The sequence below is a fragment of the Neovison vison genome, chromosome 11 (assembly GCF_020171115.1).
Source record: "Neovison vison isolate M4711 chromosome 11, ASM_NN_V1, whole genome shotgun sequence".
NCBI classification, from domain to species: Eukaryota; Metazoa; Chordata; class Mammalia; order Carnivora; family Mustelidae; genus Neogale; species Neogale vison.
The window spans coordinates 12,478,771-12,622,949 of record NC_058101.1 but is presented as its reverse complement, the minus strand read 5'-3'; the positions used below and the strand labels follow the sequence as shown (position 1 = coordinate 12,622,949).

At 36.6% G+C, this 144,179-nt stretch overlaps 2 protein-coding genes and 2 pseudogenes across 9 annotated transcripts; 1 reads left to right on the top strand and 3 right to left on the bottom strand.

Moving 5' to 3' along the window:
* Positions 1 to 7,755: 7,755 nt before the first annotated feature.
* YTHDC1 (YTH domain containing 1) lies at positions 7,756 to 44,110 on the top strand. 4 transcript variants are annotated; one of them, XM_044225785.1, is made up of 17 exons: positions 7,756 to 8,155; positions 18,040 to 18,141; positions 18,582 to 18,910; positions 19,030 to 19,462; positions 24,289 to 24,378; positions 24,853 to 24,906; positions 25,466 to 25,560; positions 27,036 to 27,144; positions 27,228 to 27,345; positions 33,662 to 33,746; positions 34,810 to 34,976; positions 37,455 to 37,537; positions 38,808 to 38,844; positions 38,941 to 38,980; positions 39,087 to 39,149; positions 40,852 to 40,986; positions 43,094 to 44,110. In XM_044225785.1, the coding sequence occupies exons 1-17, from the start codon at positions 8,128 to 8,130 to the stop codon at positions 43,316 to 43,318; spliced, it is 2,193 nt and encodes a 730-aa protein (XP_044081720.1). In that variant the 5' UTR covers positions 7,756 to 8,127; the 3' UTR covers positions 43,319 to 44,110. The 4 variants fall into 4 exon arrangements, with proteins under 4 accessions (XP_044081720.1, XP_044081719.1, XP_044081722.1 ...); XM_044225784.1 differs by having other exon boundaries at positions 38,917 to 38,980; XM_044225787.1 differs by lacking the exon at positions 24,853 to 24,906.
* A 21,069-nt stretch (positions 44,111 to 65,179) lies between these two features.
* Positions 65,180 to 110,993, bottom strand: LOC122890170 (annotated as a pseudogene).
* On the bottom strand, positions 92,835 to 97,828 carry LOC122889409 (annotated as a pseudogene).
* Positions 110,994 to 125,547: 14,554 nt separating the features above from the next.
* LOC122890541 (UDP-glucuronosyltransferase 2B31-like) lies at positions 125,548 to 143,388 on the bottom strand. Of its 5 annotated transcripts, XM_044226217.1 has the most exons (7): positions 143,052 to 143,388; positions 142,606 to 142,697; positions 138,863 to 139,011; positions 137,081 to 137,212; positions 135,114 to 135,201; positions 127,197 to 127,416; positions 125,548 to 125,840 (listed from the first exon to the last, which is right to left on the bottom strand). In XM_044226217.1, exons 1-7 carry the CDS (start codon positions 143,360 to 143,362, stop codon positions 125,561 to 125,563), a joined length of 1,272 nt encoding a protein of 423 aa, XP_044082152.1. In that variant the 5' UTR covers positions 143,363 to 143,388; the 3' UTR covers positions 125,548 to 125,560. The 5 variants fall into 5 exon arrangements, with proteins under 5 accessions (XP_044082152.1, XP_044082148.1, XP_044082147.1 ...); XM_044226213.1 differs by having other exon boundaries at positions 138,863 to 139,007; positions 142,602 to 143,388; XM_044226212.1 differs by having other exon boundaries at positions 142,606 to 143,388.
* Positions 143,389 to 144,179: the final 791 nt, after the last annotated feature.

Below are 144,179 nucleotides of genomic sequence, written 5' to 3'. Positions count from 1 at the left end.
AGTGGGTTCCCTGCTGAGCAGAGAGCCCGATTCGGGGCTCGATCCCAGGACCCATCATGACCTGAGCCGAAGGCTTCACCCACTGAGCCACCTAGGTAACCCCGAAAGGAGCTTTAAAAAAAAAGAAATAGAGTAGCATCAGGCACATTCCTTAGCTTTCCCAGAGCTGGGCAACCTCCGAGCCGGAGGACTGAGCTGGGAGCTAACTCTGGGTCTTTACTGCCTCACAGAATTAATTCTGTTTCCAAGTTTTTCTTCTTTGCTGGGCTAGCCCAAGCAGGCCATGAGAGGCTCTTAGTACCTCAAGTCCCTTTTACTTTGAGGCTTGTGCCTTTTGTAGCACTTGCTGCTGCTTTTGCAGAGCTCCCTGAATCCTGCTCCCTAGCTTCCTCCAGCTCTGCCAGCCTGGATTCCCATTAGAGCCCCAACAAAGAAGCAGGAGACTGAGAAGGACACTGGAGTAAGGACACTGGTGTTCTGGGGCTGTCTTTGGTTTCTACACACATCTCCAAACACACTCTTTGGAGCATTTGGGCTTCAACATAGGAGTTTGGGGGAACACAGTTCTATCCGTAGCACTACACTAGGCTAGAATGAGCAAATTAAGGGTGGGATTATCAGAATCCAGACAGGATAGCTGTATAGTGTCGACTGCTAGGAACTGGGCCATAGATAGAGGGACAGAGCCAACCTCTGGTAACACTACAGGGAAGGAATTGTGAAAATCAACAGTTAACCCTCACTTTCCTCCTATTTTCAGATCTGCTTGTGCTTCCCATTGTTTGAACTCAACCAAAGCCATGGAAGGGAACCAATTGGGTCATGTATATGCATCAGCTTTCTAAGGTTCGGAGCAGGGTGGAGTGTGTGAAAAGTGAATGGGTCAAGGCAACCAGGCATTTATAGCACATTTGTATACCAAGATGCTATCAAGAGAAGGAACAGAGGGGGGAAAAAAGCAAAAAACCCTAAAAGACTAAGCATTTACGTAAAAGAAATTCACCTACTCAGTAAAATAAAGATAACAGTCATTTCTCATGGGGTTGGTAGATGGATTAAGTGAGGTAAAATATAGCCAGCATTCGGGGATTGTTAGATGGATTAAATTAGATAAAATATAGCCAGCATTCAAAACATTCAGATTGACTAAGTGAGTTAAAATATAGCCGGCATTCAGAGTACTTACACAGAATCAGCACTCAGTAAATGGCAGTTACTGATATTATTGAGAAGCCAGAATTCTTTAATATCCTAGGAGTAGATAATTATTTCTTAAAAGCTGTGCAAAACTCTGTTTTTTTTAAATACTTATATTTTGAAAATCTGTTTCCTACTTTGAGAATTAAACCAATATAATTTTTGTTAAAGGATGCAAGGCTGCCTTCTGCGGTACACAAAAAAACTAAAGGAAACTTGAGATCTTGATGCAGAAGAAAAGGTTAAGTACCTGGTTTCAAATCAGAAGATGAATACATTTCCAAATGTAAGAATACTTGGTAATATTTAAACAGAATTCACACTTTTATTGACTTTTTCAATTTAAAAAGTTACTTGTTGTTATATTAAATATTTAACTACCAAGCTGGGAGTGCAGTTTAAGTGAGATAATATATATGAAAGTGAAGTTCTAAGTAAATGTGCCAAATGATATTGTTAAGACTACATAATATGCTTAATTGTGCAAGCAGGAACTCAGCTTAACACCAAGTACTCTGCTACATTATACTCAACAGTTCAGCAATATTTACTGCAGTATAGTTAATGTGCTCCTTCCTCATTCTTTGGCAGTTCTAGAAAAGTTTCAAGCAATTTGTTACCAGAAAGGACCTGTCTTCCTAGGAACCAGACATGAATTCAGTCTGATTCCAGAAGGCGGTGCAGAATACATATTTAAATATGTTAATGATTACCATCAAGGCATTTTTTAAAAGATTTTATTTATTTATTTGACAGACAGAGATCACAGGTAGGCAGAGAGGCAGGCAGAGAGAGAGAGGAGGAAGCAGGCTCCCCCCCCTGCTGAGCAGAGAGCCCGATATGGGGCTCGATCTCAGGACCCTGAGATCATGACCTGAGCTGAAGGCAGAGGCTTAACCCACTGAGCCACACAGACGCCCCACCATTAAGGCATTTTTAAATCCTTATAAAACTAAATCCTTATAAAAACTTCAGATGGGTTGAGGACATTTCCTCTCTAACCTCTTGTGTTATTATTATTATTTTTTAATTATTATTTTTCTTCAAATTTATTTAACAGACAGAGATCACAAGTAGGCAGAGAGGTAGGCACAGAGAGAGGGGGAAGCAGGTTTCCTACTCAGCAGAGAGCCCAATGCGGGGCTCGATCCCAGGACCCTGGGACCATGATCTGAGCCGAAGGCAGAGGCTTAACCCACTGAGCCACCCAGGCGCCCCCCCTCTTGTGTTATTTTATAAAAAGATCTCACCCTTAGGAGGCATGAACTGCCTCATTCAGTTACTGCTTAGCTCTTATAGGATAATCATGGGTTGGGGCAAACGGCATTTTGAGATCACCGCTTTTTTTTTGGCTGTTTATCTTGCTTTTTCTTTAAAATTATTAAAGAAAATCTCAAATATATTTTTAAGAAAGTAAAGAGGAGAGTATGTCTGTCCATGTAGGCATCACCCATTTTCAACTCATAAGCAGATGTGTTTCATAGCTAACCCTCACCTACCTGCCTTACCTATTTTATTTTGAAGAAAATCCTATAGACTGTTTCATTTCATCTGCAAATATTTTAGTATGTGTCGTGAAACTATAAGAATTATTTTTTAAATATAACTTACAACTAAAAATAATCAATAGCAAGTTTTAAAAATCATCAGATATTCAGTTTTTGAAGTCTGTTGATAGGTATATGTGAGAATGAGTATGTGTTTGTGTCTGTACTCATGTATTCAAATCAGTATCTAAATAAGATCCAAGGTACTAGTTTCATAGAGCTGCTATAACAAAGAACAGCAGTTGACTTAAAGCAATAGAAATTTATTCTCATAGTTCTGGAGGCTAGAAGTCTGAAATCAAGGAGTGGACAGGGTCATGCTTCTTCTGAAACCTAGAGCGGAGAATTTTTCTTTGGCTCTCTTAGCTTCTGGCCTTTGCCTGTTATCCTTGGAGTTCCTTGGCTCTATCACCCAATCCCCATCTCCGTTGTCACAAGTTTGCTTGTGTGTCTCTATCACTATGTCTCTTTTCCTCTTGTAAGAACAGCAATCATATTGGGCTAAGGGCACACCCTACTTCACTATTACCTCATCTTAATGAATTACATATGAAACGACCCTTTATTCAAATAAGAGTACATTCTGAGGTACTTCAGGTTGGTCTTCAACATATTTTTAAGGGGACACAATTCAACCTATAACATCCACGTACTAGAATTGACTTATATTTTTTACATTTCTCATATGTTTACTTTAAAATTTTTCTTTAAAGATTTTATTTATTTGACAGAGAGACACAGCGAACAGCGAGAGAGGGAACACTAGCAGGGGAAGTTCCGGGAGAGGGAGAAGCAGGCTTCCTGCTGAGCAAGGAGCCTGATGTGGGGTTTGATCCCAAGACCCTGGGATCATGACCTGAGCTGAAGGCAGCGGCTTAATGGCTGAGCCACCCAGGGCCCCTCTCATACATTTACTTTAATGTTTAGATTACTTCTGCAAAGTTTCCTATTGCCTGGATTTTGCTAATGGTATTTGTATGGATTGCTTAAAATATTCACCTGTGCTTTGCCTATTCCCTAGAGCATGATTTTTCTGCATAAGCACTATTGGCATTTGGGTAGGACAGTTCTATTTTAGTGGGTAGGGGTGTGTGTATGGGCAGGGTTTAGTTTTACAGACTTGAGTGCCTTATAGGATGTTTAGCAGCATCCCTGGCCTCTACCTACTATGAGCTACTAGTACTTCCTCTGTTGGGCCAACTATAAATTTCTCCAAAAATTGCCTGATGTCCCTTGGGGCAGAATTATTCCTGGTTGAAAACCACTGACAAATGTTTTCCTGGGTTTAGTGTTTTGGCAAGATTATTTCACAGACAATGTTATGTATTTCCATTAAGATGCACATAAAATCTGATTGTCTTTCTGATATATAAATTAGCAACCTTTAATAATCATTGCCTTGATCTGTACTTCATCAATAGCTGTAAAATGGCAATGTCCTAGTTTTATCACTGCTCCACCCTGGCCAAGTATTAGCTGAAATACTTCCATAAAGAAACTTTCCTTCATTGTCTATTTGCTTGGTAACCCTGAGATACAGTTCTAACTGGAAACCCAAGATCTATGATGATTTTTGTTTACCAGTTTTCAAAATGACTTCTTCCCTAGCATCATCTAAAGAAGATTGATTTTTTTAACTCTTATGGAATTTATGGATTGAAACATAATCCAATGCAGATTTATCTTTACAGATGCTCAGAATGTCTCATATTTGGTTAGTGGGAGCCACTTTAGTTAGCAACTCTTCTGAGTCATTTTGACAGGATCCTAGCATTCTTTCATCACTGCTTTCTGGTATGACAAGATGTCCTAGGTTCATACTATATCTTTGCTTTCCCTGTATCAATATTCTTTAAGATTTGGGGCAGAGTCTTCTTTACTCCTCACTCTATATAACCCTTCCAGGGAAAAAGATTCCAACTACCTCCCCCCCCACACCCTCCAGAATCCATGCACTTGATACATAGACACTTCAATCAGTAATATTGACCAGGGTTAAGGCAACTGAGAGGGGTAATGGAGGCCATGTCTCATTGGAAAATGTTTGGTTAAAAGCATTACAGTTCAACAAAAGCACACAGACCCTGTGTTGGTTCAAGATCAGTAGGCACCAATTTGCAACCTGTGTTATATATAACCTAGTCCTGACCTGATTTAATGTTGAATAGTGTGAAAAATATGTTTCAGAGACTCCAGATTTTATTATCTTTCTCTGAGGAGTGCTGATCACTTTGAATTTGTGTATGCTTAGTTTTAAATTTTACAGGCATGAATCTTTAGGGAGCCCTCCATTCCTGTCCTCCAGTGGGTTCAACATCAAAATTCTGCCTCTTTTTAAATCTTGTACTGCTTTTGTTTTAGGCTAGGTCCTGATTAGTCCCTTACTCCTAAGATAGGGCCTGTCCGTCAAATACTACCTCAGTCATTTGCCTTGTCATTATCTGGGCTCCAGCTCACTGGCATTCACCTTAAGTTCTTTTTTTTTCCCCCAATATTTCGACACTTTTTTTTTCCTAAAGATTTTATATACTTATTAGAGAGATAGAGACCACAAGTAGGCAGAGCAGCAGGTCGAGGAAGAGCAAGAAGCAGGCTCCACTCTGAGCAGGGAGCCCGACGTGGGGCTCAATCCCAGGACCCTGGGATCATGACTTGAGCCAAAGGCAGCTGCTTAACCCACTGAGCCACCCAGCTGCCCCTTACATTCTTGACCATACCATGGCCTCTTTCTCCCTCAGAGCCTTTGTACGTGCTGTTCTCTGTCTGGAAGACTCTTACCTCTACCTTTTATTAGGTATCGTCTCAACTTCACCTCCTCAACCAGGCCTTTACTCATTTTGCACTTAAAAAGCTCCCCTCCCCAACCCTGCCTCACCATAATAACTTCTTACTTGCTTCTTTCATAGAATTCATCATGATCTTTAATTTCTTTACTTATGCCTTATTTCCCCAACTTAATGTAGAAACTAGATCCTATACTAAATGAATTTTTTAAACCCAGAGCCTGTAATAATATTTGGACTGAATAGGAATTTAATAAATAGTAGCTGACTGAATTAATAAATGAGTAGAACGTTATATAATGCTTTTCTCGATTCAGTCTTTTCTTACCTAACCATTGACTATCAACCTGAATTGAACCATGAGCAGCTTTGCCACCTAGGACCTTTTGTTTTTTCCTGAAAAAGTCCTTCTACCCACCATCTTTGCCCTTTCTCCCTTTCATCTAGACTGATAAGAGTCTTTTAGTTCTCAAGTAGACTTAATTTTCCCTTCTCCAGAAAGCTTTTCTTGACTCTATTCTGAACCCCCAACCCCATGTCTGAGTGATGTGCCCCTGAAAGTTCCAATTACATTCTAAGTTTACTGGAGGCACTGTTATCAGTTGAGTGGGGGCTGGAGGTAAACTGCCTGGCGTTGAGCCATGTTACTAGTACTCCTGACCTTGGGCACTTTAATTTCATATTACTTCACTTTCCCTTTATGTAAAATAAAGCTAGTAATAAAATCTAACTGGGTTTTCGGAAGATGAAATCAGACTGTATAGCTCAAATACTCAGAACAGCACCTGGCACACAGTAAAAACACACAATTTCCAGCTATTACTATTACACACGAATTTTCTGTTAGCTTGTTTCATATATATATATATTAGATTTTATTTATTTATTTGACAGACAGAGATCACAAGGTGGCAGAGAGGCAGGCAGAGAAAGAGGAAGGGAAGCAGTCTCTCCACTGCGCAGAAAGCCGGATGCAGGGCTGTATCCCAGGACCCTGGGATCATGACCTGAGCTGAAGGCAGAGGCTTTAACCCACGGAGCCACCCAGGCGCCCCAACTTGTTTCATATATTACACTGGAGAATTCCTTAAAGGAAGAAATACTGTTTTGTTTACTCTTCATTCTAAAGCGTCTGATACACAGCTGGGTTTTATATTACCTGTTTTTCTTTCCCCTTTTTCCTGCAGGCCCTCCTTAAACTCTTTCCACTGATTTTAGCTTGGTCTCAACTTGTTACAATGGCCAGCACACTCTAGACTGTCTCCCTTTTATAACAGTGCTCCTTTCCTCCCCTTCAAAATCTCCTTCCCTTTTAAACTCAGTTAGGAGGGGTACCTGGGTGGCTCTGTTGGTTAAATCTGCCCTCAGCTCCTGGGATGGAGCTTCGCCTCAGGCCTCGCATCAGTCTCTCCGCTCAGCAGAAGTCGCTTCTCTTTTTCCCTCTGTGATGTCTCATTCTGTCAAATAAATAAAATCTTAAAAAAAAAGTAAAAATATTAAACTCAGTTATGGACCAGTGAAGCAAAATGACCTTTTCATTCCCTTGGATAATGAACTTCCTGAAAGTTTCCTTGCAGATTTTACCATATTATGTAGTTAAATAATTTTTGGTCATTTCTGTAGTTTCAATTTCTCAATCGTCTGTTCCAAATCAACTGTGTACCCCAGCCCCTCGATGAATTTTTAAATCAAATTTGCCCTTATATGAATTACAAAGCTCTACTACAATTCAACATAACTAATTCCCCCAGTTGATAAAACTAGTGGGAGAGCGGGCTGCTTCCCGCGCGGCCTTTGGCTAAACCTAGGGCAGGAATTAAGAAAGTGTGTCTGGCGACCGGAGTACAAAGCGGCGGCTGCCAAGGGACGGACCCAGGCTAAATCTCCGGTTTGCAGAACGGGATTAAGAGCTCCGCGGAACAATCGGAAGCATTTTTGCGCTAAGGACCGTCACTCGGCTTTTCAGGTGAGAAAACCGAGCCACCCGAGCGTACGCGCCTCGGCGGGCAGCCCACCAGCCTACAACTGCCGCCACCCAAGCCCCTGAACACGAGACTCGAGGCCGGCGCCCTCCCGGCTGTGGGAGACAGAGCGACGTGCTGACGTGATCACGTTTCCCTCGACCGCCCCGCTTCCCCCGCCCGCTGCCCCGCCCCTCGCCGCACTGTGACGCTCCCACGGAGGAACGAAGCGTAAACAGCGCAGGGCATTTCGGGAGCGGGATTGTTTCGCGCAGGAAGCAGGCTCCATTTTAGCGCCGCCCGCCGTCGCCATCTGTTTCCCTTCCCTCCCCCTTACCCCCTCCCGTCCCCAAACCCCAACGAGAAGGCTGGGCCTAGGGCACCAGAAAGGTTGCAGTGAAAGGAGGAAAGGAGAAAAGGGAGAAAGGGAAGAAGCGGGAGGAAAAACGGTGAGTCGAGAAGGGTGAGCGGTAGAGGCCAAGGTGTGAAGCGCGCAGCCCAGCGGCCGGACTGACGGACGTGCCCGTGCTACGGCTGCCGCGGCTGCGGCGCCCGCGCGAGTCGCTTCGAAGCGGCGGCGGCGGCGGCGGCGGCGGCGGCGGCGGCAGCGGCGGCGGCGGCGGAAACAGGAGGGGAGCAATGGCGGCCGACAGCCGGGAGGAGAAAGGTTAGTGCGGAGAAAGGTGACGGGTGGAGGCGACGCTCCGGAGTGGGTCGGTGGAGCCGTAGTCGTTGTTGCGGGTTGGGGGTTGGGGAGGTTAGCTTGTCCCGCGCGGAGCCGATCCTTCCCACCCGAGACACTTGGACTCCCTGGAAGAAGCCAGGCCCTGTCCTTGCGTCCTCGATCTCCATTTGACCTAGCTCTTCATCTCGCCTAGGATTGGTTTCCGTGTGTGGGTTACTGGTTTTTTTTTTTTTTTTTAATCCTATTCCCCTCTTCACTTTACGTTTAGCAGTCCTGGGCGCGGCTGAGAGGGCCTGTTCCGAGTGGCCGACCCTTAGGTTCATTTCCTGGTAGGATTCTGCGGATGTAATGCGTATTTTCAGAACGACCCTTTTATTTTAGGCAAAATTTCGAAAACCCTTAAAGCCGCCTTCAGAACGATGGCAGTCTAGTAAGTGACCCTATTTAAGAAGTTGTACAAGTGGATTAGTCATCTCGAGAAATATCTACAAGTAATTTATGGCTCTTCCTGTTAAATAGGCAAAATGGCAAGAATTGCCCATTTAGTTCCTCGAATACTTATTTTGGAAAACATGATGTTTGAAAAAGATACTTAACACGTTTTAGGGTTGGCAAAAATCATCCTGGCCGCTGTTGTGATAGAAACACATTGTGCTAGCACCCAGAGGGTACCACCGGGAACCCACGGATGGAATTTAGAGAGAGCTGGAGGAATAACATTACAGTGAAATACAGGAAGAACTGATGTTGGCAGAATGGAATGTCCTGTCTTTTGAAATACCGACCTCCCAGGCCCTACAGATACTAATGAATATCCTGGATCATTATCGGTCTGGAGAGTAGGCTAGATTTCATGTTGCCTTAGGGTCTTTTCTGACTGTGAGGATTTACCCTGGTAGTTTGGGGAAGGTTATAGTTGATAAAAAATACGGCACAGCTGCTGCCCTGTATCTTAGAAGTCTACTCTTCTGTGTGGTTAATTAACTTGGGGGTGGGGGCATTTGTTAAATAGATTCTAGGGTCAAGTTGCATTAGGCCTGTCTCTCTTTTTCTCCTTAAGAGAAAGAAGCGTTTTCATGCTTTAGGATAGGGACAGGCTTGGAAAGCGGTGTGTATGGGAATATAAGCAATTGCTTCAATGATTAGATTGTAGTATTTAATTTACCTTCCTTAAATCTTACCCCCCCCCCCCCAAATTTTGGGAAGCACAAAAGGGTTGTAAACTTCAGGTTGCATGATGTTAGTGACAAAAATAAACTTTTTAATTAGTAGTAAAATCAGTTATTAAAATAGATGATTTTAATTAATAAAAATTAATTCTGTCAACACTTACTTGTATCAGAGTGTAATCTATGAGCTGTGTGTATGGGTGGTGGTTGTGGTGGGTGAGGTCAACCAAATACAAAACGAGTAAAAGTTAAGTACTTCCCAGGAGTTCATTGTTAAAATGGACATAGTTGTTAAGTCAGTAATAGGCACGTTAACATACATTGTGGAAGAAAAATAGGTTATGTTTTAAAAATTGTTTTAGAAATGGAAGTAGTGATGAAAATGCAGTCCAAATACATAAACTTTGTAACTATTCTTAGGGGCTTACAATGCCGCCTATTATTAATACTTAGGATAAGTCGTCAGCTTCTGAAATATCTCACATTTGTGTAGTTTTAAAAAATTAGTTTCATTTCCGTAGTTGAACTTATATCTATTTTAAAATCTCTGATATAAGTGCTTATTTTTATAGTTGAGATCAAAGATTGTCTCTGGTTTACTGGGAAGGCTAGCAAATAAAAACCTACTGGAATTGCTAATGGTTTAATGAATGAGAAGATTGCTAGAATAATTCATTTTGTAAATAAGGAAACTGAGGTCCAGGGTGTCTCACTTTGTTGATCATGGTCACTCAGCTAGAATAATAACCAGGATTAGAATACCTCATTCCCTCTTCCTTCTCCTTTTTCAACAAGGAAAAGTGGGAAGAGAAGTACTTATTAGTTATCTTCTACGAAACATTATGAAATTATAACGTTAAGCCCTGTAACAATATTAGACTTGTCACAGGCCTTAAATGATTTCATCAGTGATGTAGGATCTTGTTAAGAAATGAATTTAAATTGCAGAAGTCTGCTGTTGGTCACAGAACAGTCAAAAGACTTAGTAATAGAGTCCTTGGATTATTGGGCTTTGCACATTAATTGTATAATAAACATTAATTTCTATAATGCCTCTCTATTACCCGTACCTAGACGCTGAAGCCTATGTAAATTGCCAGCTCTCTCTGATTCTAGTGGTGATTATATGTCCAAAAAGTGAATTTAAAAGAGTCTGCAATGTTGGTGGTGTTAACTGTTAGTTTTTCTCTATGAGGTATACATATCTTTTCTACTCTAAATGCCTTGTATTCATTTTTATTTCTTATGCACTTAACGAAGTTCTTTCTGAAAGAGGGTGAAATTTAATATATCCAATATGAGGGTAATGAGTTACCACTTGCATAAGTAGTATTTTTTCTACATTATCAGACTGAAAGCTCCATCAGGGCCAGGGTTGTGTGTGTCTCTTGTTCACCAGGTTCTTTGTGACAGTTAATCATGACTCAGTGCCTTGAAAAAATGACTTCAACAAAAATGACTTCAAGGTTGGACTTCAGTGGTAACTAAGTGACATTTGCTGTTGCTATCCAAAGCTAAGAGTTTTCTCAGTTTCAATTGTATATGTACACACACAGTCCTATAGGCAAGTACATATAAGTATGTACACGCAGTTACATATACATACACATATTGTATGTACGTAGTATAGTGCTCACTGTAATAGGGCCTTAGAAGAATATGACTTCCTAGGTCCACTTTAGTTCGGGCTTTAGAAAGCATAGAGTATATATTTGATATTCCTTTATATTTGTTTTACCCATAATAGAAGTAGGATCAAAAATTTAAAATGCTGCCCTTAGACTTCAAATTGTATGCTTATTGGAGAACAGCAAATTGTGTGGGACAGGAAATGCAAGTCTCTACACTTCAGTTTAGAGGGATGATAGTTAGGAATGACAAAACAGTAGCTGAGACTGTTTAACCTAAAATATAACAGAAGGGGAGGTTCCAGGAATTCTTGCTTCTTGTCAAAGTCCATTAAAACTACATTAAATGAATTAAAATAAAATATATATTGTACTTTGGTGTTCTGTAAAACAGAATGGTAGTGTATTTACCTGTCAGGTTTTCTTTGTTTGGCTATTCTAGGTCTCAGTTTGTTAAGCTGGACCCTCAAATAAATAATACTTGTATCTCCTGACCCAGAAGCTTTCAGGTTCTAAACAATGAACTGTGTCTCAGATAAAGGTTAATTTTCTACACTGCTATCCTGGAAGTTAAGATTTGTGGCCTCCCTGGGCCAGGAATTTCAAGATTAAAGAGTAATTCTGGTATAGTGCAAAGAGCATTAAATTTGGATTCACAGTTGTAAGATTTTAGTGAAGTCACTTCAATTCTGCGGGCTTCATTCTGGCATTCTTGTTATATACCTAACCTGATGGTTCAAGTACTTTGAAAGCTAGTTAGATTTCCAGTTTCCCAATATTATCTAAAACAAACAAAAATCCCCCAATAGAATAGTTAAAAAAAAAATAATAAGCCTTGTTATTCCTAACATCTTGACAGGTTTTGAGTAAGTTCTGAAGACAGTGATTCTTTTTATTTTCTTGTTTTGCCTCTTGTATCCCTGGATCTTTACCTTTGTTTCAAAACTCAGTTTGCTGTTAATTTGAGATGACAAATAAGATTGTGCTAGCTTGCATTAGTGATGATAGTGAAGGCTTTTTTATATCAGTATTGTGAGCACAAAACATTCACAGATTGCACTTACACAGAAGAGTCAAGCTGTAGCAACAACCTGCATTTTTGTTTTGTTTTTGAGGCAGTGTTTAGTAAGTCAGTCAATTCCAAATAAAAATCTGAATTTGGGTATCCTTTTGAAACTTTGGACGATGGGACAATATAGTGCTCGGATTTTGTTAAGGTAGTTAGTTAAACCATTAGAGTTGTGTAGGATTGTCCTCCTTACCATTTCTACTCTTGCACAAAGTATCATGTATACTAAACTTCTTTGCAGTTATTTAACATTGTTATTCAGGAATTACAGGCTTACATGCATACTAGGGTCAGGCACATTAAAGTCCTTGTTCAATAGTTAATGGTAGGTATTATGTTAAAAAAAAAGTGTAAGAGATGGCATGGTCTGTGTGTAGGCAGGCAGTATTTGTAAATACACGTTTACCAGGCATAAAATCAGATTGTCTCTTGCAAAACCATGGCATATATTACCTTCTCTGTATCAGGACTGCTCCTGCTGGTTGCTTTCAGATGAGAATCTGGTTCCTTAATGACCAGATAGTCCTTTTAAAAAACGCAAGGTGTGCATTTTTGTATGGATCCTTGGAGTTTCCACAACTGTGTCCAAGAGCTAGATTCCCGTCATCTAGATTTTTAGGGTATAACTTTTGGATGAATTTATATTTTAGCTGTAAGAAGAAATACTCTTTAATGAATAATTTTGTGTTTCATTTGAGCTAATTCACTGTGACAAAATTCTTTTTGGTGTGGCATCCTTGGTTTCTTAACTTTTTAAAATAATTTTCAAAAACTGTTTTTTTAAAAAGATTTTATTTACTTAAGAGCATGAGCTGGAGGGAGAGGGAGAAGCTGACTCCGTGCTGAGCAGGGAGCCTGATGTAGGACTTGATCCCGGAATCATGACCTGAGCCGAAGGCCGACATTTAAGCGACCAACTGAGCCACCTAGGAGCCCCAATATTGGATTCTTTATAGAGACTTAATCCAAAAACTATGTGAAGTGCTTTATCTCATAGAAATATTACAGCAGAGTTATTTTTGTAATACGTGAATTTTATGTTCATAGAATTCTTCTTAATCTGGCATTTGCTAACCTTTTTTTTTTTTATCGTTAATATTCTTAGGTTGAGGTGCTGCTGTCAAGCTACTATGAAGGAATTGAATATCTAAAATATACGTAGTAATAATAAATTAATAGAATATACGGTGTATATTTTTACGATGCAGAGTGATTTAACTTTCTTTATTAAAAATAAAGTTTATTTGAAAAAATAAAATAAAAATTAAATTTATTTATTTATTTATTTAAAGATTTTATTTATTTATTTGACAGAGAGAAATCACAAGTAGGTGGAGAGGCAGGCAGAAAGAGAGAGGGAAGCAGGCCCCCTGCTGAGCAGAGAGCCCGATGCGGGACTCGATCCCAGGACCCTGAGATCATGACCTGAGCCTAAGGCAGCGGCTTAACCCACTGAGCCACCCAGGCGCCCCCAAAATTAAATTTATTAAGGTACTTTAAAGCAGGCCACACTAGAGAACTAGTGGGTATTATTTTAAATTACTTTTATTTTATGTAAATTACTTTTTTCCAAAAGGAATATGCCAGTGATGATTAGTCGTCAGCAGCAGTAGCTTCTCAGAATATTAAAATAATATTTGCTTTCTTTATAATTCATTCTGGGTTGAAAAATGAATTGAAATATGTATAGAGTGTACTTTTTCTAGCCAGTCAAAGAATTGGTCAGAGAAAGCAGCTTAAGTTAGCTTTATAACCCATTATTGTAAACTCTCACATTTTAAAACTGATTTCGGTTTTTAAAAATACACCTTTTGTAATTAAAATCCTTAAGTTTAAACAGAACTAAGTAGATGGTGATAGCTTTGAAAACACCTACTAAGTATTTGACACTTCTCCATCCATTAGGTGGAGTTTTTGTCTCCTCTGTTGGAACCTGAGTAGACTTTTGTGATTGCCTCTGAATAAAATACTGAACTGAGCTTTTGCTTGGCTTTTTCTCTTTCGGGGTGTACTTATTTAGAGCCCTAAACCACCATGTAAAAAGTCTGCCTCCCCTGAAGCTGCCATGAGAGAGTGACCACAGAAAGAAATGCTCTAGAAGCCTCAGCTGTATTGAGTCTTCCCCGTGTAGGTGCCAGCCACACGGGTGAATGAAGAAGCCTTCAGGTGATTCTAGCCCTGCCGGTCATCTGACCGCAGCCACACGAGAGCTTCGCTGAGCACCAGAACTATAAGCAATAATAATAAATTATTGTATTGTTTTAGCCACTGTGTTTTGGGATGGCATATTATATTTATTTATTTTTTTAAAACGGATCTTTGTGTTCCCCAGATTTTATGTATCATCTACCCTAGTCATTAACACAAGGTTCATGGCAGGCAGGATTTATTAGAATTTGATAGTGATAGGGAAAGACTTACAGGTTAAAAACTCATCAAGAGATTCAAATAACTGCTCCTGTTCCTTTCCCTGAACACCGATACTTTTATTCTAAATGCCTCTTATCAGAAGTGAGGAAACTGGAGCTCAGACTGGATCCTTCCTGAAGATAACTTAGGTCTTAAATGAAGTCCTGGATTTTTTTCCAAATCCAGATCTTCTGTATATTATATTACAGTAAGGATATGAGAGGTTTCAATAATGGAGAAAAGTAATTTAAAATGTCATATATATTAGGGGTTGGCAAACTTTGTAAAGGGTCAGATACTAAATAATATTTTAGGCTTTGTGGACCACATAAGGGTTTGTCACATGTTTTTTGCACTGTGTCCCCCTCTCTACCCCCACACCCCCTGCTTTGAACACAGTCTTTAAGATACAGAAGCCATTCTCACCTTGCTGGTCAAATTAAGTCATAGGCTGAATTTGTTCTGCAGGTTTTTGTTTGCCAGTATTGTGATAAAAACAGGTAGGTTATCGGTCTAATGAAATATATGGATAAAAATGTGTAAAATATCAAGTGAGGATGTAGTGTTCTTAAATTTCAAGATGCTATAATGTCAGTCATACAGAGCTTTCTGGTGCATTAATTTGAAATGCAGTGCATGTGACTTTTTTATAATTTGTTTTTGTTGTTTCTCTTACATTTTGTTTAAAGGTTTTTCAAATGTTCCCCATCTAATTTAGTTCTAGATTTAGAAAACCTGAACTTGTAGGCTTGTACCCATCTGTTTCTAGACATATGAATTTGGTCAGCTTGTACTTCTGAGCTCCCCCTTTTTTTTTTTTTTTTTTTTAAATCTGTGAAGTAATGGATGATAAAACATTAGGTGTTTCATGTAGGTATATAAATGATATATGTGAAAGTGGTAAAATGTTAAAAAAAAAAAGTAAGCATTGGTTAATATTTATTGTCTTAAAACTTCATAGCTGCTTTTAAAAAACTGCAACCAATCTCTACATTTGACTAATGCAATTATTTGTTAAGGCACTTTTAAACAATACCCTTTTTTTAAAATAGGGAAACCATAATTTAAACATACCTGAAATTTAAATTGATTTAAATCAACCTGCACAAATGATTCATTCTGTATTAGATTTAGCACATGTAAAGTATATAATTTCATGTAAATGTTTAGGCTTTTGGGTTGATATTTCTAATACAGAGCTGGTGATTTTATGAAAAGATTTGTGTAGCACTGTGTTTACTTAATGGTCTATTTCATTGTGATAGGGTTTTTTTTGCTTTTTATTAATTGTTATGGTTTTTTTTGCCTTTTTTTTTTGGCTCAGAAATGTAATTGATTCTGTGAAGATATGTTGGATCTACCTTTTTACTGATTAGAGAACTATAAATAAAAATAAAAACAATCCTTATAGTATATATATTCATTTTAGAAAACCAGTAAAGTATACTGTTAACTACCCAAAGAAATCAATTGATATGCCATGCCAGCATATGGAATGTCCTTTTTTTTTCTTTTAAGATTTTATTTATTTAATTGAGACATACAGCATGCGTGCATTGTTGGGGAGGAGCAGAGGGAGAGAATCTCTAAAGAACATACGCTTAGCTTGGAGTCCCAACACAGGGCTCAATTCCATGACCTATGAGATCATGACCTGAGCTGAAACCAGCTCTCAAGAGAACTGAGCCACCTAGGTGCCCATGAATGTTCTTAAGCAGCAACGGTCTTTAATTCCAAATACTGAAGAAGATGTGTTCTTAAATAGCATTTGTATCTGATTCCAAATACTGAGTTATTTTTCCATATCCCATGTAATCTATCTTTCTTATACCTACATTAAGTATTTTAATTCTCTTCAGTCACTTATTTCTGTCCACCTTTGAAGATATTTTAGTCTCATTTATCCTGTTTATAGACCTCAGGTCAGGTTAGTAGCCCTTGTTCTAATTTTGAATGGGCTTTGCTTTTTGGCTGGAGCCATAAATAAAATTATCCTATCTCATCAGTGTTCATGACTTTACATTTCCCTTCATCATACTTTAAATTTGGAGAGAGATTTTTGACACCAGAATACTTAATAATGTGAGCGTTTATCATTAGCTTTAGTGCACATTTTAAAAATTATTTATTTATTTATTTAATTTTTTAAAAGGATTTTATTTGAGAGAGAGTGAGCAGGAGAGCATGAGCATGAACAGGGGCAGAGGGAGAGGGAGAAGGAAGGAGCAGACTCCCTGCAGAGCCGGGAGCCTGATGTGGGGCTCTGTCCCAGGACCCTGGGATCATGACCTGAGCCACAGGCAGACATTTAATTGACTGAGCCACCCAGTCACCCATATAATAAAAATCAGTTTAAAGTAGTAAATAGGCATGTATTTCTAGGATTTATTTTGTCCTTTTGTATATGGCGGGAGTAAGGATACAGTGAGAAAACTGAGTTGCTGGCTTTTACCATCATTCAGTATGTCAATTAGAGTCAACAGTTCTCTTGTCTGAACAAGTTAACATGTCTTGTAGTTTATACCAGCATCCTGAAATGATTTCTGTGCAGGACAGAAGTAGTTTTTTTTTATTTTTTTTATTTTTTAATTTTTTACCTTTAATGTTATTTTGATGTTTTTGGACAGAATAGCTGAAATAGTACAACAAAAGATTTTTTTACCTTTCAACCATATTCCACAAATGTTAACTTTTCACCACATTGTTTTTCTTGGATGCAGTCTTCCCTAATTTTCTCTGTGGACATATGCCTGTGCAGACATACTTTTTTCCCTGAACCATTTGTCAGTTGCAGACATGATACTTCTTTGTCCCTAAAGACTTAAATATGTATTTCTTTAAGAATTAGGACTTTTACTTACTGATGGTACTATCAAAATTCAGGAAATTAACAGTGACATTTACTGTAATCTACAGACCTTACTACTAGCTTCCCAGTTATGTGCCTTATTCAGTTACCATGTCTTTTTATTCTCTTTTAATCTGGAGTAATTTCTTACTGTTTGTAGTTCATGACTCTTCATTTCAGTTTATTTGTCATTTCTCACATAAAGGTTCAGAGTTTGCATTTTTGCATCCGAATGTCTCAGAATTATTGTGCATTATGCCAGGTGGTCTTTGATACTGATTTGGCTGTAGTTAAGTTGGAATCTGTCATGTTTCTCCATTGTAAAATACTCTTTTTTCTTGATACTAAGTATCTTGAGGTGTACACAGTCCTTGGTAAGTGTGTGTTGATGTTACACACTTGTATTTCTGTCCTAATTTTTTGTGCACATTTTAAAGCAGGTGGAAAAATTAGATACTAGAAAATGAGATATAGTTAAAGAAATTCTTAACATATTCTGTTTGTACTCCAGTATCTGCTTTTATACCCTATGGGGTGGGTATATACTACTCCTGGCTTTGTAGACAAGAGGTCTATATCATGTCCTTTATTTGTATGGTTTTACAGAATTAGTATTGTGTCTTGATCCTGAAATAAAATGTCTTTGAGGGTTATGTTACCATGTATGTAGACCCAGTGTAGTGGTCAAAGATAAATGCTTAATGGTAATGATTTTTCCCTATTTTTAATTTTCTTGCTTTCAGATGGAGAACTTAATGTTTTAGATGATATTTTGACTGAAGTACCAGAACAGGATGATGAACTGTATAATCCAGAGAGTGAACAAGATAAAAACGAGAAAAAGGGTATGTAATTTCTAAAAAAACTAAATTTTTTAAAAAAATGTAATTTTTAAAAAAAATTAAATTTTTTAAAAATGTAATTTTTAAAAAAATTAAAATTTTTAAAAATGTAATTTAAAAAAATTAAATAGAGATTTAATTTATTAAGAAAGTGACTTTGTATTTGTTCTTATTTGTTGAGTCTGTTAACACCAAAAGTACAGTTGTAACAAACTGTGGTGTACCCAGTTCTTTATGAATAAAAGTGATCTATTTTTTTCAATGCGTGAAATATCTCATGCCTGAATTTATTCCAATATTTGCAAGCTTTTTTTTTATGATTAACATTTCAGAAGACATTTTAAAGAAATGAGCCTTTGATATGTATTATCTGTTAATCTTGGGTGAAACAAATAGAATGCCTAGAATACATGTATATGCTTTCTTTAAATTGTATTTTTAAGGATCAAAAAGAAAAAGTGACCGAATGGAATCTACTGACATCAAGCGACAGAAGCCTTCTGTTCATTCAAGGCAGTTGATTACTAAGCCACTGAGCTCATCTGCGAGCAATAACAAAAGAATAGTTAGTACTAAAGGAAAGTCAGTTGCAGAGTATAAAAATGAGGAATATCAAAGATCTGAAAGAAGCAAGCGTCTAGAAGCTGATCGAAAGATTCGTTTGTCAAGCAGTGCTTCTAGAGAACCTTACAAGAATCAACCTGAAAAAACTTGTCTCCGGAAAAGAGATCCTGAAAGGAGGACCAAATCCCCTACGCCAGATGATTCTGAGGTAGTAAATGTTATTGCAGATGTAAAACAAAGCAGTTCTTTTTGAGGCTTTAGAACTGTTTATTCGCTCTGACCTTTTCTGTTATATGACTGCTGATTCCCTTTTTCTTTAAACATCAGAGAATTGGGCTTGAAGTGGATAGACGTGCAAGCAGATCCAGCCAGTCTTCTAAGGAAGAAGTGAACTCTGAAGAGTATGGCTCTGACCATGAGACTGGCAGCAGTGGCTCTTCTGATGAGCAGGGCAACAACACTGAGAATGAGGAGGAGGGCGTGGAAGATGTGGAGGAAGATGAAGAGGTAGAGGAAGATGCAGAGGAAGATGAAGAAGTGGATGAAGATGGAGAAGAGGAGGAGGAGGAGGAAGAGGAGGAGGAGGAGGAGGAGGAAGAAGAAGAGGAGGAGGAAGAAGAAGAATATGAACAGGATGAGAGAGACCAGAAGGAAGAGGGAAATGATTATGATACTCGAAGTGAAGCTAGCGACTCTGATTCTGAGTCCGTTTCTTTCACAGATGGATCTGTCAGATCTGGTTCAGGCACAGATGGATCAGGTACTACTTTTTGTATTTATAAGTTTGTCTTTTAAATTAAAAAAAAGACAAACCTTTTTTTTTTTAAAGACAAAGATTTATTTCTGAACATGTTTAAATTATAAAATATTTTGAGATGTGGGGTGTTAATAAGATTGTCTTGCATTTTGTACTTTTAGTAATATAAATACATTTGAGATTTATATGTCTTAGTAAATGTGTTTCCCAGCTTCGAGTTGATTGTATTCTAAATGAATACAAGTCTGATTATTTCACTGTGTGGAAATGTATTTCAGATTTTAATGTTATAAATTCTTAGATTTCCATACTAGCCAACATCTTATGTAAACACTAATGTCTGGTGTACTAAAAGTATATTGATGTGGAACCTGTCTACTAGGTACTATAGTTTTGCCATGTTAAATAAATGACTATAGATTTCTATCACATATGGTAATAGAAATCTTAACAACTTTTTCTTTTGGGAGTATACACTGTTCTTCCAATTCTGTACTTGTGGGTTGACTGACTTGGGCAGGATCTCCCAAAGGCCGGGTATAAAAGTACAAGAAGTGGAAAATAAGAATTTAAGATTCTTGTGGGGTGGTTGGTTAAGGGCTCTCTTGGGTCGTCATTCCTTCCATACTATGTGTCCTACCATTTTATCCCTATCTGATCTACGAGATGTAAATATAGGAATGCTAGGTAGTTGTCACTAGGCTAAGGGTGGAGACCTTCTTTTGAGGGGAATTTGATAGTGTACAACAAGGAGAGGTCAGGGTACTTAAAAGATCCCTTTCCATTTTATGATGGTTATGCATGCTGTCAAGGCTGTCTTCTGTCTGGATGTAGCCAGATCTGCTGTGTATTCTAAATGAACTAAATGTTGCAGTAGGAAGATAATAGTATTCTGTTATATAGGATCATTATAACTTCATTATTACAAAATTTTATTATTTTTCTGGTACACTGTTAGTAAGTCATTCTTAAAATTGTATAGGTAATAGAACAAATGGCCAGCTATTTTCTGTTTTTTAGAGGTTGGTAACTAAAGTGCTTTCAACCTTTTGCTCACTTCAGTTCTAGTTTGGGAGTTGTTTGAGAGGATTATAAAAGGGGTTAAAGAGCTAAAATGAATAGACGAATAGTTGAGTTTGATAAAAAAAAAACCACAACTTTGTGGAATTTTTTTTTTTTTTTAAGATTTTATTTATTAGAAATTAAGCGAGAGCACAAACGGGGTGGGAGCCGAGGGAGAGGGTGAAAGAGAAGCAGACCTCCCTTTGATCAGGGAGCCTGATGGGGGGCTCAATCCCAGGACCCTGGGATCATGACCCAGTCCTAAAGCAGAGGCTTAATCGACTGAGCTACCCAGGCATCCCAAACTTTGTGGAATCTTTAATTGTACTTTCCCATCATACTTTTTGCAAACTGATGGGATCGTATATCTTTTATAATTATAGTAATGGATAGAGAACAAAAAGTGCATTTATAATATGAATGAATGTTTACTTACTGTGATGAATGTGTTAAATATCCATGGGGTAGGGGAAATTCTATTTTACGAATCTTCTTTTTGGTATCTGTGTTAGGAACAATATTTCTTATTTGTCTTATTTAAGTCAAGGGAGATTTATTTACATGGATAGGACTTAAAATCTACATTTTTAACAAGCTTCTAGGTGGTGCTGATACTGTAGCAAGGTACTTGATAATACTTCCTATTTTTATGGAGAAGACATTTAATATTAAATGGTAGCCCATAGTTTCATGAACCTATACATCAAAACTGTTGTATTGGAGAATTTATTATTTTTAAAGAGATACCTGGAATTCTTACTTTGCTTATTAAAGGAAACTGGATTATCCTTGGAAGATCCCTTATGTGGAACATGATTTAGAGACTGTTTATTGTGCAGGAAGTTACTATTTTTAATCATGGAGTAGTTTTTCATAAAAATGTGTGAAAGAAAAATGGGGGTGGATTTGGAATTCCTTAATTAGGAGATAATCTGTTTTTTTTAAAGATTTGTCTGAGAGAGAACGTGAGCGCGTGAAGGTAGGTAAGGGGTAGAGGGAGACGCTCTAGCAGACGCTCTACCGAGTGTGGAGCACAGTTCAGGGCTCGATCTCATGACCCTGAGATCATGACCTGAGCTGAAATCAAGAGTTGAACGCTATTATAGAGGGCACGGCTTGCATGGAGCACTGGGTGTGGTGAAAAAATAATGAATACTGTTTTTCTGAAAATAAATAAAGTGGAAAAAAAAAAAAAAAGAGTTGAACGCTTAACTAACTGAGTCACCCATTTAGTAACCCCAGGAGATGTCTGTTTTTAAACAGAAGGGATCAAAGTTTACTTTCTGTGTTAATGAATTTTCTAGTTTCTAGTTTATTTCACCTCTTTTTTTTTTCTTCAGAATTTTCAATAACTTATTTATAAAAGTGGCACACTTTGGTGGTCATTAAAAGTTTGTTAGATGAGTTTCATTGTTCTTTTGAGCTGAGAATCGTAGTTAGGAGAGGAGATCATAAACTTAAGAGCCGTAAGAGTTACTTATTAAAAAAAAAATGAAAAAATCCTTGGAGATTTCTAATGGTATTTATTTTAAAAGTTGAAGTTTTCTCTTAAAAAAAAAGTGGACAGGATCTTAACTTTGCTTTTTTTTTCCTCTCATGTTAGTGAGAGATCTTTATAAAATATTGTTCGTAATTATCAGCAGAAGGTATATTATTAGTGATCAGCTCCTAATGCTTAGACTCCTACGTGTTCCAAGAGAAAAAATGATAGACACGCTAGAATTTTTAAATAAAGAATTTAACAAGGTTGTATTTTTAATCTTGTGAATGTCATACTCATTGATTCACTGGATTGTATTTCTGCAGAGTGCTAGGCACTATATATGTACATGTAGTCAGTGAACAAAATACAAGTATGAGAAAGAGATTTAGCATTTGACAAAACCTGTTTCTCATCTATTTGGGTGAGGTTTTTAGTCATTTTATACCAAAAGGCTTCAGTCTGTTCACTTGAAGTCTTATAGTTGATCCTGAGGGAGAGAATTCTTGAAACTTTTTTCAAAGTTCAGGGGCGCCTGGGTGGCTCAATTGGTTAAGTATCTGCCTTCAGCTCAGGTCATGATCTCGGGGTCCTGGGGTTGAGCCCTGTGTCCAGCTCCCTGTTGGGCAGGGAGTCTGCTTCTTCTCCCTCTGTGATCCCTCTTGCATGCTCTCTGAAATAAACAAACAAAATCTTAAAAAAAAAAAACCCCAAAACAAAAAGCTTTTGAAAGTTCAATTATGAGTCAAAGCAAGTGAGCCTGGAAATAAATGCTTTTCTGGAAATATGTTATACTTGGTTACTTGAGATACCGTGATGTCCTCATGGCTGCTCGCTTTAACTGGGCTTGGCTTTGTAATTGTGCCAGTACGTGCTTCCCTGCACTTCTCTTCAGTCCTGTGTTAGGAAAACCGGTGTCACTTACAAGCTGCTTAGGTCTTTTTGGAGAAACAGCAGTACATAGTAAAGGGGAAGATGTTTTAAAAAAAAAAAAAAAAGTAAAAGAAAAGGAACTTAACTTAAGAATGTCCTTGGAATTTTCCATCTTCAAACTAGTTAGACCTGGAATCCCCCTTCAGGAATAGTAGGAAAATGCCTTTTCTATTTGCTCAGTAAGAAAAGAACTCAGGGCTTATACTTTCAAGCTAGAGGACTTGAATTTGAAACTAGGTTCTGCCATCCAGGAAATGTGGGACGCGGGCCAAGTTGCCTAACCACTCCTCATTTCTGTAAATGAGAATAATGGCCTTAAGTATTTCATGAGCTTGTTACGAGGATTAGGGAGATAATTTAGCTAAATCTTTTTAAATAGGTAACTGTTTATAGTCATAATAGAAAATTGTATGCAGGATCTTTTTTTTTCAGCTTTCTGCCATTTTTATAAAAATGTGTGCATTTTGTTTCCATATTTGTTTCTTCTTGTAGCTGAAAAGTAAAAGAATTTACAGTGGTATGATTAAAATCCCAATAAATAGACAGGAGAGCCTAATTCCATTTTAGGTGTTTGTTTATATGCTTCTAAAGTTCCAAATTAAGCTTGAAATTGTTCGTAAATAAACAGGTAATGCAAATCTCTTCTGTCTACTAAAGATTCTCAGCTTCTTAGTAGAAATACATAGGCTATAAATACATAGGCTATCAGTAGCATTTTAAGAATAAATTTTAAATTCAATTTGCAAAGAACAACAGGAATCCAAGAGGGAAATGATCATGAAGAATGGAATTGAAGACACAAAAGCAAGCAGTGGCAACCAGAAAAGGAATCACTAATGTATTAGTATTATTTTTTTTTTTTTTTACAGTTGAAAAGCTTTGGGTTCTGGGGTTTGTCAGACATCAAAGAATCAGAGTTGGAATTGTAATGAAGAATTATAGTAATGAAGAATGATAGTATACTTTTTAGAGAGAGGACTTAGAACAGTGGTACCTGGTACATAGAAAGAGACATAGTATATTTGACTGAGATAAAAGTTGTGTTTACTTTGCAGATTTTTTCCCCTTGGAAAACTTTATTCAACACTACCTTTATGTATAGGATAAGTAGTTCTCAGTTATGGCCATGTGTTTTTAATATGATTGAAGTTGGTGGGAGAAGCAACATGTTTCTGTTTTTTGAACAGTGTCTTTAAAATGGAACACCTTCTGAGGAAACTGAGGGGTCAGGAGAGAGATTAGCAGTGACTAGTACTTAGTGATTGTGCAAAACCCAGGCACATGATGTATTCTTATTTGAGTACCTGTACCTATATTGTAATGTTTTAAAAAATCTTGTTTGAATTCCTTTTAGATGAGAAAAAGAAGGAAAGGAAGAGAGCTAGAGGCATCTCTCCGATTGTTTTTGATAGAAGTGGAAGCTCTGCATCAGAGTCCTATGCAGGTATCCTCATTTTACTTTTATTTTGTGATCATATCTGACTGATCCTAATGTAACTTGCTATAGAAAGTGTGGAGGCTGTAGTTTAGTGTGAACTTGTTGATGTTCATTAGTACTGATTTTTGGCATGTTCAGTGTAATAATTCTAGAGGAAACTAAGCTTTTTCTTATTATTTTAATCCTGTTCTGTTACTGCTTAAGTGGAATTTCACTTTTTTTTTTTTTTTCTTGGAAGATGATGATTCAGTGACTAGTTTTCTGAGTGGGAAACTGTTCAAATATACGTATTTTTAAAAAATCCAAACAACCCCAAAAATGAAACACTCGTACACATTGAGAAGTATTTTTTTTGTGTGTGTGGGTGCGCCAGGAAGAATAATTTGTCTTGAATGAGAACTTTATGTGACAAGACTGTAGAAATTTTGTCTTATCTCTATTAAAGCTCAATCTGAACAAATGTACTTTGGCTAAATACAGGTTCAGAAAAGAAGCATGAGAAATTATCATCTTCCGTTCGTGCTGTCCGAAAAGGTATCATTTAAATTTGAAATTGTTTTCATTGCATGCTGCATAAAGTCATTATTTTGCCTTATTAGTTCTCCATTAATGGTTTTAATGTAGTAATGTTCTGATATATTACATTGAAGAAAATAATTAATAATGTAGTCTTACAAAGAGACAGCTCCATATTTACTTCTTAACTCCATATCTTTTAGAACAATAGCAAACATTTCAGGGTATTTGTGGTTTTGGACACAGTGGATGGTATATATATAGATTTAATAGCATAATGGTCTATTAAAATGAATAATCTGGTAAAAGATATCTATAAAATTTGTAGCTGTTTTCATACTTAAATATGAATCTGATATATCGGAACATCACTAGGTTTAACTTCTTGCAGAGTGCTGGTGTCTTTTCTTAGCTTTGCTCTATTATGTGTTGTGGCTTAGCTTTCCAGATCGAACGGGTGATGATGAATTCTAAAAGTTTAGCTGGGTTGTGGAGGGCTAATTTCAGTACAGCTTACACCTCTGTAATAATGGCCTCCAGTTAATCAGTTTGGATTTTATTTTATTTTTTTTTCCAGATCAAACCAGTAAACTCAAATATGTCCTACAGGATGCAAGATTTTTTCTCATAAAGAGTAACAACCATGAGAATGTGTCTCTTGCCAAAGCTAAGGTATTAGCATCAGTTCTGTTGAAACTATCCCAATCTTGAAAATTTTAAATGGGAAGGTGGACTTTGATTATCTTGAGTAGTGTACTCTGATTTTCATTAAAGCTGTAAAGATCCATAGTCCAGTCGCCATTTAGGGTCTGCTTTGTAGCTGGTTAGGCAACCTAATAGTAATTTGAGTGTTCTAAAGATAATTTTAGAAGTCAAAATATGTGATACTGAAGAATATGTTTTTTTATACTTTGTACCATAAAAGAGTGTTTCTTTTGATTTTTATGTTTCTGTATTCAGTTGCTAACTTACTGTACTAACATTTCTTTAAATGTCTCTGTAATTAACCATTTTTTATTTTATATTGATGCTGGTTTTGCACCTTGAGATCTTGAGAAGAAATCATTCTTTTACGGAGAGTTTCTTTTATTTTAAGCAGTAACATCACTTGAATTTAGAAGAAAAAGCGTTAGCTTAAAGGCCCACCCAAGGATTTACAAAAATGATATGTCCTGTTGCTGTGGGATGTTGTAAGATACTAATTTTCTGTTTGTTTTTGCTACAAAAATACATCTGTTACACCATTTAAAATTTTTCTTTTCTTGGTTTAAGATGAGTCATTATAGCTTCTATTGATCTTTAGAAAGTCAATTTTTCTAACCATATTTTTTGTCAATGTTCATGTCTTAATATTTGTCACATTAACGATTACCCACCAAACTTTATAAATGGAAGCTATATGCTAAGTAGCTACGTAGTGGAAGCTTATTTTGTTCCTCTGCTAGAGTGAGTTTAGGCAGAAGTAATTAAGCACTTAGTATGAGTGAGATCATTTGTATGAGCAGATTGAACTGAATTAGAGCTTCCGCCTTACTTTACCATGCTGTTTCTTCTAATCATTTCACAAACAGGTAATAGATTAAAATGCTTTACAGATTAATAACTTTGTTCTGCCTCTATATACAACACATTTTCTCTTTAGTCAAACTATTAATGCATAAAAATTTGAACTTAAATAGAAAAAAAAATTGCTAGGAACTGGATAGATTCTTCACTGATGGATTTAATAATACAGTATTTTAATTATTTTGGTTAAGCAGGTTTTTAAGGAGAAAAATGTACATATTATAACTCCTCTTTAAACAACATGTATTTACCACAGTAAATAGTTGTAATATTATAATAATTGTAGGTGATTGTCTCTATTATGTAGGATTCTAGCCCATAAGATTTGATATCCTCTTCCACCCCAAGGTGTTTCTAGTTGCCTTAATGATTTTGTTAAGGTTGGGATTTTCTCCATATTTTTCCTGAGTTTTCAATAAATTGGTACATTATTTTGACAGTTGTTGAATAAGACCTTTCTTCATTATAGCTTACTTGAATTTAAAATATAATGGTTATCAGTAGCCTTGGTCTTTTGCAAATACAATTGCAAAGATGAAAATTTGCATTGATATCTGTCTGATCTTGTATCATTTGTGTAGGGTGTTTGGTCCACGCTGCCTGTAAATGAGAAGAAATTAAATGCTGCATTCAGATCTGCAAGGAGTGTTATATTAATATTTTCTGTCAGAGAGAGTGGAAAATTTCAAGGTAAGAATAAAAATAATTTGGCTATATAAAGATATCACTTAAATCAGCATCTATATTTTAATGTTTTGATTTGATTCCCTTAGGATTTGCAAGACTTTCTTCAGAATCGCATCATGGAGGATCTCCTATACATTGGGTGCTGCCAGCAGGAATGAATGCTAAAATGTTGGGAGGAGTTTTTAAAATTGACTGGATTTGCAGGTAAATTACACATTAATGGAGATAATAAAATTTGCCCTTGTTTTAAATGGGGTAGTAGTTGGGAGTAATGTTAAAACTCCACAGTTGTTTAGTTTTAATCTATTCTTTGTGATTATTATTCTTTTTTTGGCTTTGTTCGTAGGCTGATTTGGATGCAAAAAACTTTAGCAGTGTTAAAGTGAAAATACATCGATATGTTTTGCTTGTCTTATTCACTATCTTCATAAATACAGGATGTAAAGGGCAAAGGTTTAGTTAAGAGCTTCATGTATTTCTTTTGTTCTCTATATTAGTAATACAGTAAGTAATTAGTTTGTCATGAATTAGACAGTTGCTTGAAATGTTACCTGGATCTATATGATTTTAGTGATTTAATATGTCATTTAGTAACTGGAATAGGAAATTAGTAGTCACTCTTCAACTTGGCTAACATTTTGGAGGTGACGAATTAAGTTGTGAACAAGTGTTTCTTAAGGAAGTTAGCAAGTCATGTTTAGTTGGTATTCCGGTGTTTTGAAGTTGATATAATTAAGATTAAATATGCTTATTAGAAAAATAGACTCGTTTTGAGCGCTGGGTTATTACCACTATTTTTATGTTCTTACTGAATAATTGTGCGTTGTTAAAAAATGATTAAGGAAGTAAATTTAGATGATAAAAACTTTATTTAACACTTCATGAAATGGTCAGTGTCCTGTGGAGAACTACAGAATGGGGCAGAAGGCAGGAAACTTTTACAGGATAAAGAATAAAGAACAAGAAAGAGCCAAATAGAAAATGGTTGGATAGGGCTATGTTGTCAACCTGTTTGGGATGAGAAAGCCCGAATTGAGGTGGCTTGGTGTTTGGGGGTTGGCAGACTGGATATACTGCATTTCTGGTCAAACCGAGCACTTAGAGGGATACAGAAGTTAAATCTAAGCTTCAGCTTGCTGACATGGCACCTTGGGCACGAACAGTTACATCCTGGAAAGTTATTTTAACATAAAAAGGTAATTATTTGAGTGAGTTTTATATGACATGCACATATCTATTGCCTATAAAATTAATTTCAGTTAAAAAAATTTACCCAAAACAGACCATATGTATTTTTTTTTTTTTTAAGTTAAAGTGAACTTAGGTGTTAGATTTTGATAGAAATGGAGGAATTGAATAAGAATAATAAGAATGAAAAGTACCGTTCATGTTCTGGAAGGCAAACTAGCAGAAGGAAGAGCATGGAAACACAAACGGGCTGAGGAGGTGGGAAGGTGGGGGCTACGTGAGTGGGGGAGAGGGAGATACCTTTTTTTATGAAGCAGATAATCAAGAGAACAAAAGACAAAAATGAACAGTAATACTGGCCAGCCTAAGCAGTTAAACTTTTATTTATGGGAGAGTGAAGGACTCTGAAGTTACATGGGCAACAGTATAGTTAAAATTAGTGCATTAGGTTGATTGTTGGTGCTGTAGCAAAAAGCTGTCTGCATGAAAATATATCATTATTCCTCATTCCATCAGTAATTTCTATAGGGAAAAATTAGAAGCAGTCTAAATTCTTCCATATAGAAAATCATTAAGTAAATTATGGTTTGTCACTTAAATGTAGTATGCAGAAGTAGTTATCTCTGTAACAACATGGAACAACATAACAAAGTGTGTATTATGTTGGAAGGTGGTATTGGGGTAGTGAGACTGTAGGTGGTACTCCCTTACTCCCAGGGTTTTTAAATACAAATTGATGCTTGTTTAGAAAGTAAAGTTGTAATTAAGTTACACTTAAATTATAATCAAATTAAAATTATAATATTTAAAAATCTGGAGGCACTTCATAGAGAAAACAGGGCGCTTACTATTTCTTAGCAGATAGACTGACTTAATTATTTATTTATTTGGATAGCTATAACTGTAAAGGCCCAAGAAGTTTGTTAGTTTATGGTTTTATGATTAGAAATGTTGGTGTTACTGGAAATTCTTTGGAAATGATGATGTCCTAGTATTAGGAGACAAAATAATTAACTTACTTTTAAACTTGTTGCAGCATATTTTGTTTTGAACGTAACTTGTTCTGTTAACCTTCATTTCCATATTCTTAATAAGGAAATTTGTGTATTTCAGAAGATGAGCTTAGTTTGTTCATATATTAATGTCTTCCTGTTCTTCTTCATTGACTTATTGGCTGTTTTACTAACTTGTTTGAAATGTGTACACCAACAGAAGAGGTACAAACCCCAAAGGGGATCCTGCTAATGTTTTGTACAAAATTTTGGATAAGTAAAGGTTCCTTATTGTATTTAAGTTTTAGGAGTACCTGGATTTTTTTTTTTCTTTCTTTTTTTTTTTCCTTTTTAAATTAGAGAGTGTATGAGTGGGAGGGGCAGGGAGAGAGGGGAAGAGAGAGAATCTTAAGTAGACTCTGCCCTAAGCCCAGAGGCCTGCAGGGGGCTTGATCTCATACTCTGAGGTCATGTCCTGAGCTGAAACCAGGAGTAGGTGCTTCACTGTGCCATCCCATGCTCCGAACAAATATTCTTTTATTATTATTATTTTTTAAGATTATTAATTTGAAAGAGGGAGCATGCACACCTAAACGGGGAGGGGCAGCGGACAGGGAGAAGCAGACTCCTTGCTGAGCAGGGAGCCCAACGCCAGACTCATTCCTAGCACCCTGAGCCAAAGTCAGATGCTTAACGGACTGTGCCACCAAGGCACCTTCTGAAAAAATATTCTTAAGTAAAGTTATAACTTAAATTTTCTCTATATATAACTTTAATTTTGAGAATACTCAGCACTTATGTTCAAGGCTAGTTTTATAATACTTAAGAGTTCTGAAGGGCTTAGAATATTTATTACATTGGTATTTCCTTGGGGTAAGTCTTTTGTACTCTTAAGTTTTCATTATAAAAGGACAGTTACATTTGACTCCATTAAAACATCAAATGTTAAGGCTTTGCTGTCAGTAACAATAACTGCTATCAGTATTTTTCTTTTGAGATAGAATAGTTACATTAGACTTATTTAAGTACCCTTTGGATTTAATAATAATTAGACATTAAGTTTCTTTGTGTGTGGCCCCAAGATTACTTGAATCAGTAGTATCTGGTTGTTAAAATGCCACATCTTGAGACACACCCAAACTGATGAATTTCCTTTTTTGTTGTTGTTTTTAAAGATTTTATTTATTTATTTGACAGAGATATAACATGTAGGCAAAGAGAGAAGGGAAACAGGCTCCCCGCTGGGCAGAGAGCCCAATGAGGAGCTTGATCCCAGGACCCTGAGATCATGACCTGAGCTGAAGCAGAGGCTTAACCCACTGAGCCACCCAGGTGCCCCTGAATTTCTTATGGCTTAGGTATTTTGTAGACAAACTGGAGTTCACGACCAGATGGTGCATGTTAGCCATTAGGAGAGGAACCACAAAAAATTGACTTATTTAAGTTGTTAGTGGGAGTTAGTTTAAAATAAGGCTGTACTATATGAAATGTCATTCATCCAGAATTAAGTCTCTTGATGATATTTTATGGTTACTCCTTTAATGTCCATTCCAGGTAACCCATTTTCTCCTTTAGAATTTTTCCATTACTCCTTTTAATTTTAATAATCTAACACTATCCAGTGTATAAGAATCTTTGTACAGTTGTATGGTCTTTTGTTAAATTGGCTTCCACTTAACCAAGCCTCTTAAATCGGTAAGTTACTTCCATGTTCGCTGGAGTACGCACAGTAAAGCTTAGGATGCTTATTCTATAGTTGTGATAACCATGGTCCTGCAGTTTCTCTTAATGTATTCTGAGTCTTGTTTTGCCTAGGGCCTCACAGTTCTTGGCTGATACCGTGGTAGAGATTAATTTGTCAACACAGAAAAGTATCTCTAGAACCTGGCTAGTTAGAACCAGTGACCGAAGATTAATCCCAAATGGCTCAACCAGCTCAAACGTAATGGTTTTATTTTGGACCTTCCAGTATTCCATTGCTAATACTTAAATAACACTGATAACTTTGTGCAGTAGTAGTTCGTAATTTTCCTATATTTTAATGGCTTGTAGGCTATTTATTCCTTTCCTATAACTGATTTTTCAACTGGCAGTTTAGAGGAAAAATTTAAGAAAGTATTAAAGTTCAAAGAATTGTTAACTAAAGATTTTCCTCTGGATACTCTAGTCTTTGGTATAGACTTGTTAGTGATAATCTTTTTTTCTTTTTAACTTCTGATAGCCTAAAAAGGTAAAAGAAAAAAAAAAGTATGTATGTAGATATTTTGTATATGTGTACGTATACATTCTTGGACCACTCTTGATTTGTGAAGTAAAATGAATATCACACTAAGAATTCAAGCTTTTTATGAGCATTTCCACTACTCAGAGGCCACTTCCCCAGTATGTTCACATCACCATCACCACAGAGCATGCCACCTTGTTACTTTGACTTTAGATATTTTCCCACGTTACAAAATTTGAGCGTTCTATATTCATCTTTAAGAAGATTTGTGTAAGATTAGAATAAATTGTTACGTAGCTTATCCACTGAATCAGGTTACTTGTGTTTTTTCTTCTCTGTTATACCTTTGCACAAGCTCTCTCATTGCTTCAACTGGAACTCTTCCTTAGCTCCTAACATTTGTCACTTGGGTCACTTTTCTTCTAGGAAGCATTTTTTTTTTTTTTTTAATTTTCTTTCTCTAAAATAGATATGACCATCCATATTAAAAACAACAAAACTTGGGGCACCTGGATGGCTCAGTGGGTTAAAGCCTCTGCCTTCAGGTCATGATCCCAGGGTCCTGGGATCGAGCCCCGCATCGGGCTCTCTGTTCGGCAGGGAGCCTGCTTCCTCCTCCCTCTTTGTCTGCCTGCTTCTCTGCCTACTTGTGATCTCTATCTGTCAAATAAAATAAATAAAATCTTAAAAAAGAAAAAGAAAAAAAAAAACAACAACAAAACTTGTCTATTCTTTTTGTGGTACCCATTCTTTTTCCAAAATAATTTTGTGTGCTCATTCTTTTTTGATAATTCCGGAAGAAAATTTAGAAATGCAAGCAGCTCTTTTTTTTTTTTTTTTTTTTAAATAGGCTCCATGCCCAGCATGGACCCCAGTGTGGGACTTGATGAACCTTGAGATCTCAAGACCTGAGCTTGAGTTGCTCCTTACCTGACTGAGCCAGCCCCCCGGGGACCCTTCAAGCGGCTCTTCCTATTTTGCTTATCTTTGTTTGTCTTTGGGCTGAGCAGTTTCATGTGTATTGTAGATACAGTAAATAGTTCTTTAACGTATTTATTTAATTTGGCATTACTCACTTCATGTACATATAAATAAAACTTATCAGGTACTGTTAATTTGATTATTTCTTGACAGTTAACAGGTATTATATATAGTGTTTGCATTCAGCATTGTGCTAGGTTGATAAAGAATATAAAAATAAAGGGTATCTTTTTTATGTTGGTGAGACCATTTTGCCCTGTGATACAGAGTTTAGAGCCAGGGTTTAAAGTTAAATAGGTACTGTACCATAATGTAAGTGAAGGGCATAATTAATGTGTGCAGGTAGATGAATTCATAAATAAATACTCATATTATCAAGAGCCATTCCATGGATGGTAGGGAATATGGCCTTATTGAAAGGGGGAGAAATGGGGTGCCTGGGTATTTCAGTCAGTTAAGCATCTGCCTTTGGCTCAGGTCACGATCTCTGGGTCCTAGGATCCAGCGTGAATTAGGCTTCCTTCTTAGCAGGGTGTCTGCTCTCCCTCTGTTTCTCCTCCATCCCCACCCCCGATCCCTGGTCATGCTCAAACTCTCTCTTTCAAATAAATAACAGATTTATTTAAGAAAAGGGGAGTGACATTTGAATCTGGGAGAGCAGCGCTGAACCAAGGATGGAGGATACTATTTTTAATTTGGTATTAACTGTCTGATTAAGTTCAGCTCTTTGTTGATTAGATAATAAAAAAAATTTTTTGAGTACACAGAAGCTAGAGATAACTAAACATTTTATATATTGCTTTGCAATATATATGAAATGTAGGTAGTGATATTCTTGTTTCTAAGCTGAGGAAACTCGGGCTCAGAGAGAAGTTAAGGGAAAGCTGGGACTTAAACCTAAACTGTCTTCGTTTCTGAGCTCATGTTCTTAAATACAGTATTTACTTTTTTTTTGAGGACACTGGAATGTGGAAAGAACACATCTCTAAAGAGGCTCTCTGGAGAATAAGTGCTACTAGTCTAAGTGATTCTTTAAATTTCAGTCACATTTAAATCAAGATTAATTGCTGAAGTATAGTATATGGTCCCTAAAAGTTTCTGCAAAAGAATATAATTGACATTACTTTGTATTTAGGCGTGAATTACCCTTCACTAAATCAGCTCATCTCACCAATCCTTGGAATGAACATAAACCAGTAAAGATTGGACGTGATGGACAGGTTTGTTGTTTTAATTGATTATTTAAAACATACACTTAACAGTCCTTTTAGATATTTTTATTGAAGGACGTTTCTGAGCCATTTTTGAAAGAATTCATGTGATAGATTAAGGGAGAATATTTGGAATTCATGATTACTGTGATTTTGACTGTTTAGTAAGACCTCCATGAATGTTGAAAGACAGGCATCTTTATATGGTATTTTCATTAAATACCAGTTGAAACCCTTTGGAGAGAAATTCTGGTCCTGATTTTTAATTGTTTTTCATTATATTATTACTATATTTTGTATAATTTTTGAAATGCCATTAGAGCATCTTCATTGAAGTTTTCTGACTAGAAGGAAGCTGTATGAAAAGTATGTGTACCTAGGTTTTCAAGTCTACAAATGAAATTAAAAGTGTGGTGGTTTAAAATAAACCAAAATCTTTGACTCATAGATTCTACTCATAGTAGAATATGTTTCTATTCATAGTTTCTGCACGTAACTTTGACAAGAAGTAGTGTGCTTTCATTGCTCTTAAATGAACTTGTTGGTAGTTGAAAATAAAAACTCACTTTAAAAAGTCCATACATTAGTATCTCTTTGTAGTTAATATTTTAGTGTATGTAGCAGTTCTTAGTTATCAAAGTTGTTGGCACACACTAACATGTTTTTCCTCCACTGTGTTAAGGTGGATAACCCTGTCCTGATATTTTTGTATTTTGCACAAAGAGATATTCCTTTGTTTGTAGAGGACAATTGTCACAGAGTTTTAAGCAACTGCATAGGTATATTAAACTTTGGAGATTCTACAGTTTTAGTTTTTACCCATGGAATATATGAATATATTCCATGTTCCAAGTACATGGAACACTTTAGAAAGGTGTTGTTTTTGTTTGTTTGTTCCCCCCTCCCCCACCCCAAAACCTTTCAAGGAAGTTTTTGGAATCCTGTATGGTCATCAGCCTTGAGAAGGAAGTCTCCAAGTCAGTCTGTTTTTGTTCTTGTCCTTCAGGAAAATACAAGTCTATTGAAAGTTTCTTCTGTTTTCTTCTTGTAAATTGCTACTTTCCTATTCTAGGAAATTGAACTTGAATGTGGAACCCAGCTTTGTCTTCTATTTCCCCCCGATGAAAGTATTGACTTGTATCAGGTCATTCATAAAATGCGTCACAAGAGAAGAATGCATTCTCAGCCCCGATCAAGAGGACGTCCATCCCGTCGAGAACCAGTCCGGGATGTGGGAAGGTTAGAAACGTTCTTTGGACTGATAATAGGCACATGTATCAGAATAACATGATGGAGGAATGTGATTCGTCAAAAGTTTGTCCTGCGGTAAAGAAGAAAGAGAAAATCCTCAAATCAAGCTGCATGGACTAGTTTGTGGCTTCATTGAGGATTTCACATGGTCACCTTGGTCTCAGTCATTTTTCAAGAGGAAAATGGGGATCTTTCCTTATGCAGAAAAAATTATTTGCTAAAGAGTGATAACCAGTTTAAATTAGATAATATTCTGATTATACAATGTGTACAATTGAAATGAGGTAGGCCTTTGTTGCTCAGAACAGGCTAGAAAGGAGGAAGAGGAGGAAGTCTTTATTTGCAAAAATTGTTAATATTTTGTAAAAAGCCTTTTCTTTCAGGTGTGTCTCTGGATAAGCCTTATCAGATATGGGACTTTTATAAAGGATCACTAATGTTTTTTCAGAAGATGACGCCTCATTTAGAGGATAAAATGTCTTAAGTTATTTTGATATTCAAGAGGAGCATTATTGGGACTGTTTCAAATTTTACCATCGTGATGTGTTAACCCCATTGCCAAATATTCTCTAACATGTACCCAGTGAATTCACACATCTTGCTGAGCTTCTGAAAACAATAGGTTCTTTCCAAAGGGGATCAAGTGGCCCTGGGAGACCCGGCAACAAACCGAAAAGAAGGGCTGTTGCTGTGTCTGTTTACAACTTTCCAGATGCTGGCAGTACCTGTGGACTTAAAGTGTCTTTTAGAGGATCGCCATGGTTATTGATCACTACTTTATGAACTAAGCAGCATTTTCCAGGAAAAGGGGGTTTAACTTGTTACAGAATTGGAGAAGTCTTTGCAAAGGACTGGTTTAAGCCCTTCCACCCAGCACCTTTCCCTGTGTAGATTTGCATACAGCTAAACCTAAAATTTTCTGCTAAAGACTGTTGGATGTATGGTTGATGGGATGAAACGTTTGGTTAAGTTTCCTTTTGGTGGAAACATCCTGTGGTAGGTACAGATAATCCAACAAGAGTCCCCATTTCTTTGAGCTTAAAAAGGACACTGTCGAGTAGGTAGGAGGAAACCTGGCAGAGCCCCCATATTTTTGGCCTTAAAGGACTGAACACCAAGATGTCTTTTGAAGTTTTAAGCTAAGAGGTTTCCAGTGCAATACAATATATACAAGTGAAGTTTTTACCTCAGTTTTGCAATGGACTGCAAACTATACTTATTACACCACTACACCTTCTCTCAAGCCTGCCAGGGCCTCCATATATGTATGTGGCTTACAGCTTACAGTCAGTAGTTGGACTACTGTATGAACTGTTACGATCATGTTTTATACCGGTCGTAAATGCACTCCCCAAACTACAGGAAAGCGGTATGTTTATTTTTTAAACCAGCTTTTAATTTTCTTAGTATTATTTATTGTAGATGCAACTGTTTTTATTTTGTTGGGGGGTTTGGGGTTACTGCACTTTGCAGTTTGAGTGAACTTGTGTTGGAAAAGTTAATGAAAGCAGTTGATAAAGAAGTAGCTGGAAAACTAGTGATGCCAGGTTATTATAGAATTTTTATTTGGCATGAAGGGTAAAATATTTATTACCAAAAAACTTGGAATTTTTGTTTTTATTTTGTGTAGTTCTTTATCAAATGCTAAATAAAATGAAGTGTATTTATGATGTATTACATTAACCCTTGAGATTTATGGGAGACCATAAAGAGCAGCCCTCTGTAGATAGTAAAATTTCACCTTCTAAAGAATATATTTTGAAATTGTTTTATGAACTCTGTTAAAACTGCCCCAGCTTTATTTTAAGGCATTGTCTCTAGAAAAAATTCCCTTAATTCTAAATGTTATTAACTAGAAATTAGTTTTTCAAAGTATTAAGATTTTCAAAACTTTCCTGTAAAGTCACTATAAGTATCAGATTTTCTGTATGATCATGTGAAAAGCATAATTTTGTGCAAAGCAAAAAGAAATAAGAATTCTTTATTTTGTTTAGACTTCCAAAATGATAACTAATAATTTTGAATATATAGATTTTAGAGTTACCTGTTGTGTGTAATGATGATAGGTTTTTTTTTAATTTCCTTGCTTTTTCACCTGAATGGAGACTTTATTTGGGAAAGTATTTTGTTAAACTGGATATTTACATTAGTTTGAGGGCCGCTCATTTACTTTTGTTTAGAACACTAAAATTTGATTTACATGTTTTGAACAGTCTATTTCCAAGTTTTTCATCATAGTAGGAGGATTATAGAGAATATTTGTTTCCAACAATACGTTCAAGAATTGATTTATAATAATTAGAGGAATTAAAATTTAGAAATTTTAAAATTTGTTAGCTAGAAATTAGGATGTGATTTTAAAGGAAATAATGGGCTTTTCTTTGTACTTCTGTCAGAAACTCTTGCATTGCTGTTTTTTGTCCCAGCAGTTTTTGGTTTAATTTCTAATGTGTCTAATTTGTGTAGGCGTCGACCAGAAGATTATGATATTCATAACAGCAGAAAGAAACCAAGGATTGACTATGCCCCTGAGTTTCACCAGAGACCAGGTTAATATTTTATAATCCTGCAGATATTTGACTTAAAATTATGAAACAACAACAACAACAACAACCACGAAACATTTACTATAATCCTGTAGTTCTAAAAGTGAGAAAACTTTAGGACATGACTACTTAAGCCGTAGGAGATTATCAATAGCTGTCACTTAAATTCTATTTTGTGAAGGCTACCTAATCTATTTTAGTGTGACTCATTAACATAATCTGTTAATTACTCAATGTGCTAATTTATAATTATTTCACGAGTGGAAACTGCACAAATGTTTTAACATTAAAAGTGGTTAGGGAAAGCAGTGATTTTACACTTTATTCTTTTTATTTCCTGTTATACTTAGTATCTTATGTGGTAAATAGCTTTAATTAGACACTGAAGTTATACTATATTTTTCTAAATAAAAATCTTTAGCATCATGTTTTTAGAGAGGAATGAGAAGTACTTGTTTTGTAATCTGCACAGCAGCTTTTCAGCTAGTCGTTCCCTTACCAGAGTTAAAAAAGGTGAACCATATTTAAGAGAAGATACTTATTTAGTAACAGTAATACACAAAAAAATTAGGCAATTTGAAAATTGGTTTTAGCATTATAGCATTTTTACATAACCAGTGGCTTGATAAACCTCATTCTTACCCAAAATGGGATATTCCGGAGAGTGAAATTAGTTTTTCCACAGTAACATGGCCACGCAAATATTTTCACATTTTAATTTGCTGAGTCTTTACTAAAGAAGGGGAGAAAGAATATTTCTTTTTTTCACTAAGGTTCTTCACTTAAAATGTATAATTTCATTTTTGTGACTTTTGCAGTTCTGTTTTTCTCCCCCTTAAGTTTGCATTTTTTAAAACTATCTGGTTGACTTAGCAAAACTTGTGTATACCTAAGATGGAAGGTAAACATTTGTTTTAAGGAAGTCCTGTTACAGTGTCCTCAAAGATAATTCCTCTGCCCTTACTTTCCTTATGGTGCAGAATGAAGAAATTTTCTATCTAGCGAGAATTGGGGTGTGGATTTAGAAGATTCATATGAAAACCTCTCTAGCAGTTTATAATTCTGTGATATCAGTAAGTTATTTAGTTACTTCCTAGATTATCATGTAATCTGAGAAGAAAATCTGAAAATGGAATAATAAAATAATAGCATCACTTAATAGCATCACTGTATTTCATGGGAAGAATTGAAATGAGTGGTAAGGAAGGTTTAATTATAATGCCACAATAAAAAATATAAATTTGATTTACTAAAATGCTTGATGTTTGAACAGGGTATTTAAAGGATCCACGATACCAGGAAGTAGACAGGTAAGTTGGGTTCACTCTTGCTTAGTTCTGATTTACATTCTTGGAACTAGTTTATGAATTACCTGAATTTAGTTTCACAAATCTTATTCCCAACAGACGATTTTCAGGAGTTCGCCGAGATGTGTTTTTAAATGGAGTAAGTATTTTATTTTATGTATTTAATGTTCGTAAAACCAGGATCTGATTTACTTTTTAGTTCTGGATGTAATTTTTATTATTGACATTAATATTTTTCATTTTAGTCCTACAATGATTATGTGAGGGAATTTCATAACATGGGACCACCACCGCCTTGGCAAGGAATGGTTTGTATTCTTTTTCTGCAAATTATTTAATTTCATTCACAGTTCCATATATTTTGAACACTTATTTGAAATGTGGTTGTTATAGTTAGCCTTTAAGAGACTTAAAATATATATCTTCAGTGATAAATAGTTGGGGGACTATTTTTAAAACTAAAGATTAATGAATGATTTGTTTTGCTTCAAGTTTATTAAGTGTTAGGGTTTTTTATTGTAGTGGTTAGTATTGCAAACTGCCTGGGTTCAAATGTTTTCCCTTCTCAACTCAGTGACCTTGGACAAGTATCATAATATGTTTCTTAGTTTTTCTTATCTGTAAAACTCAGTGGGCATTTGTTCATTCTTTGGCTCATTGAATGTTTAGTGCCCATTCTGTGCAAGGCACTCTGCTTTAGGCTGGGTTGGTGAATGAAACGGATAATGTGTCTTTATGGTTTGAAATTTAATGAATATCAGTGTTGACCTCATGGGAGTATAGAGAAGATAATTTACAAAATACATGTAAAGTTTAGCATAGTGTTTGATCCCAAAACTCAGTAAATTCTTCCTATAAAATAAGAAAGAACCCCTGAGGTCTTTACACTTTCATACCCCTGGGTGGCGCAATCGATTAGGCGTCTGATTGTTGGCTTCTCCTCAGATGGTGGTCTCTCTATCTAGGTCATGGATCTAGTCCTGTGTCAGGCTCCATGCTCAGCATGGAGTCTGCTTGAGAGTCTCTCTCCCTCTGCCCCTCCTACTTTTGCTCTGTTTCTAAAATAAATAAATCTTTAAAAAAAAAATAAGGTTAATTAAATCCTGTGCATAATTTTTTTTCCTGTGCACAATTTTTAGTTGTTCTTCTTTCTGTAAGAAAACTGGATCTTCTTAGAGTATCTTTGAAGGTATTGCGGATAGCTAAAACATTAATTCCTGAGAAATAAAAAATTGGGGAATGTAAGTAGTTCTTATTGTTTATGTTTTTTTTTCTTTTTCTTTTTTTTTTTTTCTTTAAATGCTGCCTGTAATATGGCCTCTTCATCTGACTTACTTCACTTAAGGTACTGTATGCAGATAGATGAATTGCTTTCCTTTAGATTCTGGGAAATTTTTAAAAATTTTAAAAAGAATATTATCTTGGTGCTAACTAGGAAAGTAATCTTTGATTTGCCCTTAACTCATTTTATAATGGCATTTAAAAATTTAGTAGGTCCTTGAGGTTTTTTTTTTTAAGGGTAGATGTTTGTATAGTGGTTAAGATGATTGATTCTAGAGCTAGATGCCAGATGTCCCAACTCCACCTTTTTACTAGCAGTGATTTTAAGGAAGTTACTTAACCAGTTGCTTAGTTTCCTTTTTTGTAACTAGAATAACCAATACCTATCTCATTGGGTTGATGTGAGAATTAAATAAGATGTTTAAAGTGCTTAGGACAGTGCCTAGCTTAGTGTAAGCACTGTATACTGATTTGTTTTGTTCTGTTGGTATTTAAATGATACGGTATGAAAGTGTAAGCATGTTAAATCTTAATAGATGTATAATTAGTTTTACATGTTTTCAGCAAGCACATAAAGAGGGTATTTTGAAGAACCTTAATGTCAAAGTAAATGGATCATACAGATTATTAAATTGTTTGGGATTGGCAGTTTGTATAGGGAAATTCTAAGAATGGTTTATTTGCAAGGATATTTGGTAGATGTTTATGGAAGTGGTTTTCTTTTTTTAGGCTCCTTATCCTGGAATGGAACAGCCTCCACATCATCCTTACTATCAGCACCATGCTCCGCCTCCTCAGGCTCATCCCCCTTACTCAGGCCATCACCCAGTACCACATGAAGCAAGATACAGAGATAAGCGAGTAGTAAGTGCACGAGAAGGCTCAAGTGTGAGGGAACGACTTTGAATTCTGCTGATAATTTAAATGGTTGCTAGATTATGTTGAGTGGGAGACTGTTTCATGTTCTTACTGACTGCTGTTTTAAAGTAATTCACAACTTTTTATTTTTTAATTTTTTTTTTTTTTACAACTTTTAATTAAAAATGGGTAATCCCTTTGGATTATTTGAATAGACTATTTCTTTTCACTGATCAAGGAGACGGCTCAAGTTGTGGCAACTTCTCTTTTAACTCTTGGTTAATATCAGAGATATCATATAGTAGGATATTCTCTTTCGTACAGGAGTCTTCAATTATAACTGTAATTATTACTGCCAATAAGTATTTCTAAGCTTTCTGTATATTTGGACTCCATTTTCACAGGATAGATGTTTGTATATTAAGTTAGTTAATAGGTTATCTCTAGTCTAATTTAGTTAGTTGTTTCTCTGCCAAATTTTGTTGGTTCACCTCGTCTGATTCTTAAGACGATGCTAACAAATGACAGATGTTAAGAGAGGCAGATGAGTAATTGTCCTTTAGTAATTATTGGTTCTAATAATTTAGTATGGTTGATTTGGAAAGTTTTTTTTGATCAAAACAGGTGAATTAAAGCAATCTCTAGTTAGAGATGTCTGGGTTTTCATTAGACTAGTTAGATAGAGGTTGTTTATTAAGTGATTAATACTCATTTTTTCCCCCCCTAATAGTACTTATGTCTTTTAAAACTGCAATTATCTCCTTGTACTTTTTATTGCAGTTCCTTTGTGTATAAATTTGATAGTCTTAGAAAGGTAGTTTAGTTGTTAAAGTGGGATGTACAGTCTGGAAATCCCTGACCTCCTCCCCGCCACCATACGTGACATGATGAATTTTTTGGCAGGGCCAAATAAACATTCTTTATCTTCCCACTTTGTTGAAGAGCATGCATATTTGAGAGTAGGCCAGAGTAGCCCAGTCTACCTTTGAGATACTTTTATTTATTTTATTATTCTCATAAAGATACTGATTCTTCAAAATTAAATCATTATGATCTTTAATATTCAGTGAAACAATTTGAGAATCCTAATTGACTAACAGACTTTTTTTTTCAGTCACACAGGAAGAGATACATAGTCTCTATATGATAAAATCTTAGTTGTCTAGATGGGTTGTGGTGTTTTTAAAAATGCCTTTTATAAATGATTATATAATTTTCAAAATAGGGGTTTTTCCTAAGATTCTTTTGTGAAAGGATACTTGCCCTTTTTATGTAATTTTTTGGTTAGTGTATATATTTTATGCTAATATTCATATATTCATTGTAAGAGGTAAGGTGGAATTGTGTTTTTGAACCTTATATTCTGAATATTTGAGCTGACTTGAAAAAAGACCAAGTTTAGTATGTAATAGTGAGTTGAGAATGAGTAGAAAGCCAGAGCAGGGCTCAAGCTTACAAGTAGCCATAGTGACAACTTGGACCTCACTTAGACAGTTGCTCATCTTACCCTCTCTCTCGTCCTCAGCCTTTTATGTTTATTAGATCTGTGTGGAGTAGTCTTCGCAGTCTTACTAAAGTACTTATTTTCTTAAAATTATGTCCTATTTCAAAAGTTGTCATTAGCATTGCTTCAGTTTGAAAGAATATCTGGAATATAAGAATTCCTGATTTTACCATAAGAGGGCAGAGTTGGTTCAGGTTAGTTTGTAGAATCAAAGAAGGGGGAAAAGAGTTCACCTATTGCAGAAAAACATTGATGATAATCAGCATAGTTGGCTTCAGGCTTGTATCTATGTTGGCTGATAGTCATCTCTAGGTAATTACTTTGGCCTAAATCTTATTAAAAGATTGGATGGAGAAGTCATTGAAGTTATATAGCAAACTACACGAGTTGAGTTCCAATAGATTTGAATAATTTCTGTTGTAGATTTCTAGTAAGACATCAAAATCCTTTTTCTAAGCAGTGTCAAAATTGCATTTTGTGAATTAAGGCATTAGTGCATTTTTCTAGATATTTTCTCTATCGTACAGTAATTACAGTATAGGGACTCATAAGTGCCTTTTTTTTTTTAAAAAAAAAAACATACCTAACCAATTTTTTAACCTTTTCTAGCATGATTATGACATGAGGGTGGATGATTTCCTTCGTCGCACACAAGCGGTTGTCAGTGGTCGGAGAAGTAGACCCCGTGAAAGAGATCGGGAGCGAGAGCGAGACCGCCCTAGAGATAATAGAAGAGACAGAGAACGAGATAGAGGACGTGATAGAGAAAGAGAAAGAGAGCGATTATGTGACCGGGACAGAGACCGAGGGGAGAGAGGTCGATATAGAAGATAATGCGCTTTTGGAAGCACTGATTGTTTAAAGATAAAAAAAATCTTGTATTTTTTTTTTTTTTTTAATTTTGTGTGTGTTTACAAGTAGTAAATTTATTTTCAGCGGTCTACTTAAAGTTCATTGTGTAGAAGGGGTTATTACATCCCTCTTTGTTCCAAGCATGCAGTATAATAAGAACTGGAAAAACTCAAATCCTCCAAAAATGCACAGTTGACAGTTTGAGTTGACACTTTTATTGGAGCAGAATGGAACAGTCCAAGAATGTAGATATTGATTCATTCTCCGTAAATGTTCATCTGCTTATAGTATGTTCATCCTAGAGTTATTTTTTTGTTTATTTGTTTTCTTTTTTTCGGATCTTGATTGATGACTGCCATGATATTTTGCTTTGATGTGTTTCTAAATGTAGTTGCACACGGTTCAGTAAAAATGCTGCTATCAAGTATGCAAATATTGAAGTATGATGGTTTGACAGTATGGCAGTGTTGTAGCAGCCTCTTTGTTTCTCCCTTTCCCTCTTTTTTTAATCTTAAAAAGTCACTTTTTATTTTTCTTCAGTCTTCAATGATGAGAGCAATATTAAGAAGACATTGCTATCTAATTTTTAATCTTTTTAAATAAAAAATTCCTATGTTCAGTAGCATGGTTGATGCTGTCGTTTAGCCTTCCCCTCCAAACTGTATACATTGGCTTGGAATGTTCACAACTTGCGTGTGTGGCAGCGGAAGATGATTCCCATATTCTACATTGCTACTGTTTTGTATAAAATAAATTGGTAAAGATTGACACTTATCTGTTGTACTTCTTTCTTGTCTGGATGCAAGTTTGTTTTCTTACGCATTCGTGGACACAAAATAAAGCTTTGTTTTAGGAACTGTAGGAACCCTGGTTGCTCTTCACCTTTTTTTGCATATTTTAGCAGAAGTGATTGACCTAGGCCAGTTATGTTAAAAGCTTAGTTCTGTTTCTAATGTAAGAACTAATGGTACTTGGTGGAATTATGTTGATAATTTGGTTAAGTATTTATTCTTATAACATTCTTGGATCTACTCTGGTGACAGGATTATTTCCTTATTTCAGGCTTTCTGTTTTCATCTTTGATAAGTGAACAACTTTAAAGATGGTTTTCTATCTTTGAAAATCTACTTCTAAATTAACCTCTTACAGATAACATCGTTGAAGTTAACCATCAATCCTTCCCAGTGGTAACAAGCTATATAGAATAAATGGCCACACAAGAATATAGTTTATGAATATAGTTTACAGAAGACTTTGTTGCATTTCAGTTTCTTGAGTTATACCTGAAATTTTGGCTTTTAATAAGCTGAATATTTAAACATTTGGGATATTTAAATATATGACCCCCTTGGAGTCTGTGCCAAATCATGATTGCAATTTTGTATTTAATCTGTGTTGGTCTGAAAAGGGGAATGCATGAATTTCACTCCTGAAAGACACTTAAAACTATCACTTTACTGCTTTTATATTCTCCCTGGCATTTAGAATATTTTTTCTGTGTACTCATAATTAATAGTTTTATTTACCTATTGGAAGAATTAAGCCTGAGGATATATGTTATGTGTGCAGTATGGTAGAGAAGAGAGAACATTTCGCTGGTTGTTACGAAACCTGGGTTCTAGTGCATCATTGCCTTCAGTTAGACTGAAAACAGTTGGCGATATAGGGGAAGTCACTTAAGTGACATTTGTATTCATCAGTAAGTTACAGTTAATATAATAGCTAAGGGTTTTTATTCTTGCCTTTTAAACTGAAAGCTTCTAAGATACAGAGGAATCAACAAAAATGTTATTTTAAGAAATAACCAGTTTCACAAAATTAGGTAATATTAAAGTAATTTTTCTGAAATAATTGTAGTAAGAAATTGTAAGTCATATTTTAACAGTCTGCAAAGGTACTTTGTGCTTCATCCTCCTGTAACACCGCACTTCCTATTTTTATAGATGAGGAGACAGACCCAGAGAGATTAAACTTGCCCAAAAGGACAAAAGTAGCAATTGATGGAACAAGTTTACATCCGTATTTTTATCTTATTTGGTATTTCAAGGGAAGCCATTTCATCTGTTTTGGAAAGAAATAGAACATAAATTAATGTATATTTAAAACAATGGTGCCAGGTTCTACTAAGGATATTAAACATATTGTCTTCAAGCTTTCTTATTAAGGAGAGGTATTTCCTGAAGTGTCTGGTCACTAGCTTGTGCTTTGTATTTTGGGTCTTAAGAAGGTTATTAACTATCCACTTAGTTTATTCTAAATATTTAGCTAACGTATTGAATTCTTATTAATATACTTATTTGATAATTTAATAATTATTAATCATAAATAATTAAATTAATTTAATTTAATCCTCCCAATAACTTTTTTCTTCTGAGTTTTTTTTTTTTTTTGAGGAGGAAACTAACAGGAATGTGGTATAAAAGGTTGCTTTATAATTTTATCCCCTATGCAGAGGAGTCAAAGTAATAGATCTGTAAAATTGAAATGTTTGATTAGCTAATTGAAGACGTGTTAGTTTTTTTTACTGTGAGAGGTGTGGTTTCTTCCATGGACTATGTGATGTTAATCTAAAACTCTCTACATCAGTAACAAACACTGTACCATATGTTGAAGTCAAAAACAAAATTCAGTTATTCGAAGTTTAGAAATCAGTCCAGGATTTTATTATCTGGAGTAAAAGTTCAAGAGAGTGAAACTGAATTCAGGTATGTTACTTCTCTTTTGGCTTTGCTTTCCCTCTATAATGGCTTTATTCTTAGTTGTACTCTTAAGTGTTCGAAAAATGTCCCATCACCACGTCCAGTCTCCTGTTCCCCATATACTTACCAGTGTCAGAAGGAGAGAGAGCAGTTTTCCACTGAGTTTATCATTTCCTCAAAAGGACTGAATAGCTATGCTAGTTTTCATGGAGCCAGCTCTGATCTAATGTGTGTTCAGGGAAGTGGGGTTCTTAGACCAGCCAGTGTGGAAGACAAAAGAGGCAGGTGATAATACAGTCAGCTCCAGGGGAATTACATTAGGAAGGACAGTTTCCAAATGACAGCAGATGTCTGATCAAATTTTAATGTACAATCTCATTTAGAACTAATATCTGAATGTCTGACTTTTCACTCACAGAATATTTTGTCGTAGGCATAGCTTCCTTCTGGATATCTCTTTTCATCCTACTGTAGAATGCAATGAACACACTTCTGAAGGACATAGATTCTGCCCTGTCATACTATTAAAATTATCTCAAGGGATGTTGGATGTATGGAATAAGAAGAAGGAAATGAGAATTATTGCCAGCATTTCACTTATTCTAGAGTTTCCTGACCTCAAGGTAAGGGTGATTGACACATTAGTCATTTTATCCTGATTTTTAATAATACTTGATTTGGGTAGAAAAAATGCCTAATGCAATTTGATACACTTACTAAGAATGAGGCATGTGACATTATTGGGCCAAACCCTTTTTTTGTGGGGTGGGAAGGCAAACCTTGAGACCTCAAGTTCATTGTAGTAGGTATAGGAATCTTATAGCTTAATTTACAGTCATCCAAGTCATCTAATTTTTTGGCCTCTTCCTTGTTTCTAAATCTCACACATCTCTGTTTCCCTTTCAGTTTCTTATTTCTGTGTGTGTCTGTGGCATCTGAAAGAATGTTCAATCCTACTAATGATATTCAGGGTATAACAGGTCAGTAAACTCTTAGTAGATTTGGCTTCCACTGATGTCACTGAAAGGAACTTTGTTTTTAACTTCTATGGCAAGAAGGCAGGAGGCTACAGTTAGCCTCTCAAAGTTTCTAAGGGACTCAGTACTTCTGAAATGTAAGCTCAGTTTCTGGCTAAAAATATTAAATCTGTTGGCAAATATCTGGCTTATAGAATGCAAAAATGCATACTTTCTGGTTCATTTGTAGTATATTTGAGAAGTGGATGAGAATTTTGGTACAAATGAACACATTTTTTAAGATTTTATTTATTAGCATAAGCAAGGGGAGTGGGAGAGGGAGAAGCAGGCTTCCTGGACTCAGGAATTGATCCCCACCTAGGGTCATGACTTGAGCCAAAGGCAGATGCTTAACCGACTGAGCCATCAAGGTGCTTGATACAAATTAAGACTTAAGTGGGCACATTTCCTTTAAATGAAGGAAGTATTTTCTGTTTAACTTCATAAAGTTTTTAACTGAAAATTAATGTAGAATGTTATTGGGATTAAGTTTAAGCTCAAAACGTTAATTTGTTCTTTTTGTGTTTTCAAACTTTAAATGCTTGTGAAAAAATTGCAAAAATTGGGGCTATTATCGTACATATTGTCATTCTTTTTAAGCAGACATCTTCAGAAACATGCATTGTAGTATAGCAGGTGTCATCACTGTCACGAGGACACACAGTTTGAGAATGTGAGAACAGACCCCACAGACTCTCTATTAATAAATCTTAAATAATGGTTATGATGAATCTTAACTGATTTCCTATATGGCCTCCATTCTTTTATTCACCCTGACAGTTCTTTATCATTTAACTATCCTGTCCTACCATAATCTGTGTGATTGAGGAATAGCTGGCCCCATCCTCAGAGTAGACTTGATTGGCCTTATATTAGGTTATTACCCTAGGAACTTAGCCTGGGCATGGCATTCCTTTTGCCAGGGCTTGGCTTAGAACTGAGCAGTTTACCATACATAGGCCAATGAAATGCCATGGGAGTTTTTCTGAGGAATTCTGGGCAAGATATTTACTTGCTCTCATGGGACAGATACTAGACAAGATACATTTTCACTTCAGGGAACTAAATTACGTGATTCTGAGCCTGAAATTGTTAAAACTACTTTGCAGTTTTGGGAAACTGGTTTAAGATAAATCTAACAAACAAGACAAAGAATTATCTTGCATAATAGAGTAGAATAGAACTTTTTTAATGTTTGAGGAACTTTCGTTTTTCACTGGACCTTGAAACAACGACCCTGTAGGTATAGTTAGGTATTTGGGAAGAGGTCATAATCTAAATAAAATACAGAGGATGAGGGCATAGTATTATTAGGGACAAACAGATTATGTTAAAGTACATTTTGGTTTATTCAGAAGTCATACAGGGATATGTTTTGTAACTGGACTCATCAGATGCAAGTGTGGATGTGGAGGAAAGGTGCTCAGAGCACACTGGAGTTGCATAGTAAGAAGTATGTTAAAGGAGGAAAATTGTAAGAGAACTTTTATGATGTCACATTTAATCATCACATCATCTCTGGTGGGTGCTTCAGACTTTTATTGCATGCAATAAAGTCCGGTTTTGAGCCTCATTGTTTTTGTTTTTTTGTTGTTTATTTTGAGCCTCATTTAACTCAATAGCCCACAATCATTTTTTTTAATTTATTGACATATAATTGACATACAACATTATATTAGTTTTAGATTTGACATTTTATATATATATGCAAAATGGTCATCACCGAAGTTTAGTTACTATTAAGTAACTAAATGTGTTACTAACAGTACTAACAGTATTAACAGTGTTAATTATTAACAGTAATGACAGTGTTATTAACAGTATTACCTGTGCTGTACATTGTATCCCTGCGACTATTATAACTGTACCTTTGTACTTAATCGCCTTTACCTATGTTGTCTCCCATCACCAGCCCCTTCTCCTCTGGCACCCACCAGTCTGTTCTCTGTGAGTCTAGGTTTTGTTTTAGTTTCGTTTTAGATCCCACTTAAAAATGAAATCATATGGCCTTTGTCTTTCTCTGTTAGACCTATTTCACACAGCATGATATCCTCAGGGTTTTTCCATGTTGTTCAGATGACAAGATTGCATTCTTTTTGTGGCTGAGTAACATTCTAGCCTGTGTGTGTGTGCATGCACATGTGAAACACGCACACATGCCTCTGCATATGCTGTCTTTACCCATTTTGTCCACTGGTGGACCCTTAGGTTGTTTCATTGTCTTGGCTATTGTTAAGTAATGAAATGAAAATCAGGAGATATATATATATATATCTTCAACCTGGTGTTTTCATTTTCTTTGGGTACATACCCAGTAGTGGCATTGCTGGGTCACATGGTAGCTATAAAATTTTTTGAGGAAACTTAATGCTGTTTTCTGCAGTGGTTGAATCAATTTACATTCTCACCAACAGTGCACAAGTGTTCCTTTTTCTCGACATCCTCACCACCACTTACTATTTTTTGTCTTTTTGATAATAGCCATTCTAACAGGTGTGTGGTAATACCTTGTGGTTTCAATGTGCATTTCTTGATTATTAGTGATGTTAGCACTTTTTCATGTACCTTTTGGCCATCTGTATGCCTTTAGAGAAATGTCCCTTCAGATCTTTTTGCCCTTTTTTTTTTTTTTTTTTTAAAGATTTTATTTCTTGGGAGAGAGCACACAGGAGCAGGAGTGGGGAAGGATAGAGGGAAGGGGAGAAGCAGACTCCCCACTGAACAGGGAGACCAAATCAGTGCTTGATCCCAGGACTATGATCTGAGCCAAAGGCAGATACTTAACTGAGCCACCTAAATGCCACCTTTGCCCATTTTTAAATTGGGTCCTTTTTCTGCTATTGAGTTCTTATGAATTCTTTATATATTGGATATTCACCCTGTATCAGATACGTGATTTGCAAATATTTTCTGCTATTCTGTAGGTTGCCTTTCATTTTTACTTTGGTGCAGGCCCGCTTATTTTTGCTTTTGTTGCTTTTGCTTTTAGAGCCCTATCTAAAAAATGGCCAAGACCGATGTCAAGCAGCTCGCCAGCCATGTTTTCTTCTAGGAGTTCTGTGATTTCAGGTCTTAAGTTCTGGTCTTCAATAAATTTTGTGTTAACTTGTGTGTGGCATAAAATAGTGATCTATTTTCATGCTTTTGTATGTGGCTGTCCAGTTTTCCCAACACCATTTATTGAAGAGACTGTTCTTTCCTCATTGTATATCCTTGGCTGCTTTGTTGTAGATTAATTGACCATATATGCATGGGTTTAAATTTGGATTCCAGATTCTGTTCCATTGTTTTGTGATTTTGTTTTTGAAGTAGGTTCCATGCCCAGCATGGAGCCCAGTGTGGGACTTCAACTCATTATCCTGAGATCAAGATCTAAACTGAAAACAAGAGTCTGACGCTTATCTGACTGAGCCACCTAGGTGCCTCACCAGTACCTTACAGTTTTAATTGCTTTGTAATTAAAAAGCTACAAAGCTACTTTATAGCTTTGTAATACAGTTTGAAATTAGGGAGTGTGATACCTCCAGTTTTGTTCCTTTTTCTCAAGGTTGCTTTTACTATTCAGGGTCTTGTTCCCATACACATTTTATGATTTTTCTTTTATTTCTGTGGTAAATGCCATTGTAGTTTTGATTAGGATTGCATTGAGTCTATAATTTTGGGTAGTATGGACATTTTGGCAATACTAATTCTTCCCACCGGCGAGTACAAAATATCTTTCCATTTATTTGTGTCTTCAGTTTCTTTCAGCAGTGTCCTATAGTGTTTAGTATACAGGTCTTTCATTTCCTTGGTTAATTTTTTTGCTAGTGTTTTATTCTTTTTGATGCAGTTGTAAATGTGTTTTCTTAATTTCTCTGATAGTTCATTATTAGTGTATAGAAATGCAACGAATTTTTTATATTTTATTTTGTAACCTAGTAACCTTACTGAATTTATTAGTTTTAACAGTGTCCGGAGAGCATCTCTGTTGGCCTCTGGAAGTGTGCCAGACCAGAAGGCTGGCCTTTAGGCCATAGCTCTTGAAATAGGCTTCTTTCTCAGAAAGACTGAGCATATGCTTCTGTCTTCTATCTGTGCAGTGCCCTAGGGATGGTAATCTGCCAAGAGATGCCTTCCCAGTTGTTATAGTCCCATGGAACCCAGGAATGCAAGCCCCACAGGCCTCACAGGGCCAAGTGATCAAGGTCTTCCTCTGAGTTGCAGCTGTAGGATCAGGGACACCAGATGTAAAAACTGGTGATCAGGGGATTATAAAAGCTGCTCTTGGGGGGATTCTGGCACTCTGGAGACTGGTAGAGGGAGAGGATGAAGATGATGAGAGGAGAGGGACAAAAAAGTGTCCCAAGTGGCTCCCAGCAGCCTCTATCCCTGGAGAGTATCCCAGAGAGCTCCTGCCCTTCTGTCCAGTGCTTTTAAGGTTAGCAAATGAGTTTTTTTCACATGGGTTTGGAAGCTGCTCAAATGGCTGCTTCTGCACTGAGCCCTGTGGTGAGTGAGTCTGCATGCGAACCCTTTAAGACCTGTTTCTCAGTTCATTATAGTCCTTTGGGTCTTGGACATGAGACCCATTAGATTTCAAACCACACATTTTGGGGCTCTTAAAAGTTGGGTTGTCCAATTTGCGGGTCTAAGCCTTTGCTTTTCAGGAAGATGTTTCAGGGTTTTGAGTTCCCTCCTAATTGTGGGTCCCTATACTGGGGGTGGGGTTTATGGTGGGATTGGGTCTCAAACTCTCCTGAGTGGCCTCTGTCTCATTTGCCCAGTGTAAAGGAGTTGCTCAGCTAGTTTTTCAGGTCTTTCTCAGAGGAAATTATTACATATGTAACTGTAAATTCCATGTTTATGGGAAGGGGCAAGTTCAGGATCTTTTCTACATTACTGTCTTGAACTGCCTCCTCCAAAACGCCTAGTGTCTAAGAGCTTCGTTAAAAATGATAAACAAATCTGAACTAGTACAAATTTTGAAAGTACATTCAATACAGCAGGTCAGTAATATACATTAAATTCAACAAAAATGTATGAAACATTTTCATTGGGATACTCTGAGAGATATAAAAGACAATCTCTACCTTTAAGGAGGTTAAATCTTACATAGAGATAAAATACATATTCAGAGAGAATGTGAGTTTAAACTCATGATGAAGAGGATTGTTTGGGGGAAGTAGATTTAGAAATGGGATAGAGGTATGGGTGGGTGTTGGAAATGGGAGAAGACTATAGTTGAAAATACATTCAAAGCAATGTTGGAGCTAGAGTGCTAGGAATGATTGACTAGTTTTTTTCTTTTGTTTTAATGTAAAGTAATACTTTGGAAAAGTCTGAAAGTACTGTAATGATCTATTGAAATTACAACAATAGTGGATGCCCCTTGAACAAATATTAAATCAGAAAGTACAAAAATGTAATAGTCTGTCTTTCCAATCTAATCTAATTTCCATGGATAGTATTATCAGTTTGATACTATTATTCCAGTTTTTTAAAAAATATTTATATAATCATCTCTATGCTTTGTTTTAAGATTATTTTAGAAAATATCATATACTTCTGCAAATAGGTTTTTTGCACTGCACAGTGTACCATAAACATATTTCTGACTTACTACATATTGAATGCTTTTCTTTCTTTTAATGGTTTTCATATTTTCTATTAATGAGTATACCAAAATCTCTTTATCCATTTACTTTTCCTTGGACAGTTAAATGTTGCCCTTATCTGCTATGCTGTAATGAATATTCTTGTACCTATATTTTAACATTTAAACTATTTTTTGTAAGATAGGGGTCTTGAATGATATGGTTTGGTCATTTTACATTTGGGTAGGTATTGTCAGGTGATTACAGTTGTACAATTTAACAATCTCTTAGACTTGCCCATTTACCACAGTCTCTTATTAGAACTGGAATATTTAGAGCCCTTAAATTGCTGTCAGTCTAACAGAAAAAACTACTTCATTTTTATATTAATTTGTGTTACCATACTTATTTATAAATTTGAGCATCTTTTCATAAATTCTTTTAATCATTTACATTTCTTTTCATGTCAGTTGCCTTTTTCTAATCTCTGCTTATAAATATTTGTGAGTACTTTTTTTTTTTTAAGATTTTATTTATGTATTCGATACAGAGAGAGAGACCCTGAGAGAGGGAATACAAGCAACGGGAGTGGGAGAGGAGGCTTCCTGCTGAGCAGGGAGCCAGATGCTGGGCTTGAGCAAATGAATAATACACATATGAGTATTAGTGGTTTGTCTCTACTAATGATAGATTATGGGTTTGTGGTATCTTCATATAAAAGCTTAAATCTTCAATATAGTTAAATATGTAAGTAGTTTATGGGCTCTTGATTTTCTTCCATTTTCACTGCCACTTTCTTATATATTTTTAAATATTAAAGTTTTCTTTTGTTTTTAAATCTGTAATATTAGAGCTGAAATTTGTTTTTGCAAGAATATGGCTTTGGGATTTCATTGCATATTGTCCCAACATTTATCATTGAGTAATCATGTCTGAATGATTTTCAAGTCTCTTTTATCACACACTAAGTATCTGTTTACACCTGTTTGCATCTGTTTTGGGTGCTAGTCTGGTATATGATCTACATACGTAATCTATGTCTGCACCAGGGCCACAGTGTTTTGTAAGTGTAGTCCACTCTAGTGTGCATTACCAGTTTCAGTTTTCCTTTTTTTTTGTGCATTGCATATTATTCCATAATAACAGTATAATATTTTTGTGTGAAATAAATTCATTGAGCCGGTTAACTATTTGGAGGGAGTAGTTTAAATGTTGAGGTTACTGTTAGGTCCGTTATTAAACGAAACGAGACTGAGACAAAGTGAAAGTTATTTAAAGTTTTATTTTACGATAAGTATTAGAAGTTAGACTGATCGGCCAGGGGAACAAGACTGAGACAAGGTGAAAGTTACGCAAAGCTCTATTTTATGCTAAGCATTACAAGTCAGACTGACCAGCCAGGGCCATCTCCGAAGAGGGCGACCCCTCCCCATCTTACAGACTACCTTTTATAGAGCAAAAGTCTGGCCACACATAGGTGGCCAGTGAGATTGTAGTCATGTTAGGTCACACACAGGTGACCAATTGAATTACAGTTTACCCTGTAGTAGCTATTTGACCTAACCTATTACTCTGGTCAGAATTGGCGCTCAAGTTTGGCGCCCAAAAGGCGGAGTTTACATTCTTTGGTGATTAGGGAGGCAGTCTGTGTACTTTTACTCATTGGATGTCTCCACCTGGCCTGACTCGTCCTTGTATTCTGGGCTCTGTTATCAGAAACTGGCTGACCTGGCCTTGTATTCTAGGCTCTGTTATTAGGAACTAGTCGACCATATTTTACTGGTTTCCCAGACTTGCTTCTGAGTAAGTTTCTCGGGGGGGCGGGGCAGGGTCAGTTTAAGTTTTACTGGACAAACAACAGAATGGCTTTAACCAAGATGGAGTTGCTCTGGCTAAATAGGTCCTTACAGTTACCATCCAGGTACCTGGTAGTTCTTGTCATTTTTTCATGTCTTTATGTTTTTAAGTAAACCTTTATATTTTTCTTCCAGTATATATTACACATTTCTCATTAGGATTATTTTTACTTATTTTATGTTTCTGTTGCTATTATGACAAATTCTGTAATACCTTGTGATTAACTTTTTTTCCCTCTTAAGACATACACTGATTTTTATTTATTTAAATATGTATTTATTTATTGTTAGGGGTGCAGGGTCAGAGGGACAGAATCCTTTTTTAACTAGTTCATTTTTATTAACATATATACTATTTGCTTCAAGGGTATGGATCTGTGAATCATCAGCCTTAAACAACTTAACAACTTAAGCAACTTAAGTCTTAAACAACTTAAACATAGCACATACCCTCCCCATGTCCATAACCCAGCCACCCTATCCCTCCTCCCCGCCCCCCAGCAAACCTCAGTTTGTTTCCTGAGATTAAGAGTCTTTCATGATTTGTCTCCCTCCCTGGTCACATCTTGTTTCATTTTTTCCCTCCCTTCCCCCGTGACCCCCTGCCCTGCCTCTCATATTCCTCATATCAGAGAGAGAGATCATATGATAATTGTCTTTCTCTGACTGACTTATTTTGCTTATCATAATATCCTCTAGTTCCGTCCATGTTGTTGCAAATAGTAAGATTTTGGTTTTTTGATGGCTGCATAGTATTCCATTGCATATATCTACTGCATCTCCTTTATCCATTCATCTGTTGATGGGCATCTAGGTTCTTTAAGCAGACTCCCTGCTGAGTGTGGAGGCAGAGGGGAAGTTGGGCTAAAATCTCACAACCATGAGATCCCGACCTGAGCCGAAATTATGAGTCAGGTTGCTTAATCAACCGAGCCACTCAGGCACCCTAGAAATAAATTTATTTACATTTGGTTATCTTACAGGATTTAAGTAATCTGTGACAATTTTTCATTTGTTGTGTTTGATTTTTCTCAATAACATACTACCCACAAATGATGACAGATTTTCTTTCTCTGTTCCAAATTTTAATATTTTTACATATTTTACTTTTGAATTGGCCAGGCTATCCAGTACAGTACTGAATAGTAAACTTGTCTAGTTCTTGACTTTAATGATAATACTTCATTCATTGAGGAAGGGGGAAAAAAAAACCTTACCAAAAACTTAAGAATTCATACATGTGGTTAAATAGATCAAATGGTGTCTATGGGCTTACATGAAAAAGAAGTATCTTCTGATGATCAGCCGTATTTAACCATTTCAGTTTTTGTTTTTGCTGATAGTTGTCAAATCTCTAAATAATAGGATACAACTATTTCAAAATTTATACAGTGCACATAATGTATATGTATTTAAATTTATCCAACCCTCATAAAACTTTGCTTCCTTCCAAATCAGCTTCATTTTTAGTCTCCATTCCTCCACTGAGAAACTGACCACTAGCTCTCTTTAGAGAAAGCTTCACTTGTCTCTTCATTTTGTAAGATGAAGAAATTGGTTCCTCTGTCCTTCCACTTAACCTTTCTACCTCCATTAACCTCCTGCCTTCAGTTAACTACTCTAAAATATGCTGCAGCTTTTGCATTATCAAGGATGATAGCATTTATATTGTTTTGTAACTGTAGTTACAACTGTAGATTGATTCTTAGCACAGTCCATAAATATTTTCTCTGCTTTGTATATTGCAACTCTTACTCACTCCAAAGCCAAATAATACTGTTTACTTGTTTATGTTACATGTCATGACACCCATGCTCCTTAATGGATCATATTCCTAGGATAAATTTTAATTGGATTTCTTTTCTCCTTTCACTGTCCCCCTGTCTCCTCCTTTTTCCTTTCTTTACCTCTTCACCTCCTCCTCCTCAGTCCCCCTTCAACAACACCCCCCCTGCCCCCAGTTATTTTCTTCATCATGTCCTCACTTTTTTTGAGTTTTTCTGTCCTCTTTTCACTCATTTTTAACCAAGACGTCTTCTGCTGGAGCCATGTGTCTTCCTTTTCCAAACTGACTATACGACTTGGCACAGCAAATCCACAGTGAGTCCATTGTTTAGTGATTCCAGTTTCTTTTTGTTTTTTGGTTTAGAGTTTTGTTTTATTGGAGTAAATTCTTCACATAACTGCCTGAGAAAGTTTAATAGTCATTAGTGCTGTTTACCATATATTTTTCCCCCTGCACACACCACCTACCTTCCAGGCACACTATAGGTTTGTATATTTTTGTTGTGTAAAGTTACTTGCTCTCTTCAGCGGAAAAGTCTCTTTTTTTACGTGAGAGTCACCAAAAATGTTCCAGATATAGTGGCAGCTTTGTCATCCTCGTTTCTGGGGTAAGGATAATTTGACCCAGAACTTTCAGTGTAACTGCAGTGGACATGGAACATGAGAGAGAAATATACCTTTATTGTTTTAAGACTGGAAAATTTGGGGGTTATCATTGCAGCATAACCTAGTATATTCTGACTGGTGAAGGAAATGTGAGTTTGTTTTAATTCCTAAAATACTTGAAATTCTGTTTTCTGAATACTTGATTCCTAATTTGGAGAAATATAAAACTCTAGATTAAAAATACTTTTCTCTCCAAAAAATAAAGATGCTGATTTGTCCTAGCATTTCTTGTTGCTGATGCAATGCTGGGGGAAGTACAATTCCTGTTTCTTTGCAGGTAATCAAAAATTTTCCCTTCTCATATCTTTAGGATCTTCTACTTTATCCTTGTTTAAAATTTCATTGTAATGAATGTATTATGCATCCAGCTTGGCTCTCCCATTGGCTGTTTTTGAAGATCACATACATGTCTATTCTTTATTATATTGTTTTGCTAATAATATCTGCTTTTTACCTTTTCAGTTCTTTTTTTCTTCAGTTTATCTTACTACCTAGAGTAATACTTTCATGTGTCACATTTTCTGTCATCTTTGTCTTTTGTTTATACATTCTAAGAGATTTCCTTGTTTTGTCAGGTCTTTTGTTTTCCATGTATTTCAGGTTCAGCCACTACATTTTTATCTTTCAAGAATGTCTCTCTTAGTTTAGTTTCCCCTAGAAAGCTGCAGTTAAGAAAAGGGCTTGCATGTTAGTATTTTGTTTCTAGAACTAATCCTATGAAACAGGAGTGTGGGGAAAAAGAAAGTGACATAAGAAAGGAGGGAAAACCAGTACCAAGGTTCATTATTAATCTGGTCACTGCTGTGGAAAACTAATTGGTTTCTATCCTGCTGGGATCATCTAAAGTGGTATGTAGAATGCTTCTTAGATTAAGCCACCTAAAAAGTGGTAGAGGAGCAAATGTATTATGGCTCTTGTCTCCTATAAAACCTCTTTGTCAGGGGTTTTGTATGATGTATCTCTGCTGTATCTGGATGTTCATGTGGACAACATAGCTTGTCATAGGTGTCCCACATCAGTAACATCAGAGAGACTCGGGGGCAGAAAGCAAGATTGTTCAGGAGAGCTGCTAAGCGACTGGTTATCTCTTTAAGGAAGCTGATCCATAATGCAGTGGCTGAAGGAGAACAAAGGAAAGCAGTGAAGAACTGGTCAGGTAGGGCAAAATTAGCAATAAATACAGTCCACATTTTGCAGTGTTGCCCTCTATTAAGTCCGATCAGTGATAGACTTTTCAGTATGGTGGTCAAGTTCACCCTTTATAAAGGGGTGTTGTGTTAGTAAGAACAAGGTTTCCTCCTCACTGTGCAACTGGTTCTGAGGGAATAGTAAATATTTATCACCTTCCTTCTCTGTTACAAATTTCGTATTTCCCTGTCTCTGGGCCAGCAGTTTGGCTGGCTGTCCTAAATTATTAGTCCGATGGGATGATATGAGCCCTTATCCCCATGTTACCCTAACCTTCTTGGATCATGGTTGCTGCAAGTACACACTTGAGACTTATTGTTAGGCACTGAGTTCCTACTTTACTGAATTTTAGTCATTCTTCTACATCTCCTGGGTCTTGGAAAAAATCCCTATTTCCTGTCATGTAACTGTGATCCTAGTAAGAGGAATGTCAGAGTCAGTTGTCCCCACTTGTAATAACTATTTTTCTGTCTCAGTGATATGGGGAGTCCAGAATGATCAAGTCATAGATTTAGTTGGGTGGAAACCTTACTGTGTCTCCAGTAGATTTTTCTTTATCAACCCACCTCCAGAAGCAGAATCCACAAGAAACTGGGGAGTCAAGATTTTCAGTCTTGGTCCCCCCACCCCAGGTCTCAGGGTTCCATTTTTTTTCTATTCAGGCACTGACTTTGGCATAGGAGGCCTGTTGAAATTGTGAGTTGGGTCTCTTTTGTAGCTCTGCTATCTTTGCAATTACATTCTAAACCTGGTGTTCTGCTGCTTCCGAAGAGAAGAGTCTAAATATGCCAAGGAGAAGTTCTGACTTTCACAGCATGTTTCAATTTGATATTTGTTTAAACTGAGCTGTCATTACCTTATTTTAAGCCTTCTAAAACTGTTAACAAAAGCCACTTTGACTCTATATGCTGTATGAGTACTGTTGTGCCCATAAGTCAGTACTTTACCTTCCTCATTCTTTACTCCCTGTATGAATCAAAAATTGTGATTTTACTGAGTTTTAGGAGTTGTCACCCTTGCCCATGTCATAACAATGAGATGATTCTTGCCAATTACGAGTGAATTGTCCAGTTCCCAAGTTTCCTCTTGGGGGTCTACTTTTACAGCCAGTTCTGGTACAGATGATCTCTGTCTGTGTTCTCTTCAGAGCCTGAGATAAGGATCAGAATGCAGTAGTTTTTTTGAGAAATCCAAGAGTTCCAGGAGTAGAGGATAGGGAAAGGTGAAATAGGAAAGTCCAGGGAAGGGAGAAAAGTCAGTACCCGTGTATTACAGAGTTGTTCGTCACTGTGGATAACAGGGACTTAATCCCACCGAGACCGAGTAAGCAGCTGTGGAATATCCCCTCAAATGACTATTTATTGCTAATTTTGCCCTACCCTACCTGAAGGATAGGAGAGAGCTCCTGTTGAACATACTGCTAGATTATACACATGTAAGTGCTGGGTGAGTTCATTTAGCAGTGTGCGCAGTGGTGTCAAGTCATAGCGCAGAAAGTGAGAGAGCTTTGCTATTAGGCTATAACTCTAAAAGCTCCTTGACACAGTAAAAACTGGAGAAAAAAATGGGCTGAAAAGGTAGGAGGTGGGGCATAAGATGTATGAAATATACAAAAGCTCTCCCTTTTTTCTGTTTTTTTTGTTTTTTTTTTTAAGATTTTATTTATTTATTTGACAGACAGAGATCACAAGTAGGCAGAGAGGCAGGCAGAGAGAGAGGGGGAAGCAGGCTCCCTGCTGAGCAGAGAGCCCGATGTGGGGCTCGATCCCAGGACCCTGGGATCATGACCTGAGCCGAAGGCAGCGGCTTAACCCACTGAGCCACCCAGGCACCCCCCTTTTTTTGTTTTATAGTATATTATATGGATGAAGTATTTTTGATATCTGAAGTTACTAATACAGCTAATCTTTCATTTTTAAAAATTCTTCCATTATGTCTGTTGAGAGTGTGTGTGTATTAGCTTTATTCTGCCATTTTATTAGCTCTCCCCAAATGTTTGTTAATCTTTAGTTGTCTGTTTATATTTAAGAATGAGGCAATGGAATGACTCACTGGATCTCTTTGTACCAGTGCAGGACTTGTTAACTGGATTTTTTGTTTGTTTGTTTATTTGTTTGTTTTTTAAGATTGTCTAAGACTTTTTATTTTTGGCTGACTTTGGCTTTCATGCTAAGTGTATGTATGTATGTATGTACACACATACACACTAGGCATTCCGTAAAGGGACCTGTAAATGTCAGAATGAGAAAGGCTTTACTTAGATGTGTAATATTGACTTCAGTTACTTTATTTTACCCTGGACAATTTATTTCATTTCTTTTAGAAGAGGATCCAGATTTTTTTGGTGTGGGGGAATAAGAAGGGTGTTACGGTAGATAGGTAGATACAGTGGGTAGGGTATAGGGACCACAGTTTAAGTATCTAGCTTCTAGACATTTTTTTTTTCCCTGTACTCCAATCCAGGATCATATGTTGTATTTTGTTGTCAACCGCCTTAGTCTCTTTTAATCTGAGATAATATTTCGTCCTTATATTTTTTCTTAATTTTAATGCTTTTGATTAATTCTTGGCTAGTTATTTGATAGAATGACCTTTAGTTTTGTTGGCTTCATGTTTATGATTAAATAAGAATGCTGAATAAGTGATGTGTGCTCTTTTCACTATCGTTTTCATGAGGCATATGATGTTACTGTATCTCATTAACAGTGTTACTAACTCTGATCACTTAAGATGATGTCTTTAGGTTTCTATACTATAAAGTTATGATTTTCCTTTTGAAATTAAATATTTTATGAAGATATAGTTGGAGACTGTAAATGTCCTATTTGTCATCATGCCTTTGCCTTGTAATTTTAGTATTCATTGATGGATAATTCTTGCGTTAAACCAATACTACTGTGGTGTCTGCCTGATGGTGATTTATGTATCCATAATTTCTTCTATAATTATTAATTGGAATTCTGACATAAGGAGGAACTTCCCCTTTCCTCCACTTACTTATCTTTGTTTCTTTCAGTATAGATTTATGAATATTCCAAGGCGCTGGCAGGTAACACCTATATTTTAATCAGTTCACTGGAATTCCTAGAGCCTTTAGTTCTAGGGGTCTCTATCAATCAAGATTCAGTCAGGAAAACAGAAAATTCGCTAATTCTCTCTGTAGCTGATCTTGTTCATTCTTCCATTCATTCGGTTCTATTTTATTTCATATACTCAATTATATTTCATTTAATAAATGAATTTCTGATTTTTAGAATTTCAGAATGGTTCTTTTATACATCCTCAGCACTTCGTTCTTATATGAACCACTCACGTCTAAACACTTTTTTTCTCTGTCTGTATCTTTAGGTGCAAATCATCCTGTTTTGTATAGTTGGTTATCTCCTCGTGTGGTTTTCATGAGTTAATCTTTTACAGGTATTGGTTTCTGCAAACATTCCACATGTATTGTGAAAACATCCCTTCAAGATGTTTTTTGCTTGCTTCTGCTGCAGCCTAGCAGGATCACCAGTTTAGAGCCAGTGTAGAGCCTTTAGACTCTCCTGATTACCTGTTGGATGTACTTCTAAAGCTCTCTTATTTCTAATTGTTTTCCTGCCCTTCCTAGGCCTCCCATTCTATTCTTCATTGCAGCATTTTTGATTGAGTCAGTGTATTTGCTTCAATTTTTGTTTCATTCCATTCCAGCTCTTGCATCCTGCTTGTCCTCATTGAGATTGATCAGTCAGAGCTCCAAAGGTCTGACTTAGGACTTAGGACTTCTCATTAATTTTTACCAGTTTGTATCATTTTCATTGACCTTATCTTTGCCACTCTGAGCCACTGTCACTCATGACCCCAGAATTGTAGATTTTTTTACAAATAACAAATTTACCCTTTGTCGTTTTTCATCACCAAAGAAGAGTCAGTAGAAAAACACCACAGTAGAGAAGGAGTGCAGTATATGCAAACAACAAACCTGAATAGACAAAAAAAATAATAAAAAGATGGCCAGTGAGATAAAGAATTAGGGATTTGCTTATTGAATCCATGAAATGCATGTGCATATATTTTGAGTTGGTAAAACACATATCTCCTATAGAAGAGGCACCAAATAACTGATCACTCTAGTACTTTTTCCTGGCTGTTTGAACAGACTGGTGATGGGTGCAGAGAGGGGTCCATGTGGGTCCAACAGAATGACTCCCTTTAACTACTAATGTGCTAGCTACAACTGATCAAAAGAATCTAGTCTGTTGCTGTGTATATTCTTATTATACATTTGGCGATCAATGAGGCTACAGACTCAGTGGGCCTCTTTCGCCCTTGTCTTTGAGGCTGGACTTCCTATACTCCCCATTTCACAAACTTCATTTTAAAATTACTCATCTGAGTTTTACCATGATGCAGTGCTCAAAGGTACAAATCTTTGGGTTGCTAGCAAATGAGAAATTTGTAATATCGTCTGCTGTGCCAGTTTTCAGTTTATTGTGTCTTGGCTTCAGATTCAGCTTTGTCATACTGAATCTGAACGCTGCCAGCATTTCTTTGCTAACTGGCTAAATGTCGTGCGTTATCCGTAGAGGGCATTGGGGTGACTGCAGTGTGTCAGCAGGACCCATCCCTTTAAAGGCCTCACCTTTCTTTATTTTTGTTCAGTAATTTTTGTGACTTGTTGGATTTTAAGAACGTATATTTAAAGAATGTACTTAAAAATTAGGCCTAAAGATATACTAAAAAATATGAGAAGAAAACTAGTAGTATATTTGTATTATTTATCCTTTCATAAACATTACATTCTATATGGAATATGGAATTAAAATGCTTGGTTACACCATTCCTGACATAGATGGACCCAACCTTGTGCATTATTTTTTTAAAATTTTTTTCAGTATTATTTATTTATTTATTTATTTTCAGCATAACAGTATTCATTATTTTTTCACCACACCCAGTGCTCCATGCAATCCGTGTCCTCTCTAATACCCACCAGCTGGTACCCCGACCTCCCACCCCCCCCGCCACTTCAAACCCCTCAGATTGTTTTTCAGAGTCCATAGTCTCTCATGGTTCACCTCCCCTTCCAATTTACCCCAACTCCCTTCTCCTATCTCCCCTTGTCCTCCATGCTATTTGTTATGCTCCACAAATAAGTGAAACCATATGATAATTGACTCTCTCTGCTTGACTGATTTCACTCAGCCTCATCTCTTTCAGTCCCGTCCATGTTGCTACAAAAGTTGGATATTCATCCTTTCTGATGGAGGCATAATACTCCATAGTGTATATGGACCACATCTTCCTTATTATCAAGATTAAGTTCATAATCACTTGATTTTTGTTTTTGATCTCTGTGGTGTTTAAGTAATTCTGATTGTAAGCAATACATTTGAAATAAACAATACTAGCACAGAGATTATAAAGATGAAAAAAGTTACCACTTCCTCATAACAGGGAGATCATATCATCAGTTCTGTCATTCTGTGTAACCACTTGAAGTTTTTGTGTTTAAATTTCTTTGGACTTCTTAGACATTTGGAAGATGCTAGAATCAACCTTGAGGAAACAAACACATGGATAGTATTGTAATTTTTGGAATTTGTAATGGGATTTTTGTGACTTTCCTAAATGTACGTTTCCTGGCTCTAAGTATTATATCGCTGTATGTGAAACTTTTCAGAATTAAAAGGAATGAGAATTCTTGATCGCCTATGGCTGGACATAGGTTTATGTATCTGGCTATATGGTCTAAGAATTGCAAAGACCAATTATGGCAGTCATTCATTATCTTATTTATAGAAGTTACTTCATTAAGAAAACAAGTAGATTGGAATTCAGCTTGGGTAGTACACATAGAGCTTCATTATGCCTCAGGCTAATGTGTATGTGTAAGTTTTTTTTCTCCTTTACCCCTTCCCCCACCTATTTTTTTTAAAAAAAGACATTAATGTAATTAAAAGAATTAAAAGAACATTAATGCATTACTTTTTTATTTTTTGTACTTTACTATTTAGTTTTTAATTTTTAGTGACATGATTATATATTCTGAGTTTAATAAAAGAAAATATTCATTGTTTCCTTTTTGGACATTATTAATGTAATTAATTTCATTAGTGATTATTGCTAAAAGTAATTTTGTTGTGTAGAAGAATGCTGTAAAAGTCTCCATATAATCAAAAGTGCTAAGTATGCCTCATTTACATCTAACTGTTTAAATATATCTCTTGTCAGTCAGAAGAACCGTTCTTAACTTAGTTTCTTTTTTTATTTTTATGGTTTACCTTGTAAGTGTATTCTGACCCTAAATGCCAGTATTTAAAGGCAAGTGCTGGAGGCCTTTTTGCTATTTCAAATGCTTTCTTATGCATGGAATTTAAAAATTGTTGCGCACAATATTTGGCTCTTTATGCCATCAGCAATTTATTTTTCTATGCTGTATGAGAAAAGAATCAATAAAAAGGTTATATAAGTTTCTGTTTTGATATCCTCAGTATCCCATGTATAAAGGAGTTGGAAATATCTGACTTGACAACGTAAGGTCAAAAAATGGGAGATTATTTTAGGAGGGGGAATATCTTCTAACATAATCCAGAGCAATTGAACTACCTTACTGGACCCCATCTATCATACTTTCCTTTTATTTTGTGTCTTACTATCCAGTTATAAAGGGTTGTTCAATAAAGTAAGAACAGATACTCAGACATATACAAGGCTTTGTGTGGAAAGTATCTATAGTCCTTTCAACCAGAGATTTTACTGGTGCATAGTTTTAGGTAGGAAGCCAGTTAGAACATTCAGAATTCCTGTAACAAAGGAAATTTATAGGAAAAAGTATTTTGTATTTGAAGAGGGTTGTGAACTATAAACACAAAGGATTTACTTGCCTCAACATTGTGCTGAGGTTCTTGACCAAACTTTAACTTATCTTCCATCTGTACTTAGGTCATGACTTGTGTCCTTAAAGATGGCCCTACCTCTCATATTGAGTCTTTGCTGAAGAAAATGTGATCTCTGGAATTGGACCTGGAAAGCCTCCCCAAGAGTGGTGGGCTAGTGGGGACCTGGGGCTATCTGTCCATCAAGGAGTATAGAGGTCTCCTGACCTTCTGGCTTTTAAGAGGTGGAAGGATGGCAGCAAGAGCTTAATTTTGGCACTCTGCATATACCATTTCTGAGGGGATACCCACCTATGCACAAGGTTTTCATTTTCCTTTCCCTTTTGAGGCATTTGTTTCTGGCACTTGATACTAAACAAGATACACACTCTACCTAATGACAGAGCATACATACTTTTTTATTAGCAGAATTTTCCATCTTGTGACACAGAAGCTGTAGAATTATTTAGCAGAAAGAAAGCTGGCCCCTGGGGAACGATTTTTCTCTTACTTAACCAATAAAGACCCAACTGGAAACGAAAAAAACAAAAGCAAACAAAAACCCCCCAAATTTGGGCACCTTTGTCTTAGTTGGAGTATAAACTTATACAGTCAGTTTATACTAGAATCTCTCCTCTCCTACAGTAGTATGAATAATACTGTTTTGCCACTTATCAAAAAGTGTTCAGCTGTGTTATTCTTTGTCAGGGGCACATGTATTTGATCCTATTTATAGAGCATATGTTTCTGAAAATGTGTGGTAAAAACAATCAGGCTTCTTAAGTCACAGACTAAAACTGCAGTGAGTCTCTTTTTCCGCAGTTACGAAATTATATATCAGTATTAAGGTAGAAATATTTGAGGATTTTTAAAAAGAGAATTATAAAGGGACTATATCTTTATAGGTAGCATGTCCTCCTTGGTTTGATGAACAGAATTGAAGAATCTCAATATTACTAAATTCTTATTTAAATATTAAGGAATATTGAGGGAACTAGTTGTCAAAAAACATAGGATTATTTCCCTCTTAGGGTAGAATGGATTAATTATAAATATACACAGTATATTTAATATTTAATTGTAAATACATACAATACAAATACATTTAATTATATAAGTATAATTAAATATACTTAATTATAAATATACACAGCATATTTAACCAAGAGTAAAATATTTAGGCGAGGCACAGGTCTTAACGAAATGTGGGGGAGAGTGTGTCACAAATTGATTCACAGAGGTTGAATTAAATGGAGTGATCTTACTTATGCTTCCTGGCTTACTATGCCTGCTGTGTCTCAAAAGTCTGTTCCCTTTTTTCTTTTCTTTCTTAAACTTTTGACAACAAAACAAGCAACATTTATAACAAAGAAAATAACAGTTGCCACACAAGCCAGCAGGAACCCCATCACATCCAAAGATTGGTACTGGAACCAGGTGAGGTTTTAAGAAGGTGGGTGTTGACTGCTTTGTGACAAATGACAATCCAGAAGACTGGTTGATCAAGAGGCTTTATAAGCTGATCATGATGAATGGTTGATAACCACGTAGCATTCTCCTTATAGCTGAAAGAAAACCAAATGATTTACAGAACAAAGTAAAGGTGGATGAAAAAGATAAATGAAATTTTCATGTGTATGTGTAAGGGTTTGTGTGTGGGTGGTAAAAATGAGTGCCACGTAACACTGGAGAAAAATTCTATTATTTTCCTTAGAGACAATTAGAGATATTTATGGGCTGGAATTTGTTGACAGTCTAGGACTTCAAGCTGTGAAGAAAAAGAAACTAGGAGATGACAATTATTTCCCATTTAGAAAAAGTGGAGTGAGTTCATTCTGAAAGGCCAAAAAAAAAAAAAAAGTCAAAATACATGATTTTGACATGGTAATTTTGAATTATCCAGTACGGAGTTGTTAATAGATTTGGTAAACAAGTTTCAAAATACTGTGATAATCCAGAGAGAGGAGACAAGTCCAAGTGAAGTTCAGGGGCATGTCCGGGCGGAGCTGATCAAGAGCTGGTATTGACTTGACAGTGGTGAAGTCCTGCTTACAAGTGTGGAATGGATTGTGTTGTTTTGAGTCTTGACTCTGATACCTTGTTGTGTGCTTTTTTCTCCATTTCTGTTTTTCAGTTTTTCATTTTTGAATGGATAGGAATAATGTCTTTTTTTTTTTTTTTTTAAAGATTTTATTTATTTGACAGAGAGAAATAACAAGTAGTCGGAGAGGCAGGCAGAGAGAGAGAGGGAAGCAGGCTCCCTGCTGAGCAGAGAGCCCGATGCGGGACTCGATCCCAGGATCCTGAGATCATGACCTGAGCCGAAGGCAGCGGCTTAACCCACTGAGCCACCCAGGCGCCCAGGAATAATGTCTTAATCTGATTATTTGAGGAATAATGTATTGATTCTTGGAGTTGTCCAATTCTTGGAGTTGATTTTTGGAGACTTCCATTTGGGTTTGGTATTGTGGTTTTTCTAGTTAGTATTGCCATTTTAGAATCTGTGGAGAGTGCTCAATATTTCACTTGTAGGCATTGCTAGTTGCATTTTCTACTGTTGAAATGATTATGGACTAAGACAAGGAAGAAGGATTAATAAAGAGGGCTTTACAAACTTTAAATCACAAAGTGCTCTGACACCTTAGCAATAACCATGGAGGTAACTTCTGTCCCTGTCCTATGAAAACTAGTGAGAGCACCACTGAGTTTGTGAGAGGGGGGAAATAATCCTGAAACATATTTGTAATACAATAAGGAACAACTATATTGAAGAACTGATTACTTAATCCATACAAAAGAATTAGTATTTCATAAGCATTCAGTACATATCAGCTAATAAATTTTCCTCACTTTTTGGGCACAGCTTTTCCTTATTAATAATTAGTTAAAAGTAGAAAGATAGGCTTTTTCATAAAACTGCCAAATGAACAATACCATCCTTAAGAAGCAAAAAATGTGCTTCTCATGGTGCTTATTTAGGATGAATAATCAATTAAATAGCACTGCTTTTAAATGCAGATGTCCCCTGTGATATTATAACCAAACATTCACAAAATTTTATTTCTAAAGTCATTATGAAACAAAAAGGGGAAATATATACTTAATTATGATACTGGTAATAATAGAGTATAGGAAATCAATGTGTATCCTGAAGTAATTTGGAAACCAAATATTTCTAGTCCAGAAAATTTGGCTTTTAAACAGGATTATCCCAGTAGATCTCTTCTAAGTCAATTACTTTTTGATTTTTACAGTTCTATCAAAAGAAGCATAACCAAATTACTGAGTATAACTGCATTTATAAATAGTATTCACAAAGTTTTAATTGGATACATTTGAAAGTTGTAGAATGTTTAAATTTATATAAATGTGTACATTTACATATTTTTCTCTAAAAATAATTTATATTTTTCTCTAAAAATATATACATAAATGTATATATTTATATATAAAATTTATATAAATATAAATTTATATAAAATATAAATATATAATAAAGCTATATAAATGTATACATTTACATATTTTTCTCTAAAATAATTTATATTTTTCTCTAAAAATATATACATATATACTTACATAAATACATACATATATACATAAATATATATTTTTCTCTAAAAATATATACATAAATATATATTTATTTATAATATACATTTATATATTATATATAATATATTTAAATATACATAAATGTGTAAATTTATAATGTATCAGTGATGGAATCAAAATATTAGCATAGGAAATTTTGGAGGTGTTTAATGGAAATTCAAAATTGATAACATCATGCTGGTGTACAGAAATTAAACCATTTTAGAAGAGTTTAAAACGAAGTTCTCATGCTGAAAGTTGTAATTGTGCTGATAAATACTGTTACAACACTCATGGTTCCCTGCTTTGTTCTCAGTGTTTCCTCTTAATCTTTCTGTTAACCATTTTGATGATTCTTTTTATTGATTATGTCAAAAATTACTGTCCTTAAACCTCTTGCATTTTCCCTAAATGCAAGAAACCTTACTCTGACACTCAGAATGGATTATTGAAGTTGGTCTTCCAGCACTGAGCAAATCTTACTTGTAATTGTTTTCATAGCAGGACTCATGGCTTCCTGCCTGGCTTTCATATGCACATCTCTCTAGAAATAGTGTCTGGTAAAAAAAAAGTACTCAGGAAGGATCATTAATGATTATCCTCAATGCATTGAGCAAATCTGTACTTGACATTTTATTAAGTTCAAACTAATAGCTCCTCCCTTGGCCTTTAAGTGAGCAATATTATCAGGTGGATCTGCAAACAAAGGAATGCCCATCATAGGGATACCATGGTAATTGGCATCATAGATGCAGTTGGTTCCACAGTGAGTTATAAAAGCTTTGGTTTTTGGATGACCTAGGATTGAGTGAATTTCACTAAAATTAGTAACTATGTCTTTAAATCACCACAGTAAGGGCCCCAGAGAGCCCTTGCACCACAGAGGGAGAGCTACCTCAGGGTTCTCTCCAGCAGACCTGTGGCCACCCTTCTGATTTGGACTAGATAATGCTCTTGGTGAAGACCTGTTTGCCCAGAATTGTTTCAGAGTCGTTCTGTCGTCGTTCCCTGATTGATGCAAATTAAAAATATGTATATTACTTACTATGCTAGAATAACTCCACGCTGTTCAGTGTACTCTCCTTCCAAAGTGGGAAAAATGTAGAGGAGCAAAAATTTCCTGGATACCTGATCAAAACCACATGCTTTTTTTTTTTTTTTGAAAACCATATGCTTATCCTTTTCTCCTACTCTTCCTGTCCATTCGTCCCTCCCTCCCTCCCTCCCTCCCTTCTTCCATTCTTCCTTTTCTTTAAATTGATTATTCTTATTTCTCTGGAACATAATGATCTAGCTTTCCCAATACAAAAATATACTTCCTCATCCTAATCATTGTCTCAAAACTTCTTTTCAAAATTATTTTTAGAGGAAAAGGAAACAGTTTGCAAACCTCAGTGGTCTTGTAGACTGTTTTGTAGAACATTCTTCAAAAGTATAATTCTCCCCTGATGGCATTAATTTCAATATGATACTGAACTTTCCTATGACTTACATAGTGTGTCCTAGTGTAGTGTAATTCCAGTGACTGTAGCAACAGTTAAGATTACCTAAACTGTTTTGTTTCATTGGCCTAAAATGAAAATTTTAGTCTTGTTTGACTGGCCTGAAACTCCTTCATCCATGCTGTGGAAGATGGTCCCCTATAGTATTACACTAATCTATTCTCTGCAGATTAATCACTGATACAGACTAGTTCTCATTCCCTGACATCCTTGTGAAAATAAGCTTATTGCAAGAAAATTTGCGAAAGTATAAAAAATTGCAAAAAAGGAAGTAAGTTTTAATCATGCTATCTGGAGATATGCCTAGTTTAAAATTTTTTTAATTGAAAAAAATATATAAAACATTGTGTAACTTAAGGTGCACAACATGTTGACTTGATACATTTATATATTTAATATGATTTCCATCATAATTATAGCATCTCTATCTTGTCACATGATTATTTCCTTCTTGTGGTTAGGATGATTAAGATCTAGTCTCTTAGCAAGTGTGAGGGTTATAATACATTATTTTTGTATTCACCATACTGTGCATCAGCTCTTTTAAGACTTACTACTGCTAGTTACAAGTTTGTACCCTTAAAAAATACCTCTATTTCCCCACTTGCTAGGGTGGTTAGCCCCTGATAACTGCTATAATCACTCTGTTTTTATGAGTTTGGCTTATTTAGATTACACATATAAGTGATACAGTATTTATTTTTCTCTCTTTTTGAAAAGATAAAATTGACAAATATTTACATAGACTAAGGAAAAAAAGACTCAAAATTAGAAATGAGAGAGGAGACATAATTGATAATACAGAAATGCATAGGAAACACAAAAGACTACTATGAACAATTATATACCCACAAGTTACATAACATAGAAGAAATGGATAAATTCTTAGAAAAACACAACCTACCAAGACTGAATAGTGAATTAGTAGATATCTGAACAGACCAATAATGAGTAAAGAGATTGAAACAGTAATCAAAAACTTCCCAACACAGAAATTCTCCAGGAATAGACAGCTTCACTGGTGAATTCTACCAAACATATAAAGAAAAATTAATGCCAGTCCTTCTCAAATGCTTCCAAAAACTTGAAGAAGAGGGAGTGCTTACAAAATCATTCTCCAAGGCAAGCATTATCCTGATACTAAAGCAAAATAAGGACACCACAGAAAGGAAAACTATAAATCAGTATCCCTGATGAGTATAGATACAAAAATTCTCAACAAAATATTAGCAAATTGAATTCAAGACCATATTAAAAGTATTATACAACATAACCAGGTGGGATTTATCCCTGGGATGCAAGGATGGTTCAACATGGAACTCAATCACAGTAATATATCACATTAATAGAATGAAAGACAAAAATAGCACGATCCTCTCTATAGAGGCAGAAAAGGTGACAGAATACATCTTTTCATTATGAAAACCCTCAACATGTTGAGTATAGAAGGAACATACCTCAACATAAAGGTTATAGATGGCAAACCCACAACTAACATACTAAATGGTGAAAAATTGAAAGCTTTTCCTCTAAATCAGGAAGAGAATAAGATACCACTGTTGACACTCATATTCAATATAGTACTAGAAGTCCTAACTAGAGCAACTAGGCAAGAAAAGAAGTAAAAGGCATCCAGCTGGAAAAGAATAAGTTAAATTGTGGTTATTTTCAGATGATATGATTTTGTGTATGGAAAATTCCAAAGACTCGCCCAGAGAAACCATCGGAACTAATCAACTAGTAAAGTTGCAGATAGAAAACTGATATACAGAAATCAGTTGCACTATTATACACCAATAATGAAACATCTGAAAAATAAATACTGTCTTGGTCACAAGAGCATCAAAAACAATAAAATAGGTATAAATTTAACAACAGGGAAAATAAATAAATTTAACCAAAGAAGTGAAAGGTCTGTGCAGCAAAAACTACTTTGTGGGGAAAAAAATAGAAGACACAAGTGAAAAAAATCGTATGTTCATGGATGCAAAGAATTAATATTGCTGAAATGTCCAATCTACCTAAAGCCATCCATAGATTCAATGCAATCCCTATCAAAATATCAATGATGGGGGCACCTGGCGGGCTCAGTCTGTTAAGGGTCTGACTCTTGATTTTTGGCTTGGTCATGATCTCAGGGTTGTAAGATGGAGCCCCGTGTTGTGCTCTGTGCTGAGCTTGGAACCTGCTTAAGAATCTTTCTTTTCCTCTCCCTCTGCCTCTCCCCCCAGTCATGCTCTCTATAAATAGATAAATAAATAAGTGACATTCTTCACAGAGATAGAACAAACTATCCTAAAACTGGCATGAAACCACAAAAGACTGCAAATAGGCAACACAACCCTCAGAAAGAACGAGTTTGAAGTCCTCACAGTCCCTGATTTTAAACTGCATTAAAAAGCTATAGTAACTAAAATAATATGGGATCTGCATAAAAAGAGAATATAGACCAGTAGAACTGAACACAAGAGTCCAGGGACACATGGGTAGCTGGGTCAATTGAGTGGCTGGCTCTTGATTTTGACTCGTCATGATCTCAGGGTCCTGGGATCAAGCCCTGTGTCAGGCTCCGTGCTCAGTGAGGAGTCTGCTGGAGAATTCTTTCTCCCTCCGCCACTACCTCCAGTTGCATGTATGTGTGTTCTCTTTCTCTCAAATTAATTTAAAAAAGAATGTAAGAATCAAATTCTGCATGTATAGGAATACCCAATGGGAAAAGGATGATCTCTTCAGCAAATGGTGTTAGGAAGACTGCATATACATGCATAAAAATGAAATTGGACCCTTATTTTACACTACTCACAAACCCAAATATATCAGAGACTTAAACGTAAGATGTGATACCATAACGCTCCTTAAAGAAAACATAGGGAAAAAGCTCTTTGACATTGGTCTTGACAGTGAGTGACTTTTTTGGATATGAGACCAAAACCATAAACAACAAAAACCAAAAACCAACAAGTGGGACTACATCAAACTTAATAGCTTTCACATAGCAAAAGAGATGTCAAAATGAAAAAACAAACTACAGAATGGGGGACAGTTTTTGCAAACCATATATTGGGTAAGGGGGTTAATATAAAAAATAAGGAACTCCTACAACTCAATTCCAAAAACCAATCTAATTGAAAAATGGGCAGAGGAACTACATAAACATTTTCCCAAAGACACCCAAATGGCCAATCAGGTACTTGAAAAGATGCTCAACATCACTGATCATTAGGGAAATGTGAATCAAAACTACAATGAGATATCACCTCATGTCTGTCAGAATGGCAATTCTTAGGAAGTGATAAGTGTTGACGAGGATGTGGAGAAAAGGGTATCCTTGTGCATTGTACTCAGGAGTGTAAATTGCTTTAGCCACTAATGATAAACAATACGGCGATTCCTCAAAAACTAAGAGGTACCTTATAATCCAGCAATTCTGCTTCTGGGTGTATGCTCAAAAAAAAAAAAAAAGAAAAACAGGATATTGACAAGATATATGCATTCCCATGTTTGTTGAAATATTTACAACAACCAGTGGAAACAACCTAAGTGCCATTTGTGACCACATGGATGGAACTTGAGGACATTATGCTAAAATTTGTATGTTTTCATTCTAATCTTTATTCATATAATTAAGTCTACGTTATGATATATGTTTTGAAAATTTTAATCCCAATTTGTTGTATATTTTCATTGTGCAAGAAAATTGTGATCTTATATTTATCATTTTGCCCCTCTCTTTTCAACCAAATCTCATAAATACAGCTCATTAAGTGTGATTAAGCTTTTTTTTTTTTTTAAGATTTTATTTATTTATTTGACAGAGAGAGATCACAAGTAGGCAGAGAGGCAGGCAGAGAGAGAGAGAGAGAGGAGGAAGCAGGCTCCCCGCGGAGCAGAGAGCCCGATGCGGGACTCGATCCCAGGACCCTGAGATCATGACCTGAGCTGAAGGCAGCGGCTTAACCCACTGAGCCACCCAGGCGCCCCTGATTAAGCTTTTTTTGATTAAACCTATTATAATGGCATGATATACACAAATATAAGTTATTTAATTATTACTTAATTTTGGATATTTAGATTACTTCCAGTGTTTACTTTTATGAATAATTGCGTCAAATTTTGTACATCTTGATTATTTTTCTCTGCATAGTTCTATGAATATATTATGAAGCCAAAGGCTATAAAGAATTTTTAAGACTCCTGATGCATTCTGCCAACTGTCTTAATTCTTTAAAAAGAGTACAAAAATTTTCTGAGAACTTAATAATTAATGGAAAAGTAAGTAGTTTGGAAAAACCATTTCTTTATATAATTCTTAACAATCACTGACATGGATTAAAATCTTGTTTTTGCAACTTCAGAACAGCTCCTATTAGTAATTATTATAATACTGCTATTTATCCTCCTCCTGTCCTCCTCTTTCTCCTCTTTTTCCCCTTCCTATTGACAGCTACTTTTTCAAAATTTAACAGGAAATCTTTCAAGGGTAAGGTTAGATAACATGGAATTTTCACTAATCTTATCTTGGTCTTAGAACCTTGTGAAAGTTGTAGATCACCTAAACAATTTGCAATCAAAAGGTACACTTTGTTTTACTCTCAAACAAGATACCAGTTTTATATTGCCACCACTAAGGAGGTAGACAAAAAGGATCTCTTAAGAGATCAGAAAATTGTTCACTAAAGATCACTTGCTTTTTATTTATGTCTTCAAGGTATATAAATTTAGGGGAGTCTGGGTGGCTCAGTCAGTTAGGTATCTGCTTTTGGCTTAGGTCATGATCCTGGGGTTCTGGAATCAAGAACCCTGTGTTGGGCTTCTGACAGTGTTTGCTTTTCCCTCTCTATCTGCCCCTCTGCCCCCTCATGCACACTCTTTCTCTCTCCTTTTAAAAAAGAAAAAGGTGTATCAATTTAAAACATACTAGTTTCTTATTTTCCTTCATAAGGAATATCATCCTATGAACTGAACAGAATATAATTTTAAACTGAGGGCAGTTTTCAGATTCAAGTAGTAGAGATCATTTAGTCTTTATAATATGTGCAGAATTTATGGTTCTTATTATATATGCAGTGTACAATTTTTCTGTGTTCATTCTGTCAGGCAGCTATGGTGTTGAGATGTATGTTCCCTGGGGAGCTTTACTGAGGTTTTTCTGTAAGTTTGGTGTAGGTAGACAACACCTGTTCTGACTGACTACACCATCTCTTCTAATGCTCTAAGATGTAAAACCCTGGGACCTCATATGAGGAATGATTTAAATGCTGCAGTGGAAGAAAGTAAATGTTGGATTTGGCTCTGAAAGTGTTGGGTAACACATTTATATTGTTGAGTCATGGTTCTACTTTTAGTTAGAGCACTATTGAAAAGCCCTAACCCTTACAAAAAAATTTTTTTAACATTTTAATGTGCTCACTTCCTTGCCCCCATTTGTACATTTACTTTTAAACAAGTTTATAGGAAACATGCTCTCTAGGACTGTGTGAGAATATAATATTGAGGGGCGCCTGGGTGGCTCAGTGGTTTAAGGCCTCTGCTTTCAGCTCAGGTCGTGATCCCGGGGTCCTGGGATCAAGTCCCGCATCCGGCTCTCTGCTCAACGGGGAGCCTGTTTCCTCCTCTCTCTCTAACTGCCTCTCTGCTACTTGTTATCTCTGTCTCTGTCAAATAATTAAATCTTTAAAAAAAAAAAAGAATATAACATTGATGTGTTGGAAAGCCAGTTACTATTGAGGAATTAGATTTGGATGGCTGGCAGCCTATGGATTCATTGTTTATAGTGTGTGACAGCAACAAATTAACAGTGATGACAGTAGTTAACATTTCTTCTGGAACACTGGGTATGTGCCAGAGACATTTTGGATGTTTTATATGTACTATTCCCCTCCCCCTACACCAACAACATGAGGTTGGTACTCTTATTACCAGTAAGTGTCATCTCCCTGTGAACATTGTAGTCAGTTTTCCATCACTGTTGCCTTTTTTTTTTTTTTTTTGGCAACAGCCTGCCAAGTGGTTCCCCATTCCACTCTTGCTCCTTTACAATCTAACTCAGTAACTACATCCTGAGAGATTTTTTTGTTAAAAAGAAAATGTAATCATGTTTCTCCCTTTCTGTTAAACCTTTTCATTTTCTCCTTAACCCTTAGCCCACACTACTATTTATAATTAGCTGTCTTCAGCGTCTCTCTCCAGCATCATCTGTCCCTTTACTTAGCCTCTTCCTGCTAGAATAAGTTTGGAGTTCTTGGGAAATGCCATTCTTACTCTCCCTGCTTTTCTTTTGTGTTTTCCTCTACCTTCTGCTTCCCTTTTCTACATGTTCCTGCATATCCTTAATGGTCAGTGACTCAGAGATCTTTTCTGTGATTCCCACTGAATGTTCCTTACCATTGTGATCTTTTCTTTATTATAACATGTTTCATACAGTTTTTATTATGTGCTTGTATTCTCTCTTTCCAGATAAGGTGTCTGGTGGTGGTGGCAGAAACTGTCTACACTGCTTCCCTGAATATTGACACCTCTGCAATATGTTAGCTACTTCGTAAGGATTCTTTTAATGAAGATCTGATACTTACATATTGAATAATATAGGCCTTAATTAAACTGACACTATTCTCAAAGTCTCCTAGGTATTCCACTTTATTTTGTGATGATAATGAAATTCAGATACTTGTGTTGACTTAGAAATACATGAGTCTCTAAGTAGGTCACTGTATCTGGCTCCCTGTGTGTCTCTCACTATAAATAAACACTCTAAATAAAGAATACAGAGCCATTCATATTGAAAATGCAAAGTAAAGCAAAACCAAGAAATAGATTACCTTAGATTAGTTGACCATAGAGTTGAGGGTCTATTTCTGGGCTCTCTATTCTGTTCCATTGGTCTATGTGTCTGTTTTTGTGCCAGTACCATGCTGTCTTGATGATGACAGCTTTGTAATAAAGCTTGAAGTCCGGAATTGTGATGCCACCAACTTTGGCTTTGTTTTTCAATATCCCTTTGGCTATTCGAGGTCTTTTCTGGTTCCATATAAATTTTAAAATTATTTGTTCCATTTCTTTGAAAAAGATGGATGGTACTTTGAGAGGAATTGCATTAAATGTGTAGATTGCTTTAGGTAGCATAGACATTTTCACAATATTTATTCTTCCAATCCAGGAGCATGGAACATTTTTCCATTTCTTTGTGTCTTCCTCAATTTCTTTCATGAGTACTTTATAGTTTTCTGAGTATAGATTCTTAGCCTCTTTGGTTAGGTTTATTCCTAGGTATCTTATGGTTTGGGGTGCAATTGTAAATGGGATTGACTCCTTAATTTCTCTTTCTTCTGTCTTGTTGTTGGTGTAGAGAAATGCAACTGATTTCTGTGCATTGATCTTATATCCTGACACTTTACTGAATTCCTGTATAAGTTCTAGCAGTTTTGGAGTGGAGTCTTTTGGGTTTTCCACATAGAGTATCATATCATCTGCGAAGAGTGATGATTTGACTTCTTCTTTGCCGATTTGGATGCCTTTAATTTCCTTTTGTTGTCTGATTGCTGAGGCTAGGACTTCTAGTACTATGTTGAATAGCAGTGGTGATAATGGACATCCCTGCCATGTTCCTGATCTTAGTGGAAAAGCTTTCAGATTTTCTCCATTGAGAATGATATTTGCAGTGGGTTTTTCATAGATAGCTTTGATGATATTGAGGTATGTTCCCTCTATCCCTACACTTTGAAGGGTTTTGATCAGGAAGGGATGCTGTACTTTGTCAAATGCTTTTTCAGCATCTATTGAGAGTATCATATGGTTCTTGTTCTTTCTTTTATTGATGTGTTGTATCACATTGACTGATTTGCGGATGTTGAACCAACCTTGCAGCCCTGGGATAAATCCCACTTGATCGTGGTGAATAATCCTTTTAATGTACTGTTGAATCCTATTGGCTAGTATTTTGGTGAGAATTTTTGCATCTGTGTTCATCAAGGATATTGGTCTATAGCTCTCTTTTTTGATGGGATCCTTGTCTGGTTTTGGGATCAAGGTGATGCTGGCCTCATAAAATGAGTTTGGGAGTTTTCCTTCCATTTCTATTTTTTGGAACAGTTTCAGGAGAATAGGAATTAGTTCTTCTTTAAATGTTTGGTAGAATTCCCCCGGGAAGCCATCTGGTCCTGGGCTTTTGTTTGTTTGGAGATTTTTAATGACTGTTTCAATCTCCTTACTGGTTATGGGTCTGTTCAGGCTTTCTATTTCTTCCTGGTTCAATTTTGGTAGTTTATATGTTTCTAGGAATGCATCCATTTCTTCCAGATTGTCAAATTTGTTGGCGTAGAGTTGCTCATAGTATGTTCTTATAATAGTTCGACAAAGCAGGAAAGAATGTCCAATGGAAAAAAGACAGCCTCTTCAATAAATGGTGTTGGGAAAATTGGACAGCCACATGCAGAAAAATGAAATTGGACCATTTCCTTACACCACACACAAAAATAGATTCAAAATGGATTAAGGACCTCAATGTGAGAAAGGAATCCATCAAAATCCTTGAGGAGAACACAGGCAGCAACCTCTTCGACCTCAGCCGCAGCAACATCTTCCTAGGAACATCGCCAAAGGCAAGGGAAGCAAGGGCAAAAATGAACTTTTGGGATTTCATCAAGATCAAAAGCTTTTGCACAGCAAAGGAAACAGTTAACAAAACCAAAAGACAACTGACGGAATGGGAGAAGATATTTGCACGACATATCAGATAAAGGACTAGTGTCCAAAATCTATAAAGAACTTAACAAACTCAACACCCAAAGAACAAATAATCCAATCAAGAAATGGGCAGAGGACACGAACAGACGTTTCTGCCAAGAAGACATCCAGATGGCCAACAGACACATGAAAAAGTGCTCCATATCACTCGGCATCAGGGAAATACAAATCAAAACCACAATGAGATATCACCTCACACCAGTCAGAATGGCTAAAATCAACAAGTCAGGAAATGACAGATGCTGGCGAGGATGCGGAGAAAGGGGAACCCTCCTACCCTGTTGGTGGGAATGCAAGCTGGTGCAGCCACTCTGGAAAACAGCATGGAGGTTCCTCAAAATGTTGAAAATAGAACTGCCCTATGACCCAGCAATTGCACTACTGGGAATTTACCCTAAAGATACAAACGTAGTGATCCAAAGGGGCACGTGCACCCGAATGTTTATAGCAGCAATGTCCACAATAGCCAAACTATGGAAGGAACCTAGATGTCCATCAACAGATGAATGGATCAAGAAGATGTGGTATATATACACAATGGAATACTATGCAGCCATCAAAAGAAACGAAATCTTGCCATTTGCGACAACATGGATGGAACTAGAGCGTATCATGCTTAGCGAAATAAGTCAAGCGGAGAAAGACAACTATCATATGATCTCCCTGATATGAGGGAGTGGTGATGCAACATGGGGGCTTAAGTGGGTAGGAGAAGAATCCATGAAACAAGATGGGATAGGGAGGGAGACAAACCATAAGTGACTCTTAATCTCACGAAACAAACTGTGGGTTGCTGGGGGGAGGGGGGTTGGGAGAAGGGGGGTAGGGTTATGGACATTGGGGAGGGTATGTGCTTTTGGGTAAATTGGAAGGGGAGATGAACCATGAGAGACTATGGACTCTGAAAAACAATCTGAGGGGTTTGAAGTGGTGGGGGGGTGGGAGGTTGGGGTACCAGGTGGTGGGTATTATAGAGGGCACAGCTTGCATGGAGCACTGGGTGTGGTGAAAAAATAATGAATACTGTTTTTCTGAAAATAAATAAATTGGAAAAAAATTAAAAAAAAAAAAAAGAAATAGATTACCTTAGACAAGGGTTTGGCATGTTTGCAGTGGAGGCCTCCAACAAATTCAAAATGTGGTAGGAGTGGGCGAGGAAATTCAAAATCCAGTAGGTTTGAATGAACTATATTTGAGCCTTCCCCATTAACCCAGATAATGTAGTGAATCTTCCTGAAGGAAAAAACACATACAAAACAAAAACAAATGTTAGACCAAATGAGAATATTGACATGTGACTATAGTAAGTGATTTTCTGAAAGGATTTTGGAATGCTGTAGCTAAAGATACTTGAAAGTATTCTTTGGAAAAGCAATTGCATATGTATGTATGTAGGTGTGTGAGTACCTGTATAAATCTACCTATAGATTTCTATATACAAAATGTGAATGAGAGAAATGTGAGAGGAACTTTATATGTCTAATGTCATATCAATAGTTTCACATTTTTAAAAAGATTTTATTTCAGACAGAGAACAAGAGAGAGCATGAGTGGGGTTGGGGAAGGGCAGAAGGAAAGGGAGAAGGACACTCCCCCTGAGCAGGGAGTCTGTCATGGTGCTCCATCCCAGGACTGTGGGATCGTGACCGAGCTGAAGGCAGACATTTAACTGACTGAGCCACCCAGGTGCCCCAATACATTCACCCATTATTAAGAATTATTGAACAAAACCATATAGATTTAAACATGCAGTTGTTTTTTTTCTCTAAAGCTATAAAAATAAAAGTTGCAAATATATTAACTATACAATTAACCCTACCATACTCATGAAAACACCTTTTCCTAGAGTACTCCATCTACTTGATACAATTTAGCAACCTAATTCCTTGATCCTAGATTTTCCAAGTAAATTGTGAGGTTTTAGAGTATGGCTCATTTCTTTGTACTTATGATTGCATTTGACTGGTTCATGGTAGGACTTTAACAATCATTAATGAAATTAAAATATTTGCAATTAGCTGAAAATTTCTCATAGATTATAGAAATAAAGATTTTTTGCTCACGTTTAGGTTCTTTTTTATTAACATAATAATTGTATTATTTGCCCCAGGAGTACAGAACTGAGAATCATCAGGCTTACACAATTCACAGCACTCACCATAGCACATACCCTCCCCAATGTCCATAACCCAACCACCCTATTCCTCCCCCAACCCCCAGCAACCCTCTAGATTATTTTTTTTTACAAGGAGAGACAGTGATAAAAAGATATAGATGAATCTTGCATGTCCACCCATGAAAAAGATTTTAGGCTTTTAAAACATGATTTCTAAGCACTTACTGAGGGAATGTGGGATCATTAGAAACCTCAAAGTGTAGGTTCCCAAGTCTGAGATAGAGCCACTATAGTTCTCAACCATGAAGGAATCCTTCTTGTAAAATGGTGAAATAGTTTGATTTTAAATAAGGGAACTGAGCTACATAAGTAGAAATAATTTTCTAAATGCTACAATACTCATGGTAGAAATATGGATGTAAGTCCTCAATCTACATATCTTCATTCATCAAGATATTTTATGAAGTTTCTAACTGACTTTTTTTTAAATTAAAAAAGGAACTACTTAGGATGGATATATAACTGCTTAAGGATATCCTAAATGCTTCTGTTTGTAAATTATGACTTCCTAGAGTGTCCAGTACTAATAATGGGCCATAGGATTCCAACTGATTCTCTATAATATAAGCTTTTCCATAATACTTTTGAGATTCACAGAACATTTTATATTTTCATTTTATCATTTCATTTATAAAAGACAAATTCTTCTGACTTATACAAACTTACCTTCCAAGACACTAGGAAAATTAAAACTTTATGCTATCAACTAAAAACATGACTTAACTAGTACTTCACTGTAAAACTGATCCCACTTCTTATTAGATATTTGGAAACAGAAGTCAAAATAAAGCCTATGTATCATATTTTGTACCCTCCCCATGAATGTCTATTTAATCACTTAATTCTGACATAACAACAGGTGCCTAGCATGGAGGGAAAGGAAGTCCTCCACTGTGCCTTTCAATTACATAGCGAGGAGAGAAGCGAAGGCTGTGCACTAATGATATTTTAAGTAGTTCAGCCAGCAGCACACCACAGGGTCCAGCGACATCTGCAAGAATGACATCAAACCTTGATTCTTGTAGTTTTGTCATAAGTTTCTTGTTCAAAGAGACATCTTTACAGAGTGTCTCAAAAATATCAGACTATTCCAAAAAGTTTTCTCATTATTAGAAAATATATCCAATATGTATCTTTTGTCACAGATGTCCATTTCCTGACCCATTGTGTGAAAAAAAGTCTCCAAATAATCTTTAGTTAAGGATGTAGGAAATGTCTCACATTTAATACCCGATGGATTTTTGAGATCATGAAACAGGGAAAATGAAGATTTCAGCAAATGCACCTGCACACCACAGCCAAAGCAAGGTAGTATTTCTGCACGAGCCTGACCCCAGGACCTCAGCCCTGCTGCCATTCTGAGTGCCAGTGCAGCAGACCTGGTGCCGAGAGGGATTTCCTCAATTAGAGCTATTTGCCATGTGCCCAAAAGGAGATCAGTAGGATCAAAGCAGACTTCACCTTTAGTGACCCCAACAGCTGTCACTGCCACCTGTAGGATCTGTGTGGCCTTAGCCAGCCACAGAAGACCCCTGCAGTCTTTGGCCTATGCTGATGGAGTTGCACAGAAACTGGACCACTGTGTACTCCCAGGACCAAAGATACTACACTCTGCATATCCAGTGGCCTTGTGGCAACCTTCCAGTGAAAGTCTTTCCTCCCAAAAGTCCAAAAATGCTGAGAAAGTGACTGCAACGTCTAATGCACAGATATTAATGTAAGCCATCAGAAACATGAAAAAGGAAGTACACATGACGGCACCAAAGGAACACAAATTTTCAGTCACCGACCCCCAAGAAATGGAGATCTGAGATTTAGTAAAAAATGTACAAAATTATTTTAAGGAAGTTTAGTGAGATTTAAGAAAACATAGAGAAACAATTCAATGAAATCAGGAAAATAATGCATGAACAAAATGAGAAGTTGAGCAATGAAATAGAAATCATAAAAAGCTAAACAGAAATTATGAAACTGAAGGAAACAATAAAATGAAAAGCAACAGAGAACTTCAATGTCAGACTCAATCAAGGGGAAGGAATGATCTATGAACTTGAAGACAGATGTCTTGATATTATCTCATCAGAGGACAAAAAAGGAAATAAGAATGAAAAGTAGTGAATGCTTATGTGAATTTTGAGGGTACCACCAAGGAAGCAATATTCACGTTGTGTGAATCACAGAAGAGAGAGAGAGATGGACAGAAGACTTATTTAAAGAAATAATGGCTGAAATTTTCTGAAATCTGGGAAAATATATGGCCATTCAAGTACATGAAGTTCAAATATCAAATAGATTTAACATAAAGAAATCTTCATTGAGAAAGAGTGCTCTCAAATAATTAAAGACAAATCATTTTGTAAAGTAGCAAGAGAAAAAGGACTCCTCACATACAAGGGAACCCCAATAAGACCATCAGCTGACCAGAAGAGGGAATGATAGTCTCATAGAAAATAAGAAAAAAAAAAATTCCCTCCAAGAATACTTAATAGACATCTGGGTGTTCTCAGTTGGTTAAACGTCACCCTTTGGCTCAGGTTGTGATCTCAGGGTCTGTCTCCCTGCTAACCCTCCCTCACCCCCTGCCCCCCAACTTGTGCTCGGTCTGTCGCTCAAATAAACTAATCTTAAAAAAATAAAAACAAACAAGAGTGAATCAAACTAAGTATCTTTTACACACAAAGGAAACAATCAAAAAATTGAAAAGGCAATCTACAGAATGGAAGAAAATATTTGCAAATCTTATATTGGCTAAGGGATTAATGTCCAAAATGTATAAAGAACTCACACAACTCAATAGCAAAAGAAGCAAATCATCTAATTTAAAATGGGCAAAGGACCTTCTTCCAAAGAAGACAGATGAATTGCAAATAAGTACATGAAAATGTGGTCAACATCATTAACCATTAGGGAAATGCAAATCAAAACCACAATAAGGTATCACCTCACATCTGTTAATATAGCTATTATCAAAAAGATGAAATTCAAGCAATCAGGATGTGGAGAAAAGGGATTTCATATCATTTTGGTGGAAATGTAAATTGGTACATCCATTGTGGAAAACAGTGTCACAGTTCCTCAAAAAATTAAATGTTGAGAGGCCATATGATCCAACAATCCCACTTGGGGCTATGTATCCAAATGAAATGAAATCACCATTTCAAAGAGGTTTCTGAACTTCCCTGTTTATTACAGCATTATTCACAATAGCCAACATATGGAAACAACCTAAATGTCCTTTGACAAATGGAAAATTCTTCTTTTGTCATTTGCCTCAAGTCACAACACGGATCTATTTGGAGGGCATTTAGTTAAAGAAAAAAACCAGGGAAAGATAGTGTTTGGTACCATTTGGGCATGGAATCTTAAACACAAAAACAAAAACAGATATTACAGGAAACCTAGAATAGTACTTGTCAAGGACTGAGAGGAAGAGCGAATGGAGAAATGTAGGTCAAAGGTGAACTTGTAGTTACAGGAAGAATAAATTGAGAATATAATAGTGTGGTGACTATAGTTAACACGACAGTATTGTATAGTTGAAAGTTGCTCAGAGTAGATCTTAAGCATTTTCACACACAAAAAACTATGATGTGATGGATGTGTTAATTATATTGATCTTGGTAATTATTCCACAATATTTATATCAACTCATCATGTTGTATGCTTCATACATATGCAATTGTATTTGCCAATTATTTCTGAATAAATTTGGGAAAGAAGAATTGGAAATAATTATACCCCTGAATTATGACTTCTTGGATATCAGTGTCCAGATATTTTTGTTTTGTTTTTTAAAAAACTTGGACTTTGCTGACATGCAATTCACATATCCTACAGTTGGCCAATTTAAAATGTGCAATTGAGGGACGCCTGGGTGGCTCAGTGGGTTAAAGCCTCTGCTTCGGCTCAGGTCATGATCTCAGGGTACTGGGATCGAGCCCCACATTGGGCTCTCTACTCAGAAGGGAGCCTGCTTCCCCTCTCTCTGTCTGCCTCTCTGCCTACTGGTGATCTCTCTCTCTGTCAAATAAATAAATAAAATCTGTATAAATAAATAAATAAATAAATAAAATGCAATTCAGTGGTTCATAGTATATTTGCAGAATTGTGCAACCATGAAAACATTATCATTTTCATCATCCTGCAGAAAAGCCTGTAACCTTTAGCCATTTCCCCTCAACTTCCGCATTTCTCCAGCCATTGGCAACAATAATCTAAGTTCTATCTCTACAGATTTGCCTATTCTAGGTACTTCATGTAAAAAAATCAGAATATGTGGTGTTTGTGACCTTTAAATTAACAAAATGTTTTAAAGGTTTATCTCTGTTGTACCATGAATCGGGACTTCATTCCCTTTTATTACCAAATAATATTACATAGCATAGATACCACATTTTGTTATTTATTAGTCAAGACACATTTGTGTTTCCTTTTTCTAATTTTTTGGCCATTAATAATGTTTATTAACACTAATGTACTAGTTTTGTGTGGACATGTTTTCCTTTTTCCTGGGTATATACTGAGAAGTGAAATTGTTGGTTCCTATGGTAACTGTGTGTCATCTTTGAGGAATTTGCAAACTGTTTTCCAAAGTGGCTGTACCATTTTTAATTCCTAGAAGCAATATAGGAGGATTTCAACTTCCCAAATTCTTACCAACACTATTATTTGTCTTTTTGTTTACAGCTATGCTACTGGGCATGAGGTTGTATCTTATTGTGGTTTTGACTTATATTTCTCTGATGCCTAATGATGCTGAGCATTTCTTTTTCATGTGCTTATTAGCTATTTGTATATCTTGCATATAGAAATTTCTTCAAGATACTTTTCTTGTTTTTTAAAAAAGATTTTATTTGTTTATTTGACAGAGAGACAGCGAGAGTCAGAACACAAGCGGGGAGGGCAGAAGGAGAAGCAGGCTTCCCACAAAGCAGTGAGTGGGATGCAGCACTGGATCAATCCCAGGGCCCTGGAATCATGACCTGAGCTGAAGTGAAGGCAGACTCTTAATGTTGAGCCACCCAGGTGCCCACTTTGCTAATTTTTTATTGGATTTTTTTGTCTTATGGAGTTGTGGTGTTCTCTATATGTTTTTAGTATAAGCTCATTATCAGACATGATTTGCAAATATATTCTCTAATTCTGTGGGACTTTTGTTGTTGTCTCCGTCTACTTGTGATTTCTCTCTGTCAAATAAATAAAAAAAAAATCTAAAAGATTTTATTTATTTTTTTGATAGAGAGAGATCACAAGTAGGCAGAGAGGCAGGCAGAGAGAGAGGAAGGGAAGCAGGCTCCCTGATAAGCAGAGAGCCCAATGAAGGGCTGGATCTTAGGACCCTGGGATCATGACCTGAGCCAAAGGCAGAGGCTTTAACCCACTGAGCCACCCAGGCGCCCCTGTTTTTAACTTTCTTGATGGTATTCATTGAAGCACAAAGTTTTAATATTGATGAAGTCCAACTAATGTAAATTTAATTTTGGTTGCTTATGCATTTAGTGTTATACCTAAGAAACCATTGCTAAATCCAGGGTTACAATATTGTCCCCTCCCTTTGCCTGTATCACACTCTCTGGAGTACTGTAGATTAATAGCTAGCTTTGAAATCAAGAAGGACATTGTGCTCGCTTCAGCAGCACATATACTGAAATCAAGAAGGACATAGATCTTCTTTAATTTCTTTTCAATATTTTAGAGTTTTCAACAGTGTGAGTTTTGAATTTTTTTTATTAAATTTATTTGTATTTTATTCTTCCTGATGGTATTGTATATGGAATTGTTTTCTTAATTCCATTTTGGAGTGGTCATTGCAAATATATAGAAATGCAGTTGATTTGCATCCTGAAAACTTGCTTAGTTTGTGTTTTGATCTAATATTATTTTAGTGGCACTCTTTAGATTTTCTCTACATATGATCATGTCACCTACCAATAAAGATAGATTTATTTCTTCCTTTCAAATTAGAATTTATTTTATTTCACATTCTTTTTTAAAAAATGTTATTATTTTTTTAAATTTATTTTTTATTTTCAGCATAACAGTATTCATTATTTTTGCACCACACCCAGTGCTCCATGCAATCCATGCCCTCCATAATACCCACCACCTGGTACTCCAACCTCCCACTCCCCTGCCATTTCATACCCCTCAGATTGTTTTTCAGAGTCCGTAGTCTCTCATGGTTCACCTCCCCTTCCAATTTCCCCCAACTCCCTTCTCCTCTCCATCTCCCTATGTCCTCCATGTTATTTGTTATGCTCCACAAATAAGTGAAACCATATGATAATTGACTCTCTCTGCTTGACTTATTTCACTCAGCATAATCTCTTCCAGTCCCGTCCATGTTGCTACAAAAGTTGGGTATTCGTCCTTTCTGATGGAGGCATAATACTCCATAGTGTATATGGACCACGTCTTCCTTATCCATTCATCCGTTGAAGGGCATCTTGGTTCTTTCCACAGTTTGGCGACCATGGCCATTGCTGCTATAAACATTGGGGTACAGATGGCCCTTCTTTTCACGACATCTGTATCTTTGGGGTAAATACCCAGGAGTGCAATTGCAGGGTCATAGGGAAGTTCTGTTTTTAATTTCTTGAGGAATCTCCACACTGTTCTCCAAAGAGGCTGCACCAACTTGCATTCCCACCAACAGTGGAAGAGGGTTCCCCTTTCTCCACATCCCCTCCAACTCATGTTGTTTCCTGTCTTGCTAATTTTGGCCATTCTAACTGGTGTAAGGTGATATCTCAATATGGTTTTAATTTGAATCTCCCTGAGGGCTAGTGATGATGAACATTTTTTCATGTGTCTGATAGCCATTTGTATGTCTTCATTGGAGAAGTGTCTGTTGACATTCCATGCTCTTGGATTGGAAGAATAAACATTGTTAAAATGTCTATACTGCCTAGAGCAATCTATACTTTTAATGCCATTCCAATCAAAATTCCACCGGTATTCTTCAAAGAGCTGGAGCAAATAATCCAAAAATTTGTATGGAATCAGAAAAGACCCCGAATTGCTAAGGAAATGTTGAAAAACAAAAATAAAACTGGGGGCATCATGCTACCTGATTTCAAGCTTTACTACAAAGCTGTGATCACCAAGACAGCATGGTACTGGCATAAAAACAGACACGTACGTCAGTGGAACAGAGTAGAGAGCCCAGATATGGACCCTCAACTCTATGGTCAATTAATCTTCGACAAAACAGGAAAAAATATACAGTGGAAAAAAGACAGTCTCTTCAATAAATGGTGCTGGGAAAACTGGACAGCTATATGTAGAAGAATGAAACTCGACCATTCTCTTACACCGTACACAAAGATAAACTCAAAATGGATAAAAGACCTCGTATGATGATGGCATGGGTTTTCTGTAGGTGATTTTTTTTCAGTTGGAGGAAGTTCAATTCTATTCCTAGTTTACTGAGTATTCTTATCATGAAGGTTGTTGGAGCTCATGAAATAACAATGAATGTGTCCGCATTTGTTAAGATGATCATGCTGTTTTGTCTTTTATTCTGTTGGTATGTGGTATATATTAATTGATTTTTCAGATGTTAAAGCTACTTTGCTTTCCTGGGATTAATTACAATATTTTTGTGTGTATAATTCTATTTATATGGTTAAGGATGCAGTTTGTTAACATATTGTTGAGGATTTTTACATATATTCGTAAGGGATATTGATCTATATATAGCTTTCTTGTGATGTCATTATTTGGTTTTAGTATCATGTTTTACTTAGTGTCATGTGTTTTTTCTTCTTGTACTTGTTGGGAGATTTTTAGAAAGAAACAATATTAATTTTTCTTTAAATTCTTAGTAGAATTATTCATTGAATCCCCCTGGACCTGGGCTTTCCTTTGTGGTAGTTTTTTTTGATAACTAATTCAATCCCTATTTTTGTTGTTATGGGTCTAAAACAGTTCATGTTTTTCTAATGATTTGTCCTTTTCACCTAGTTATCTCATTTGTTGGCATACAATTTATATTAGTATTCTCTTATGATCCTTTTTTATTTGCCTAAAGTTAGTAGTAATATCTTCAATCTCATTTCTTATTTTGGAAATGTGAGTTTCTTTTTTTGGGGTGTCTGCCTAGATAAAGGTTTATTAATTTTGTTGGTATTTGGAAAGAGCCAAATTTTGGTATTGTTATTTTGCTTTATTGTTGTTTTCTATTTTTTGTTATTCCAATTCCATCGTGTATTTTTTTTTCCTTCTACTAGTTTTGGATTTTGTTTCCTTTTTTTGTTGTTGTTTTCTAGTGTCTGTGGTCACTAGTGTCTGTTTTCTAGTGTCTGTGTTTTCTAGTATCTGTGTTTTAAAAGTTCATTTTTCAGTTTTACTGAGATATATTGGCATATAACATTGTAAAGCATACAATTTAATAATTCGGTACATGTACACATAGTGAATTGATTACTATAATTTCAGTTAACATCCATCACCTCATATAGGTATAATTATTTTCTTGTGATGAAACTTTTAAGATCTACTTTCTTAACTACTTTCAAATATACACGACAATGTCATTAACTATAGTCAGTATGCTGTGTATTATCTCCCCAGTTCTTATTTATGTTGTAACTAAAAGTTTGTACTTTTGACCACCTTCACCCATTTTCCCCAAACTCCAGTTTTAGCAACTACCAGTCTGTTCTCCATTGCTAGGAGTTCAATTATTTTTGATTTCACATATAAATGAGATCATACAGTATTTGTTTTCTCTGCCTGACTTATTTTACTTAGCATAATGCCTTCAAAGTCCATTCATGTTTTCACAAATGGCAGGATTTCCTTCTTTCTTATGACTAAGAGTCCTAGCTGTATATTTAGATACATAGTGTATTCTCATTATCCATTCATCATTGATGGACGCTTAGAACGTTCCTGTGTTATGGCTATTGTAGATAATGCCAAAATAAACATAGAAGTGCAGATACCTTTGGGAGATAGTGATTTCATTTTCTTGGGTGGCTGAGTCATATGATAGTTCTATTTTTAATATTTTAAAGAACCTCCATAGTATTTTCCATGGTGGCTGCACCAACACACATTCCCACCAAAAGTGTACAAGGGTTTCTTTTTCTTTACATCCTTGCCAACACTCACACATATATGGTCTCTTGTCTTCCTGTTAACAGCCATTTTAACAGGTATGAGGTGATATTCCATTATTTTGTTTTGCACTTCCCTGATGATTAGTGGTGTTGAGCATCTTTGCATGTACCTGTTGACCATTTGTGTCTTCCTTGGAAAAATGTCTATTCAATTCCTCTACCCATTATTTTAATTGGATTGTTTGTTATTTTGGTATGAAGTTACATGAGTTATCTATATATTCTTGGATATTAACCCCTTATCAGAAATATAATTTATAGATACTTTCTCCCGTTCTATAAATTTTCTTTTTCTTGATGGTTTCCTTTGCTGTGCAAAAGCTTTTTATTTTGGTGTTGTCCCACTGGTTTATTTTGCTTTTGTTGCCTTTGTTTTATGTGTTATATCCCCAAAATTATTGCCATGACCTATGTCAAGGAGCTTATCTCCTATGTTTTCCTCCTTGAAGTTTTATAGTTTCAGGTTTCACATTTAAGTTTTCCACCCATTTTGGGTTAATTTTTGTGTATAGTGTGAGAGAGGGGTCTAATGTTCTTGTTTTGTACATGGCTGTCCAGTTTCCCAACAACAGTTGTTGAAGAGATTATTCTTTGCCTATTGCATATTCTTACCTCCATTGTCTTAAGTTAATTGACCAAAAATGTGTGAATTTATTTTGAGGCTTTCTCTCCTGTTCCATTGATCTATGTGTCTGTTTTTATGCCAGTATTATACTTTTTTGATTCCTATAGATTTCTAATATGATTTCAAATCAGGAAGTGTGATGCCTCTAGCTTTGTACTTGTTTTTCAAGATTGCTTTCATTGTTTTGGATCTTTTGTGGTTTCATACAAATTTTAGGATTCTTTGTTCTATTTCTGTGAAAAATACTATTGGAATTTTGATAGGGATTCCATTGCATCTATAGATTGCTTTGGGTAGTGTGTATATTTTAACAATATTAATTTTTCCAATACATGAGCATGAAATATCTTTCCATTTATTTGAGACTTCTTCAAATTTCTTTCATCAGTCTCTTTAGTTTTCAAAGTATAAATTTCTCACCTCCCTAGTTATATGCATTTAAGTATTTTATTCTTTTTTTAAAAAAAGATTTTATTTATATGAGAGAGAGAAAGCACATGCAGGGGAGGGATACAAGCAGACTTCACACTGAGTGGGGAGGCTGATGAGGGGCTTGATTTCATGACCCTGCAATCACGACCTGAGCTGAAATCAAGAGTCAGATGTTTAACTGACTGAGTCACCGAGTTGCTCCAGTATTTTATTTTTCTTGATGCAATTATAGGCAGGGTTGCTTTCTTAATTCGCCTACCTTTTTTTTTTTTTTTTGTATATACAGCATGCACATAAGCTGTCTATTAACTTTCTTAACTGTGCATCCTGGCATTGGGATTGATGACTCTGATGGCCAGCTGGGCTGCTCTTTCCACAATGATTTTGTGGTTCTTGGAGGAGACCATTGGGTACCATCTTTGCACAGTAAGATTATTTTGCACATCAGCAACACTTCAAGCTCCTTGAGATGTGGACTAGGCATTTCCAGAAGCCACTGGGCAGTATGTGCTTTATTTATTTTCTTGTTGCTCCTATAACCAATGTTGGGCATTAAGGTCTAGCCTCTAAATCTTCTGTGTGCATTATTATTAGTGCCTCTGGGTTTCTGCCAGTTTTGCTAAAATTTTGACATATAGGTATAACTGAAGCTGGCTGAACTTCTTGGTCCTCTTTCTAATGATCTTGGGCTTCATCAGAGGTCTGAGGATGGCCATGATATTGAATAGGAGATGGCTGCTCCCTTCTCAGGCAGTGCTGAGGAAAAGAGCTTAATTTTTCCTTCTGATAGTTGATGTTAGTGTATAGAAATGCAACTTATTTTTGTGTATTGATTGTGTATACTATTTTACAGACTTTATTACTTCTAGTAGTTTGTTGTTGTTGTTGTTGTTTGTGCAACTTTATTGAAGAAAAATCAGTTACTAGCAGAGTTGTTCACTCATCCATCAGCAACTTGCTTCATTTATTCAGTGCTATATTAAATAGCATATTGGAAGACAGATTAACTCATAGCACTAAGTCTCCTTACAGTTTAAATGAGAATTACAAAATATTTGAGACCCTATTTTGGAGTACAAGGGTGTTTGACTTCCACTTTTCATTCTCTGTAGAACAAGAACAGGCCATTCCTTTATCAACATGCATAAAATACATCGTGTTTTTTTGTTGTGCTGATGCTATCAATGCAATACCTATTTTCCAGCCACCTCAGTTATAAGCATAAAATATATCATGTAAGCTCAAATCAGTAACAGTGGAAGGCTTAAAAAAGCCTGGTGCTAGAATAATGCTGTTTCCTTTGATGTGACAACCGAGCATCCATCTCCCTCCCACTCAGATGATTTCTTCAGCATGTTAGAGCAGAGAGGAATGGCTGTAGTCTCATAACCAAGTTAGAGTGAAGACAGTGGCCACGTAACAAACATGCTTCATTTTTTAAAAAATTCTGAATCTTGGACAACTGTTCTCTTGTAACTACTTTACAGTTTCTAAAAGCAGTTACTGTCCAAAGCTGGAGGGACTTAAGTCTTCTCAGATGAGCATGCGAATGGGTAGAGGTAGGCAAACAAAAAATAAAATTAAAACAGATGAGGTCTGATAGGGGAGCAGCCGGGTAAGAAAATGAAACAAACAAACAAACATACAAAAAGGAACAGTGAATTAAAGTTTATTCCAGCTATAATGCAGGTTATTCTGACTTAAAGGAAGCATCACATGGCATAGTTCTAAATCCATTCCCAAGATATTCTGTTGTACTTCTCTCTGTCTGTTCTGTGATCCATGCAATCTCTGGTACCAGGGGCCATCTGGATTTGGATCACACACCGATGAACAAGTGGATAAAAGAACTTTCGAAATAGTTACAGTGTCTTCTTGTTGGACAGACCCTTTGAGTATAATATAGTGTCCTTCCTCATCTCTTATTATAGTCTTTGGCTTAAAATCTAATTGATCTAAGGATTGCCACTCCTGCTTTTTTCTGATGTCCATTAGCATGGTAAATTCTTTTCCACACCCTCACTTTAAGTCTGGAGGTGTCTTCGGGTTTAAAATAAGTTTCTTGGAGGCAACATATAGATGGGTTTTGTTTTTTTATCCATTCTGATACCCTGTGTCTTTTGATTGGGGCATTTATCCCATTAACATTCAGGGTAGGGGAGCCTGGGTGGCTCAGTGGTTAAGCCGCTGCCTTCGGCTCAGGTCATGATCTCAGGGTCCTGGGATCGAGCCCCGCATCGGGCTCTCTGCTCAGCAGGGAGCCTGCTTCCTCCTCTCTCTCTGCCTGCCTCTCTGCCTGCTTGTGATCTCTCTCTGTCAAATAAATAAATAAAATCTTAAAAAAAAAAAAACATTCAGGGTAACTATTGAGAGATATGATTTTAGTGCCATTGTATTGCCTGTAAGGTGACTGTTACTGTATATTGTCTCTGTTCCTTTCTGATCTACCACTTGTAGGCTCTCTCTTTGCTTAGAGGACCCCTTTCAGTATTTCCTGTAGAGCTGGTTTGGTGTTTGCAAATTCTTTCAGTTTTTGTTTATCCTGGAAGCTTTTAATCTCTCCTTCTATTTTCAATGATAGCCTAGCTGGATATAGTATTCTTGGCTGCATGTTTTTCTCGTTTAGTGCTCTGAAAATATCATGCCAGCTCTTTCTGGCCTGCCAGGTCTCTGTGGATAAGTCAGCTGCCAATCTAATACTTTTACCATTGTATGTTACAGACTTCTTTTCCCGGGCTGCTTTCAGGATTTTCTCTTTGTCACTAAGGATTGTAAATTTTACTATTAGGTGACGGGGTGTGGGCCTATTCTTATTGATTTTGAGGGGCGTTCTCTGAACCTCCTGAATTTTGATGCTTGTTCCCTTTGCCATATTGGGGAAATTCTCCCCCATAATTCTCTCCAGTATACCTTCTGCTCCCCTCTCTCTTTCTTCTTCTTCTGGAATCCCAATTATTCTAATGTTGTTTCATCTTATGGTGTCACTTATCTCTCGAATTCTCCCCTAATGGTCCAGTAGCTGTTTGTCCCTCTTTTGCTCAGCTTCTTTATTCTCTGTCATTTGGTCTTCTATATCGCTAATTCTTTCTTCTGCCTCATTTATCCGAGCAGTGAGAGCCTCCATTTTTGATTGAACCTCATTAATAGCTTTTTTTATTTCAACTTGGTTAGATTTTAGTTCTTTTATTTCTCCAGAAAGGGCTTTTATATCTCTGGAGAGGGTTTCTCTAATATCTTCCATGCCTTTTTCAAGCCCGGCTAGAACCTTGAGAATTGTCATTTTGAACTCTAGATCTGACATATTACCAATGTCTGTATTGATTAGGTCCCTAGCCTTCAGTACTGCCTCTTGTTCATTTTTTTGTTGTGAAATTTTCCGCCTTGTCATTTTGTCCAGCTAAGAGTATATGAAGGAGCAAGTAAAATACTAAAAGGGTGGCAACAATCCCAGGAAAATATGCTTTAACCAAATCAGAAGAGATCCCATGAGGGATCTCTTCTGATTGGGATCTTTTCTGATTTGGGGATAAAAAGAGGTTCAAAAAGAAAGAAAGGAAAAAAAGAAAAAAAAAGAATTAAAAAAAGAGATTGAATTAAAAATTCAATCAAGAATTTTAAAAAGAATTAAAAAAAATTGAAGAGATTGGGATCTCTTCTGATTTGGGGATAAAAAGAGGTTCAAAAATAAAGAAAGAAAAAAAAGAAAAAAAGAATTAAAAAAAAGAAAACGGATAAAGTAAAGTATAAAAAAGAAAAAAATATATATATATTAGATAAACTAGTTAAAAAACGTTAAAAAAGAAAAGGGTAAAAGTTAAAAAAAATTTTAGCAGAAGAAGAGAAAAAAAATGAAAAAAAAAATTAAATTAACTGCAAGACTAAAAAATCACAGGGAGAAAGCCATGAGTTCCGTGCTTTGTTTTCTCCTTTTCTGGAATTCTGCTGCTCTCCTTGGTATTGAAACTGCACTCCTTGGTAGGTGAACTTGGTCTTGCCTGGATTTCTTGTTGATCTTCTGGGGGAGGGGCCTGGTGTAGCGATTGTCAAGTGTCTTTGCCCCAGGCGGAATTGCACCGCCCTTACCAGGGTCCGGGCTGAGTGATCCGATCGGCTTTGCTTTCAGGAGCTTTTGTTCCCTGAGCGCTTTCCGTAGAGTTCCGGAGGACGGGAATACAAATGGCGGCCTCCTGGTCTCCGGCCCCCGGAGGAGCCGAGAGCCTGGGGCCCCGCTCCCCAGTGCGCCCTCAGCGAACAGCTCCTAGTAACTCCCGTCTGCCTAACCTCCGGCCGCGCTCCGAGCCCACCGAGCCTGCGACTGGTTCGCCCCCAACGTGGGAGCAGCCAACTATATAAACCAATTAATAACAAAATAAAAAAAACACATCAACAATAATACAATAATAGTAGGGGACTTTAACACTCCCCTCACTGAAATGGACAGATCATCCAAGCAAAAGATCAACAGGGAAATAAAGGCCTTAAATGATACACTGGATGAGATGGACATCACAGATATATTCAGAACATTTCATCCCAAAGCAACAGAATACACATTCTTCTCTAGTGCACATGGAACATTCTCCAGAATAGATCACATCCTCGGTCCTAAATCAGGACTCAACCGGTATCAAAAGATTGGGATCATTCCCTGCATATTTTCAGACCACAATGCTCTGAAGCTAGAACTCAACCACAAGAGGAAGTTTGGAAAGAACCCAAATACATGGAGACTAAACAACAGCCTTCTAAAGAATGAATGGGTCAACCGGGAAATTAAAGAAGAATTGAAAAAAATCATGGAAACAAATGATAATGAAAATACAACGGTTCAAAATCTGTGGGACACAACAAAGGCAGTCCTGAGAGGAAAATATATAGCGGTACAAGCTTTTCTCAAGAAACAAGAAAGGTCTCAGGTACACAACCTAACCCTACACCTAAAGGATCTGGAGAAAGAACAAGAAAGAAACCCTAAGCCCAGCAGGAGAAGAGAAATCATAAAGATCAGAGCAGAAATCAATGAAATAGAAACCAAAAAAACAATAGAACAAATCAATGAAACTAGGAGCTGGTTCTTTGAAAGAATTAATAAAATTGATAAACCCCTGGCCAGACTTATCAAAAAGAAAAGAGAAAGGACCCAAATAAATAAAATCATGAATGAAAGAGGAGAGATCACAACTAACACCAAAGAAATACAAACTATTATAAGAACATACCATGAGCAACTCTACGCCAACAAATTTGACAATCTGGGAAGAAATGGATGCATTCCTAGAAACATATAAACTACCAAAATTGAACCGGGAAGAAATAGAAAGCCTGAACAGACCCATAACCAGTAAGGAGATTGAAACAGTCATTAAAAATCTCCAAACAAACAAAAGCCCAGGGCCAGACGGCTTCCCGGGGGAATTCTACCAAACATTTAAAGAAGAATAATTCCTATTCTCCCGAAACTGTTCCAAAAAATAGAAATGGAAGGAAAACTCCCAAACTCATTTTATGAGGCCAGCATCACTTTGATCCCAAAACCAGACAAGGATCCCATCAAAAAAGAGAGCTATAGACCAATATCCTTGATGAACACAGATGCGAAAATTCTCACCAAAATACTAGCCAATAGGATTCAGCAGTACATTAAAAGGATTATTCACCACGACCAAGTGGGATTTATCCCAGGGCTGCAAGGTTGGTTCAACATCTGCAAATCAGTCAATGTGATACAACACATCAATAAGAGAAAGAACAAGAACCATATGATACTCTCAATAGATGCTGAAAAAGCATTTGACAAAGTACAGTATCCCTTCCTGATCAAAACTCTTCAAAGTGTAGGGATAGAGGGCACATACCTCAATATCATCAAAGCCATCTATGAAAAACCCACCGCAAATCATTCTCAATGGAGAAAAACTGAAAGCTTTTCTACTAAGGTCAGGAACACGGCAGGGATGTCCATTATCACCACTGCTATTCAACATAGTACTAGAAGTCCTAGCCTCAGCAATCAGACAACAAAAGGAAATTAAAGGCATCCAAATCGGCAGAGAAGAAGTCAAATTATCACTCTTCGCAGATGATATGATACTCTATGTAGAAAACCCAAAAGACTCCACTCCAAAACTGCTAGAACTTGTACAGGAATTCAGTAAAGTGTCAGGATATAAGATCAATGCACAGAAATCAGTTGCATTTCTCTACACCAACAACAAGACAGAAGAAAGAGAAATTAAGGAGTCAATCCCATTTACAATTGCACCCCAAACCATAAGATACCTAGGAATAAACCTAACCAAAGAGGCTAAGAATCTATACTCAGAAAACTATAAAGTACTCACGAAATAGTTACAGTGGGAGACCATTGTGACCTTAGAATATTAAGACAAATGCTGCCATTACTATAAATATTTGGATGATAAATTCTTGTTGTAAAGGCAACCTTAGGTTATTTGAAGGTGTATTTGTATTTGAAGGTTTTCTGCAGGAAAATTAATTGTTAAAAATAATACGCTGCCTTGATATGAGCTGTCATTAGGTCCCACAATTGTTGCTTGCCAATGAAACATGCAATCTCCAACCAGACCTGCAGAATGTTGTGCTGGTGAGTTATGGGAAAAGTCACTAAGTTCCTTATTAATCCATTTCAGAGCCATAGCCTGTGTTTTTTGTCTGGCTGCGCACTCTCTTGGTGCGTACACAAGTGTTCAGCCAAAACTCTTGATTATCTGAGCAGCAGGGAAGAATTTTCTCATCTCATACTGGCTATAACAGACACAGATCCTTCCTCAAGCTGTAGCCTTGGCCTCCTCCCTGTGAGAAAGCTGGTATGTCCCCATAAGGGCTCACACTTAAGACATAGCTTTCGTAATTGGTTTTTGTGTGTTGGATTTTTTTTTTGGGGGGGGTGTCTTTACAGTTTTCTGTATATAATATTATGTCACCTGCAAATAGAGACAGTCTTCATTTTTCCTTTCTGTGACATCACCTAGGTGCCCTTGAATTTAGTTCAGTTCTGACACTAGCTACCTGGAGACTGTAACCACCCCTCAGAACAATGTAACTGCTTAAAATACAACCCATCAGATATGATACTAGCCACTAAGCATGCTTAGATATAGACTTAAGAAAATATGTGATGGCAACAGTCCACTGGGGGGGAGAGGACAATATAGGTCTTTGAAGCCAAGCAGTTGGGGATGCCCAGCTCACTCGTGCAGAATGCTGCCTGCTTCATTTTTCTGTTATCCCCCTTCCTGGAGGGTGCCTGCAGTTAGACAATCCTTTGTTCGGGCTTACTTCCTAAAGGTTGTGTACTATGTGACGAGACATATTTAGCCTTTCTTCCTACTTATCTACAAGACTCATGGTCAACGTGTAACCTACTCTGGCTTCTTTGTTAGTTGTTACCTACTTTCCAATAAATAAGAGACCAAGGAGTTGTTCAGGGCAACAGTCTTTTCTGCTGTCGCTCCCTGTTCCTTTTCTCTTGCAGCTGACGTGTGTGTGCCTCATTCTTCTCCTGTGCACTCTCAGGAAGTGGCAGAGACAACACCACGTCTCACAGGTTAAGGACTCTTATCTCATTAGATGCCATGTCAGATGCTAATTACAGTTAGTACATCCTCTGGTTACCTATAGCTTCTGTTCAACTTGGATACAAATTGGAAGTTTTTGTGACCTCCTCCCCCTTGGTTTTGATTACTTGCTGGAACAGCTCACAAAATTCAGGGAAACCAGTAAATTACATTTATCAGTTTATTAAAGGATATGGACAGCCAAATGAAGAGATCCATAAGACAAGGTTTAGGAGGTTTTGGAATATAGCAGGCTCTATATTGGTGAATATGGGATATACCACCCTCTATTAAATGGATATATTCTCCACAATCTGAAAGCTTTCTGAACCTTGTATCTTTGAGATTTTTATGAAGGCTTTCTCATGGAAGTATGATCAATATTAGCTCCTGTTCCAGCCCCCTCTCCCCTCTAAAGAAAATATGAGTTGAAAAATCCCAAGCTTCAATTGTGCTGTGGTTTTCCTGGTTACCCCCCTCCTCCATCTAGGAGCCCACCTAGAATTACCTCATTAGAATAAAAGAGTGCTCTTATCACTTAGGAATTTACAAGGTCTTAGAAACCCTGTATCAGGGACTGGGGTCAAAGACAAACTATTAGAACAAAAGATGCTCCTAGTGCACTTTTCACTAAGGAATTTATAAGGATTTTAGGAACTTTTTGTCAGAAACTGGGAGCTGAGACCAATATAGGTATTTCTTATTACTTCACAATACAACACTTCTGACACATCTGTGCACTAAATCAGGGAATTTGCTTGATATGCTTTCAATTTTTTAAAATTTATTTAGACATTTTTATGGACAAACATGATGATGTTGTTACATTTGAGCCAGCTGATCAAGTTTTATGTCTCCTGTGCACCTCCCCCAAAAGCCAGCCTGGCAGACATGGGTACAAGGTCATTCTGGTGAGACAGTGGTGATCTGGAATGGGTGAAAGTGAGCACGAGAATAGCACCTCTGAACTCCAGGAGGATTTCCGTCTGTTGCTAGATGTGTGCTGAATTTGAAGCCTATTCCTCAGGCAGCAGCTTTCAGTATGCAATAGGGCTCTTTCAGGGAAAAACTGGTAGATAGGCATTTCTGTCTGTTCCTCTGCTGAGCCCTGGGGGGCTAATGAGTTAATAAGACATTACATCCATTATCAAATGCTGAACATGAAAGGGAAAGCAGCCAGGTGAATATTTATTATTACTATTATTAATATATAATGTAGTATTTGTTTCAGAAGTACAGGTCTGTGATTCACCAGTCTCACATAACACCCACCACAACACATACCCTCCTCAATGTCCAACACTCAGCACCCCATCCCTCACCCTCACTCCAAGAACCCTGTTTCCTGAGATTGAATCTCTCCCAATTTGTCTCCCTCTTTGGTTTCTTCTTGTTTCATTTTTTCCTATCTTCCCCTAAGATCCTCTGCTAAGATCCTTTGTTTCTCAAATTCTACATACCAGTGAGATCATATAGTAATTGTCTTTCTCTGACTGACTTATTACACTTAGCATAATATCCTCTAGTTCCATCCATGTTGTTGCAAATGGTAAGATTTCATTTTTTGATGGCTGCATTATATTTCACAGTATATCTATACCAGAGCTGCTTTATCTATTCATCTGTCGATGGTCATATGGGCTCTTTCCATAGTTTGGCTATTGTGTACATTGCTTTTATAAACATTGGGGTGCACATGCACTTTTGATCACTGCTTTTGTATATTCCGGGTAAATACTCAGTACTGCAATTTCTGGGTCATACAGTACCTTTATTTATTTATTTTTTTATTTTTCAGGATCCTCCAAACTATTTTCTAGGGTTTCTCTACCAGCTTGCATTCCTTCCTACAGTGTAGTAGGGATCCCTTTTTTCTCCATCCTCACCAACATTTGTTGTTTCCTAACATTAATTTTAGTCCTTCTGACTGGTGTGATGTGGTATCTCCTTGTGGTTTTCATTTGTATTTCCCTGATGCCAAGTGATGTTGAGCACTTTTTCATGTGTGTGTTGGCCATTTGGATGTCTTCATTGCAGAAATACCTGTTCATGGGGAGGAGTCAAGATGGCGGAGAAGTAGCAGGCTGAGACTATTTCAGGTAGCAGGAGATCAGCTAGATAGCTTATCTAAGGATTGCAAACACCCACAAATCCAACAGGATATCGAAGAGAAGAAGAACAGCAATTCTAGAAACAGAAACTCAACCACTTTCTGAAAGGTAGAACTGGGGGAGAAGTGAATCCAAAGCAACGGAAAGATAGACTTGGGGGGAGGGGCCGGCTCCCAGCAAGCAGTGAAGCAACAGAGCACAAAATCAGGACTCTAAAAGTCTGTTCCGCTGAGGGACATTGCTCCAGAGGCTAAACCGGGGTGAAGCCCTCGCGGGGTCAGCATGGCCTCAGGTCCTGCAGGGTCACAGAAGGATCAGTGATGTCTGAGTGTCACAGAGCTTACAGGTATTAGAATGGGGAAGCCGACTACAGAGACAGAGCTGAGGAGTGAGCTCTCTGCTTGGGGTTATCTTAAACTGGTCGCAGGCTCGGTGAGCTCGGAGCACAGCCAGAGGCCAGGGAGACGGGAGTAATTGGGCGCTATTCTCTGAGGGTGCACTGAGGAGTGGGGCCCCCAGCTCTTGGCTCCTCTGGACCGGAGAACGGGAGGCCGCCATTTGTATTCCCATCCTCTGGAACTCTACAGAAAGTGCTCAGGGAACAAAGGCTCCTGCAAGCAAACCAGAACTGATTACTCAGCCCGGCCCCTGGTAAGGGCGGTGCAATTCCGCCTGGGGCAAAGACACTTGAGAATCACTACAACAGGCCCCTCCCCCAGAAGATCAACAGGAAATCCAAACAGTTCCAAGTTCACCTACCAAGGAATGCAGGTTCAATAACCAAAGAGAGCGGCAGAATTCCAGAGGAGGAGAAAGTAAAGCATGAAACTTACGGCTTTCTCCCCATGATTCTTTAGTATTGAAGTGAATTTAATTTTTTCTTTTTTTCTTTTTCAATTTTTTTTCTTCTTCTGCTAATTTTTTTTTAACTTTTACCCTTTTCTTTTTAACATCTTTTAACTAGTTTATCTAATATACATATATTTTTTTATATTTTTTCTTTATTCATTTTCTTTAATTGTTTCTTTTTTTTTCTTTCTTTCTGAACTTCTTTTTATCCCCTTTCTCCCCGCCATGATTTAGGATCTCTTCTGATTTGGTTAAAGCATTTTTTCCTGGGGTCTTTGCCACCCTTTTAGTATTTTACTTGCTCCTTCATATACTCTTATCTGGACAAAATGACAAGATGGAAAAATTAACCCCCCAAAAAAGAACAAGAGGCAGTACTGAAGGCTAGGGACCTAATCAATACAGACATTGGTAACATTTCAGATCTAGAGTTCAGAATGACGATTTTCAAGGTTCTAGTCAGCTCAAAAAAGTCATGGAAGATATTAGAGAAACCCTCTCGGGAGTTTTAAAAACCCTTTCTGGAGAAATAAAAGAACTAAAATCTAACCAAGTTGAAATAAAAAAAGCTATTAATGAGGGACAATAAAAAATGGAGGCTCTCACTGCTAGGATATATGAGGCAGAAGAAAGAATTAAGATATAGAAGACCAAATGATGGAGAATAAAGAAGCTGAGCAAAAGAGAGACAAACAGCTACTGGACCATGAAGGGAGAATTTGAGAGATAAGTGACACCATAAGACGAAACAACATTAGAATAATTGGGATTCCAGAAGAAGAAGAAAGAGAGAGGAGAGCAGAAGGTATATTTGAGAGAATTATTGGAGAATTTCCCTAATATGGCAAACGAACAAGCATCAAAATCCAGAGGTGCAGAGAACCCCCCTCAAAATCAACAAAAATAGGTCCACACCCCGTCACATAATAGTAAAATTTACAAGTCTTAGTGACAAAGAGAAAATCCTGAAAGCAGCCCAGGAAAAGAGGTCTGTAACATACAATGGTGAAAATATTAGATTGGCTGCAGATTTATCCACAGAGACCTGGCAGGCCAGAAAGAGCTGGCATGATATATTCAGAGCACTAAATGAGAAAAACATGCAGCCAAGAATACTATATCCAACTAGGCTATCATTGAAAATAGGAGAGATAAAAAGCTTCCAGGACAAACAAAAACTGAAAGAAATTGCAAACACCAAACCAGCTCTACAGGAAATATTGAAAGGGGTCCTCTAAGCAAAGAGAGAGCCTAAAAGTTGGAGATCAGAAAGGAACAGAGACAATATATAGTAACAGTCACCTTATAGGCAATATAATGGCACTAAATTCATATCTCTCAATAGTTACCCTGAATGTTAATGGGCTAAATGCCCCAATCAAAAGACACAGGGTATCAGAATGAATAAAAAAATGAGACCCATCAATACGCTGTCTACAAGAAACTCATTTTAGACCCAAAGAGACCTCCAGATTTAAAGTGAGGGTGTGGAAAACTATTTACCATGCTAATGGACATCAAAAGAAAGCTGGGGTGGCAGTCCTTATATCAGATCAATTAGATTTTAAGCCAAAGACTATTAAAAGAGATGAGGAAGGACACTATATCATACTCAAAGGTCTAACAATTTTAAGTATCTATGCCTTTAAGATGGGAACAGCCAACTATATAAACCAAGTAATAAAAAAATCAAAGAAGCACATTGACAATAGTACAATAATAGTAGGGGACTTAACACTTCCCACTGAAATGGACAGATCATCCAAGCAAAAGATCAACAAGGAAATAAAGGCCTTAAATGACACACTGGATTAGATGGACAACACAGATATATTCAACACATTCCATCCCAAAGCAACACAATACACATTCTTTAGTGCGCCATGGAACATTCTCCAGAATAGATCACATCCTGGGTCACAAATCAGGTCTCAACTGGTACCAAAAGATTGGGATCATTCCCTGCATATTTTCAGACCGTGATGCTCGGAAACTAGAACTCAATCCTAAGGGGAAAATTGGAAAAAAACCTCAAATACATGGAGGCTAAAAAGCATCCCACTAAAGAATGAATGGGTCAACCAGGAAATTAAAGAAGGTTTTAAAAAATTCATGAAAAAAAATGAAAATGAAAACAAGACTGTTCAAAATCTGTGGGACACAACAAAGGCAGTTCTGAGAGGAACATATATAGTGATACAAGTCTTTCTGAAGAAACAAGAAAGGTCTCAGATACACAACCTAACCCTACACCTAAAGGGGCGGGAGAAAGTACAGCAAAGAAAGCCTAAACCCAGTAGGAGAAGAGAAACAATAAAGATCAGAGCAGAAATCAATGAAATAGAAATTAAAAAAAAAATAGAACAAATCAGGAGCTGGTTCTTTGAAACAACTAATAAGATTGATAAACCCTGGCCAGACTTATCCAAAAGAAAAGAGAAAGAACCTACATTAATATCAGGAATGAAAGAGAGATCACAACCAACACCAAAGAAATACAAACAATTATAAGAACATATTATGAGCAACTAAATGCTAGCAAATTTGACAATCTGAAAGAAATGGATGCATTCCTAGAGACGTATAAACAACTGAAAGTGAACCAGGAAGAAATAGACAACCTGAATAGAACCATAACTGGTAAGGAGATTGAAGTGGTCATCAAACATCTCCCAACAAATAAGAGCCCAGAGCCAGACGGCTTCCAAGGGGAATTCTACCAAGCATTTTAAATGCATGTTAAAAATGCATTTTAAAAGCATTTTAAAATTTAAATTTAAATCCTTTAAGAAGAATTCATTCCTATTCTCCTGAAACTATTCAAAAAAATAGAAACGGAAGGAAAACTTCCAAACTCATTTTATAAAGCCAGCATTATCTTGATCCCAAAATTAGACAAAGATCCCATCAAAAAAGAGAATTACAGACCAAAATCCTTGATAAACACAGAAGCAAAAGTTCTCACCAAAATACTAGCCAGTCGGTTCCAACAGTACATTAAAAGATTACTCAGCACGACCAAGTGGGATTTATTCCTGGGCTGTGAGGTTGGTTCAACATCTGCAAATCAATCAAAGTTATACAATGTTGGGTCCATTATCAAAGGAATGAGACTGAGACAAAGTGAAAATTATGCAAAGCCTTATTCTATGCCAAGCATCAGAAGTTAGATCAACTGGCCAGGGGGACGAGACTGAGACAAAGTGAAAGTTATGTAAGCTTTATTCTATGCCAAGCATTAGATGTCAGACTGACCGGCCAGGGCCGCCTCCAAAGAGAGCGACCCACCTTGGTCTTACAGGCTAGTTTTTATAGAGCACAATCTCAGACCTCTACCTATGTGGCTTTGGCTGATTATGTCTTTTACCTGTCTGGCGTTATTTTAGGTGTGTGTTTTAGCAATGGTTACCCAGAACTGATATCACTAACTGCTGAGGTGTTTATTAAACAACAAAATGGCTACCTAGGCAACAAAATGGCTACCTAGGCAACATGGGGTCATTCTGGCTAAGAAGGCCCAGGCAGGTCCTAGGGGTTTAACAGGTTTTAATGTGGACTTGGCCCCAACAACAATACATTAATAAAAGAAAGAACAAGAACCATATCATCTTCTCAATAGATGCTGAAAAAGCACTGACAAAGTACAGCATCTTATCTTGATCCAAACTCTTCACACTCTAGGGATAGAGGGTAAATACTTCAATATCCTCAAAGCCATCTAGGAAAAACCCACAGTGAATATCATTCTCAATGGAGAAAAACAGAGCTTTTCCGCTAAGGTCAGGAACAGGGCAGGGATGTCCATTATCACCATTGCTATTCAATATAGTAGTAGAAGTCCTAGCCTCAGCAATCAGACAACAAAAAGAAATGAAACTATCACTCTTTGCTGATAATATGATACTTTTGTGGAAAACCCAAAAGACTCCACTCCAATTCTGCTAGAACTTGTACAGGAATTCATTAAAGTGTCAGGATATAAAATCAATACACAGAAATCGGTTGTATTTCTATGCACCAAAAACAAGAAAGAAGAAAGAGCAATTAAGGAGTCAGTCCCATTTACAATTGCTCCCAAAACCATATGATACCTAGGAATAAACCTAACCAAAGAAGCAAATTATCTGTACTCAGAAAACTATAAAGTACTCTTGAAAGAAATTGAGGAGAACACAAAGAAATGGAAAAATGTTCCACACTCATGGATTAGAAGATCAAATTTTGTGAAAATGTCTATGCTACCTAAAACATTCTACATGTTTAACACAATCCCTATTAAAACATCATCAAATTTTTTTCAAATAAATGGAACAAATAATCCTTAAATTTTTGTGGAACCAGAAAAGACCCCCAAATAGCCAGAGGAATGTTGAAGAAGAAAGCCAGAGATGGTGGCATCACAATTCCATACTTCAAGCTCTATGACAAAGCTGTCATCATCAAGACAGTATGGTACTGGCACAAAAACAGACACATAGATCAATGGAACAGAATGAGAGCCCAGAAATAGATCCTCATCTCTATGGTCAACTAATCTTTGACAAAGCAAGAGATAATAGCCAATGAAAAACAAACAAGCAAAAAAACCCACCAGTCTCTTCAACAAATAGCGTTGGGAAAATTGGACAGCCACATGCAGAAGGATGAAACTGGACCATTTTGTTATACCACATGCAAAAATAGACACAAAATGGGTGAAAGAGCTCCATGTGAGGAAGGAATCCATTAAAGTCCTTGAGGAGAACACAGGCAGCAACCTCTTTGACCTCAGCCACAGCAACTTCTTCCTAAAAACATCATGAAAAGCAAGGGAAACAAGCCAAAAGTGGACTTGATCAAGAGCAAACCTTTTTGCACAGCAAAGGAAACAGTCAACAAAACCAAAGACAACCAACAGAATGGGAGAAGATATTTGCAAACGACATATCAGATAGAGGGCTAGTATCCAAAATCTCTAAAGAACTTATCACACTCAACACCCAAAGAACATATAATCCAATCAAGAAATGGGCAGAGGACATGAACAGACATTTCTGCAAAGAAGACATCCAGTTGGCCAAATGACACATGAAAAAGTGCTCCACATCCCTTGCATCAGGGAAATACAAATCAAAAGCACAATGAGATACCACCTCACACTAGTCAGAAGGACTAAAATTAACAAGTCAGGAAATGAAAGACACTGGTGAGGATGTGGAGAAAGGGAAACCCTCCTACACTATTGGTGAGAAAGCAAGCTGATGCAGCCACTATGGAAAACAGCATGGAGGTTCCTCAGAAAGTTGAAAATAGAGCTACCCTATGACCCAGTAATAGCACTAATGGGTGTTTACCCTTAAGATACAAATGTAGTGATCAAGTGGGGCATGTGCACCTGAATGTTTATAGCAGGAACATCCACAATAGGCAAACTATGGAAAGAACCTAGATGTCCATCAAAAGATGAATGGATAAAGAAATGTGGTACATATCTACAATGGAATACTATGTAGCCATGAAAAGAAATCTTGCTGTTTGCAATGACATGAATGGAACTATAGGGTATTATGCTGAGAGAAATAAGTCAATCAGAGCAAGACAATTATCATATGATCTCCCTGATAAGTGGAACTTGAGATGCAATGTGAGGATTTGGGGAGGTAGGGAATGAAAAAATGAAACAAGATGGAATTGTGAGGGAGATAAACTATAAGAGACTCTTTTTTAAAAAAATATTTTATTTATTTATTTGACAGAGAGAGATCACAAGTAGATGGAGAGGCAGGCAGAGAGAGAGAGAGAGGGAAGCAGGCTCCCTGCTGAGCAGAGAACCTGATGCGGGACTTGATCTCAGGACCCTGAGATCATGACCTGAGCCAAAGGCAGCGGCTTAACCCACTGAGCCACCCAGGTTCCCCTATAAGAGACTCTTAACCTCATCAAACAAACCAAGGTTTGCTGGGGGAGGGGCGTAGGGAGAGGGTGGATGGGTTATGGACATTGGGGAGGGTATGTGCTATGGTGTATGCTGTGAAGTGTGTAAGTCTGATGATTCACAGACCTGTACCCCTGGGGCTAATAATATATGTTAATTTAAAAAAATTGAAATGAAATAAAATGAGATAAAATAAAACAAAAAAAAGTTAAAAAAAGTACCTGCGGTTTGTAAATTAAAATATGTAAATATATATTGTTCATAAAAATAGATACAAAAGAAAAAGTGCGATAGACATTCATCTCTAATGTCACATCCACTTATTAATAATCATTAATAATTTTTTTAAAAGTTCTTATTTATTTATTTGACAGATAGAGATCACAAGTAGGCAAAGAGGCAGGCAGAGAGAGAGGAGGAAGTTGGCTTCCTGCTGAGCAGAGAGTCCAATGTAGGACTCATTCCCAGGACCCTGTCATGACCCGAGCCAAAGGCAGAGTCTTTAAGCCACTGAGCCACCCAGGCACCCAACCATTAATAACTTTTAAACTTAAGCCACTACAATATTTAACATGCATTTGTTTACTCTGTGCAGCTGCAAAAGTAATGAATGCAAATGTAAAAACTGATTTGGTCTCCTCAATCAAATAATCCTATCACACTCATGGAAACACTTTCTCCCAGAGTGCTATGGTCTCGTTTCTTATAATATAGCAAGTCATTTGATCCCAGATTTTCCAAAAACATTGTGAAGTTTTTGAGAGTATGGCACTTACTCTATCAGGTTCATGTTAAGAGCTTAATAATATTTGTGCATTAAATAAAAATATTTGCAAAAGTAACTGGAAATTATCATAAAGTATGGAAATAGATATGTTCACCCTTCATTTTGGTTCATTTTTTCTTTGATGGAGAGGTGTAATTTTGAAAAAATTTAGGCTAATAATGTGTGTGTCCATACTTCAACAAGGTTTGTATTTAGTTAAGGAACATGCAACCATTAGTAACTTCAAATTATAGGTTTCTGAGTTTGGGATAGAGCCTCTATACCTTTCAGTTTTGAAGGAGCCTTCAAATAATATGGCAAAACAGTTTAATTTTTAAAGGAAACTAAATAAGGGGGAAACAATTTCCTTCAATGCTCCATGGATAGTTGTGCTAGAAATATGCAAATCTTAAGTCTAAATGTCTGCTTTGATAAAGATAGTTCATGAAATTTCTAATGCCTTCCATAAAAAAAGTGTGGTAAAGTTTATATGTAGAATGACTAGAAAGAGCATAGAGAATTTTTAGGGTACTGAAACTACTCTGTACTGCACTATAGTGGTGAATACATAACATTACTCCTTTGTCCAGACTTATCAAATGTACAACCCCAGGAAGGAAACTGAACACGAATTATGGACTTTGGAGGATAATGATCTGTCCATATAGTTTAATCAGTTGTAACACATGTCCTCCTCTGCTGGAGGATGTTGATAATACAGGGAGTGATGAATGTGGGGGGACAGGGTGTTTACGGTGAATCTCTACTTAATATTGCTGTGGATGTAAAACTCCTCCTTAAGGTAAAGCCTGTTACAAACAAATGAACAAGAACAAATACGTGATTGCTTCAATTTGTGGTTTATACTTGAAGTGTTCTTGTATTAGCAATGGACCACAGGGTCTTAACTGACTTTATAATTTAAGCATTCCTTAATACCTTGTGAGATTGACAGATCATTTTATGTTTTCATCATTTTATTTATAAAAGACAATTTCCTTTAACTTTATACAAAGCTGCCTTCTGAGCCGCTTAGAATTAAGACTTCATGCTACCAGTTAAAAACACGACTTACCTAGTACTTCACTGTAAGACTGATCCCAACTCTTCTCATTAAATGTTTGGAACCAAAAGTCAAATAAAGCACAGGTATCATACTTTCTACTCTCTCCATGAATGACCTTTGCTCACTTAATTCTGACTTGGTAACATGTACATAAGATGGAGTGAAAGGAAATCCTCCTCTATACTTTTCAAATGCATACCCGGGAGAGAAGCAAAGACTGTGCACTAAAGATATTTTAAGTAGCTTAGCCAGCAGCACACCACAGGGTCCAATGGCATCTGCAAGAATGACATTAAATCTTGATTCTTATAGTTTTGTCATAACTTTCTTGTTTAAACTCTGCATCTTTTTAAAAAAAGATTTTACTTATTTATTTGAGAGAGAGAGAGAATGAGAATGAGTGAGCATGAGAGGGGGAAGGACAGAGGGAGAAGCAGACTCCCTGCTGAGCAGGGACTCCTAAGGCGGGACTTGATCCCAGGACTCCAGAATAATGAGCTGAGCTGAAGGCCATTGCTCAAGCAACTGAGTCACCTGGGCTCCTTAATCTCTGCATCTTTGCACAGTTTCTCAAGACAGTGAGAACATTTCCAAATGGCTTCTTGCATTAGTGAAAAACATGTCCAAAATGTATATTTTGGTGGATCATATAAATCCATTTATTGACCAGTTGCATCATAGAAACCTCAGTATCATTTTTACTTAAAGATGAAAGGCATATTTCAAATTTAAGAGGAGATTTTTTGTTGGGATCAATAAGAACAGAAGCTGAAGATGACAGAACCGTCACTTCATGACCTCTCTGGACAAGTTCAACCAGGATTTTCTTTATATGGATCCACTGGCTATATTCTGTGGGTCAGAGCAGCACCTTTCCACAACTCCTAGAGCTCAAGTAACAACTCAGCTATAGCAGAAGCAGAACTGAAATCCTTTCCAGATCCTTCTTTTCAAATTCCACTTCTCTGTTGCCATTACTTGTATTTATATCCAAGGAGAAATCAATCAGGAAGTTAAAATATAATTCCTACATCTCAAAGTAAATACATTATATAAACTTTTTATGGCAGGTGGAAAACTTAAGATGTAAAAGGTAGATGTAAATGGTTTGTGTGGGCACGTTTTTCTTTCTCTTCCATTTATATCTAGAAGTAGAATTGTTGGGTCATATGGTAACTCTACGTTTGCTGACTGGAACAATGTGAAACAATTCCCACCTGTAACCTTCGGTGGTTTCAATTTTCTGTATCTTGCCACCACTTATTATTTATCTCTTTGATTATAGGCCTGCCTGTGGGGATGAACTCATATCTCATTGTAGCGATGCTTGAGGGGTTTTGAGTTACTTTTCCCAGATGCCTCCACCTCCCCTCCCTTGAGAATGACCAATTTGCTCTTCTTTTTTTAAACAGTTGATTTTATAACCTGCCACTTTCCTGAAATCATTGCTTAATTTCAAAACTGTTTTCATAAATTTTTTGGATTTTCTATTTTTAAGATCATATTACCAGCAAATAGTGATAATGTTGCTTCTTCATTCTCAATTTGGATGCCTTTTATTTCCTTGGCTGGCTTAATTGCTCTAATGAGTTCTTGCAGTACTCTGTTGAATAGGAGTAGTGAGAATGGGCAACCGTGTCTTATATTTGATCACAGAGAAGACCCTTTCAGTTTCTCTCCTTTGATTATAATGTTAGCAGTGGATTTATCACAAATAGCTTTTCTTATGTTGAGGTACATTCCTTCTTACTCAATCTGCTAAAGGTTTTTTTTTTTAAATCAAAAAACATGTATTTTGTCAAATGCTTTTCCGGCATCTATTGAGATCATCCATTGCATGATTTTATCTTTTCTTTGTGATGTGATGAATTGCATTTATTGATTTGTATATGTTGAACTATCCTTATATCCAGAGATAATTCCCAGTGGTCATGGTGTGTAATTCTGTTAATGTGTTCTTGAATTCAGATTATGCTGATATTTTTTTTTTAAAGATTTTTTTTTATTTATTTATTTGACAGAGAGAGATCACAAGTAGGCAGAGAGGCAGGCAGAGAGAGAGAGGAGGGAGCAGGCTCCCTGCTGAGCAGAGAGCCCGATGCGGGACTCGATCCCAGGACCCTGAGATCGTGACCTGAGCCGAAGGCAGTGGCTTAACCCACTGAGCCACCCAGGCGCCCCTATGCTGATATTTTGTTGAGAATATTTGCATCTATATTCATCAGGAATGTCAGGGTATTCTTTTATCTGGTTTTGGTATTAAGGTATTGTTGGCTTCATAGAAAGAGTGAAAATGGGTCCTCTTCTTTGACATTTTGCCAGAGTTTGAGGCTTGGTAGTCAGTTTTTAAATGTTTGGCACAATTCACCTTTCTGCCTCTGGAATTTCTGTGTTTAGAGCTTTTTGATTACTGACTTAATCTTTTGACTCATTATTGATATCTTTTCTTAATTTTAAAAACTCAATTGTCAAAAAAAACCCCTCAATTGTCTTATTATTGAATTGTAGGTTTTCATATAGCCTGATATAAATCCCTAATGAGAGGTATAATTTGCAAATACATAATCAATTCTGTGGATTATCTTTTCACTTTCTTTGTGGTGTCCTTTATAGAATAGAAGTTTTAAAATTTGATAACATCCAATTTCTCTATTTTTGATTTGGTTGCTTGTGCTTTTGGTACCATATCTAAGCAAGCATTGCCAAATCTGAAGATCACAATTTTAACCCTATGTTTTTTTTTTTTCCTTAAGAGTTGTATAGTTCTAATCCTACATGTAGATATTTAATTCATTCTGAGTAATTTTTGCATATGGTTTGATGTAGGGTGTCCAACTTCATTCTTTTACATATGGATAATCAGTTTTTCCAGAAGAATTTATTTAAAAGAGTGTTCAGGGGCACCTGGGTGGCTCAGTGTGTTAAAGCCTCTGCTTTCGGCTCAGGTCATGATCTTAGAGTTCCTGGGATTGAGCCCCGCATTGGGCTCTCTGCTCAACAGGGAGCCTGCTTCCCCTCTCCCCCTGCCTTCCTCTCTGCCTACTTGTGATCTCTTTCAAATAAATAAATAAAATTTAAAAAAAAAATAAAAGAGTATTTATTCCCTTCTCAAAAATGAACTGGCCATCACTGTGTAAGACTATTTCTGGTTCTAAAATCTATTCTATTGATCCATATGCTTATCTGTATGCCCAAGTCACACTTTCTTGATTACAGTCATTTAGAATTTTTTTCTTCCAAGTTTTATTTAAATTCCAGTTAGTTAACATACAGTGTAATAGTTTCACATGTAGGATTTAATGATTCATCACTTACATTCAACACCCAGTGTAGTGTAATTATTTTTAAAATCAGTGTAATTCTTCCAATTTAATGATTGTTTGACTTTTTTTAGGGTCCTTTAATACACCTATACAAATTTTAAGACTGGCTTGTCAATTCATGTAAAAGAGTCAGCTGGGGTTTTGATAGAGATTTTGTTGAGCTGTATATCAATTGAAGAATTGCTATTACAAAAATGCTATTTAAATCCATGGATATGAGAAGACTTCCTTTTATTTAGAAATTTTAAAGTATCTTCCTGCAATGTTTTGTAGTTTCCATAGTATACATTTTGCACTTTCTTGTTCAATTTATGAAATATTTTGTTCTTTTGATGGTGTTGTAGTGGGACTCTTAATTTCATTTTAGATTGTTTATTGCAGTTGTGTATTATATATTATCCAGAGTATTTCCCCATATAAGATCATGGCATCTGCCCCTTTAAATAGTGCTATATCTTCATACCCAATGTGGATTTCTTTATTTTATGTTCTTGCCTAGTTAGTTGTTTTGGTTCGAACCTTCAGTACGATGCTGAAAGGGTGAGAATGGATGTCATAATCGTGTTCCTTATGTTAGGAAGAAAGCATTTAGTCTTAAGCAGAAAGTATGATGTCAGTTTTGGGTTTTTTGTAGATGCCTTTTATCCATTTGAAGAAGTTCCCTTCTATTACTGGTTTACTGAGTATTTTTATCATGAGGGTATTGGATTTTGTAACAATTTTTTTGCATTTATTGAGATAACCATGCAGGTTTTTTTTTTTTTTCATTCTATTGGTATGGGGTATAGTAATAATTGGTTTTTCAGTTGTTAAGGCAACTCTTTCATTCCTGGGATATATCTCAATTTTTCTTGGTGTATAATTCTTTTTGCATATCCTTGGAACTGGCTAACTAGCATTTTGTTGAGGACTGTTGAATCTATATTCATAAGAAATATTGGTCTGTAGTGTTTTCTAGTGATGTCTTTATGTATTGGTAATATCAGGGCCTTATTGCATATGTTGGCAAATGTTTACTCCTTTTCTATTATTTGGAAGATCTTTTTGAAGAACTGATATTAATCCTTTAAATTCTTAGAATTATCAGTGTAGTCATTTGGGCATGAAATTTACTTTCTAGGTCGATTTTTGATTGCAGATTCAATCTGTTTTTGTAATAGGCCTATTCACATTTTCATTTTCATCTTGAGTCTATTTAATAGTTCATCTTATCTGCATCTACTAGCATTGGAGTTTCTGTTGAAACTAGTTGAGTGTGTGATGAAAGAGTGGCTCGTATTTCAAATGCTATAGGTCCTTGCTGATCTTTTCTTCCAAGTTTTTATTTAAATTCCCATTAGTTAACATAGAGTATAATGTTAGTTTCAGGTGTAGAATTTAGTGATTCACTGCTTCCATACAATACCTGGTGCTCATCATATCAAGAGCCCTCCTTAATGCCCTCCAAAAACCAATTATTACTATACCCCAAACCAATTCCCTACCCACCTCCCCTCATAACCATCAGTTTTTCTTCTGTAGTTAAGATTCTGTTGTCTGGTTTGCCTGTCTCACTCTCTCTCTTTTTTTTCCCTTTCCCTATGTTAATGTCTTTCATTTCTTAAATTCCTCATATGAGTGAAATCATATGGTATTTGTCTTTCTCTGACTTATTTTGCTTAGCATACTACTCTCCAGCTCCATCCATGTCAGTGCAAATGGCAAGATTTCATTCTTTTTTATGGCTGAGTAATAGTCCATTGTATACATGAACCAGCTCTTCTTTATCCATTCATCAATCAATGAACATTTAGACTCTTTCCATTATTTGGTTATTCTTTTTTTTAAAATTTTATTTATTTTCAGCGTAGCAGTATTTATTGTTTTCGCACCACACCCAGTGCTCCATGCAATATGTGCCCTTTTTAATTCCCACCACCTGGCTCCCCCAGCCTCCCACCCCCGTCCCTTCAAAACCCTCAGGTTGTTTTTCAGAGGCAACAGTCTCTCACGGTTCACCTCCTCTTCCAATTTCCCTCAACTCCCTTCTTCTCTCCATCTCCCCATGTCCTCCATGTTATTTGTTATGCTCCACAAATAAGTGAAACCATATGATAATTGACTCTCTCTGCTTGACTTATTTCACTCAGCATAATCTCTTCCAGTCCCGTCCATGTTGCTACAAAAGTTGGGTATTCATCCTTTCTGATGGATGCATAATACTCCATAGTGTATATGGACCACATCTTCCTTATCCATTCGCCTGTTGAAGAGCTTCTGGGTTCTTTCCACAGTTTGACAACTGTGGTCATTCCTGCTCTAAACATTGGGGTACAGATGGCCCTTCTTTTCACTACATCTCTATCTTTGGGGTTATTGGTGATAATGCTGCTATAAACATAGTGGTGTGTGTATCCCTTCAAATCAGTATTTTTGTGTTCTTTGGGTCAATATCTAGTAGAGTAATCCCTGGATCATAGGGTAGCTCTATTTTTAACTTTCTGAGGAATCTCCATACTGTTTTCCAGAGTGGATGCCCCAGTTTGCATTTCCATCAACAGTGCAAGAGGGTTCCCCTTTCTTCACATCCTTGCCAGCATCTGTTGTTTCCCATGTTGTTGATTTTAGCCATTCTAACAGTTCTGAGGTAATATATCATTATAGTTTTGATTCATATTTCCTGATGGTGAGTGATGTTGAGCATCTTTTCATGAGCCTATTAGCCTTCTATATGTCTTCTTTGGAAAAATGTCTGTTTAAGTCTTCTGCCCACTTTTTAACTGGATACTTTTTTTGTTGTTGTTGTTTTTGGTGTTGAGTTGTGTAAGTTCTTCACACATCCTTCAGTTCTTCAATTTCTTTCATGGGTGTTCTATGGTTTTCAGAGTACACATCTTTCACTCATTTGATTAGAGTTATTCTTAGGTATGTTATAGTTTTTGGTGCATTTATAAATGGAATCTATTCCTTGATTTTTCTTCCAACCACTTCATTATTGGTGAATAGAAGTGCAACATATTTCTGTACATTGATTTTATGTTCTGCAACTTTGCTGAATTCATGTATCAGTTCCAGCAAATTTTTGGTAGTCTTTTGTGTTTTCCCCATAGAGTATCAGTTCATCTGCAAAGAGTGAAAGTTTGAATTTATCCTTGTCAATTTGGATGCCTTTTATTTCTTTTTATTTTCTGATTGATGAGGTTAGGGCTTCTAGTACTATATTGAACAATAGCGGTGAGAGTGGACATCTGTGTCATGCTCCTGACCCTAGAGGAAAAGCTCTCAGTTTTTTCCTATTGAAGATATTAGCTGTGGGTCTTTTGTCTATGAGGTTTATGATGTTGAGCTATGTTCCATCTGTATCTACTTTGTTGAAGTTTGAAAAATGGTTGCTGTATTCTGTCAAATGCTTTTTTTTGTATCTATGGAGAGGATCGTGTATTGTGTATCATATTGATTGATTTCAAAATATCATGCCACCCCTGCAGCCCAAGAAATAAATCCCATTTGATCATGGCAACTAAATCTGTTAATATGCTATTGATTTGATTTGCTAGTATCTTGTTGAGAAGTTTTATATCCATGTTCATCAGGCGTATTGGCCTGTATTTCTCCTTTTTAGTAGTGTCTTTGTCTGGTTTTGGAATCAAGGTAACGCTTGCCTGGTAAGATAAATTTGGAACTTTTCCTTACATTTCTATTTCATAACAGTTTGAAAAGAATCAGTATTAACTCTTCTTTAAATGTCCGGTAGAATTCCCCTGGGGAGCCATCTGGCCCTGGCCTTTGTTTGTTGGGAGAGGTTTTTTGTTTTTTTGTTTTTTTGTTTTTTGTTTTTTTTTGCAAGCGAGATCTGGCTTTATTGGAAACTCAGGCATTAAGAATCCTGAATTAGACCTTATTAATTTTATGACTTTGTGCTTTTTTTTTTAATAAACATATAATATATTTTTATTTTTATCTCCAGGGGTACAGGTCGGTGAATTGCCAGGTTTACACACTTTGCATCACTCACCAAAGCACATACCCTCCCCAGTGTCCATAACTCCACCCCCCTTCTCCCAACCCCCATCCCCCAGCAACCCTCAGTTTGTTTTGTGAGATTAAGAGTCCCCTATGTTTTGTTTCCCTCTCAATCCCATCTTGTTTATTATTCTCCTACCCCCTTAACCCCCCATGTTGCATCTCTACTTCCTTATATCAGGGAGATCATATGATAGTTGTCTTTCTCTGATTGACTTATTTTGCTAAGCATGATACCCTCTAGTTCCATCTATGTCGTCACAAATGGCAAGATTTCATTTCTTTTGATGGCTGCATAGTATTCCATTGCGTATATATACCACCTCTTCTTTATCCATTCATCTGTTGATGGACATCTAGGGTCTTTCCATAGTTTGGCTGTTGTGGACATTGCTGCTATAAACATTCGGGTGAACGTGCCCCTTCAGATCACTACATTTGTATCTTTAGGGTAAATACCCAGTGGTGCAATTGCTGGGTCATAGGGCAGTTCTATTTTCAACATTTTGAGGAACCTCCATGCTGTTTTCCAGAGAGGTTGCACCAGCTTGCATTCCCACCAACAGGGTAGGAGGGTTCCCCTTTCTCCGCATCCTCGCCAGCATCTGTCATTTCCTGACTTGTTAATTTTAGCCATTCTGTCTGGTGTGAGGTGATATCTCATTGTGGTTTTGATTTGGATTTCCCTGATGCCGAGTGATATGGAGCAATTTTTCATGTGTCTGTTGGCCATCTGGATGTCTTCTTTTTAGAAATGTCTATTCATGTCCTCTGCCCATTTCTTGATTGGATTATTTGTTCTTTGGGTGTTGAGTTTGCTAAGCTCTTTATAGAATTTGGACACTAGTCCTTTATCTGATATGTCATTTGCAAATATCTTCTCCCATTCTGTCAGTTGTCTTTTGGTTTTGTTAACTGTTTCCTTTGCTGTGCAAAAGCTTTTGATCTTGATAAAATCCCAATAGTTCATTTTTGTCCTTGCTTCCCTTGCCTTTGGCGATGTTCCTAGGAAGATGTTGCTGCAGCTGAGGTTGAAGAGGTTGCTGCCTGTGTACAGGGATGCTGTACTTTGTCAAATGCTTTTTCAGCATCTATTGAGAGTATCATATGGTTCTTGTTCTTTCTTTTATTGATGAGTTGTATCACATTGATTGATTTGTGAATGTTGAACCAACCTTGCAGCCCTGAAATAAATCCAACTTGGTCGTGGTGTATAATCCTTTTAATGTACTATTGAATCCTATTGTCTAGTATTTGGTGAGAATTTTCGCATCTGTGTTCATCAAGGATATTGGTCTATAGCTCTCTTTTTTGATGGGATCCTTGTCTGGTTTTGGGATCAAGGTGATGCTAGCCTCATGAGTTTGGAAGTTTTCCTTCCGTTTCTATTTTTTGGAACAGTTTCAGGAGAATAGGAATTATTCTTCTTTAAATGTTTGATAGATTTCACCCAGGAAGCCATCTGGTCCAAAGAAATGGAAACAAGCTTTTGTTTGTTTGGAGATTTTTAATGACTGTTTCAATCTCCTTACTGGTTATGGGTCTGTTCAGGCTTTCTATTTCTTCCTGGTTTAGTTGTGGTAGTTTATATGTTTCTAGGAATGCCTCCATTTCTTCCAGATTGTCAAATTTGTTGGCATAGAGTTGCTCATAGTATGTTCTTATAATAGTTTGTATTTCTTTGGTGTTAGTTGTGATCTCTTTCATTCATGATTTTATTTATTTGGGTCCTTTCTCTTTTCTCTTTGATAAGTTTGGCCAAGGCTTTATCAATTTTATTAATTCTTTTAAAGAACCAGCTCCTAGTTTCTTTGATTTGTTTTATTGTTTTTTTTTTTTTTTTTTTGTATCTATTTCATTGATTTCTGCTCTGATCTTTATGATTTCTCTTCTCCTGCTGGGCTTAGGGTTTCTTTCTTGTTTTTTCTCCAGCTCCTTTAGGTGTAGGGTTAGATTGTGTACCTGAGACCTTTCTTGTTTCTTGAGAAAGGCTTGTACTGCTATATATTTTCCTTCCAGGACTGCCTTTATTGTGTCCCACAGATTTTGAACAGTTATGTTTTCAGTATCATTTGTTTCTATGATTTTTTTCAATTCTTCTTTAATTTCCTGGCTGACCCATTCATTCTTTAGAAGGCTGTTGTTTAGTCTCCATGTATTTGGGTTCTTTCCAAACTTCCTCTTGTGGTTGAGTTCTAGCTTCAGAGCATTGTGGTCTGAAAATATGCAGGGAATGATCCCAATCTTTTGATACTGGTTGAGTCCTGATTTAGGACCGAGGATGTGATCTATTCTGGAGAATGTTCCATGTGCACTAGAGAAGAATGTGTATTCTGTTGCTTTGGGATGAAATGTTCTGAATATATCTGTGATGTCCATCTGGTCCAGTATGTCATTTAAGGCCTTTATTTCCTTGTTGATCTTTTGCTTGGATGATCTGTCCATTTCGGTGAGGACAGTGTTAAAGTCCCCTACTATGATTGTATTATTGTTGATGGGTTTCTTTTATTTTGTTATTAATTGGTTTATATAGTTGGCTGCTCACATGTTGGGGGCATAGACTTAAAATTGTTAGATCTTGTTGTTGGACAGACCCTTTGAGTATGATATAGTGTCCTTCCTCATCTCTTATTATAGTCTTTGGCTTAAAATCTAATTGATCTGATATAAGGATTGCCACTCCTGCTTTCTTCTGATATCCATTAGCATGGTAAATTCTTTTCCACACCCTCACTTTAAATCTGGAGGTGTCGTCGGGCTTAAAAAGAGTTTCTTGGAGGCAACATATAGATGGGTTTTGTTTTTTTATTCATTCTGATACCCTGTGTCTTTTGATTGGGGCATTTAGCCCATTAACATTCAGGGTAACTATTGAGAGATGTGAATTTAGTGCCATTGTGTTGCCTGTAAGGTGACTGTTACTGTATATTGTCTCTGTTCCTTTCTGATCTACCACTTGTAGGCTCTCTCTTTGCTTAGAGAACCCCTTTCAGTATTTCCTGTAGAGCTGGTTTGGTGTTTGCAAATTCTTTCAGTTTTTGTTTATCCTGGAAGCTTTTAATCTCTCCTTCTATTTTCAATGATAGCCTAGCTGGATATAGTATTCTTGGCTGCATGTTTTTCTCGTTTAGTGCTCTGAAAATATCATGCCAGCTCTTTCTGGCCTGCCAGGTCTCTGTGGATAAGTCTGCTGCCAATCTAATATTTTTACCATTGTATATTACAGTCTTCTTTTCCCGGGCTGCTTTCAGGATTTTCTCTTTGTCACTAAGGATTGTAAATTTTACTATTAGGTGACAGGGTGTGGGCCTATTCTTATTGATTTTGAGGGGTGTTCTCTGCACCTCCTGAAATTTGATGCTTGTTCCCTTTGCCATACTGGGGAAATTCTCCCCAATAATTCTCTCCAGTATACCTTCTAGTCCCCTCTGTCTTTCTTCTTCTTCTGGAATCCCAATTATTCTAATGTTGTTTCATCTTATGGTGTCACTTATCTCTCAAATTCTCCCCTCGTGGTCCAGTAGCTGTTTGTCCCTCTTTTGCTCAGCCTCTTTATTCTCTGTTATTTGGTCTTCTATATCACTAATTCTTTCTTCTGCCTCATTTATCCTAGCAGTGAGAGCCTCCATTTTTGATTGCCCCTCATTAATAGCTTTTTTGGTTTCACCTTGGTTAGATTTTAGTTCTTTTATTTCTCCAGAAAGGGCTTTTAAAACTCCTGAAAGGGTTTCTCTAATATCTTCGATACCTTTTTCGATCCTGGCTAGAATCTTGAGAATTGTCATTCTGAACTCTAGATCTGAAATGTTACCAATGTCTGTATTGATTAGGTCCCTAGCCTTCAGTACTGCCTCTTGTCTTTTTTTTGTGGTGAATTTTTCCGCCTTGTCATTTTGTCCAGATAAGAGTATATGAAGGAGCAAGTAAAATACTAAAAGGGTGGCAACAACCCCAGGAAAATATGCTTTAACCAAATCAGAAGAGATCCCAAATCCTGAGGGGAGAGAAAGGGGATAAAAAGAGGTTCAGAAAGAAAGAAAGGAAAAAAAAAAAAGAAAGAAAGAAAGAAAAGAGAAGAATTAAAAAAAGAAAACGAATAAAGAAAAGTATAAAAAAGAAAAAAATGTATATATTAGATAAACTAGTTAAAAATGTTAAAAAGGAAAAGGGTAAAAGTTAAAAAAATTTTAGCAGGAGAACAGAAAAAAAATGAAAAAGAAAAAAAATTAAATTAACTGCAAGACTAAAGAATCATAGGGAGAAAGTCATGAGTTCTGTGCTTTGCTTTCTCCTCCTCTGGAATTCTGCTGCTCTCTTTGGTATTGAAACTGCACTCCTTGGTAGGTGAACTTGGTCTTGGCTGGATTTTTTGTTGATCTTCTGGGGAGGGGCCTGTTGTAGTGATTCTCAAGTGTCTTTGCCCCAGGCGGAATTGCACCACCCTTTCCAGGGACGGGGGCTGAGTAATCTGCTTGGGTTTGCTTTCAGGAGCTTTTGTTCCCTGAGCAGTTTCTGTAGAGTTCCAGAGGACAGGAATACAAATGGTGGCCTCCTGTTCTCCGGCCCAGAGGAGCCAAGAGCCCGGGGCCCCACTCCTCAGTGCGCCCTCAGAGAACACCACTCAGTAACTCCCGTCTGCCTGACCTCCGGCCACGCTCCGAGCTCAACAAGCCTGAGGCCGGTTCAAGGTAACCCTGAGCCGGTTCAAGGTAACCCTCCGAGCTCACTGTTGGCTCTGTCTCTGTAGTCGGCTTCCCCATTCTAATACCTGTAAGCTCTGTGACACTCAGACACCCCCAATCCTTCTGTGACCCTGTGGGACCTGAGGCCACGCTGACCCCATGTGTGCTTCACCCCAGTTTAGCCTCTGGAGCGATGTCCCTCAGTGGAACAGACTTTTAAAAGTCCTGATTTTGTGCTCTGTTGCTCTGCTGCTTGCCGGGAGCTGGCCCCTCCCCCCGGGGTCTATCTTCCCGTCGCTTTGGATTCACTTCTCCGCCAGTCCTACCTTTCTGAAAGTGGTTGTTTTTCTGTTTCTAGAATTGATGTTCTTCTTCTCTTCGATCTGCCGATGGAGTTGTAGGTGTTTGCAATCTTTAGATAAGCTATATAGCTGATCTCCTGCTAGCTGAAGTAGTCTCAGCCTGCTACTTCTCCACCATCTTGACTCCTCTCCTCGTTGGGAGAGTTTTGATTATGATTCAGTTTCTTTCCTGGTTATGGGTCTGTTCAAATATTCTACTTCTGATAAACACCCAACTTTCTTAGCAACGTGGACAGGACTGGAAGAGATTATGCTGAGTGAAATAAGTCAAGCAGAAATAGTCAATTATCATATGGTTTCACTTATTTATGGAGTATAACAAATAACATGGAGGACGTGGGGAGGTGGAGAGGAGAAGGGAGTTGATGGAAATTGGAGAGGGAGATGAACCATGAGAGACTATGGACTCTGAAAAACAACCTGAGTGGTGGGAGGTTGGGGGAGCCAGGTGGGTACGGATTGCATGGAGCACTGGGTGTGGTGCAAAAACAATGAATCCTGTTATGCTGAAAAAAAATAAAAAAAAAAGAATACTAAAAAAATATATTCTACTTCTTCCTTTTTCAATTTTGGTAGTTTGTATGTTTCTAGGAATTTATCCATTTCTTCCAGATTGCCCAACTAGTTGGCATATAATTTTTCATAATATTCTCTTATTATTGTTTGTATTTCTGTGGTGTTGGTTGTATCTTTCCCCTTTCATTTGTGATTTCATTTTATTTATTTATTTATTTGGGTCCTTTCTTCCTTTTTTGATAAGTTTGGCTAGAGATTTATTAATTATATTAATTCTTTCAAAGAATCAGCTCTTATTTTCATTGGTTTGTTTTTTTCTATGTCATTTATCTCTGCTGTAATCTTTATTATTTCCCTTCTTCTGCTGGCTCTAGGCTTTACATGCTCTTCTTTTTCTATCTCCATTAGGTGTAAGGTTAAGTTGTGTGTTTGAGACTTCTTTCTTTTCTTGCTTCTTGAGGTAGACCTGTATTGCAATATACTTCCCTCCTATGAACTGTTTTACTGCATCCCAAAGGTATTTGACTATTATATCTTCATTTTCATTTTTTTCATCTAAAATGTCTTATTTAATTTTCTCTTTGACCCATCCTTTCCTTAATCGCATGCTCTATAACTTCCATGCATTTTTGGTCTTCCCAAAATTTTTCTTGTGGTTGACTTCATGTTTCCTAGTATTGGAGTCAGAAAAGATCTCAATCTTTTTGTACTTCTTGAGGCCTAATATATCACCTAGTATGGGATCTTTTCTGGATAATGTCCCATGTGCACTTGAAAAGAATATATATTCTGGTGCTTTAGGATGAAATGTTTTGAATATATCTGTTAAGTCCATCTGGTCCATTGTGTCTTTCAAAGCCATTGTGTCATTCAAAGTGTCATTCAAAGCTCAGCTCTGGCTGAGCTTCTGCTGAGGTGATGTGTCCATTATTGTGTGTGGGATGTTAAAGTCCCCTACTGTTATTGTTTTATTATCAATGAGTTCCTTTATGTCTGTTATTAGATGTTTTATGTATTTTGGTCTTCAAAGTTAGGAGCATAAATATTTACAATTGTTAGATCCTCTTGTTGGATAGTCCCCTTTTCTATGATATAATGCCCTTCTTCATTCCTTGTTACAATCCTTGGTTTAAAATCTCATTTGTCAAGGCGCCTGGGTGGCTCAGTGGGTTAAAGCCTCTGCCTTCAGCTCAGGTCATGATCCCAGGGTCCTGGAATCAAGCTCTGCATTGGGCTCTCTGCTCAGCAGGGAGCCTGCTTCCTCCTCTCTCTCTGCCTGCTTCTCTACCTACTTTTCATTTCCATCTATCAAATAAAAAATTAAAATCTTTAAAATCTCATTTGTCTCCTACATGTATTACTACTTTGTTTTTTGTTTTTGTTTCTGTTTTTTCATTCATTTGCAAGTTTTTTTTAAATTTATTTTCAGCATAACAGTATTCATTGTTTTTGCACCACACCCAGTGCTCTATACAATCTGTGCCCTCTCCAATACCCACCACCTGGTTCTGCCAACCTACCACCACCCACCCCTTCAAAACCCTCAGGTTGTTTTTCAGAGTCCATAGTCTCTCATGGTTCACCTCCCCTTCCAATTTCCCCCAACTCCCTTCTCCTCTCCATCTCCCCCTGTCCTCCATGCTATATGTTATGCTCCACAAATAAGTGAAACCATATGATAATTGACTATCTCTGCTTGACTTATTTCACTCAGCATAATCTCTTCCAGTCCCATCCATGTTGCTACAAAAGTTGGGTATTCATCCTTTATGATGGAGCATAATACTCCATACTGTTTATGGACCACATCTTCCTTATTCATTTGTCCGTTGAAGGGCATCTTGGTTCTTTCCACAATTTGGCGACCATGGCCATTGCTGCTATAAACATTGGGTACAGATGGCCCGTCTTTCCACTACGTCTTTGGGGTAAATACCCAGGAGTGCAATTGCAGGGTCAGAGGGAAGCTCTATTTTTAATTTCTTGAGGAATCTCTACACTGTTCTCCAAAGTGGCTGCACCAACTTGCATTCCCACCAACAGTGTAAGAGGGTTCCCCTTTCTCCACATCCCCTCCAACACATGTTGTTTCCTGTCTTGCTAATTTTGGTCATTCTAAGTGGTATAAGATGGTATCTCAATGTAGTTTTAATTTGAATCTCCCTGATGGCTAGTGATGATGAACATTTTTTCATGTGTCTGATAGCCATTTGTAGGTCTTCATTGGACAAGTGTCTGTTTATATCTTCTGCCCATTTTTTGATATGATTATCTGTTTTATGTGTGTTGAGTTTGAGAAGTTCTTTATAGATCCTGGATATCAAACTTTTGTCTGTACTGTCATTTGCAAATATCTTCTCCCATTCCGTGGGTTGCCTCTTTGTTTTTTTGACTGTTTCCTTTGCTGTGCAGAAGCTTTTGATTTTGATGAAGTCCCAGAAGTTTATTTTCACTTTTGTTTCCTTTGCCTTTGGAGACGTATCTTGAAAGAAGTTGCTGTGGTTGATATCAAAGAGATTACTGCCTATGTTTTCCTCTAAGATTCTGATGGATTCCTGTCTCACGTTGAGGTCTTTTAATAGGAAAGGGGTAGATAGTAGATTTCTAAATTCACATACGTTCTGCTGGAAAGTGACAAGCTGGATGAAACTCAACCAAGAACTTGCCCTGTTCATAGGTAAGGAGGCTGAGGCTGAATCTTACTGTGGAGAATTAGTGGTCTCCCAAAACAAAATGGGCGAGTAAATCATTTTACACAGTTTTAACTAACTGTCGTTTCTCTAGCAAAGGAAAAAACTACAAAATTCTAGCCCCAAATTAAGTTAACATATTCTGATATTTGCACAATAATAGAGATATTGTGAATAGCTTTCATAATGTTCTTGTGTCCATGCCCAATGTTTGAAACAGAGTTAAGATCGATAACTTTTGGAGGGAGATGACTTTTGATTTAGAATAATAAGTTTCAATAAATACCGATACTGTTTTATTTTTATTTTATTTTATTATTTTTTCCCAGTTTTCCTTTTGGCATGACATTTCTAACTCTTAAATAGGCTGTAAATCCCTTGAAAACAGATTTTGATCTGAGAAGCTAAGTGGTGAAAAGTCATTTGTCACAGGAGGAAGAAATTTTCTATCACAGCTTCTTGCTGGAATAAACTGGATGAGTCCCAGTTTAAACTGGATGAGGCATACCAGCTTGAGGCCCCCAATGTAACTACTCCTTTTTTTCCTTCTTCCCTGTTTTTGCAAACTTCCGGTAACAAAACAGACAACAACGTGTGGTGACAAATATAGCAGCTGCCACACAGGCCAGCAGGAACCCAATCACATCCAGAGAGTGGTACTGGAACCAGGTGAGGTCATGGGAGGCCGGCCGCAGGTGTTTGGCTCCTTTGTGGCGCATGACAAACTCGATCCAGAAGACGGCTCGATCCAAGGGCTTTATAGGCTGGTCGTGGTGAATCTTTGATAATCTCATAGCGTTCTCCTTGTATCTAAACAGAAACATAAAGATATGGACATTGAAAGGAAGCTCATTTGCCTAATCATATAATTCCCATGAAAGGTTTTTGAAAAGTGCCATACAAATGCTTCAAAATATATGTCATAGAGTTACAGAAGCCGTATGTTTTTTTATTTGGATCCGCACTGGAGATTTGGCAGCTCAGGTCGTGATCTCGGGGTTCTGGGATCGAGCCCCACATCAGGCTCCCTGCTGAACAGGGAGCCTGCTTACCCTCCTCTCTCTGCCTGCCTCTAAGCCTACTTGTGATCTCTGTCTATCAAATAAATAAGTAAATAAATCTTAAAAAAAAACCCAAACCACATGATAACAAGTGTTGGTAATGATGTGGAGAACTTGGATCTCCCATACTCAGCTGGTGGAAATGTAAAATGGTGCATCTCCTTTGGATATCAATTTGGCAGTTCCTTACAGAGTTAACATATGATCAGCAATTCTACTAGAATTCCAAAAATTTCCTTTCATTTCCAAAAGAAGTAACAAATTTTGTTCATACAATAACATATGTAGTAATATTTATGATTCCTAAATGTGGAAATAACCAAAATGTTCATGAACTGATGGATGAATAAATAGATTGTAAATTATCTATACCATAGAATATTATTCAGCAATGCAAAACTACCAGATCAGTGAAACTTGAAACTCGAAACATGCCAAGTGAAAGAAGCCACATGCAATAGGCCATAATTGCGTGATTCCATTTATATGAAATATCCAGAATACAGCAATTAGTAGAGCCAGAAAGTAGATTGTTTACTTAAGGCAAGAGGAATGGGAAATGACTTCTAAGTCATATGCAATTCCTTTTTGGGTTAATGAAAATGTCCCAAACTTAGATTATAGTCATGGTTTCATAATTCTGTAACATACTACATATGTTTGATTTTTGTACTCTAAATATTATGATACATAAATCACATATTATAAAATATATTACAATAAAAATCAAAATTAATTCTTGGACAAAAAGTTTTATAGTTTTTGAAATTCTTGGTACTGAATTGAAAGTTATTTTACATAATGAAAAGTCTTCATTCTTTCATTTTAGGAATTCTATCATATTTTTAAATATGTGTCCTTACAATTCCATATATATAACTTTTGCATTTGCTCATATAGAAAATTGTTGCAGCCCATTAAATCAATGGGGTTAAAAAGCAACTTTGCAATAAATGTCTGGTTGAAAAAAAAGGTAAGTTTAAGTTGAGTTATACATATTAATATTTCAAAATTAGCTTCTTAAATACAGGATGAAATGCATAGTCATCATTGATAGAAGAACCTATCTCTAAATACTATTAATGAAAAAAAATATAATACTCACGAAGGGTTATTAATGACCATCCTCAATGCATTGAGCAAATCTGTACTAGACAGTGTGTGGAAATCCAGACTGACAGCTGCTCCCTTGGCCTTCATGTGAGCAAGGTTATCATGTTGATCCGCAAACAAGGGAATGCCCACCATTGGAATCCCATGGTGGATCGCCTCATAGATGCCATTGGTTCCACCATGAGTTACAAAGGCTTTGGTTTTTGGATGACCTAGGATTGGATAAATCTCAGCACATTAGTAATTATAATTCTTAGGAAAAAAAGGAGAGTTTAGCAACATAAAACACACAGTACAATACATATGAAATAGCATTAAAACGTCTTTTAGATCTCAGAGCAAGAAGAGCAAAAATCTGCTGGAGAAGTCAGTGAAAATTGGTGTGGTAGTTGTAACTTGAAAAATGGTTACAAGATGGCTGAACAGACAGATTGAAAGGGAAAATTTTGGATAAAGAAGAGCATGTGCAAAAAAAAAGAAAAGAAAAGGAGGTGGCACATTAGAACATATTCTCTTAAACAGTAATGCCACTGAGTTTAACATGTAGTGTGTCAAGGCAAAAGGAAGTATGATAGTGGTGGTTCAAATCAAGGGAAAGAAAGACTGCACTTTATCATGAAATATGTTATGACTTCATGAAAAAGATTATGGTGTTTTCCTGAAGAAAGTGTAGAGTCACTGGGAATAATTTTTCATTAGCACTGAATTGCCATGCAGAATGAGAAAATATAGGAATAAAGTGGGAGAATCAGGAGACAAAGTCATGATCCATTTAGTTATTAAAAATTTATTGGGAGAGGCAAGATGGTGGAAGAGTAAGGGACCTCATTTCATCTTGTCCCTGAATTTAGCCAGATAACTATCAAACCATTCTGACCACCTATGAATTCAATTTGAGATGTAAGAAAAGAATTGCTGAAATTCTACAAGTAGAAAAGTGGGCACTTTTTGCAAGGTGGGAGGTGCAGAAAAATGAATCTAAGAGTATATTCAGAAGATAAATGGTAGGGGGAGGGAGCATCCATAAACTGGCTACCAGAAAGTGATTTAGCCCTGAAGGGCAAATTCAGACTCTTCAGAAGTCTGTTCCAGGGAGAAATGTCCCTTCCTGAAAGGTGCTCAGGTGGCAAAGTGGGGCAGAATCCTAGGTGGGACAGTGTGGTCTCAGGATCTCTGGGGTCACAGAAAGAACAGGGGTGCCTGAGTTGCAGAATTCCCAATCCATTAGAGGAGAGAAACCAGTTATGTTCAGTGAGACAGAGAAGGGGCTCTCAGCTCAGTTTGCCATAAACTGCAAACTGCACCATGATCAGGTGACCATTCTCTGTGTGGGGGACCTCCAAAGGACAGAAATGTGGTGACCCTCCCCCTTTCCCTGGGAGGATCAGTGATGGTGCACACCACACGGGTCTGCAGTTTGGCACACACAGACCTGAAAACTGCTTATCCCTGAAGTTTTGCTGAAGAGAAGGGGCTCTGATCTTTCAGCAACAGGCTGGAGACTGGCATGCAGCCATTTTTATTTTCATCCTCCAAAGAGGGAGAGAGGGTCTTCAGTGAACAAAAGCCACATAGAGCAATCAGAAAGCTTACACTGAGCCCAGCCCCTGGCAAGGTGTTGTGCAAATCTGCCCAGGAAAAGATACCTGAGAATCAGTGCAGCTGGCCCTTCCCCTGGAAGACCAGTAGAAACAACAGGGAACAACCAGTTTTTGGAGCCAGAGGACTATAAGACTCCAGCACTGGGAGAAAATATATATAGAATTCAGTTTTTCTCAAGAGTCATTTAACTTTCAGTATAAAATCTCTTGTTCTTTTATTCTTTTTTTCCTTTTCAACTGGTTTCTTACTTTATTTTTTAAAAAAATATTGTTTATATGTGTGTGTGAGAGAGAGAATGAGTAGGGAAAATCACAGGGTTAACTAGAGAGAAAAGCAGTTTCCATGCTGAGGAGGGAGCCAGATGCAGGGCTCGATCTCAAAACCTGGAAATCATGACCTGAGCCAAAGCCAATAGCTGAAGTGGCTGAGCCACCCAGACATGCCGACTGGTTTCTTATTTTATCAATTCTTTGTTTTTAAGCATTTTTTAACTTTCATTTTAAAATTTGCATATAGATTTATTCTTCATTTCTGGCTTCCTTGCACTGTTTTATTTTTATTTTTGTGTTTACATGAGTTTTGCTTTCTTTACAATTTTGGGATTTAGTGTCTTCCAACAGACCAAAATACACCCAGAACCAAGTGGATCACTATGTTTTGTCCACCTGGGAGATTATAATCTCTCTCCCTAACCGCCCCCCCACCTTTTTTTAAAATTTTCTGAGCTCTTTGGATTTGTCTAGTGTGTGTTTCATTTGATTCGTGGTTGATCTTTTTTGTTTTGTTGTCTCATTATTCCATTCTTCTTTGGTTAAAATGACTAGAAGGAGGAAATCACAACAAAATAAAGAACCATAGGTGATACTCTCTGCCACAGATATAATCAAAATGGATATTAGTAAAATGTCAGAGCTGGAATTCAAGATAATGATTATAAAGTCTAAATTGGCTTGAAAAAAAGCATAAAACACACTAGAGAATCTCTTAGTGCAGAATTAAAATCTAATCAGGCTTAAATTAAAAATACTTTAACTGAGATGCTATCTAAAATAAATGCTCTTACAGCTAAGGTAAATGAGGCAGAAGAGAGCCAGTGACACAGAAGACAAGATGATGAAAAGGAAGGAAGGAAGCCAGAGAAAAGCAAGAAAAACAGCTAATGGACCCAGAGGGTGGGGGAGATTTGATAAATCAGTGATCCTATGAAGCAAAATAATATTAGAGTTTTTGGGGTCTGAGAGGAAGAGGAAGAAAGGTCCATGAGACATATTTGAGCAAATCATGGCTGAGAATTTCCTTAATCTGAGGAAGGAAACAGACATTCAAGTCCAGGAGGCACAGAGAACCCCCTGAAAATCAAGAAAAGTAGGTCAACACCTTGACACATAACAATAAAACTTGCAAATCTCAGAGACAAAAAGAAAATTTTGAAAGCAGCTTGGGGCAAGAGGTCCATAACCTTCAAAAGCAGAGATATTAGACTCAGAGCAGACTTATCCACAGAGACCTGGCTGGCCAGAGAAGACTGGAATGTAATATTTAGTGTGCTAAATAAAAAAAATATAAATCAAGAATACTTTATCCCGTAAGGCTGTCATTCAAAATAGGGAGAGAAAAAGCTTCCAGGACAAACAAATTCAAATAATTTCTGATCATTATACCAGCTCTGAAAGTAATATTAAAGGAGATTCTTTAAGTGAAGAGAGAGTCCAAAAGTAACATAGACCAGAAAGGAACAGAGACAATCTACAGAATCAGTGACTTTACAGGTAATACAGTAGCACTAAGTTCATATCTTTCAATAGTTATTCTGAATGTAAATGGGCTAAATGGACTAACTGAAAGACACAGGGTATCAGAATACATAAAAAAAGCAAGACGCATCGATATGCTGTCTGCAAGAGACACATTTTTGACTCAAAGACACTTCCAGATTAAAAGTGAGGGGGTAGAAAACCATTTTCATCCTAATGGGCATCAGAAGAAAGCTGGGGTAGCAATCCTCATATCAGAAAAATCAGATTTTAAACCAAAGTCTGGTGGGATGAAACCCCAAGGATGAAAGGGATGAAGAGAGACACTATCTCATAATTAAAGGGTCTTTCCAATAAGAAGATCTAACAATTATAAATATGTATGCTTCTAACTTGGGAGCAGTGATTTATATAAATATATTAATAAACAAATTAAGGTAACACCTTGATAGTAATACAATAATAGGGAATTTCAATATTTCACTCACTGTAATGGACATCTAAGTGAAGATCAACAAGGAAACAAGGGCTTTGGATGACACAGAGGGCCAGATGGGCTTCACAGATATATACAAAGCATTCCATCTAAAGCAACAGGATACACATTCTTCTCAAGTGCACATGGAATATTCTCCAGAGTAGATCACATACTGGGTCACATATTGTTTTTCAACCCATACCAAGAGCTTGGGATTACCCCCGGCACATTTTCAGAGCATGATGCTTTGAACTTGAACTCAATTACAAGAGGATGGTTGGAAGGAACTCAAATATTTGAAGGTAAAAGAGTATCCTCCTTAAGAATGAATGGGTCAACCAGGAAAAAAAAGAATTAAAAGTTTCATGGAAACCAATGAAAATGAAAACACAACTGTTCAAAACCTTTAGGATGCAGCACAGACGATCCTAAGAGGGAAGTACATAGCAATGCAAACCTTTTTCAAAAAAAATTAGAAAGGTCTCAACTACACAAGTTAACTTTAAAGAAGCTGGAGGAAGAATAGCAAATAAACCTTATACCAAGCAGAAGAAAAAATAATAACAATTAGGGCACAAATCAACAAAATAGAAACCAAAAGAGTAGAGCAGATCAATGAAACTGGAAGCTTGTTCTTTCAAAGAGTTAATTACATCAATAAATCCCTAGCCATATTATCAAAAAGAAAGAGAAAGGACCCAAATTAATAAAATCATGAATGAAAGAGGAGAGATCATGCTCAACACCAAGGAAATACAAATAATTTTAAGTACATATGATGAGCAACTATTTGCCAACAAATTAGGCAATCTGGAAGAAATGGCTGCATTTCTGGAAATGTATAACCTACTAAAACTGAAACAAGAAGAAATAGAAAATGTGAACACACTGATAACCAGGAAGGACACTGAAGTAGTAAGAAAAAATCTCCCAGCCAACAAGAGATGAGAGCTGATGGCTTCCCAGGGGAATTCTACCAGACATTTAAAGAAGAAATAATACCTATTCTTCTGAAGCTGTTACAAAAAATAGAAATGGAAGGAAAACTTCTGAACTCATTTTATGAGGCCAGCATTAACTTGATCTCCAAACCAAAGGCCCTACCAAAAAGAATTACAGAGCAATACACCTGATGAACATGGATGCAAAATTTCTCAGCAAGGTACTAGCCAATAAGATCCAACAGTGTCTTAAAAGGATTATTCACCACAATGAAGTGAGATTTATTCCTCTGCTGCAAGGGTTGTTTGCACTCACAAACCAATCAATGCAATACATCACATTAATAAAAGAAAGGGCAAGAACCATATATGCCCTCTCTATTGATGCAGAAAAATCATTTTTTTCCCAATTTATTTATTTTCAGAAAAACATTATTCATTATTTTTTCATCACACCCAGTGCTCCATGCAAGCCGTGCCCTCTATAATACCCACCACCTGGTACCCCAACCTCCCACCCCCCCGCCACTTCAAACCCCTCAGATTGTTTTTCAGAAAAATCATTTGACAAAACACAGCATGTTTCTTGATTAAAACTCTCCACAGTGTAGGCATAGAGGAAACCTACCTCAATATCATAAAAGCCATCTATGAAAAGCCCACAGTGAGTATCATTCTCAATGGGGGGAAAACAGAGCTTTTCCTCTAAGGTCAGGAATATGACAGGGATGCCCACTCTCACCATTTTTTGTTCAACATAGTACTGGAAGTCCTAGCCTCAGCAGTCAGACAACAAAAAGAAAATAAAATGCATTCAAATTGGCAAAGAAGAAGTCAGACTCTCACTCTTTGCTGATGACATGATACCTTATGTGGAAAACCCCAAACACTTTATCCCCAAATTGCTGGAACTGGTGCAGGAATTCAGCCACGTGGCAGGAAATAAAATCAATGCACAGAGATCAGTTGCATTTCTATACACTAACAATGAGACAGAAGAAAGAGAAATTTTGGGGTCTATCCTATTTAAAATTGCACCCAAAACCATATGATACATTGGAATAAACCTAACCAAAGAGGTAAGAGATCTGTACACTAAAAATTACAGAAGACTTGTGAAAGAATTTGAGGAGTACACAAAGAAGTGAAAACATATTCCATGCTCATGGATTGGAAGAATAAATGTTAAAAAGTCTATGGTACGCAGAACAATCTACACATTCAGTGCAATCCCGACCAAAATACCATCAACAATTTTCAAAGAGCTGTTACAGATAATCCTAAAATTTGTATGGTTCCAGAAAAGACCCCAAATATTGAAAAAGAAATGTTGAGAGAGGAATGTTGAAAGGAATGTTGAAAAAAGGAATGTTGAAAAAGAAATCCAAAGTTGGTGGCATCACAATTCTGGACTTCAAGCTCTATTACAAAACTGTAATCATGAAGACAGAATGGTATTGGCACAAAAACAGATACTTAGATCAATGGAAAAGAGAGAGAACCCAAAAATGAACCCTAAACTTTATGGCCCAGTAATCTTTGACAAAACAGGAAAGAATATCCAATGAAAAAAGGACAGTCTCTTCAATTGATTATGCTAGGAAAATTGGACAGCAACATGTAGAAGAATGAAACTGGACTATTTCTTACACCATGCACAAAGATAAACTCAAAATGGATGAAAGACCTAACTGTGAGACAGGAATCCACCCAAATTCTAAAGAACACAGGTAGCAACCTCTTCAACCTCAGCCACAGCATCTTCTTGCTAGACATGTCTCCAAAGGCAAGAGAAACAAAGCAAAAAATGTTGGGACTTCATCAAGATAAAATGTTTCTGCACAGCAAAGGAAACAGTCAACAAAACTAAAAGGAAACCTACAGAATGGGAGAAGATATTTGCAAATGACATATTAGACAAAGGGCTGAAATCCAAGATCTGCTTACCAATATCTACACCCAAAAAACAAATAATCCACTCAACAAATGGGCAGAAGACATGAACAGACATTTCTGCAGAAGACAAAAATGGCCAACAGGCACAGGAAAAAATGCTCAACATTCCTTGGCATCAGGGAACTACAAGCCAAAACCACAGTGAGATACCACCTTACACCAGTCAGAATGGCTAAAATTAATAAGACAGGAGACAACAAATGTTGGTGAGGATGTAGAGAAAGGGGAACCCTCTTACACTGTTGGTGGGAATGCAAGCTGGTGCAGTCACTCTGGAAAATATTATGGAAGTTCCTCAAGATGTTAAAAACAGAGCTACCTTATGACCCAGCAATTGCACTTCTAGGTATTTACCTCAAAGATACAAATGTATTGATCTGAAGGAGCACTGCTATAAACCCCAGTGTTTATAGCAGCAATGTCCGCAATAGCCAATCTGTAGAAAGAGCTGAGATATCCATGGACAATGAGTGGATAAAGATAAAGTGGTATATTTATTCAATGGAATATTACTTAGCCATCATAAAGATTGAATACCTACCATTTACATTGACATGGATGGAACTGGAGGGTATTATGCTGAATGAAATAAGTCAGTCAGAGAAAGACAATAATCTTATGCTTTCACCTATATGTGGAATGTAAGAAACAGCACAGAGGATCATAGGGGAAGGAGGGAAAACAGAACGGAAAGAAATCATACAGGGAGACAAACCTATGGTGTGCTATAGTTTGCCCTTATAGGGAGCAAACCAAGGGTTGCTAGAGGGGAGGTAGCTGGGGGATGGGGTAATTAGGTGATGGACATTAGGGAGGGCACTTGATGTGGTAAGCACTGGGTGTTACATGCAATTGATAAATTATTGAACAGTACAACTGAAACTAATGATGCACTCTATGTTGGCTATTTGCATTTAAATTAAAAATTAGAAAATTATGCTTGAGAAGTAATTACACCTGAAATAAGGATACTTTGATTCTAGTCATAAGGAATGTGGCTGTGTATAAGAACATCCCGTATCTGATCTTTTTCCCCCTGAACACGGCAAAATAAATGTAATGAAGTTAAGTTTTGATTTTGAATTTTTCAATAATGAATGTTCAATCAATTTACTTCTTGGGAACTCTTATCATTTTGTTTAGCATTACATTTAATTCAGTGTTTTCCAAATTCTTACCAAGAAGGTCATTCTGGGGGATCCAGTCATACAGCCGAGTATTTGGTCCTAAGTTGTCTGGTTTCTTGCCAGCAAATCTCCATAGAACCTGTTAAAGAAAATCCCTTATTTCATGAATTGAAACTTTGAAGTTATAGCATATTAGAATTTTAAAGAAATTAAGAGATAATCTAGCTAGACTCCTTTCACTAACTGATAAATAATAGGACAAAAATATTATAAATACCCACATTTTTTACTTATTTTTACATTCAATCAAGTATGAATGTAATCATGATGTTTCACACATAGAGATTAGACAAATGAGATTAATGTGACAAATATAAGTATTTAAGAATTTTTTAGGCAGTTATTATAATTCTAGTGCAAACAAATCAGAAATTACTAAGTTCTACACATTCACTTTGTTTTATCTAATGTAACCACTATCATCTTCCAATGTAATATTACCTATTTATTTCTTTAAAATGTTACAGGAGGGAGTTCATGTATATCCACTTGTTCCATATGTTATTTTATTAGAGTTTTACATCTTTTGATATACAAAAAAGCTAAGTATGCAATCTGTTGTTTGTGCAAAATAAATATTTCTGCTTACCAGTAATTTATTAATATAAATAACTTCTTTTAGTACCTATAATTTTTTTTACATTACTAATTTTTAGACACTACTTCCAAGAAAAAGGTAATTTTTTACATGAATCCAGATTATTATTACTATTTCTTGGTTTGGAAATTCTTTAAATGTTACAAAGAAGAGCCTATTGGAACTTCAGAAATAACAGTGCAGCTGTCGAAAAACATCCCAAACTGTGATGATGCTACATTTTATTTAACTGATTCTTAACACTTCAGAGATGCAGTACAAAACATTGATAGCATGAATTAATATGAATTCTATACCGAAGCAATTTCCATTCCCAGTACCAAAATAGATTTGTTTTAGAATTCCCCAGCAATCCACACAAACTGGATGATGGTTTACATTGGTTAACACATATTTGTTATGCAAATGTTCAAGTAACATTAGATATTAAGTGAACATTAGCATAAAAAGAAACTATATCAGTAAACCAAAAAGTAGTTCACACATACCCAAATACTCCAGGTGTTTTCTATATACTGGAAAATAATTTATTACTATATTTTACATAGAAAGAGGCATCTGAAACTTTCCCTTCCTAGGCTTGTTTCTGGTTGACTCCTTAATATATTTCCATTTTCTTCCTTAATCAGGTGGAGTTACTATTCTGGCAAGTTAAAGTCCTTTTGGAACCACTATTACTAAGCACAGGGTCACCTTGAAGGGGTGGACTCATCTCCTCCCTTTTCATTTATTTTACTCTTTTACTCTTAGCTGGGTTCACTCCACCAGTCATGTCAGTTTTTCTCTTTCCCTGAATCATCTAGGCTGGACGATTGCCAAAACCTAGCTTGGTGTGCCCTGGGCATCTTTCTCTGAAGAGCATACTGAGTTGGCTTTTCTAAAAAATTTAGTGGAAGGAAAAGTAACCTGTATTATCCAGCAAGCATAAACTGCATGAAGCTTTTCAGACTTTTATAGTTCCTGGTTAACATAACTGTTGAAATTTAACTCCTTTCAGAGAACATCTATGAGTTTTTCAGTGCCCTTGGAAATCCTGTAAGGAAAAGGAGTGAATGACAGGACAAAATTGGTGATTTCTGCATCTGCCCATGATACATTATAATGGCAAATGTTACACTGTATCTCCTAAATATATTCCTCCTAAATATCTTTCTTTCTGATCTCAGTGTTAATGCCAAAGTTATTGTCAAAACACCTTCTGTACTACTTTACCATCTGCCATGTATATTTTGCTCATATCTGAGATAAATTGGAGCTATCATCATGGTTTCCATGTCATGAAGGAAAGGGCAAACAAACTCTTTACACAGTTTAACAGACTCATTAAGTAGTTGTATAGGATTAAGTTACTTTATCTAACCTTTTGTGGAATCTGTGCAAGGGCTGATGCAATCACATTGGCTTTTTCCTCTGGCAGGTTAGTGATCATAGACCCTAGTGTAAACACCACAATACCATTTTCTCCAGAGCTCTGGACAAATTCTTCCATTTCCTGTGAAGAAAGAATTTGTTCCATTACAAAAGAGGAACACCACAGCAAACACTATTAAACAAATTTCTACAGGGGTGCCTGGGTGGCTCAGTTAAGTATCTGACTCTTGATTTTACCTCAGGTCATGATCTCAGGGTTGTAAGATTGAGCCCTGAGTCTGGCTCTACACTCAGTGGAGAATATGCTGGGTCTTCTGTCTCTCCCTCTGCTCCCCTCCCCTATCCCCCATCTCTCGCTCTCAAATAAATAAATCTTAAAAAAAAAAAAATCTTCAAACAGCAAAAGAGAGATACCAAATAGTATCAGGAGTTTTAGAGTAATGTCTGTTTTTATCTTTAAATTGTGGTGAAATACACAAAAAATGGACCATTTTAACTATTCCTGGGCATGTAGTCAATAATGTCTATATTTACACTGCTGGGTAACCCAATCACCAGAATTTTTCATCTTGATAAACTGAAATTCTGTGCTCATTATATAACAATTCCCCATTCCCTCCTTCACCATCTTTAGCAACCATCATTATAATTTGTATTTCTATGAATCTGACTAATCTACATACCTCATATCAGTGGAATCATACCATATCCATCTTTTTGTGATTGCCCCCTTTCACTTTCTATAATATCCTGAAGCTTTTCCACCTTAGAGTATGTGTTGGCGTCTCTTCTATTTTATGACTAATATTCCATAGTATGTAAATACATTATATTTATGGATTTATCTGTTCTGGACACTTGTGTTAGACTGAACAGAACATTTGCTAGTTTTACCTCAGGATTCAGACTTTGAGAAAGTTACCATACACACTTAAACATTTTGTAATCAAAATTGGTATTAGGTTAACCCTCAAATAAGATCTTAGTTTCATCTTATTACCAATAAAAAGGTGGACAACAAGGAAAAGACCATAAAATCATTCAGTAAGGGATGCTTGTTTTTCTTATGTCTTAAAGGTACAGTATCATCTTAAAACATATTACCTTATTGCTTTCTTTCATAAAGTATCATCTTATACATTAACAGAATTATTTTGCAATTTTATATTATGAATATTTTTCAGCTCTAAGTGGTTGAAATTATTTGGTCCTTATTAAATGTGGTACTTATTATGTACAAAATGCAGTTTTTTCTGTGCTCATTTTGTCAGTCAGCTATTATGTTCTCCCAAAGATCCTTTTTTTTTTTTTTTAAGATTTTATTTATTTGTTTGTCAGAGGGAGAGAGCACAAGCAGGACAGAGTGACAGGCAGAGGGAGAAGCAGGCTCCCCGCTGAGCAAGGAGACCAGTGTGGGTGTCTATACCAGGACCCTAGGATCATGACCTGAGCAGAAGGCAGTCCCTTATCTGACTGAGCCACCCAGGCATCCCTCTCCCAGTGTTCTTTACTGAGTTTTTGTCTAGCCTTGATATGTGGCAGAAAACATATGTTCTCATCATTTAAGCAAACCCATTAATGCTCTAATATGTCAAGCCTTGGGATCTCAAATGAGGAATTGTGTAAATGTTGGAGTGACAGCAAGTGAACATTGGATTTGACTCCAGATATTGTTTGAACACACAAACATTGTTGAGGAATGATATTTCTAAGTAAAATACTGGTTAAATGCCTCTGAGCAAATAAAACAGAAGAGACAGTAATCACTTACCTTAGGCAGGGGTTTGGCAGGCTTACAGTGGAGTCCTCCAACAAACTCAACATTTGGTAGCAATGGGCGAGGAAATTCAATATCCCAGTAGGTTCGAATGAGCCATATTTGAGCCTTTCCCCTTAACTCAGATAATGTAGTGGGTCTTCCTGACGGGGAAAAAAAGCAAAACAAACATCACATTAGTAAGAGAAAGGAGAAAAATCACATGATCATTTCCATATATGCAGAAAAAGTATTTGACAAGGTACACATACATTCATGATAAAAACTCTCAACGATGTTGATTTAGAGGGAACACACCTCAACAAAATAAAGGCCTTATACGGAAAACCCACAGTGAACATCATATTCAATGGGGAGCAGCTTAGAGCTTTACTCCAAAGTCAGGAACAAGAGAAGAACATCCACTCTTATGAGTTTTATTCAATGCAGTACTATATGTTCTGGCTATTGCAATCAGACAACAAAAGGAAAGAAAATCCTCTCTAATTGATAAGGAAGAAGCAAAACTTTCACTATTTTCAGATGACAAGATATTATAGAAAACCCTAAAGAAATAGTTTGTATCCAAAATATATAAAGAAATTATACAACTCAATACCCCAAAACCAAATAATCCAATTTTAAAAAAGGATAGAAGTCATGAACACACATTTCTCCAAAGAAGGCATACACCTGGCCAACAGACACATGAAAAGATTCTCAACATCACTCATCATCAGGGAAATACAAATCAAAACTCCAATGAGATATCACCTCACATCTTTCAGAATGGCTAAAATCAAAGCCACAAGAAACAAGTGTGGAGGTTTCTCAAAAAGTTAAAAATAGAAGTACCTTATGATTCAGCAATTGCACTATTAGGTATTTACCCAAAGCATACAAAAATACTTATTCAAAGGGATACATGTACCCCAATGTTTACAGCAGCATTGTCTACAGTAGCCAAATTATGGAAACAGCTTAAGTGTTCATCAGCTGATCAATGACTACAGAAGAAGTGGTATATTCATACAATGAATATTACTCAGCCATAAAAAAAGAATGAGTTCTTAAAGCACCCAGCTGGCTCAGTTGGTTAAGCATCCAACTCTTGGTTTTGGCTCAGGTCCTGATCTAGTGCTTGTGGGATGGAGCCCCAAGTGGAGCTCTGTGCTCAGTGTGGAGTATACTTCAGATTCTCCCTCTCTCTTTCTTCCACTCTCTCTCTCTCTCTCTCTCTCAAGTAAAGAAATTAATTTTTTTTAAATAAATGAAACCTCACAATTTGCAATGATATGTAGCTAGAGACTATTATGCTAAGTAAAATAAGTCAGTCGGAGAAAGACAAATACCATATGATTTCACTCATATGTGGAATTTAAGAAACCAAACAAAGGAGCAAAAGAAAAAGAGAGAGAGAGACAAACCAAGAAAAAGACTCTCAACTATAAAGAACAAACTGTTACTAGAGGGGCAGTGGGTAAGTGGATGGTTTCCTTAGATGATGAGAGATTAAGGAGGGCACTTCTGACGGGCACAGAGTGATTTCCAGAGTTGTTGAATAACTATATTGTACACCTGAGACTAATATAACACTCTCAGTTAACTATACTGGAATTAAAATTAAAACAATGCAAAATAAAAGTAAATAAATAAATAAGTAAAAAAACCCTATAACAAGCAATAGGTAGTGGAAATGAGGTAATGGTAATGGTAATGGTAATGTAATGTGAATATACTAGGGAATTTTCTGAAAGGAATTTGGAAAAATTTAGTTAAAAATGTTTAAAAATATTTGTAGTTTGATAATAGAACACATATATGATACAAACATCTATAATGATGCAAATATATATTTACATATTTATATATGTTTTTCATATGTATATATGAAAGACAAAGTGTAAGTCTTATTTCTAATATCACAGTAGTGCATTCACAATCATAAACAATTATTAAACCTAAGCCACTATCAAATTAAACATACATTTATTTCCTTTGATATGCTGCAAATGTAACAGATGTAAATGTAAACAATTATTTGAGCTCCCCAATCAATTAAGCAATGGAAACACCTTCCTCACAATATTCAGTCTCATTTCTATAATTTAGCAAGTTATTCCCTTGATTGTAGATTTTCCAAGAAAACTATGAGATTTTGAAAGTATGGCTTAATTGCACTTGGTTCACATTAGAAGCATAATAAAATCTGTGTATTAAATGATATTTGCAAATAACAGCTGGAATATTTTCATCAAGTATGGAAATAGATATGTGCACTATTAATTTTGACTAATTTTTTCTTTAATGCAGTAACATATTTGAACTATTAATGTGTATGTGCTCCCTTCAACAAGATTTTAGGCCTTTAAAGCATGATTTATAAGCCCTGGTGAAAGAATTTGTCTTTATTAGAAACTTCTATCATAGGTTCCTGAGTCTGGGATAGAGCCAATATTTCTTCCAGTTATGAAGGAATCTTTCAGGTAATATGACCTGGTAATATTACCTGGTAATATCAGGTAATATTTCCCTTTTTTTTAATTAAAAAAGGGAAACAAGTGGAAATAATATCCTTAATACTCTATAGACAGTTGTACGAGAAAAATGTGACTCCTCAATTAACATCTCTGCTTTCATCAAGATAGTGAAATTTCTAATGTATTTTTTAAAAATATTTTATCTGTTTTACAGATAGAGCAGAAGCAAGGGAAGAGGCAGGCAGAGCAAGAGAGAGGAACAGTCTCCCTGCTGAGAGAAGAGAGCCCAATTCAGGGCTGGGACCCTGGGATCATGACCTGAGCTGAAGGCAGACGCTTAAACAACTGAGCCATCCAGGAACCCCTCTAATGCCTTTTTTTTTTTTAAATGGGAAAAGTAAAGTAAAATAGATATGTAAGAAATAGGCACAGCAGAGAGAAGTTTTAAGGCAGTGAAACTACTCTGATAAAATAGTGGTGTATACATATCATTATAAATTTGCTAAAACCTATAGAATATACACCACCAAAAGTGAACTCCACTATAAATTATAGACTTTGCATGGATAATAACGTGTCAATGTAGGTTCATCAGTTGTAACAAATGTACCACTCTGGTGGGGGATGCTGATAATGGGGAACCTTATGCATGTGTGGGGGCAAGGGTTATCTGGGATATCTTGACTCCATATGCTGTCATTTAAAATTATTCTAAAAAGCAAAGCATATCAAAAGTAATATTTTCAACCTATATTTAATAAATAACAAAGGAGGTTTAAAACTCTTTATCCAGAAAGATTTAAAAAAATTAAATTATTACAAACAAACACACAATGAATAGATATGTAATTGCTTCAAGCTGCTGCCTTCGGCTCGGGTCGTGACCTCAGGGTCCTGGGATCGAGTCCCACATTGGGCTCTCTGCTCAGCGGGGAGCCTGCTTCCCTCTCTCTCTCTCTGCCTGCCTCTCCGTCTACTTGTGATTTCTCTCTGTCGAATAAATGAATAAAATCTTTAAAAAAAAAAAAAGAAAGAAATCCTTAGCTTTAATTTGTGGTTATTGAATTCCTGGAGTGTAATGTACTCAATAATGGATGACACGGTTGGAACTGGTCCTGTCATATGTCTTTCCATAATATTTGTGAGATTGGAAGATCATTTTATATTATCCTTTCATCATTTTATTTATAAAGACAAATTCCTCTGACTTAATACAAACTCACCTTCCTAGGCACTAGGAATTAAGACTTCGTGCTACCAATTAGAAACACGACTTACCTAGTACTTCACTGTAAAACTGATCCCAACTCTTCTCATTAAACGTTTGGAACCAAAAGTCAAAATAAAGCACATATATCATGTTTTTTACTCTCTCCATGAATGTCATTTGATCACTTAATTCTGACAAAATAACAGGCACATAGGATGGAGGGAAAGGAAGTCTTCCACTTTGCTTTTCAAATTCATAGCCAGGAGAGAAGCGAAGACTGTACACTAACGGTATTTTAAGGAGCTCAGCCAGCAGCTCACCACCGGGTCCAATGGTGTCTGCAAGAATGACGTCAAACCTCGATTCTTGTAGTTTGGTCATGAGCTTCCTGTTCAAAACTACATCTTCACAGAGCTTTTGAATAGCGTCAGAAAATTTCCAAAATATTTCTTGCATTTGTGAAAAATATGTCCAAAATGTGTCTCTTGGCAAGTTATATATCCACATATCGAGCATTTTGCTGAGAAAATTCTTAAAATCATCTTTAAGTATGGATGCAGGGAAAATCTCATACTTGATAGCAGATGATTCATTTGGATTAACAAGAATGGAAGCTGAAGATGTCAGAACAGTCACTTCGTGGCCTCTCTGGACAAGTTCATCGAGGATTGTCTTTATATTGATCCAGTGGCTATATTCTGTGGGCCACACCAGCACCTTTCCACAACTCCCAGAGCTGAAGTAACAACTCAGCTGTAGCAGCAGCAGAACGGAAATCCACTTTGTAGACATCCTGGTGGAATGCAATGCTTCTTTGCAAATCATTGTTTCCTTGTCCCATTGCTTGTATTTATAGTCAAGGACAAATCACTCAGTAAGTTAAAGTATAACTCTTACATTTCAAAGTAAACAGATTATGTGAACAGTCAGATTATTTGGATGGCAAATGGAAAAAGGTAAAGGCAGATGATTTCATCTGTACACAAATGTGTTTAATATTTGTTGATGCTTATAAATTCTATCATCTAGCTTAGACCAATGACCTAACATGTGCAAGTCACCCGTCTTATGTAATATATTTTGGAAGAACGTCAGTGCCAGTGGTGAGAGGTCACTGTCTGCAGTCCCAGTGACAGAAGAATTAAAGTTATTTTACAGTTATATTATTTCTTGGATGTGATGGTTCAAGAGATTTTTGTTTTGTTTTGTTCATAAAAATTTGGTTGACATGTAATTCATATGCTATATAATTGTCAGATTTTAAGTGTACAATTCAGTGGTTCTTAGTATATTCACAGAATTGTGTGACCACTATGATGATCAATTTTTGAGCACTTTTGTCACCCCAAATGTGAACTTTTACCTCTAATGAAACTGCATTTTCTGCATCTCCCAGCCTTAGTCAACACTTTATCTACTTTTTGTCATATTTACCATCTGTTCTGTGCATTTCATATAAATGAAATTATACAACATGTTGTCTTTTGTGACTGGCTCCCTTAATTAGCATAATCTTTTATGTTAGGAATTTGTTTTCTGACTTTATTGAGATATCATTGATACAACATTGTGCATATTTAAGGTGTACGACATGCTGACTTGCTTCCCTTATATACTGTGAAATGTTTGCACCACAGGATTA

Bases quoted from the DNA above. Each gene is read 5' to 3' on its own strand.
- YTHDC1 (XM_044225784.1), top strand. From the start codon at position 8,128: ATGGCGGCCGACAGCCGGGAGGAGAAAG. The intron at 8,156-18,039 runs GTTAGTGCGGAG...TCTTGCTTTCAG, and splicing joins CGACAGCCGGGAGGAGAAAG to ATGGAGAACTTAATGTTTTA. The intron at 34,977-37,454 runs GTTAGAAACGTT...TAATTTGTGTAG, and splicing joins CCAGTCCGGGATGTGGGAAG to GCGTCGACCAGAAGATTATG.
- LOC122890541 (XM_044226213.1), bottom strand. From the start codon at position 143,362: ATGATTTGCAAAGAAGCATTGCATTCCACCAGGATGTCTACAAAGTGG. The intron at 139,008-142,601 runs GTCGTGTTTCTA...CCCGTCAGGAAG, and splicing joins TACAGTGAAGTACTAGGTAA to ACCCACTACATTATCTGAGT. The intron at 135,202-137,080 runs GTTAGATAAAGT...TTTCTTTAACAG, and splicing joins TTGCACAGATTCCACAAAAG to GTTCTATGGAGATTTGCTGG.